The following is a 101,695-nucleotide window of genomic DNA, read 5'->3' on the forward strand; positions in this document are numbered from 1 at the left end:
TTGTTTTTTTTTTAACTTTTTTTGTTCAGCCTTTCAGAGGGTTTTCAGAATGCTTCAGCCAAAATTTACTTTATGCTTATAAAAAAAATGAGTGTAGTAGCTTTTCTAGGCCTAATGCTACCAGGGGATTGGATTCAATTTAGAAGTACATACCAATCGAGATCAGCAAAAAATGTTGCTTTTAATTTCGCAAAAATGACGAAAATGCGCAAAGGCGAAAGTTAATCCAATTAAAGTACCACTCCCTAAAATCTGATAAATAATCGATCACGAATCGATAGTTGATCGATCAACTATCTGATGATGATTAATCAATTAATGATTAATCAATTTTTGATCGATATGTAATCGATCAAAAGCTGTGGTCGATAGCCGATCGATTTTTAATCGATACTTAATTTAATCGAAGTATAATCGATCTATAATAGAACTTTTTTCAAAGAGGACGTCCTGTTGAATAATTATGTAGTCCAGCCATAAAAACAATGATAGAGCCATGCATATAATTACTGTATCATGCATATTGTAATAATTATGCATGGTTTTATCATTGTTTTTCTGCTGGACTACATAATTATTCAACAGGGTGGCCTCTTTGAAAAAAGATCTATCGATAAACAATCGATGACAAAATTGATCGATAAATAATCGAGCTTTGAAAAAATCTTGAGTATCGATTACCTATCGATTCTATCAGTTAATCGATATCTAATCCATCTATTACTTATCGATTATTTATCGATTACTCAAGATTATCGATTGTATCGATAACTAGGCCTGGTATATCCAGACGATCTCAATCGAACGGAATCGACGATCGAACCAGTCGAACCAAATCGAACGCAATCGACCGATTGAAATTCGATTGTCGAACGCAATTGAATATCAATCAAACGTCAAAATTCTGGGTAATATTCGATTGGTTTGATTGTTGTTCGACTGGTTCGATCGTCGATTCCGTTCGATTGAGATCGTCTGGCTTTATTGTTGCAGCTTCCCAACATCTAAGCTCTCAAACATCACAAGCCGAATGAAATTACTTTCGATTTCCCGTAGAAATTATGCGATGAACAACCAGGGGGTCAATGAATCAACGATCGAACGCAATAGAACGCAATCGAACATCAATCAAACGCAATCGAATATCAATCGAATCTGAAAATTGCGGTTATATTCGATATGGACACGATCAATAATATGAGAGCAATTTTGGCCTACTTGTGGACATTGATACCATGTGTTAAACTTTTATCAATTATTTGAACATAGTGAATATTGACAAATATCAGTGGATATGTTATCTTCAAAAATTGATAAATCTTTAACACTGTTGAGATCCTGTGTCACAATGATCAAATCAAGACAACTTATTAACACCTAAAGTGATGACAAAAAAATGATAAAAAATTAACAAGGTCTATTTTTTGGAAATGATAAAAAATAGTCTAAAACTTTAATTTGACCTTGAAATTGAAAATCCTTTGGACAGACCAAAAATATGATAATTTTTTATCAAACTTGACAGGTTTCAGTCTCAAAAACAATGAAATGATAATTTTTTAACAGATTGAAGTTCAAAACTTAGTAATTTTTATCATAAATTTGTTGGAAACTGCCAAAATTTGGGTCGTTTATTTTTAACTCTTTGTTTTGATACATATCTCTTTAAACTATACGCAGAACTACAATTTCGAATAACTTGAACAAAAATAGATAAAAACTTAACCAAAACTGTACTTGTAAATATTACACTAATTAAGTTTAAGTAGTGTGTTTAAATATTATCAAAATTGACATAAATGGTTAAAAAATGACCAATTGTTTGCATATTAACAAAATCTTGAGTATCAATGGAGCGAAATCAGAAAAAGATAGAATTCAAATGATAAAATGTTAACAGACAATAGAAGAGAAGATAATATTTAACAATATACTTTCTGTTATTATAGTTTTATTAGTCTTTGCCACTTAAGGATACTTAATTAAGACTTTCAAAATGCTCAAGAAGCTGTTCTACAACCTAATTAAAAACACCCTAGAATAAATCAAACACCAATATTAACAAAAATACTGATAAAATATTAACAAAATACTAAACAGAACTAACGTGAAACACTATAACAGCGTTTTCTCCAAATATAGAGTACTTACAAATTACAAATTTTCATATTCTATTATCCTGAAACGTTGCATTCGCATATATCTTATAAAATACATTTCTGCAATTTAGTTTCACTAATTTAAAGTTTTGGAACCCTGATTTGAAACCTAAAAATTGCCCCACATTGACTTAAAACTTGATATCTTATATTTTTTCCTTGCTAAGATTAAGTTCAATTTTTGCCAAAATTGTTAAAAATTTATCATTTTTGTGTCCAAAATGCATGCAACAATCGTTATTTCTATCTGATAAATTCACTTTCTCATGAAATTGTCTTAAATCTAATTTACTAGGTTCCAACAGCAGCAAACCATTTTCGTAATTTCCTGAGTGTACCAGTGTTACAAATTTATCAATATTTTGTTAACGCTCTGATAAATTTTGTAAATATTTAATATATGGCTAAATTAAACATAGCAATAAATTATTTTTCATTTTGGGGGATTTCAGACTTTTTAGACTTTCATTGAATTGATAAAATGTTAACAATGTTAATTTTTTATCATATCTTTGTCAAAAATGAAGTTTTTAATTTTTTGAAAAAAAATATTTAAAGAATGTATTAATATCTAACTTCTGTTAAATTTTCGACCCATGACAATTAAAATTCAGAAACATTATTAACAAAACAAATTTTTGGACAATTTTATGATGTCCACAATGGTGTCTCATATCATTGATCGTGTCCACATACGCAATCGATTTTCAATCGGTCGATTGCGTTCGATTTGGTTCGACTGGTTCGATCGTCGATTCCGTTCGATTGAGATCGTCTGGGTATATAGAATCAATAAAAAAATGAAGAAAAAAAACTTACAATAGCAACACTGTGTGGAGTGGGACCTGTAAACTCACGATATCTTGAAACAGACTTCATCATCTTGATAAAATAACAATTGAAGTAAAACTTAAACTACTTTTTAACCTTCTCAAAGTCAAACAATTTAAAAACAAAAAAACTGTGTTGTCACAACTGCTCACATTTTTGCTCTTTGATCAGATTTGTTGTTGTTATTTTGGGCTACCATTTTGAACGCAAAACGGCCGTCTGTGTTTTTCTTCAGAAGAATGTAAATAAACTTTTTCTAGTTGTTGCTATGTTAAAATCTCTCTGAAAAGCCCTTTTTTTCCAAATTTTTACCTTTAAAACCTTTTTATATGCAAATAATTTTGGTTCAATTTACTAAAATTTGTTTTATGTAATTTTAAAACCTTTAAAAAAAAATAATTTCAAGTCTGTAAATTAAAGTAAGAAGCCTGTACTCGGCCATAGCCGTGTCCCACGTTCCAGGCTGTACGATAAAGCGCGCGCGTTGCTTTTTGGGATTTTCCTGGGCAAAATGTGTGAACAGAGAGTTTGTTTGGTCAGTTTGATGTGGTCGTCTGGCAGTCTGGCTTTTATCTAACTTTGTACTGGTAGAATTTCATACCTAGTTTGTTATAGAATTATTTGATATCAATCGTACAAGGGGTTGCACATGGAGAACGAGTCTGTTTGTTTTAAAAAGGTGAAAGGGCAGCTATCAAGATTACTCAAGATTAGGCCGTTCGTAAAAAATTGTTTGGTTCCCGTCACCCGACCGACCGTGATTTCTACTGAAAAATTAGAGTCGGAGAGTCGGAAACCATTTTTCCTGACAGCTGAAACTCCACCATCACCCTCCATGTTTTCTTTTTTGAGAGGAAGAGCAAACGCTAATCTCGCCCAAAAAAACAATTCGAAACCCGTTAATTCTGTTTTTTCCCGATTTTCAAGTCCGATTTTTCATTGCGGACCCAAACCAGCAGAGCTTTTGTAAAGTGAAAAAGAGGCTTAGAGGCGTAGTAACTAAAAGGTGAAACGTCAGAGAAACGGGTGGAAACGGGTGGAAACGATACAGAAACGGGTGGAAACGAAATGGAAACGGGTGGAAACGATACGGAAACGGGTGGAAACGATACGGAAACGGGTGGAAACGATACGGAAACGGATGGAAACGATACGGAAACGGGTGGAAACGATACGGAAACGGGTGGAAACGATACGGAAACGGGTGGAAACGACACGGAAACGGGTGGAAACGACACGGAAATTTATGTAACGCTAGCCCAGCATTAAGATACATCTCCGTCTATCACAGGCTCCGCATAACCATAAGAGTATACGGATATAGGTAATCTATGAAAAAGTCGTTGCAGTGCAAATCTTTCGCAAATTTAAAAACCCACTTTCCCGTGGAAATAATTGATGTTTTTTGTTTTTTTTGGGACCCTTGGGGCATAAGCTACCCGTTGACCACAAAAATTCCAAAATTCTTGAATTGACCGTTGACAACATTAGAACGGGACCCAATGACGTCACAAGTTTGGGAATAACTTCAAAATGCGATATCTCGAGTTTGAAAAAGAGTTGGGAGGTCGTTGACCCCTCATTGGATCGAGAATTTTAATGGAAAATAAGTTAGGAGGGGTAAGAGTGGGTATATAGAGACCTTCGAAATTAAATATATTCAAATTGAGGCATCTTAGGTCCGATGACGTCATCAAAAACTGAAAAATACAATATCTGGAGTTTGAGAAGGATTTCAGTACAGTCAAGTATCAATATTTGAGGTATTACGAAAATCGCTACTTTTTGCCGTAATCGCTTTCGTTTTTAACATAAGGTCTTAGCAACGGGTACCCCGGGCATAGTTACGGGGCATTGAGAAAAAATCCTGACATAGAATTTCAAAAAGATTCACGCTATCATATTCTACATTACAAAATACACCTGTTCTATGTTGGGTTTTTTTCTCGGTGTTTTGTAGGCTTAATTATCGTCTTGCAAAGTAAATAAAACCCCCTGGAAATCTTTAGGTTTTGATAAGCAAAATACTTACATACTATTGTTTACTTTTCAGGTATTCATCCAATCAGAATTCACGCTCAGAAACTTTCAACCAATCAAAATTCAACCGTGACGCGGGAAATGATCCAATCAGAATCCTGAAGCTAAAGACTTACAGCCAATCAGAATTTGTTAGCGAGCAGTATTCATCCAATTGGAATCGCGTAACACGAAAGCGAAAGTGAAAGTAAAGGCGGAAATATATTCTTTTTTCGACGTGATTTGCATATATTAGAACAGAAAGAAACGCCAATTTGTCAAAGATTTGTTTAAAACCACCTTATTTTTTGTTGAGTATCGCCTAAATTTATCGAAAAAATACGCATTTCAACATTAATTTTAAAATCTCTTTTATTGTTAAGTATCCCCGGGGCTCAACGCCGAAAGGAAAATAAGCGGGCGGAACCGCCCTCGTAGTTTAATACCGGGATTGAAAAAACCTGGAGAAAACCTTTTCCGTACATATAATGTAGCTAAGGAATTTTAAAACACGGCATTTAAAGTGAAACAAGATGGCGGAGAAGTAGTGATTGGAGGTTTTTGTAATTAGACAGCATGACAAAGGTTTGTTATATTTTAGCATAACAAAGACAAACTCAGGAGGTAAGGTAAATTGCGTTTTGACTGCTTTTAACTGTTTTTCTAATAAAGAATATCTTCAAACTTGACTTCACTGGATTTAAGCAATGGTTGACCCCTCATTGGATCGGAAATCATCATGAGCATATATTTGGTCAATGAAGAAATAGTTACAGTAGAGTGAAAAGTTTATTACACATTCGATGACATCATTTAGAGCCCAAATGACGTAACAGAACATAAAATTTGTCTTATCTTTAGTTTTAAACCATTTTAAGTGGTAATTTTTCGTTCTTTGGGATTAATTCAGTCTATAGTTTCCCCTTTATTATCAAAAGGGCTTATGATGCGTTCAGCTTATCTACTCCTCGGCGAGTTTATGAAAAATTTCTCTCACAATTGAAGATTTATTATTTACTAAGCTTTTATTTACTATTTATTTACTATTTCTGATGAAGAAGTCCCATTATATCTCTTATTCCATTTGAAGCATAAAAAGATATTTACGATATGATATGTACTCCCGTGGTTGATGAAAACTTATTCGAATTTCCCTTAAAAATAAAGTTTGAGAGCATCAACAATACCATTTTTATCATCCTAAGGGCTTTGCTAAACCGGCGTTTGCGACGACGGGAACCGACTAATGATACAACAGAAGCTTTGTTCACTGTTGGTCGTTTACCCGTTTCCAATCGTTTCTCCCCGTTTCCATGTCGTTTCCACCAGTTTCCCTGTCGTTTCTCCCCGTTTCCAGGGCGATTCCCCCCGTTTCCATATCGTTTCCACCCGTTTCTCTGACGTTTCACGTTTTAGTTATTACGGCTTAGAGGGCGATCAAACGTTTGTTTACCACCCTTTACTAAGGACAATTCCGCCTTCTTGGACTGTTTCGTTCAAACAGAAAATATTTTTCGCCCGCCAGACCGACCGACCGACCGACTTGTTGATGGTTGGAATGACGGGAACCAAGGGATTTTTTACGAACGGCCTTACGGGAATTGGAGTGCGGGTCGATTTTACTTTCGTTTTCAGTGGTTTAATTTTCAAATTTAAGCCAACATCTTTGCAACGGGGTGCTTTTGCCAAACACAGAATGCTATCAAAAGTTAGAAGCTAAAAACCCACTTTCCCTAACCTTACGCAGGCAAAAAAGCGTGTAAAAAGCGTTTGTTTATGTTTGTTTATCTCCCAAACAATTTTACACACAACAGTGGAGCGGGCATTTTCCCGGGCCATTTCTTAGAAGTTTGAATTACCAATTATTAATTAAATTATTAATTTAAAACCAATAAAAAATAAAACTTTTCTATGAATCACTTTTTTGCACCAATGCAATTCTTCAAATGAAAATATTTAAGCGGCATTCAAAGTCGCCACGCGCAACGGGAATAGACCGTTACTTTCAAAACATACCTACCCACCTCCTTAACGGTCTTCATCAATCGTAAAAGGGGTTACGCACAGAGAACGAGTCTCGTGTTCGCAAAGCGAAAGGGATTCTATAGAGCCCACTAGTTATGTAAGAAGATGTGGAGGCTATCAATCCGCTGCTCAAAAGAATATCGTACTTTTTTTCCGAAAATCCCAAACAAGGCGAGCCTTTTTATTAGGCCAATCAGTGTAACGTAAATCTATTTACAGAAAGTTAAAGAAAGCAAAAATTCCCGAGTTAAAAAAGGAAAAATAACTCGGATAGTTAAAGGAAGCACAATTTTCCGAGTTAGAAAATAAAAAATAATTCGAAAGCTAAAGGAAGCAAAAATTCACGAGTTACAAAATGAAAAATAACTCGGAAAGTTAAAGGAAGCAAAATAAACCGAGTTATGAAATGTAAAATGACGTCACTTTATTCCAAAAATGTCGTCATCACTTGGGATAACTCAGTTTTTTTGTAACTCGGAAAAAATAACTCGGGAATTCTGGGTCTCTATAATTTCTAATGTTTTTGTTAGATTCGAACAAAAATATTCGACAAGTTCCTGCCGAAAATATGCACATCAAAATAAAGAAAAGATTTTTGGACCCAGAAGCTTCAAAATGTAGGAGCTTTTTCAGAGATGTGAAATTATTATACATTATACACAGAAAAAGAAGATGTATTGTATTTTTTCGATTGAGAAGAAATTCTTCATCGTTGCGTTTCTCTATCAGATTGATAACACTTTTCAATGTTTTTGTTTCGATGCATGGATGCGAGAAAATGCATACTGGTTTAAATAGCTATAAATGGTAACAACATTTTTGCAACAAAAACTACGGGGAACTTCTCGACTTTCGACTATCGTCAAGCTGTAAATGTGTCAAATTTTTCGAAATAAGAAGTGAAGTTGATTGTTGAAGAATTGATGCTGAAAAGTCAAAGACACAGTTTTGCGGAGGATTTGGAGAGACACGAGAGACCTTTTACAAAAATCCCTCGTTACCTGGTTTAATCAAAGACATTGAATTCCCCTTGTTTTGCTATGGAAAATATTCTTGACAAGTATTAAAGAATTTCAAGTTTTTATGCATAAGCATTGATAAAAAAAAACTTTTGGGTTTTCACGAACGAAATTGCCGAAAGCTGAATTTATTTGCTTTGGGTTGTGTCACGTGTGTGTCGAGTAGTTTTGTAATAATTTCTTTATACTTCAGATTTAATTTCACTGACTCTTTGGAAAGAATAGAATAAGAGCTCATCAAAAAATTGTTTTTTTTACGTTTTCCCATTATTTATTCCAAGAGTTCAGTTCTTTTCGGCTGTTTTGTTTTGATTTTCTCACACCACTTACCCAAAATGTTAGCCGATTTTTATTAAATAAAGTCGTCCTAAATCCTCATAACACCCCTCTCTCATTGCGTTCTTGATAAATTTTCCAATCCAAAGAGGAGTTAGTCATTTCCAAACTCCTTTCCAATCTCGAGTTATCGCACTTTTTTGTTTTGATGACGTCATCAGCTGAATGAAAATGGCTAAAAATTCAGCCAAATTTAAAAGTCCTACTCAAGCCTTATAAATCCTCCCATCTTATTCCACACAAAATTCTCGATCTAATGAGGGGTCAACGACCTCTCAACTCTTCTTCAAACTCGAGATATCGCATTTTGAAGTTTTTCCCAAACCCGTGACGTCATTGGGTCCCTTTACCCCTAATGTTATCAACGGTCAATTCGCGAATTTTGGAATTTTTGCGGTCAACAGTTACCTTGTGCCCCAAGGGTCCCCAAGGGTCCCAAAAAACCAAAAAACATCAATTTTTTCCAAGGGAAAGTGGGTTTTTAAATTTGCGAAAGATTGACACTGCAACGACTTCTTCTTAAAAAACGCTAATTTTCACGAAATTTTCAACGTTGAAACATTCCAGAGACTAAACATGGTGGAATAGCGGCTAGACGAAAAAAATTGTGAAAAAAAACAACTAAATTTCATTTTTTGGGCCCGCATATTATTGTAAATTTTGTAAATTTGCTTACGCGCATGCGTTTGCCAAAAGAGTCGCACTTCGCTCCCTTACGCTCGCTCCGTGCGTAATGATTTGACCAAAATTTACCGAAGCTTTCATTCTCGCTAAAATGAAAACAAACGGCCCGCTACAAAGGTCGCCATTTTCAGAGGTTTACAACGACCGAATTCCATCACAATTTTTAAACGGCCTTTGTTTTTAAAACTCCCAAGGAAAGAATGTTATACTCTGAAACTACCCCTTAATTTGTTCAGGGAAAGGATTTTGGATAGCGTGCTAAAGGAATAAGCGAAGTGAGCGCTACGATAAGCGGTCTTTGATTTTTTCCTTGGAATTTTTAGTGGAATTTCATTTCGGTCATCAATGCCACAGCTAACTCTCAACATTCCGATATAGCTACCCACTAACGGTCTTTTCCCGTTACGCGTTGCGACTTTGAATATGGACGTCGCCCCTAAGATTTCAAGTTCTTCTTTTATTCAATGATTTTTTACGGAACTTTGTTGACGATCTATGATCTTGTGAATCACCAGTTTGCAGAGTTTGACACGTTTGCTCAAGATCTCAAGTGCAAAACTCAGAAAAAGTCGAGTGCAGGTGCAAAATTTGAGGTTTTTAGGTGCAAGTTCAGATGGTTTTTTAACCTCAAGTGCAGAGTTCAGCTATTTTTTCCTCAAGTGCAGCTAACTTTAGCTATTTTTTTGCCTTTTTGTGCGGACCAAAATTTATCAGGTGCATTCTTCAAGTGCGGAACTTGGTATTTTCGAAATTCCCCTCGAGGGCAGCCTTACCATACTCTGCAAACTGGGTGAATCATAGATAGCAAATGATGTGATTGACACTCGGTAACTTTGATCGCGTACCTACGCTTGAAAAAAGTCTCAAGTGTCTAGAGAAAAACAACACATAACAAAAAAAATGGCATCAAGACAGATCAAGATGCGAGCAGCGTGTGTGTGACTAAATTGTTAAAATTACTTCTTCAGATTATTTACTTTTAAAATGCTTTAGAAATACATTTGGTTGTGATTATGGGATGGTAGGTAAAAGTTTGATGTTTTATTGATAAACTTGGTTAAAGTATCGAAAACAAATTTGTTTTCAAAGTGATTTAAGGGGAAATGAAAATACAGGCCAGGTATCAACAATCCCATGTTTTGACCAATCATCCAAAGTTAGAGCCGTTGATGGTAACTCTCGCATCAAATTCCCACCTTCTTTAGAGAATTGAAGATGAGAAATAGTCTACACCTTAGGATAACAGATCCAAGCAAATAAAAAGGTTTTATGAAGTGTGAGATTTTACAGCTGCTTGTCTTGCAAGGCACTGAGAGGCCACGGTTGCCAAAACGAAGAGCTGTCTAAAATATAACAATCTCATTGGTGGAAATTATAAACAGTCTGTGAAGGAGCCAGCGCAAAGTAATCAGTAGAAGAGACCACTTTCCTTTTTGTCGCAGATTTCAATATAGCGCTATATTATTTACTTGACTCACAAGCAAAACAATGCACAGCGAAACTTCTAATGCTAATGGGATTCATGAAGAAATAAACCAGCGCTTGGTTTTTAATGAAGTTAAGGCCAAAAAAAAAAGTATTTTTGTTTCCCGAAATGCGGGTGACGAAAAAAAATCTCACCCGGGCAGCCGGAAAATATTTTTTTTTTTCAATTTTCCTAGATAAACTCTAATTGACGTGTACGAAAAAATAATCCAGGTTCAATGTCTCTTTACTTGAAAAAACGAAATTTTAAGAAGAAGCTGTACTCTAAGGTAATTCTATTCACAACAACATAAAACAGGAAAGTAGAAAACATTTGTGACAGAAGATTTTCTTTTTCAAAACACAAGTGACATACGTAAATCTTTGAATACAATCGTTAAATGGATCGTAAAATCATAAAATGGAAAATAAACTCTTTATAAATCTTTGAATACAATCGTTAAATGGATCGTAAAATCGTAAAATGGAAAATAAACTCTTTATGTATCTTTTTTATTGCGACGAGCTCGCTGTTTGCGGCCGGGTGAGATATATTTTTTTCCAAAAAAAAGTTCACCCGGCCGATTTCCGGAAACAAGACTACTTTTTTTTTTGGCCTAAAGTTATCATTTTTATAAACTATGAGAAATTACATAAATTTTAAGCCATAGATGAAAAAATTTTAACCGAACCAACCTTGAAAACTAATTTGAAGAACAACTTCCCAAGAAAAAGATCCACTGGGGAGAAGAAACCCACTTAGAGCCGCGCACTGCCGGATAGGCTATTTCCCAAAAAGGCGTCAAAAAGCCATTAGTGCCAAAATTATTGCATTTCAATATAAACATTGCATAGGAACAAGTTATGTGTACGTAAAGTTAAAGGGATTCTATAGATGCCCCAAAGCAGGCAGTTACGTGTTAGGCATTGAAGGTTGAGCTACTTTAACAGGATACTCAAGTGCGAATTTGCTTGTCTGTAAAATTTATCAAATTTTGCAAATTTTGCAATTTTCATACTGTAACATTGTGTAATACTGACATGCCTTGTCCAATTCCGTCATAGCAACTATCTAGTCTTTAAAATGTTCGTAAATAGAACCTTAAACTAATGGGTAGTTAGAGTGATTTTTAACAGCTTATTTAGAAGGTTTTATAACTACTTTGCAGACTAGATAATTGCTATGCCAGAATTAGACAAGGTATGTCGACATTATATAAAGCTACAGTAAGTAATCGATTCAGTCTGCAATTTATCTGGCTTTCAAGAAATTTATTTGCTGCATTTGGAGGTTAAGTGGGACCCATTACTCTGCTAAAGAAAATTCATTGGATTCGTTGAAACATCAAAATTACAGACCAGACAAAAAATATTTAATGTCCTCTAAAAGCCACTGTGATTGGCTGATTGGCGTAGAAAAAAGTGAATTTTTTTGAGGAAGGAGGCGGGGAAGAAAAAACAGGCGAAAGGAAAGGATTGAATTTTATATTTCTTGTGAATTTTTTTATAGGTCATTCATAGGACAGGGTTGTATCTAAACTAGAAGGACTAGATATCAGATTTAGAACAACAAAACAAGGTGAATTTTCGATACACAATATATATAACTTGTTGTTGCTCAAACATAAAAATCCAGAAAAAAATGATTCCAAAGCCATCTGAAATCCTTTTTTTCTACATCCTGAAGAAGGAAAAGAAAAAATATAAATAAATCTAATATAAATCAAGGTTTTTGTCATTATTCACTAGAAACAAATAAGATACTTTCAGCGAGACAGGGATCGTTAGCATAAGTACCCATCTTTTACTTTAGACCATAGCATAGCATTCCATTCTACTTTCTGCAAGGACAGGGATATTAATGAATCCTTTGTAATAATAAAACTTTGGTTTATTGCAGTTGAGCTCCAGCATACATTTCAAATTCAAACACATGAAGAAAGTGAAGAAGAAGTGAGCTTCAAAAAGTGCAAAAAGTAGGCAAAATAGCTGTTTTTGGCTGAAAAACACCTTTTTTAAGGGTCAATATCTTGAGTTAGGTAGAGAAATCAGCTATACTCGCAATATATCTCCAATCTTAATTTTTTGAGAGCTTTCCAAAAATATACAACAGGTCTCTCTTTTCTCAAGCAAAAATTTTCATTAAATTTTGAGCCTATGATTTTTACCGCAGACCGTCATGTTTGTCCAAAAAAACACACCAAAGTGTCCGAAAAATTGGCAACCATGTTATTTTGATTACCCTACCCTTTAGCTATCCAAAAATGTATAACAAGTGCTTTGACTAAAAAAGTCGCACAACCTCAAAAAATTTCCCCCTACTATTATGTTATCTGACCCAAAATGCCCAAAATCTTTAGCAAATTTTTGCTTAAAGTCATGCTGAAGTCTCATAACCCCTTTCAGCCTCTTTCATTGTTTTCTCAATAAATTTCCTGATCCAAAGAGGGGTCAATTCAGCTCCAAACTTCTTTCCAATCTGAAGATTTTTTCTGTTACGATGGCATCATTAACTGAAAATGCCTTCAGAGCTTTAGCGTGTCGGATGAAAGTTTCACCATCTGGGTGCCAGATAAGATCCAATGAGGAGTCAACAACCTCTCAACTTCTCTTCAAACTCAAGATATCACATTTTGAAGTTTTCCCCAAACCTGTGATGTCATTGGGTCTCTTTACCCCTAATAATGTCAACGGTCAGTCCGTGAATTTTGGATTTTTGTCGTCATCAGGTGTCTACTCTCGGGTACCTAATAGCCGTCCCCCCCCCGCTAATTAATTTTTCGAAAATTTTCCACCCAGGACATTCTTATTCCAACCCCCCCGCTTATTAATTTTTGGAAAAATGTTTTTGAAAGTTCCCTTTTTTGTCTTAATTCTGCTGTATTAGCCTCCTTTTCAAACATTTTCCACCCAGGACATTTTTATTCCAACCCCCCCGCTTATTAAATTTTGAGATTTTTTCCAACCCCCCTGCTTATTCCAACCCCCCCGGCTATTAGGTACCCGAGAGTAATGCTCAAAGGGTCTAATGCTAATTTTCACGAAATTTTTTAAGTTAAAACATTCCAAAGACTAGAAAAATTGTGATCATATTTTCTTTCTGGTTTACAGAAGCGCTACGCTCTTTTTGCCATGACGCTCGACATTCGTTTTTCTCTAACATTAAAGTTTGAAAAAAATATTGCATTTTTATTTTTTCATCCTCCAGTCCAAAAAGTTATCTTCAAGGTCTGTAAACCAAGAAAGAAAAAGTACTTGCCTTAAACCAATAAAAAGATTTGAATATAGAATTCACCAAAAGCAGGAAAATGCAACGACTACTTTTATTAAAAACATCCATTATTCCCAATGGGGATGATCAAGTTTTCATTATTAATAAACTAAATGTATTACCTAAAGTAAAGAGATGTCTCTAAGGTGGTCACTTTTTACTTCACTCAATCTAATATTTACAACTTTAGTGAGAATTACATAAATTATAAATATTACAATTTTTGAAAATAGTATTGCTCCACCAAGAAAATGGTTGAAAATGATGGCCTGTCAAGTGCCATTTTAATCACCCCAAAACGAAAGAATTATTTTTTCCGTATATCTTTTAAAGATCTACACTTAAAACATGGACCCCTTTACAAAAATATTAGAATCTATTCCATTCACCCTCACAAACAAATTAATGTCTCCTATTCTTTGTTGGAAGATCATGGAAATTTAAACTAAACTTTGAGTTTGTAGAGAACAAGCTTCTTCGAATCTTGCGTAATTTAGAATGGGAGGTCTGTTTATTTGAGAGTAAAGAGTGCATGTTTTTAAATATTGATTCAGTGTTGTACTTGAGTTTCACCTTCTAAATTCTCTTTACATTCAGGATAAAAAACTAGAGAAAAATATCCAAAAGTGACAAAGAGTCTATTATTCTTTCAGTTTCAGTACAAAATTTTGCCTTCTTCTCTTGTGCACACATAAATATTATTTGATTCGCGACTCTAGCCTCACCATAAAAAATGAAAATAGCAATAGAAGGATGTGCGCATGGTGAACTAAACAAGATCTATGAAAGCATACAATACATTCAAGGAAGAGAGAAAATAAAGATAGATTTATTGATATGTTGTGGAGACTTTCAATCAGTCCGGAATAAAGATGACATGCTTAGCATGGCCGTCCCTCCCAAATATCGTGAAATGAAAGATTTTCCTGATTATTATAGTGGTAAGCGTAAAGCTCCTATTTTGACATTGTTTATTGGTGGAAATCATGAAGCTGCTAATTATTTGTATGAGCTACCTTATGGAGGCTGGGTTGCAGAAAATATTTATTATCTTGGGTATGCTGGTGTTATCAATTTTGCTGGTTTGCGTATTGGAGGGTTGACTGGTATATTCAAGTTTCATGATTACGGGAAATCTCATTATGAAAAACCACCTTTTGATGAGCAATCAAAACGGTCATTTTATCACGTTCGTAGTTGTGATGTTTCAAAGTTGAAACTATTATCTGGTACATCGTTTGATATATTTTTGAGTCATGATTGGCCAAAAAATATCTATAATTTTGGTAACAAGAATCAGTTGATGCGCTTTAAACCCTTCTTACGTGAAGAAATTGAAAGTGGTACTTTGGGTAGCAATGCAGCAGAAGATTTGCTACACTCTTTGAAACCAAAATACTGGTTCAGTGCTCACATGCATGCCAAATTCTCAGCAATAGTACCTCATAAAGATGGTACCTCTACCAAATTTTTAGCTCTCGATAAATGTTTACCAAATCGAAATTTCTTGCAAATTCTTGATCTTCCAGAGGCGACAGAGGATCTCACATTTAAACATGATCCGTACTGGCTATGTATTTTGAAGAATACACAACAGAGCTTTTTCAAGCGCTCATTTTGTTCTTCTTTGCCAGATGAAATGAAACCAACAGAATTTGATGTTCAGAAATTCTTAGAGCAGGAGCCAGATCTCTCTCTGTATCCTTTTGTTCAATCACCGCCTGGATCAAATCCGCAAACAGAAGAATTTTGTGAACGTTTTCGAATCCCAAATCCATGTCAATTCACACCAAAATCTCAAGCCTCGTCATCAACTATTGCTCCAACGCGTAAGCTCAATATTCCAAAACCAAAATTGAATCTACTGAAACCAATGAAAGATGATTTCGAGGATATTCAGCAACCAAAAGAAAACAAAAGTGTCACATCAAGACAATCTGATGATGATTTTGATGACCTTATTAACCCAAACAACATTTCTTCAAACCCAGATGAAATTGATTTATCTGAAAAGGAATCAGACAGTAGCAGTGATTCTGGTAGTGACTCTGAATCCTCAAAGATCTCCAAAGCTGAATTGACCAACAAAAACTTATCATCCCTCCCATCCTTCATTGAAACACCTGTGAAGCAAACAGCTGAGAAGCGATCATCATCAGATTCTGCTGGAGATTCAAGCTTTACCGATTCTTCTGTTTCAGATACCACCAGTATTAAGAAACCGAAACTTATAAGAAGAAATCAAAACTTATATACACCATCAAAGGATGAATAAGATAAACGTTTAGTAATTGCTGAATTACTGGTCTATTCAAATATTGTACTCTATAGGTCCCAGAAAACTTCCCCTCGAATTTCTTTTAATATTTCTAATATTACCACAGAAATTCTTTTTATAGTTGTATTTTTATTAAATTTTTCTGCTTCTAATTATTTGTTTTAACTCGAACACTTTTGTGTTCGTTACGTGTTTTCGATTTAACTTTTAAATTTTAACTTGTATTTAGAGCTTTTTATATTCATACGTAAATTTTCAAATATTTATAAAAAGAGGACTTCCTTAAAATTTGCTTTCCTTTATAGTAACCATTCCTCAGAGCCTGTGCTATCGCAATTTCAGGAAATATTGGTCATTTGAAATGTTTAGAGGCTTTTTAAGATAAGATATAAAGCAAGCAAAGAGTACCTGGTAAAAAACTGGTATTGCAGCAGATTGCAGGTGAAATTTTAAGGGCAAAGAATAAGTGCAAAATTGACCATTTAAAAAAAAAAGAAAGAAAATGATTGATGCCATCATATGGGTCATAAATTCCTGTGTAATTAATGTCTTAGTTAAAAACATGCTTTCGATACTAACTTGCGGGAACATATCTTGGCGAATTTGGCTAGTTTTTTTTGTATTTTACTAAAATAGCCCCTAAGATTCATCGAAATTGCTTAAAATAAGGCAAAATAAGACAGATTTAGCCTGTATTTTGCCAAAATTAAAAAGTTTGAACATTCGCCAAAATAAGCTCTTGCCCTTAATGCATATTTTGAATCCCCCACATACATTCTTTATTAACCCCAGTCTTCTTTTTCTGTTTCAGTAAATAAAAGGTGAATAAAAGTGAAAATGAAAATGAAAATGAAAATGAATCAAATACAATATGGAGCTTTCATCATGAAGAGTTGTGCATCGATGCAAATTTTCCTAAGCTCAGTGGTGTTTGCTTACGGAGGGTTGCTTTTCCTCTTGACAATTCCTCAAGAAAATGATTTATGGTAAGTAGAAAATGATTCAAAAATCAACGATTTTGTACAGATGAGATTGAGTTTTTATAAGATACTTTAATAATTTGGTCATTTTAAGTAATAAAAATGACGCGTTCGTTAAAAGTGACAAAATCTGTCTTATTACTGGTAAAACGACCAACCAAATCACAAAAGAACTTGTAAAAACTCCATCTCGTCCCATTTTCCAATTATAAAAAAGATCCTTGTGGTTTTCATCAGCAAGACCATCTTTTTTCCCCTATCCCAGATTACCCAGTGAGAATTTTTAGCCTGTGGTGCAGTGTGGTTATAAAACGAAGTAGATATTTGGAAATTTGAATGCAAATATTTTTTTGCTAACAAAATTCGGTCATTTTATTAAAAATTATTAACTACACGAGGTAACGTGGTGACATAAAAAAAGAATGAATTGATTTTTATCATACACGTTTTGAGGTATATGTAAAAAACATAAAGATTTCGAGGCTGGCCAAAGTTAATAATGACATTGTAAATATACACGGAGAGCTGCTGTGAGCCCGTTGTGATTTCTTATGATTTCTAGTGAAAATACACCAAATATTCTTAAAAATATTTAAAAACGTTTATTCAAAAATAGGTATACGATGTACAGGTTTACACTTTATCTTATGCAAGGTTGAATATTGTATCATTTTATTTTTTAGATGGGACAAAATGGCTGGAGATTCATTCATTATCTTTGAAAACTGCTGATATAAGGTTGTTACTGGTGTCATTATACTCTTTATTATGCAAAATTCACTTCGGACGAATATTCAAATTCGATCATCACTTTGCACAGGATATACTTTAGCTCTAGTTTAGACAGCCCACCTTTTGCCCTGCCTATTCTAATTGTGAACTAAAGTGGGCATAAAGTGGGCTGTCTAAAGGCTGGTCTCCATTTGCGCGCGCTGCGATCGCACCTTTTGGCTTCAATCCTTTTTGCTTGGAAAAACGATTACGTCATGAAAATGTAGCGCGCGCTCGAAAGAAAAGTTGAACACATTTCAACTTTTTTCACCCGTTACGTCTGATCGCGCCAATGGAGTTGTTTCATTTTTCTTTTGACCAATAGCGTGGAAGCTTTGCTCGAGAAATTGCGATCGAAGCGCGCGCAAATGGAAACCGGCCTTAAAGTCAATACATTGTCCTCTTTTGACGTCAATGCAATGACTTCTTTCAATCTTTTCCAAGCGAAGATTTTTGCTGCCAACTTTGCCTATTAGAATAGGCAGGGCAGAAAGTCGGCCGTCTAAACTAGAGCTTACGAAAGGTTCGACGGCTGGTAGACAGGACCCTATTAAAATTAGCAAAACAATTTCTGTTGTTGACATTACAAAATGTATTTTTTAGTAATATCTGAGAAATATGAAAGCAGTACTTTCAAAAGTCACTAATAAATATTCCCATCGGGACATGTTTAATTTCAAATGATATTAGGTCTCCTTAGAAACAGTATTAATGAAATTGCCAACTTTTAATTATAATAATAACGCATCAAACGACTTTATAGTCATTATGAAAATCAATTTACTGCCAATTTAATCACCTTTCTTAATCAATATTGTATGCGTTTCTCTTGTTTTCATTTTAGTTGTGAAAGCAGTTGGAAAACGTGGTGACCACATTTCCATTTGTTGTTGATAATGATATAACGTTGTGAAGATTTCTTTCTTGACTTCAACGATACTAATAAGTAAGTAAATAGCACTTTTTTGAGGAATTTAATGGCCTTAAATTTGCAGGATCTGAAATTAAGACGAATTTTTCTGCTTTTTCAAGGAAACAGCGGCTGATTTTAATTAAGGGGCTTTTTATTAACACGAAATTTTTCAATTCGTGTTAGTAAAATGACTAGTAATATTCGTGTAATAAGGTATTTAGAACACATTTGATTTTCAGATCATTTGGAATATTGGAAATTTATCTTGAGTTTTCATTTATCTTTACAAAACACCAATCGAAGAACCAAAGATTCTTTTGATAAGAAATAAAGACTAAAGCTTATAGTAAAAAAATCGAACCGTTAAAAAAAGATTTTAAATTGTCAACAAAGAAAACAGTTACAATTTCAAGTTGAAAAAAGACACAGAACCACGTTTAAAAAACTTTATACAATTGTAGAATAAACCATGCATGACTATTTTAATTCGTTTGGAATTCTTTTGAGAACATAACTTCAGCTCATGCTAAGCTTTCCTGGATATTAATCAAAAGATTTAAACGATTAATTCGGATAGATTTGTCTAATACTGACTGACTTAAATACACTCTCTCTCTCACACACTGATTGAGCAATTCTCTATGGTTGATAAATTGATCAACATTTTGATTTTGATTTCAAATCATGACACCATTTTTCTTACATGGTTGTTTAAGTTGTTCTACGTTTTGTTTGGGTGTTTGAGGCGCTAATTCTTAGGATTCTCTGAACGAATCTGTAGTTCACTGCGTAAGAGACCTCACTTTAATAAGTTCCTTGCTTTAATCTATACTCACCCGTGATTTTCCAGTGTAAATTGGTTTTCGTGATACGTTGACGAAATTATTTGATTATAATGTCTGAGGTAGACTATCAATATGTTAACCACAGCATTTGTATTGAAGTATACTGGCTTTTTAACGCCTGGATCAACATTGTGATGGAACGTTCTAGATAAAGAGTATATTGTCAATAGAAAAATTGTTGCTAGCTTTTAAGGACTGTTTTCAATGCTCTGTTAGTATGTGATTGTGCGATGATAAATTGTCACAATCAGAAGCGCTGGTCTTGGTAGTATGTGATTGTGAGATAATAAATTGTCACAATCAATCTTTGCATTTATTCGACTTTCTCACCATAACTGTGAATGGCATAAGGTTTCTCTATTCATAGGTATGGTCTTCAAAATTACCCTCCATGGATGTCAACTAACAGATCAGTTATGTAAAAATCTTTTCATTGCCGCTTAGACCATTTCACAGCAACTGTGTATATGCCATGAGTGAAAGGCATGTCTGTGATTGCTGGTTTCCTTGCGCTCTATCATTGATTCGGCTAACTATGATCATGAGCATGGGTAATTCTGATGATTTTCTCATAGTCCCATCATAGTCATAGCAACTTTGAATGGTTTGAGCAAAACGCCTGTGGCTGCTAATTTTTCTCTATACATAGTCCTCAAAGTACGAAGAGTAATCAAGGACATTTTATACTTAATAAGGGATATCAAGTAACTGACCCGTCACGAGTGAAGGTTTTTTCTCATGGTTCCCTGCTCAAGTTTCCCTCAAAAATGTTTTTCTTTGATGTCATCTAACGACCAGAGCCAATGTAGATGAGTTTTTCTCATGTTTTACTAATATCAAGTTTTTGTTTACATCTATAGCAAACCTAATTCATTAGCAACAAGTGTTTAATTAGCTAAGGACCAGGAAATTAGATTGATGTAATCATTATAAACGACTTCTTCTCTGTTCAGTTGAAGTTGCTGTGTATAGTTGAATTAATTTGTTGCTAGGAGTTTCTTAAAAACTTATTTATTTGTTTTTCTTTGATAAAGAAGCATGTACAATGAATTGCAGAGTTTATTCTCAGTTTTTAAAAGAAAGCCACTTAATAAGACTTGTCTTGATCTGACTTATTTGATATGCGTTCTTTGGGAGAAAATTCTTACTTAAAATCGTCCATTTTTTTACACGTATTTGTGATAAAGATGTCACTTTAGCAACGTATTTCTTTTTATATGTTTATTAAAAATAATGCAATGACGTTACAGTGATTTGAATTTATTTATTATCTCTGGTCGGTTATGTAATGAAGTAATTTGTTGTGATTATGTCTGGGTCAGCAGTGCTGTCAACAGTCTTTCGATTGTGGCTTATTTCTGGTCTGTTGTTCTTTTTTGCTATTTGGTTTTCGGCGTTAATTGGTTACGCGTTTTTAATAAGAACGTGAGCATTATTGTGCGACTTTTTAAGAAATTGGGTGTATCAGAGTCCTCGAAGTCTTAGAATCTCCTTAAAATTTCCATATTTTGTCCAAGCCTGTTGTATATTCCCACTCCTTTCCCTGGATTTCTTCACTTACCCTTGACCCGTCTCTTTAGGTGCTGAGTATCATATCAAGCAGAGTCATCAATTACCATTTTGGGAATCTTTGGTATGACCCGGCTGGGGATCGAACCCATAACCTTGCGCACCGTAGCTAGATGCTCTACCTTTATGGGTTTATGCTACGGCCGTACCATATTTGAGTGAATAATTTTTCTGCAGCCAAAGTTAGTTTGAGATTGAATACAGTGTATACTGAAAATCATTTATACAGTTTAGATATAATACTACAGAATATTTGATAGGTAGAAATTTGAAAACCTCAAGCTTCTTTCTCTTTTTTTACAGCTTTTACAACGTTAGACCTTTTTTTTCAGGAAATGGTACACGTTAGAAATGTCAGAGATTCTATTTGAAATAGGTTTCTCTACCGAACCTCTTTTGAAAGCATAATTCATCGTGGGCAGGCTACTGGGCATTAATCTTATTGCAAACATCAAACTAAAAATCACAGAAAGACGGAAACTATTTCAACTCATGACTTGCATGATTTTTTATAAGAACATCCACAATGTTTGAAGCCTTCAGATGTTCTTACATAAGTTTTAAACCTAAATCTAAATTGTTCTTAACATGTTCTTTTTTTCATCGTTTTTTTTTTCATCGTTTTGTGAGCATTTTTGTCCATTTTCCTAAGAAATCGAGTGTTTTACTGTCTACAAAGTCTTAAAATGTTCTGAACTTGTTCTTAATATTTTGGAGATGGAAGCCTTATGCTTTTATATAGTTTGTTCTTATAAAAATATGTGTATTATTAATGTTGCAAAAATGTTGCATTATTAGAGAAAAACGTCATTAACTTATTTTATTGTTTTTTTCCGCCAATTAAAGTAAACATTATGATTTTTTCTGCTGTAAAAAATGACCCATCTCTTATCGTTTATTAAATGGCTTCTCTGTGTGTTGTTACAGTTGATATTTTGTGTGAGAAAATATTCCTTGTTTATGATGGTCACTTCTTTGAGGTGTGTAATGAAGTGATCATCAAAATATTTCTGTCAAAATTCTGTTAGAGAAAAGAATTTGTATTTATTGGTGGACTGAAGTATTTACTATGGTTTTGGTTCTATCTTTTTGGAAAATCATAATTTCAAAGTCACATAAAAGCTTACAGCTTGTGAGTTAGACAATGATCCAGGTACAATTTTCATACAAAAGACCCAAAACATAAAAATTTTCGTTGAACTTTTTTAGGGGAATTCTCATAGCTTATGCGCCGCGGGCGTAAATTGTTGCTCTGAACAATCTCGAATAGAGGCATTGGAATGTCAAAGTTAGCGAGAATTAGATCACAAAAAGTCTGGTTTTCTAGTTTAGTATAGGCTATACGAATTTTTGAATCTGTGTAAAGGTGTGATATGGTTCTTACTGGTTATATTCTTTTAGTAGTTTGCAGTTGTTCACATGCTTGTCACGCAGCTTGTGAGATAAAAGAATGTGTTAATATAGTTTATAAAATCTTGAAGAGGGTTTGAAAAAGCTGGCAAAGCTGGTAGTTGCTTACTGAAAAGTTGGAAGCGGTTATAATGCAAAAAAATATGGGGAAAGTCAAAGGAACAAGTAATACCGATACATTACTTTGGTAGTGCTTGGATATTAAATCATGAAATATGCCCCATAACAAAATTATTGATGAATAATGAATTCCAAATAAAGATTGACTTCTAGAATCTGTTATCTTCTAAGATATCAAGGAGTGTAACAGAGTGCAAAAAACTGTGCTGTAAACAATCTGTTTTATGAGAATGTCAGACAATATCGTGACAAAGGGAGTGTTAGAAAATTTTCAACAGTTATTTTTATCTCTCTTATCACTGCACTAGATCAGTTATCTTCTATCATTCAGACTTGAATAAAACACTTTTCAGATAATACATATTTACCAATTTCTGAAACTTTGAAATAACTTTACTTCTTTTCTATATTACAGAAAACGAATAAAACACATAATTGTCAAGATGACTTCAGACGACCTGCAACAAAAGCTTCTCCAGTACATCAACGAGGCGCGTTCAAAACCTGCACTCATGGCCGCCAAATTCAGTTTACTCTCAGAAATCGACCCAACTCTTTATAAGAAACTATTCAAATATGCGTCCGGATTATTAGACGTTTTGTCCGAAATTGACAATCCTGGTATTCAATTTTCGGACATTTACACTATATTGTCAAGTCCGCATAATGATGTACAATCAACCGTCAAGTTATCGTTATACATGTATAAATTACGGACCGGAACCATAACAGATTCGGAATTAGAGGACCAGCTTGCAAACACGTTTAACGAGAACAGTGTCAAGGAACTTGTCTGTAAAGGAATCGCTTCTTTGTATTGTGAACATTACGGAAATGCATTCGCTTACCTGTCAGATGCTTGCGAACAAGATGTGCACGCCGCGCGGTCAATCTTGTCCGCTTTTACTGTACCGTTTTTGAACTCTGTTCGTAGTGACTTGGTAGATGCGCGTGAAAAACATTTGATTCCTTGTTCGTGTGGGACCGGAGTACAAAATCACGGTTTCAGAGTCGGGCTAGTGCACGCCGTGAAGACAGCAGCAAGCTGTGAGAATTTAGCAGAGACATCTTTTATTTCAAACCTCGTCAATAATAACTCGACGAAAACAAACCAACCGAAACTGTCTTTCCAATTATGCCGTTTGCACCGGTTAATATCGGAATTCGATGACGTCATTCGTTTGTTACAAAATTCGAATTTTGACCGTACACCCATATTGAGGATGTATCTGAATGCTGGTCGAAGTAATTTCGCGGACATGTTTTTGACGTTAAATGAACGTTTGATTGATCAGAAAGGTTTGAATAATTTCCATTCTGGTTCTAATGGTAATGAACAGATTGTTATGGACACGAGTATCAGTGTTTGAAAAAAACGTTAAGATTCGCTTTTGTTAATAATGACTTTTACGCGGAGAATATAAACTTTTTGAATAAAGGGAAAGTCCCTGTCAACCTCGCTCCCTGAGTATTATAAGATTTCTGATGCTTATCGGTTAAGGTGGACTACTCAAAACAATACGTCAATAAAAAATCTGACGGTTTTTCCCAGAGAGGGAACTCGCGCATAGGATGCACATGGAGGAGATAAGGTCTAGGGGTACTTGATTTGGTTCTCTTTTTCTGTCTACGCAGAAACTGTTGATGAATTTTCGAAACATTTTTTTATTTCAGAAAATCATGTTTTGTTTATGATTATATTTTTCATCTTTTGAGGTAGGGCCATCAGCAGCTTCTCGTTACACCCGGTAATCTTTTGATGTATAATTAATAAGGATATAATATTGCAAATAGTATTTTTAAATATATTTTCTTGAAAAATGAAATCCGACCAAAATAAACGTGAATGAACAATGTACATATTCTTTATTACTGCCATATCCGGTTAAATAAAAGTTTAGGTTTTCCGTATTCCCAATTTCACGCGAGGCAAGTATTAATTATTCTCAATAGTAGGAATTAGAAAAAGAATTCTGATTTCAGTCGAAATTTTAGGTTTGCCTTAATTAAAATTCGCGTTAAAACAAGTTTCATAGTTAGGTTTAGGGGCATCATAGTAAATTGGATAGGCTCCTTACATTGTTGTGTTTGATGTCACATTTTTTTTAGCAATGAAACAATTTACTAGCAGAATAGGTATTTTACCCGCGTTACGAGGTTACGAGTATTGATCCAAAGTTTGAAATGACGCTTAGGTTAGAGGGGCTGAATTTCGAAAATGTTACATTCCATTTTTTTGACATTTTTATGACCCTTTTGAGAGACTATTTTTCCAAATTTTATCAAGGCAAATTTTCAAACTTTATTAATAATCCAAATTACTACGAGAATTTATGACCCTTTGAGGTAGTCGATATCTCAGGTAAGTTATGGCATGTCTCAAAAACCTGAAAATTACCATAATTTTTGAAGGCCATTAGCCGGCAGAAAATGAGGAAACCAATGATTTGCTACGAGAGGTACCATGATGAAGTTGCGCTGTAGAGGTGTTACCTAATTGTTTACGCCCTTATTTTCGCAAAAAACCGCAAAAACTAAAAAATGCTGACGTCAGCAAAACTTGTTTTTTAAATAACTCCAGTTTGGCTAAAGATAGAAGCATGAAATTTGGACTGAAGCTGCGTATCATCAAAAGGATCATTTTGCAAAAAATATTTTTTGAAATTTTGCTGACATCAGCACTTTATTGCAAAATTTCGTATTTTTTTGATTTCTGCTGACGAAAGCAAAATTTTGAAAGTTTTTTTTTGCAAAATGATCCTTTTAATGATATTCAACCAACGATGTAAAAATAATAGATAACCAACTACCTCTAGAAGGCACTTCTCCCAAGAGAACAACCATTGTTTTCCTATTGAAATGAGCACTCTATTAAAAAGCTCTGTGTGCAGTGCGTGTTATGCTTTTAGCTAGATTTTGACACACTTTTAGACATCCATTGAATTGATAGAAAATTTGAATTGTTATTTACTGCAAATTTTGGAATTTTTTTCAAAAGATAAAGGTACCAATCTTTAGACAAATTGACTACGGATCGGCCTGATACCACTTAATCTTCATCTGGATAAATAAACGCTCGTAAAATGCTGTTATCTGAAAAATATATGTGTGATTTGAAATGCGATATCTCACGTATGAAAAGTGCATGAAGGTTGCATGATACAAAATAAACAGATGAATGTTTATAGAACAATAATATCTAATTAAAAAATTCCTTCTGTGACGCTGCCTATAGGAAAATACACTTTTTCTAACCCAAATTTTGGAAAAATATACATCACGTGATCGATTCTGTCCAATAGAAGGTTGCAAATGAAGCAAGTTTTTATTTAATTGCACTTTTTACGATGCAAAATGTCATTAATATTTTTACAACCGTAACACGGATGTTTTTTGAGAATCAAGGCAAGTTGGTTATCTATTATTTTTACATCGTTGATTCAACGTTGGTCCAAATTTCATGTTTCTACCGTTAGCCAAACGCCAAACTGGAGATATTAAAAAAACAAGTTTTGCTGACGTCAGCACTTTTTGGTTTTTGCGTTTTTTTGCAAAAATAAGGGCGTAAACAATTAGGTAACACCCCTACAGCGAAACTTCATCATGGTACCCTTCGTAGCAAATCATTGGTTTCCCCATTTTCTGCCGGCTAATGGCCTTCAAAAATTATGGTAATTTTCAGGTTTTTGAGACATGCCATAACTTACCCGAGTATTTAGAGCTTCAGATTCTTTTGGGTTTTGAGCCTAAAAATTTTCTTAATATGTTCTTGTCTTTTCGCCATTATGGGAGTATTTTGTTTATTTTCTTGGGTGTTTTATAGGGTCCGCGAAGGCCTAAAATGTTCTTGACTTGTTCTTAATTTTTCGGCCATTTTTCGAAGCCTTATGTTATATAGTTTGTTCTTATAAAAAACGCGTATTGTAATTTTCCCGTGGGGCGGGACTTGAGACAATTGATTGTGAGCGCTTGGCGGTGATCTTTTTCTCCCGCGTCTTATCTTCTACGTATTACTGCTGCTATTACTACTAGTACTTTCCTGCGAATTATGAATGAGATAAAGTTGGTAAAAAAGTAATCTTTTTCGATTCCGAGCATTTCATTTTATAATAGTCTTCAAGTTTCAACTATTCTTTCTGTAGAGAGTAGAAACCGCTCTCGGATCATCCTCTAGCGAGTTTCTGTTGCTGTGCAGTGCAAAAAGTTATTTACATCGTTGTCGAGGAGCAGCGTGCGCGCGCAATCTGGAATCCAAGATGGCGACAATGAACAAATCGAAAAATCACCTTCGTGCAAAATCAGGTAAAAAAACACTCTATTTTTGCTCTTTTTCTTAGGTATATTCGGATTAATTTAGTCATTAAGAAGGTTCTATATATAAAAAGGATGAAATTTCTGCAAGGCTCTTTAATATTTAGGGGATACCAAAATTTACAGTTTAGTGAAACAGTTTGGCTTTTTTGGTTTTGAACATTTCCAGAGGGTGTCAATCGAACGAATCGAACGCCGAATCAATCGAACGCAATTGAACGCAATCGAATAATTGCAATTCGATTGTCGAACGCAATCGAATTGCAATCGAATATTACCCAGAATTTACTGTTTGATTGCTTCGATTACGTTCGATTGTATTCGATTACGTTCGATTGATTCAATTGTGTATTAGATTTTATTCGCTTTGGTATGGTACTTAAGCACTCGGCCGCGCACGCTAAAAAGCTCTAACAGAGTGATCCAATTTGATTTAATCGCAATCAAACTCATCGAACATAATCGTAATCGAACATTAATCCAATGTAATTGACAATCAATCGAACCAATCGAACATAGTCAACTATCAATCGAACATTACTCGAACGCAACCAAACACAATCGAATATTACCCAGGAATCGGCCGTTCGATTAAGATTCGATTACGTTCGACAATCGAATCGCAATTATTCGATCGCGTTCGATTACGTTCGATTGGTTCGATTGCGATTTTTGTTCGAAGTTGTTCGATTGACACCGCCTGGACATTTAAAAAAGGTACCGTGAGATCGGGTAACTTGCATCAGTGGAGGCGAACATGTATAGCCCTCAAGTGAAAGACCTGGCTGGTCATTAAAATACAAAGTTAAATTAAAACAAAAATGGTAGAGTAGAGCTGCGAGCGGAGCTGCGTAGTTGTATTTTAATGACCAGACAGGTCATTCATTTGAGGGCTATGTATGTTTGCCTCCACTGATGCAAGTTACCAGATCTCACGGTATGCAACCTTAATGTTTCGCCATTTTGGCCTGAACATGACTTGAAAATGTTCAGGTATTTTCGGGCCGTACCGTAGTTTGTGCAATATACTGTGAAGTTGGGTAACTTGCTTCTGTGGAGGGAAACTTGCATAGCCATCAAATGACTGTGTGACCAATCAAACATAGCAGAAAACTTCAAAACAAATGAACTACGCAGCTTCGCTCGCAGTTCTACTCTACCATAGACCTTTTTTCAAAGAGGACGTCCTGTTGAATAATTATGTAGTCCAGCTATAAAAACAATGATAGAGCCATACTGTATCATGCATATTGTAATAATTATGCATGGTTTTATCATTGTTTTTCTGCTGGACTACATAATTATTCAATAAGGTGGCCTCTTTGAAAAAAGGTCTATTTTTGTTTTGATTTTTGTATTTTAATGACCAGCCAGGTCATTCATTTGAGGGCTATGCATGTTAGACTCCACTGATGCAAGTTACCCACTCTCACGGTAGGAGTCTTAACGCGGCCATCGAAAAATTGTTCTCTTCGCGTTGCAACAGGTGTTAAAAATGCGGTTAGTGTAAAACGCAGGTCACAGGTCACGGGTCACAGATCACAGGTCAGTGTTGACAGGTCAATACTTCAAGTACTGTAAAACACAAAGAAAATGTTTGAAAAACAGCTGTTAGTGTCAAAAATATAATTCCAAAGGTATTTTATTGATCTAGAACTATTTTAAAGCCAAAAATCTATCCACATGCTTTCCACGTGCTTTCACGTTTTATGCCGTGTATAACAAGGATCTGTAATACTTGTATTATATATTACACCTATATCACACATGTAATAAAAATATCTTTTCAATGTTATATGCATGTTACGTATGTTATACCTTAAGGGAAGAAATTTTCTCGCGAGAAGAAATTTTTGCGGAAGAAATTTTCGCAGAATTTAATTTCGCAAATTTGGGCGTAATTCGTGAAATTAAATTCCGCGAAACACACCAAAATTGTTAAATCGCGAAATTAAATTCCGCGAAATTCGATTTTTTTTCTTCTTCTTTTATTTTGTTGTTTTTGACCAGGTATTACCAAAAAAGATGGACACAATTGATTTTTAAGCATTATAACGTGTATTTTTTATCAAATATAAACAAATATAAACAACTCCGTGATGCTTAAAAGTTAATCTAAGTTGATTAATTCTTCTCAATCGCGAAATTAAATTCCGTGAAACTTTCAAAATCGGCTCATTCGCGAAATTAAATTCTGCGAAATTTGCCATTTTGAAACTCTTATATTCGCGAAATTAAATTCCGCGAAAATTTCTTCTCGCAAAAATTTCTTCCCTTAAGGTATACAAAGAATACTTATTAAAAAACATTGATCTTCCCTTTGGCTTTAAACGGCCCCAGGAAAATAGCTATACAGGAAAATAGCTATCTCACAATCACTATGTCATATCTCATTTTATCTCATGCATCACCTTGGGTATGATAACAAGAACTGATGAAAATAGCATCAATGGGATTATATTTTATAAATGTTTCAATATTTTTATCCCCTGCTTTGTATTTTTGATTAAATGACGTCACTATTTTCATATCTCTAAAACAGCTCTGTTGGAGTATTTATTGTTTTCAAAACCTGTCAATATATATCCACTTGCAGCGTCAGCATCCTAATTATGCATGAAAAATATTTTGATGTTAATTGGTGGACAAAACCTCATACTTTGAGATAACGCCATTATTTACATAATTTAAGTGTCATTTTTGTCAATATTTGGGGTTGATGATTTGTCGTTTAAGTCTTCTAAATAACATATTTTGATATTATATTTCCATTACATATAATATTTTCAGGAACTTATGTTATGAGTGCGTTACAGTTTTTCGGTCTGTAATTTGTATGACCTGTGACCCGTGACCTGTGACCTGTGTTTTACACTAACCGGTTAAAAATGCATGCAGGTGAACGGGCGGTCAGAAAAATTCTCAGGTTTTTTTAAATCGCTTCTGTAAGTCGGGGGCAGGTGGTGATACGAACAGAATAATTTTCTGATGGCTGCTAGAGCAATCAAGAAAAAAGCTATACGTCACAAGAACAATTTGCTTTTTCCGGATTTTTTCCTGCATCTCCGCACCAGAAAAACAGGGAAAAATATGATGCGGGCGGGTGACGCAAATAGAACAGTTTTTCGATGGCCGCATAATCCCATCAACAACAATATTTCACAAAAATCAAAAGAACAAGTGTACCATCAACTGCTCTAGCTTGGGACTATCCAACAAAACATGGGACAGCAATTCGGCCACCATTTCACCAAACTTCCAAAGCCATTTGATTTGAGTTAATGAACGGCATATTAAAAAATACACGATTTCTCTTTCGCACCAAGTAGGCTTTTAAATCGAAATATGAAAAAAATCCGTAGTGGAACACACGCGAATGTCTGGAACAAAGAAGACCGTATAAGTGGCAAAACGATGGAGCGTTTGACGTCACTCACGCGGCAAGTTACACACTCCTTATTTGTTAATCCCATTGATTCTCCAATCGGCGTCTGGTCATTTTGAATGAAAACAAAAAAGTTAAAAAGGGTGCTATGACAGAAAACATGATTGATAAACTTGGTGGAGTCATCAAAACAAATTTGTTGTCAAAGAGATTTAACAGTAAGTGAAAGTACAGGCCAGATATCCAACAGTCCCATGTTTAGTTAGAGCAGTTGGCGGGAGATGTCTCCCCTAACATAAATTATTTTGATTCCTCTATATCTTCACCAAAAATCTTGTTATTGTTTTTAAAATGCTATGGACTCGTAAATCCAATATATTTGATCAGAAAAGTACAAAGCTGGATTCTGGGTCAAATTTTGATGAAAGTCTGCACAAACTTCGTTTGCAACATTAATCAGAATTTGTAATGGCAGAGGTTGATGATGAAATTCTAGCAGCACCAAATTGGCTTCCTATTTCTGCAAAAAAATAGGGTTGTGAACCAAGCTATTTTTTATCAATGGCGTTAGTGCTCCCAACCTTCTTGAAATATTACTTTCTCTAAAATAAGGTGTTAAAAAGGAATAGACTTTTTGTAGGAGACCATATCATGTTGAGTAACTCCAGTATCCCAACAATAGGGTTCCTGTCACCAAATTGACTGGAAGCCATACAAAACATGATCTCCTAATTTATAGGCTCATGAATGGTTTATGTTATAATTCTTCTGTGGTTACTAGGTTTATGGAAAAACTTGCATAAGTGATAACTTTTGCTGTCAGCCTGTGATTCTTTTTTGTCATCATTAGTGTATCATTTTATGCTTAGTTAATAAATCTTGACTGGTTTTGTATTTATAAGCCTAGTTTGGAATGTAATAAAACTTCTCATCATCAATTCATTGAACTGATCTAAAATTTTGAAAGTTGATGGATGAAAGACATAGAAGTTTTAAAGATGCTTCTATTGAGATTTTACCCATCGCTTGATTTTTCCAGAATTTATCTACGATATGCACAAGCTCAAGGTCAATCAGACGTTGTAAAAATTTTTAGGGATGCATAAGGAAACTGCTGGATTTGGATTCAAATTAACATTGTGTTTATAAGGTTTTGTTTTGAAGGAGGTTTAAGAAGCTCTATCGCTAGATCCCGATCAACAGTTTAATACTACCCAAGGTTTATTTAAGCATTTAAATTGTCGTGTATAAAGCCGAAAGTTACAACTCCCGTAACCAGGTGTAATTCAAGACTCAAGTAAGTTTAAGATTATGCATGTAACATAAGTTGCTTTCGAAAACTAGAATTATGTGGTTAATTCACTTTTAGAAACAAGATTTTCAAGAGGAAGTAAAATGTGTCATAATGCATCACTATCTGAGAGAGCTCATTATACCATTATGTTGATTAACAAAAATATAACAACAATAGATTATTGACGAAGCTCATTTATTTAGAAAAACAAACAAATCAAAAGATTTTAAATATGTTGAGGATCTGAATGTAATTTGTTAATTTTTTATTTTATAACTTGTTTCGTGACCCTTTCTTTAGAAAAAGTGATTAAAAATTGAAACTTTTTATCTGATTTATTCATGAAGCCATCTTTTGATATTTTTTGTACTCTATTATCTCTTGCTCATAAAAATTTAAGATTTTATGTTGGAAAATATTCATTCAAAAATATATCAGATTGTCAGGATAGTTTTAGTGCATAGTAAAGTTTTTCATCTAATGATTTCCTGTTTTATGAGAATGATAATTGCTTCAAAAAGCATTATTTGGAACGTACAGTATTAAAGATTGATAATTGTTTTTTGCAAGGAAGTCCTTTATAGTTCCTGATTTAAACTTTTATTAAAGTGTCTTGGATAGAAATCCTTTTTTTGATGAAGAATTGTTTTGGAATTTGCAAAAAGATAAATGACTTCTTTTTCATTTGAGTTGGATTTATGATTTCTAAACTTGATATTAAAGGAGCAAATAAAACATTTGTTACTGGAGTAATTATTTTTGTCAATAAAAATAATGAACAAAAAGAGAGCGAAAAAGGTCCATTTTCACTCACCACGATTTGAAGGTTACCAAAATTTGGGCACCTTAGAACAGGGTAAATTTTTGCTAATTAGGCAATATATAATATAATAAGCCTTAACTCGTGAACGAGCATAAATTAGTAATAATACATGATTATGGGTTTAAATAAATCTTAAAAATAGATCTGTATATCTTTTTCTTCTGTCTTTCTCCTTTTGGTGTCGTTCCAATCTCAAAGCATTTAAACTTTCACAAACAGCTTGAATCTTTGACCGCCATAATGGGCGATCCATTGCAATAACAGTCCAATCGAGTAAATTGATTTTCTTAGGCAAATAGTGCCCGTTTTAATATTATATTATGATGCTGTTGTTTAGAGTTTTTCTTTTTTTTTGAGCAATTCCAAATATACACCTGTTTTTAAACCTAAAAGCTAAGAGATGATTTGATGATCATGTTAATAGTAGGGTCGAGTGGCGTCAAATATTACATCTTTGATGGCCTAAATCTTTAACCTGCACATTCTTTTCATAGTCCTGAGTGAAGCATCTAAATTTTTTTGTCTACATAACTATTTTCAAGTTTTCAAGTCGAGATATGACAATTTGAAATCTCTGAAAGTGGGTTCTTACAATGTTCTTACGTCAAAATTCCATTGTTTTCTTGAAAAAAGTAAAAATATTGACTTTCAGCTATTTATCATGCTTAAAACATGCCTCTTCTTGATAAAGTCGACTCCCTCCTTCTTTCCCTGGTAAAGGGCTTGGAAATTTCCCAATTGAACGGGATTGATATTTTAACTAGCTTTTACTCAAGATAATTAGATAATTCTGCAATTTGAGGGGTTTGTAAAAGGTTGGATGGATAAAACCTCTTCAACTATGCTACTATTTTTTCTTCCTTTGTTTCGAGTGTAAAGCTCCTACAGGCCTAAATCATGGTGCTCTCTATTGTGTATGTTACTAAATAGGTTGGTTTTACCTTTACCTTGGTTTTCATTTCAGCATCATCCATACCGAGCAATAGTCTACCTCACTTGAGTCGAAGTGCAAGGTCACAGAAATCAAATAAAGCTTCACTGTCGGTCAGTGGAAGGAACATGTTGTCAGCAAGTAAAAGGTATCACTTTATTTATGATTTTTACTGCTGCATTATAAGTTTGGATTGGTGGGATATTTTTGAGTAGCCGCTGTTCGAATTGAGAGACGGCGACAAATTGAAGAAAAGTCGGGAGTTCTAATCTTTGTAGGAAATAATTCATTTTGTTATGTTGATCATCGACTTTCTACAGTTTTTTGTCGAAAATAACGAAAAAATTTGACCGTTTCAAGTAGAGTCATGAGAGACTAGACTAATAGTAATAATCTTTTCCGTCGCATGATAACATGATAACAATAATTCTCCTTCCCATTGTTTTTGGTATAGCTGACTTCAATAAGATCGAAAAAGGTGTGCCTAGCAGTAAATCCCAGATACAATTCTAGTCACATTTTAAGCATTTATAAGTTAGAATTTTCTGTTCTAGTATTGACGTCTCAACCGTTGAAAATGAATACATTCGAAACCTTCAACAACAAGTTTATTTCTTGGAGTTAGAATGTGACTATTTACGCGGACAAGCCAACAAAGTGCAGGAAATACCCAATGATATCACCTTAGAAGCTGGCAAACTCGTCAAACGACTAAAGGTATATTACTTAGGGGATAAGTATGTTATAGTTGTGAGACTATGTAGATGATTTTTACTCTTGATATTCTTTTTATTTTCAATATACTTTTTTATAAAAACACGAAGCTGAAAATAAAGTAAAGTAAAGAAACTAAGCGTATAAAGAACATCGTAAGAACACTTTTAAGCGACCGTAGTGCAGTGCTATAGCACATCCGACTACGGTGCGAAAGGTTGTGGGTTCAACCCAATGAAGTAGAAGCCGAAGGCTAGAAGTCAATCTCTTTGGTAGGATTTGAAGCCAACAAATCCTACCAAAGTTGCGCGGCCTTGAGCGGTTCGCCTGGTTTTTACACAAATGACAGACTGAAACTAAAATTTACCGCTAAATTTCAAAAAAAATATCAATCGTAAACAAAGGAATTTCTAGATTCAATCTGTCGTCAAAAATACGGCGCATTTTTTAAGGCTTCACTTTTTCTTGCCTGAGAAAGGTCAGAGATTGAACTCTAGCCCTTCGGGCTTTAAACTCAATGGTTCAACCTCTAGATGGGTCATACAAAAGATTCCCAAAATGGTGCCTCTCTGCTTGATGAAGAGCGAAGAGAAGGATCAAGGGTAAGTGAAGCAATCCAGGGAGAAAAAAGTGGCGCCCTACCCTACCTTCGGGTAGATAGCTGTCGCCTCCGACTGCGCTCGCAGACTTACTTACGTAAGAACATCTAAGCCTGAAAATTTCAAAAAGATAAGAACAGCCAAGCCTGAGCCAAAATTTACCGGTTCTTATAAAAAAAAGCGTGTACTTTTTAAACTTTCTTCTTACTTTCATTCAGATAGCACAAAAAGAAATTCGGGATCGCGATTCAGAGATTCTAAAGCGTGACGACAATATCAATTTACTGCAACATGAATGCGAAAATCTTACATCCAAGATATCGATACTTGAAGGTAACCTTCCTTTGTTTTAACAATGTCCCTCATTTTGACTTTCAAATGGAATGTGGATGGGACACCACAAACTCATTGACAGAATTTACTCTCAAGTGCCTAATAGTTCCCCTGCCGCTTTTTAATTCTTGACACCCTCTCTCATTATTCCGACCACCCTGTTTATGTTTAGGCAACTGAGGGTATAAAAAATGTAGCTTTCGGGTTCAAAAATTTGTGCCGGTTTTACCAAGGAGAATGTAATAAATTGTAAAATAGTTCTTGGTGCTGAATTGAAGAGAAGTGAGAAGTGTTCTTTAGATAGCTTACAAATGAAAGCTTTCTAGCTGATTTCAACACGGTTGCATTTGCCTGCTGAAAACTTTATCTTATTTGAGTTTTCTAAAGTAGATTTTTCTTTACCATAACATTTAAGAGGGATTTCGATAGCCTAGGCTGCTCTCTTGTGATGGGGGGAAAGTAGGGAGGCAAGTATAACTGATTGATATCAGATTTCTTCACTTAGAGTGACCAGAGATGGAAAAGTTCACCCTTCCCATGTAGTCAAGATGTCAAGATTAGACCTAGGCTAACTTAGCATGTTTTATTTTATTACAGATTCATTCGCAGCAGAGAAGAAAGAACTTATTAACGAAGTCGTCTCGCTAAAGAAAGAACTCGAACGTAAAGAGCTCGATCAAGCTCGTAAAATCAATGAAAACGAAAAAATCAAACTTGACTACGATACTACGATCGTAGACTTGAAAGAATCGACAAGCAAGATCAACGTCACATTAGCACAAGTAAGTCTTACATGAATTTTTTATACTAGACTTCGAATCAGTGTTTTCAGTACGAGTTGTACTTTCTGTAGAAGTTTTTTTTGCTATAAGAACAAATTATGTAAGTAAGGTTTTGCTGTCAAAAAATAAGAACATTTCAAGACCATTTTAAAACTATAGAACGATTCATTTTCTTGAGAAGTTGTTGCAAGGAACTAAAAATAGAAACTTCTTAGAAAGAACATCCGTCATCTCTTGCTCATCACCAGGAAACTTGAGGATGGAAGTAAGGTCTAGTTGAAATATATAATTTAGTAAAAATCTTTAAATTTAACCACCCAGCCATTAGAATGATTTGAAGCGCTTATCAAATAAAAGTTAAACCACGATTTAACCTTTGTTAAATCCAAAGACACAGTAAAATGGGTTTCGGATTTATTATGTGACCGAAAAAGAGGCTCAAAAAGGTTCAGATTCTGTACTTATTTTTAATCGTTCATCTCCTTATTTTCTGATAGCTTCACGAGAAAACAGACGAATATAACAAACTTCGCGTTCTATACGAAGAACAGCGCGCCGAATGCTTAAAAATACAGACTGAGTACCAAGAGCTCGAAGAACGATTCTTCAATTCCAAGGCTAAATCAATGGAAGATGTTGGACGCAGTCTAAAGGTAAGATTTTGTTTTTTTCGTGATGGAATATTATGGGAGTGTGAATCTTCGGTAGAAATGATTTTAAGTTGAAACTTTACTCAAGCAAAAAACAAATAAAGCGCTAGATATATTCATAGAATTATATTTCACAGGTCTATCGACCTCTACGAAATAATTTTAGATTTATGAAATATTGTCTAATTCTTCATCTGTCGTCCAGTCGTCAGAAGATATTGACAGAGAAGACGTTGTTTTGGTCTTTGTCCTAGATTTTATTCATTTGATGCCGCTAAAATCTTTTGGAAAAGTTAGAGAGTCCTCTTTAGCCAATCATTCTGTTCTTCTACATAAATTTAGTATATTACCTCCTCATTAACCTCTTTGTTCTTTATACACAGGAAGAAATGAAGACATTGCGTTTTGATCTTCGTGAAAAAGAAATCAAAGTGGAACAAGAAAGGACACTAAGACTAAAGGTAACTCAAGTCTTGGAGAGTGTTATGATATCATTTATACAAGTTCTCCCAAAAGGTGAATGGCTCCTACTCCTTACTACGAAGTAGATATTCCACCTTCATTCAAATAGGAACGCGGCACACAGTTACCATGCTGCATTGTGATGAAACTTGAACAACGCGGGAAAGAAGAGCTCGTTGTGAGTGTAGAAGGGTATAAGTATTATCAACCATAATCAATCAACCATTTCAGTTATGATGACTGGCATATCACCCACACTCTTGTATTAGAGTTACGGTACCCATCTCCCCATTTACCAAGTGAACCGTAGTATCACACTGGGAATCGAACCTCCTAACACAATTACCACTATACCACAACAAGACTGTAATTTCTAAGTTCTTTTTGAAAATAAGCAGTGGTAGAATTTGTGACAAACGATTGTAATTACCCTTCACTCTTCATTGCTGCTTTAAAATCTGCCCGAACATTTCCACCCTTGGCGGCATTAGCTCCCAAATTTACACTCTTTTCAGGGCCTTAGTCTAGACAATAGGATCGTTTAAATTTGATTAGGAAATTCACAAAATCCCATAAAACCAACTTAGAGGTATAGATGGAGAATCTCTTGAAAGGACACTTTTTGATATTGGAACTCTTCCATTTCAGATGTCGGATGATTGTGCCGCTTTGGTGAAAGAAAATGCCACTCTGGCTTCACAATGCAGTGAGCTACAAAAACATCTCGACATTGTAAGTTTGCTTCGACAAATTTGGTGATAGGAAAAGATAGATATGTCTCTATGCTCAAGGTTAGTGCAATATTCTTCAACCAAAAGATCTTGGTTTCGTTTACAAGGGAGGACTTAAAGAAGAAAATTTACCAAAAAGACATTTTTCCAGCTACCCTCTATCCTCAAGTAACTTCAATGTTCTTCAAACCAAAATGTCTTGATTTTCTGGAAAAAGTGTCCCAATTAACTACTCGACAATTTAAAGGTCATTCATTCATTAATCGCCATAGGAACGAGATTACAAACATGACAAATCATTACGTAATCAAACAAATATTCAAGAACTCGTCACGTTGAAAGAAGAACGAAAACATTTGGAAAGGGATCTGGACCGAGCCAATCAGCTGTTAGAAATCGAAAAGAATAAATATACAAGACTCCTTGATCGAGTAAGTTAACTGACCGTCATATTAGCACCCTGTTATAAGAATAATTTGTGATGGTGACATTATAGTGACCAAAAAAAGCCTGTTGTGAAGAACATTAAGAAAAATAAAAATAATGTCCAAAAGGCTGGAATCGTTTATAATCCATGTAATACATGTTATATGATAGTACGATAGTAGTAACGGGATAATATCAGTTTGTACAGCAATTTGTCCCTTCAAATTTTTTTCACATATTTTCCGCTTTTTCTGAATTAGCCGTTTATCCATGCTAGACTAAATGCTCAGGCAAAGCACATTTTTGTTAAGTTTTCATCTTTCAGGAGGGTATTTTATTTTCGAATATCGTCGTTGAATACTTAAGTTATGTTTTACTACACGATCAGTAGAAATCAGTTTAGTCAAAATTTTCTTGTGGGGTTTATTTAAAAAGGTCACTTCCTCTTTTACACAACGGAAGTTGAAGGAAGAATTATACTTAAAAGTTTTCATCTCCCATAGTTCACGAATGAAGAAGAAAGACATACCAGAGGTTAGTTGGGATATTCATTCATTCACCGCGTGTCCGAAAAAGGGATAGTTTTCCTTTTCTCCCAACTTCTTTCATTTTCTTAAAGGTTTTAGTCAAAATTCGGATGTGGAATTTTTCGCGGGAACGGGTAGACCTCGTGAAAATTGTGAAAATTAATCCACCTAAGGAAGTTCTATTGTTTTTCCGTAATAAAAAATTCCAATCGCATTTTGCAAATAATGAAATAGGGAGGGTGACACTCAACTGCATGTGCTTGGTTCAAAAGTAGATAGGAGAGGGGGCCCGCGGATTAGGCTTGGCAAAAGTTTTTATGGTCGAAAAACTGATGTTTTAGGCAAAATTCCTAACACCCAAAATAGACGAATATTTGACAAATTTTCAAAAATGAATTAAAAGAAAATTATCATTACCAACGAATAGAGCATCAAATTTTGAGCAAAAAAGTATACTACAACATCTACGGGACCTTGAAAACCTTGAAATTGGACTAAGCAACCTTGAAAACCTTGAAAGTGAATGTAATGGGAAAGAATTCCTTGAAAACCTTAAAAATGCATGATTGTGGCAGTATAGTTGTCTTGTTTTGGCTTGGGTCCTTACTGAAGTTTTGGTCTACGCTAAAGTTCCAAAAAATTTCTTGCTCGCTTTCCTCGCAATCATTGTTTCTGGACCAAATAATGGTAGTAACCTCCATGCACCTTGTCAACACAGTCATATCCTACTACTATTTTAAGTCAATTTTAGTTCTGAAAACCTTGAAAATACCCAATAAATGGTCCAAAAAAACTTGAAAAACACTAAAATTTTGCCAAAAAAACCTTGAAAATGGGGAAAAAAATTCCGTAGACACCTTGCAAGTCTTATACTCAAAAATGTAAAGAAATACATGCTTTCAAAGCTCAAAATTCTGTCAGATGGAGTACGATTGACGTCAAATTTTGTCTAAAACGTAACAGATTCCACAGGATTTTAAACTTTAAAATTGTCATATCTCTTAGTGTGTTGAGTAGAAGACTTGTTGTAGTATACTTTTTTGCTCAGAATTTCATCCTTCATCCGATGATAATCATTTGTGTTGTTCGACAAAAAATTGTCAATTTTTTACTCATTTTGGGGGTTAGGAGTTTTTCCTACAACGTTAATTTTTTTGGCCATGGCCTAATTCGTGGGCCCCCTCTCAAAGTTTCAAAATCCTATCTACTTTCGAACCACGAAAGAAGTTATGGAACCTAAGGATTGCCCCCCCCCCTACTATCATACCTTTCATTTTGTTATTTCAGCCAAACTACACAGTTCGAAGCTGAAAGCAGAGCTTGAAGAATTAGAAGGCTTGGAAACAGTTGGTACAAAAGAAAATATCGCCTTACGACGTGATAAAGTTTTAATGAGTGATGAAATCGCCTCACTGCAATCAAAGGTATGGATTAAGTTTGACGTTCTTCTTCTAAAGTTCGTGCTATGAGGGGGCAGTAGATACTACACCTCGACATATCGCTTTCTACCATAAACAATTCTTGGTTCAGGGGAAACCAACCGGGTCAACTATTTTCTTTTTCTTCAAGTTATACCCAGAAACAAAATTTTTATCCTAGCCTAAACTTTCCGAATAGGTCGACAATTACCTAAAAATCAACCATAAGTTTCCTAGCTTGATGAGTGTTCCGGAAAAATCACTTCTCGATTAGATTCAAGGGAAATATTCTCACAAAGTTCGCGCTAAAGTTAGACTAGAAAACCACCTCGTTGTATTTCGCTGCAGCTTACGCTTGCAATGGGCTCACTACGTACGCTGAATAAACCACTTTACCACGGCAATTTCTATATTTTATAAGAACTCGTTATAAGCACTATTCCCGCGTTCCTGTGTCCAAGGAAAGACAAACGCTTGCTAGTCTACTCTCGGGTACCTAATAGCCGTCCCCCCCCGCTTATTAATTTTTGGAAAAATGTTTTTAAAAGTTCCCTCTTTTGTCCTAATTCAGCTGTATTAGCCTCCTTTTCAAAAATTTTCCACCCGGGACATTTTTATTCGACCCCCCCCCCCGCTTATTAAGTTTTGAAATTTTTTTTCCAACCCCCCCCCCCCCCTGCTTATTAAACCCCGGTAACCCGAGAGTAAGCAAAAGTTGGTTCTGCGGATAAAAAAAGTTTCCGCGAAAGTTAGTTTTCTTACGGTATTCATTGACCATTCGCTTTGTCTCAACAGTTGGAGGATAAGAACGATCACGTGAGAACCTTACAAAACAAATTATCCAATTTAAACGTCGCATATGATGAACTAGATCATAAACACAAAACAGAATTCAATCTCAATTCAATCCGTTGGGATGAGTTTGAAAAAATGGCGGACCAGATGAAATCGTTCACTCGGTCCATGTCTCCTATTCGACAAAGTCTTTCCAATACTTCTCTGGGAAGAAGAATTCAGGAACTCGATCTAGATCAAGACACCTAACCTGCTGGACACTGGACTGAAGATTTGTTAGGATTGTCGGATATGACCTATATCATCTCAACACTTCTTTGGTTGCTAGTTGGAGCATTATATCAAGAAACTTAGCTTAGCCTGGATACTAGTTGAAGGCTTGTCTGTAAGCCTGTTGACCTTTATATCCTTCAATAATTGTTCATTTAAATCTCTTCAACTTTTTTCATATTTATATTATTTTATGAAAAACTCAGGAACTGAAGCTGAATAAAGAAAGCTAGCTTAGACTCATTAGACTAGTTTAATAGTCTTATGTGTGGTAATATGAAATTATGTCAGACGTATGCGTGATAAATTAGGGAAAGATTTTAGGTTCCATAGTTCATCGGGAAATCTTTAATGTTTCGGAGATAAAAACTTCAAATTAAGACTTAGCCATAGCTTTCATAACTGCCACCCGGCTAGTACAAAGCTTGTCAAAAAAAAACTAATTAATTGCTAATTACGGCTTTTTAATGCGTTATAAATTATAGGAAAGTTGGAATATGATTTTTGGATTAGTTAGAATGCTTCTCCTCACCAGCATTTTCTTCTGAGAATATCACTGAACAAGTAACATCAATGAAAACATATTTTATTTCTAAAAAAGTGAATTACTTGTTACAAATGAATAAAATTCCGATTTCTTAAACATCATCAGGGAAAAGGTGGTACCGGTAGCTATCCAATCCAGATACTCAACCCGTCAAAAGACATGCAAACTCTATTATTTAACCAATGGAAAATAAATAAACAATTAGTAGAACCAAAAATCATAAAGAACTGCTATGAAGCCATGAAACATACCGAGCAGGAAAACCAAAAATTGACAGTGTAACAATCGTACTTAGGAGTTTTTCCAACAGTTTACCCACAGGATATCGGATCCAAATATTGTTACATTTTAACATGGATTTAACCGTAATCTTAGAAGCTGCTAACAGCGGTCGTGTAACGGATGGAAAGATGATAGGTACGCAGTGGTTAATAGTATTCAGTAACGAGGCAATATTGAGAAGCAGGAATGCAAGTGTGGTATTAAACAGGAAAATCTAGCGTACATCATGACTTTTTTCCAAACGGCCTGATATAAGGATCTCCATGGACCAAACATGGTTTACATTAAAAAAATATTGCCAGTTATCTTGCAGTTTTTGTAACAGCCAATCCTGTAGACTCGGGGGAAGGATGGAAAATCATGAGGAACGTGGGAAGGGTGGGAATACTGTGTGGGGAGAAACGAAAGTCCTCCATTCATCAAAAAGCGTAAAGGGAAACGAAGAAACAGGAAATTAGAGGTAGCTGGGTGAGGGACGATGAAATGTCCCTGCAAAGACAGAGGCTACAAAGTTTCGTGCAAGCCGTGGATAATAAGGCCCAAATTAGTGCCTGGTAAGTATCACAAGTATACACAGGGTTTAAAACATAAAAGATAAACAACCAAGATCTTATAAAAGTACACAAAAGAAAAAAAAAAATCTTTACGTATCTTACTGTCGAAGTTATTACCATAACAACAGGATTTTAAGCATTCTTGTTGGGAGTACGAGTATTTTTGAATGGACGATTGTCAAATAAATTTCGTTACAGTGGAATTTCGTTGCAATCAACCACCAAAAATAATCTGCATAAATCACTTTTGTCCATATTCAATCATTGTTGTCTACTATTATCATTTAACATTGTTTTCACTTTATTTTTATTTATTTATTTATTTGTTCTTTTATTTAAACGTTGGTAATAAAACACGTTTACAAGTACTAATTACCTCCCAAACATGAATCGAATATTCCTCTTATAGTAATAATATTTAGAATTTAAAAATTACTTAGGAATCGATATAGAACAGAGTTTTGCTTTATGAAACAATCGATTTTGGCCTTGATTAATTTTTTCTTTTAAATTCAGGCAAAAGATTTCAATAGTTTTGAATTCTAACGGTAGTCATTCCAAGCTTGGCCAGCTCGGAAAAATTTAAAGGAATTCAAACAAACTGTGTTCTGGGGAAGTGGGAAGTCTAACTTTGAGCGCCTTTCGAAGGACGAGGGACGTTCGTTGGGGGTTGGAAGTAGTCCCCGTTTTCAATTTACATTCTTCATCGTATCTAAATGACTTTGGATTTTAATTCAAATTTGGTCCCAGGCCTAACAAATTTTTATTTGCCGATTCTTATTGACGCGCCTTTATAAACTTCACAAGCATAAAACTGGCGATTTTTAGTATGGGATTGACTCACATTTAGTCTCTTTCTTCAAACCGTTCATCATAGTTAAGATTATAGATAGAATTTTGCTTAGGCCTTGAGGGGGCCCACAATGAGGTGCGTGAAGAAGGTTTGTGGCCAATTTGTACTAAAAAATCCAGACATGACGAGACCAATATCTAAAAGCAGAGAAATAAAACTATTAAAATAATTAAATCTGCTTGATCTTGGTTTAAATATGCCTAATTCTAAAAATCGTTTTGTTTCTTCTGTGTGCCGCTTTTTTGCAGATGTCCCCCTGTACGTGATGTCTAAACAAGTGAGGCCACTGTCGATTAGGTACTCCAAAGCAGTTTCACGCTCTCGGAAGACTCTTAATGTAATATTCCCAAACATTGAAAACTATTATTTGCATTCTTTGTGCCTGGAAAATTAATTGATATTGGGACAAACTTGTTTGGATCGAAAAATTGAATTCATATCTTGAATGTAGTAAGGGGGGAAAGGAGAAGATTTTATTTGACGTCAAGCCAAATTCCACTGATTTGGTCTATTTTATATATCTTGTTTAATCCATTCCCAAAGGTCAAAGTCAAAATCGCGTATACGTATTTTTGACTGCAGGAAAGAGAGCTTGATTTAAAAAAACTTCCAGAAAAACTTCTCCATTCCATTTCCTGCATGTTGACCAATCGGGAAAAAATTTTCCAAGCGGAATAGAATTCTACTGTCGAAAGAGTAAAATGCCCGCGGCGCCTTGCTCTTAAAAGACAAAGTTTTTTAGCTAGCAAACTGCCGTACCGGAAAAAAATACCGAAACATTTACGGAAGAGGACTAACTCGTGTAGCTTGCGCGACAAAAACAAACAAACCAAAGTTTGCCAAACAAAAAATTTCGAAAGCCCGCCAATATCTAAGCGTGAATGAAGCTATGAGTGCCTCCTCACTCGCTGCGCCGTTTCTGGGGGCAAAAAGTTTTTGATTTGTATCCCCCTGTGCACTGACCCACTGGGATTCCAGGCCCACTGGAAAATTTTGGCGAAAATTTCTCCCCCGTTGGGAAAATTACCCCTTGGAATTTTCCCCACCTGGGGAATAATTGACTTTGATTTCATCCCCATTTGAAATTCCCTGCTCAAAAAATTGCACTACAAACAATCCCCACGGGTTTGTTATTTTTCAACCTTGGAAAATAGAGTTTTTTATACTCATTGGAATTTCAATAGGAATTTTATCCTTACTGAGGAAAAGTTCCACCGGCCTGTTGGGGACCCGGGTAGATTGTTAGTTATTTGAATTATTAACGACGAAAAATCAATCATTCTGATTATTATTGTATTCAATTTTAAGTAGTGCGTACTAAATGTGAATATTATAGAAGATATTTTTTACCTTTAAAAAATATTTGTTTGCACATAGGAGTCGTTAGGACGTGATTTCAAGAATCTTTTATTGCTGGCTTTATTAAGTTCATATGGCTAAGCCAGCGGCTCAATTTGGGTCAGTCAGGAACCGAAGGATTAAAACTTGATTAAATTGATTCAAAAACAAAATTAAAAAACATCTCACTACAGATTTTGCACAATTTTACAAGGGTTTTTTATAGGACTATGTATTCAGTGGTTCTTTTCTAACTTGTGATTTGCTCAGTACGGCTTCACCCCGATCCCTGGATGATTGCCATGGATACTTGTTATCCACTTTTTTTTTTTTTTGCGTGCGTGTGAATGGAGATCGGGATTGTCTCCCCAGCATGATATGTAATACTGTGATCCTCACGGGAGAAAAACAACCGAAGTAAAGAAACGGGGCGTTTGCCACCCGGTCTTTGCTTTCACGCATAACAAACTAATTGACAAAACACCGTTGTTTTCGGGTGTTCCCAGTATTAAAGTGATTATGTCAAGATTTTAATATTTTCCGTCTGAATTCCATTGTTTTAACAATCATTGTTTGTTTATTTTACAGGTTGTGATAAAAAATATACGAATAAAAAAAAAGCATTGACATGCCATCGTCAGCTAATCCGAGCTGCTTGTTGAAGCCTTCTTATCCATTGGTTATTTGGATGTGTGTGTGAGACGTGAGATGAACCTTCCTATGGCATCCTTCCCTGGTTGAAATTTTATATTTGGGGGTGGAAATTAATCGGTACCCATCCCGTGATGAAGGTAAGTTGACTATGATCTTGTTATAACTTATGTCTTCATTTTCAAAACTTACCTAAGCGCTATATTTTATTGCTCCGGCCTAGGAGCCTTAAATCTCTCTGTCCGGTCAAGAATTTTTTGTTTTTATCTAATCCGATGATCTATTCCGATTTAATAAAAAGGATTATCCAATACTATGGATTTTCTTCGCCGAAAGTATTTGAAAAATGGCTGCCGAAAGTGGACTAGCTATGTGTGCAAATACTGCAAATCTCAGTGAAAATTGACCATTTTCATCTTATCATGATGTTTTGGACTGATTTATGAGACGTTTGATGCACACTGGCTCTCTAACAAGTGGAAGACTTTGGAGAATTTTTGGCATAATCGTAGCTAGCGAGTGCTTAAATATTGCATTGGCTAACAACCATAAAACTCTGTAGGAACTTACAATGAGACTTTCAAACACACACATTGGAATTTAAAAGAGAATTAAACTAAACATACCGTGAAATTAAAAACGACTGCTAGTTTTTGTGGTGTTATGGCGAAATGATCCTGTTTGTATTTCATCATTGGTTGTATTGCACACTCCTTTGATTCTTAAACCCGGGCAGATTTTTTACAACATATCACTAGAGATTCAGTAAGAGTCTAAAACACATTCTGATGAAAATTTGAACAATTGGAGAATTTTTCACAGTATTTTGGAAAAATGATATTTTTGGACTGTCGTAATTTTCATCGCGGCTGGCGACCGTTCCTTTGATTTTTCAAACCGACACATATTTTAGCACATCACTAGAGAATTCATAAAGGATACTAAAAACAATTCCTGTGAAATTTGAACAAGATTGGAGAAATTTCAGTGTTGGCTGAAAATGATCGTTTTTGGACTTTGTCGTAATTTCATCGCGCTGGCCGCGTTCCTTTGATTTTCAAACCCGACACAGCTTTTTTACAACATATCACTAGGAGAATTCAGTAAGGATACTAAAACACATTCCTGGTAAATTGAACAAATAGGAGAAATTTCCAGTGTTATAACGAAAATTATTTTTTGGACGTTGTCCGTAATTCATGCTGGGGCGACCGTTCCTTTGAGATTTTCAAACCGAAACAGGTTTTTTCCAAATATACCACTATTATTCATACACTATATTGTACCATTTTTTTTGTTTTATCCTACTCTCTCCAAGTATTATCCCACAGAAAAAAATAATGGTGCTAATAAAAGCTGTGGCTTAATTTGGCTATTTTTCTCCCCACTTGCCAATATTTTATTCCGGACAATCAAATCAAATGCTAGATAACGGCGTTTTATATCGGTGCTTTCGCTCCGCATTGGCGTGATTCGATAATATGCGAGTTGCGAGTTGGTCCCTGCGAGTTGGCGGAGTTGCTATCGAATATGGCGTGGCGAGTTGCAAGTAGTTTGGCGAGTTATCGGGTTACGGTTGCTATTTTTTTAAGTAATAAAAAAGGCGAGTTGCCGAGTTGAAAGATATGCGCCACGTTACGACATCAAAACTTCGCGAGTGCAATTAAAATGTCGAGTGCAGATTAAAAATCGCGAGTTTGAAAAACCAAAAGTGCGAGTTGCAAAATAATTAATTCGCTAGTGCAAATTAAAAATCGCGAGTTGAAAAATCAAACGTTGCGAGTTGCAAATAAAATCCGAGTTTGAAAACATCAAAAGTGCGAGTTGCAAAGTTAAAATCGCTAGTTGAAAAACTCAAAAGTGGAGTTTGCACATAATTAATTCGCGATTGTTGAACAAATCAAACGTGCGAGAGTGGCAAAATTAAAATCGCCGAGTTGGAAAAATCAAAAGTGGCGTTTGCACGTCTTTGTTCAACCGTGTGTGTTTAGGTTTCCAAATTGGAGAAAAAGTTTTGTATCGGAAAGATTAAAAGCTGATATATAAAAACAGTATTTATACTGTGAAACTCTTGTTAATTTCGAATCTTAAAATTTCCTTATTATGGTGGTATAAATAAATATTTACGATAGAATGCTTTTTTTCGCTCGGAAAAAAAACAAGAAAATCCTAGATTGGAAATACATAAAATTTGTACTAGCTTTCTTTTGTGAGCATTGCTTGATAGCTTAGTTATGTAATGTCCTTCGCCTACTTTGAGAATCCCCGACACTTTTTCTAATCGCAAACTTTAAATTTTTGAGTTATTGTCATTCCTGTAGATTATCGAGTTATTTGCGTTCCTTTCAATTTTCGAGTGTATTCGTGTTTTAATCGATTTTTTTCCTTCTTTAACATTCTCGAGGTATTTTTGCTTGATTCGTTATTCGAAACTCAAAAAAATCAATAGAAATAAAGATCACAAATCAATGCATGAATACATGTTAGGTATTTATTAAAGCTATTTTAATATCTATAACCGTCACTTTTTCCACTTTATTAAATATAATCTTGCTGTTGTGAAACATTGACGGTTACGCACAAAAAACCTTCAGAGAATTTGATAGTGTCCAGGGAAGAAAGAAATTCGAAAAAAGAAATCCATTTTTTACGAACCACGCCGACGGGGTATCGGGGATAGGTGGTTCGACCAGGTGCTTTCGGGCATGTTTTCATCTCAAATGTAAACAAACACTTACTAGTTATCCTTGGGAGGTTTTGCTGTCGAAAACAAATTGGAATCTTCTCACAATTGATTGAAAATAAAGTTTTATAAATTAAAGGGCTCCTTTCGAAGGCAGGAAAAAGCTTATGTGTGTGAAAAACTGAAGAAACAAAGCATTTCATTCCCCCCTGAACTTCTTTTCGAAATGACAAAAATAAAACACCCAGGCAGACGCTGGATGAGGAGTTCTAAACAAAACAGTGCGTACTATCAAAATATACCGTTTATATTCTGCAAAATAAAGAACAATTAATCAAAAACTGCAAAAAATGCGAATTCATGTAACTAAAGAAGCTTACGAAAACAAATATTTTCATTTCAACTCCGATTTGAATTTTCAAAACTCGCACTTTTGTTTTTTTCAAAACTCGCGATTTTAATTTGCCAAATCTCGCCGATTTTTTTAATTGCAACTCCGCATTTTTAATTTTTCAACTCGCGATTTTAATCTTGCAATCTCAATTTTGGGATTTTAAACTTCGCAATTTAATTTGCAACTCCTCAATTTTGATTTTTCAACTCGCGATTTTTAATTAGCAACTTCGTCACTTTTGATTTTTCAAACTCGTGAATTTAAATTTTGCAAAACTCGCGATTTAATCTGCAACTCGTGATTTTGATGTCTTAACGTGAAGTTTTCAACTCGCAACTCGCACTTTTATTTGTTTACAATAGCAATCGTAACTCGCAACCGCATATTTGATAGCACCTCGCAACTCGTTAGACCACTCGCAACTCGTATTAAAAATCACCTATTGGCAAGTTTAGAAAGAAAAAAATTTTAAGAACTCGGAAACTATTCCTTCAAATGTTATCTCCTTTGGCTCCCTTTTTGAAACTTTTTAGTCGGGAGACTGGAGTGGGCGGGGGGTGGGTTGGTTTTTAGGGATCGACAGTGCATGTGTAATCACTTAGAAGACTAAAACTTCAGGTGGTTTATTTATTTGTTAAGATTATTTAACATTATTCTCACCACTCGCTCCTGCAATGAATTTTCTTACTTTGCTTTCTGACTGTTCTGATTAGTAGTTTTGTGGGCAACGTTCTTAAAAACAAAACTACTCAACAAGGTCTTCATCTTTACATCTTTTAATCTCTTAAGCCGGAGTTCCAACCAGCTTTTATTTCTTCCGTGATTTACTAGTTAGATAACTAGGAATTCCAATATCTTGTGACATTGATTGCGGTTGCGTTTGTGACGTCAGCGACTGTTTACTATCGGATAAAAACAAAAACACTTTGATTAAAAATTAATATTTCTTTCTTAATTCGATAATTTTTCTGACGCGCGCGAAACACTTCTTTGTAAAAAATAATGTTCTTTTCGTGCCATTTTTACACCCTCTGAGTGTTGAGAAGAGGATTATTTTCTTACCCTGAAATTGAAGCGAAACAAATATTATTATATTTATAGTTCTCCCGACATATAAAAAATGATTTATTTATTATTATTTTTATGGTATACTAAATAAAGATATAGCCTTTTCTTTCCCCAATTTTTGATTCAGAAAAGGTGCTATCAATAATTTTCACACCTTCGAAAATGGCTTTAACGCTTCGCAAAAAAAATAATGGCGGGAATAGGGAAAATTTCTTTCTCGGATTTATTTTCATCTTGTGATTGTTATTTCAAAAATTCAATTTGAAAAAAACAAATACGTAAGAGGCTACATTATTTTTTTATAAGAACCAGTAAATTTTTTATACTGATCGACTGTCCTTATCTTTTTTGGTAGCCTCAAATTGATCTTATATTGCTCTCATTTTTAGGGCAAAACTGAGGTAATTAAGGTTTGATATCCTATTTTGACCTTTTATTTGCTTAAAATTTAGCAATTTATTCTGTTCTTATGTTTCGGTATTTTTTAGTCTCATTATTCTTATAAAGTTATGCTTATATTTGTTAAAAAGTTGGGTATTAGGATCTGAAATTCTTTGGAGCAAAACTGAAAATGGCTGCAAGGTGCTGAAAAAAAACACAAAAATGTTGCATTATTATTTTAGAGTTTGTATTTAAATGTAAAGAGATTAATTCACATGTGCTGATAAACTTTCTTTTCTATTTCTATGCCACTGAGGAGCCACAGAACTCATTTTTCTTTTTTTTCTTTTTTTTTTATGATAACAATTTTGTAAGAATAGCGAGGCTTAAAATGTCAAAAAATAACAACACAAGAACAAAATCAGAAAAAGTTTTTCCCTAGAAAAATAAGAACAATATAAGAACAGTCAGAGATCAAAGTCTAAAAAAATAAGTACTACGAAACTCAACAAAAAATTTACTGGTTCTTATGAAAGAAGAGTGTACCACTCACGTTCTTACGGTGGCTGATTAGTGCTATTTTAAAACTACTTATACTTAGAGGTTCTAAGTCGACTTGGTAGTGCTAAGTCAACTTGGTAGTGCTAAGTCAACTTGGTAGTGCTAAGTCAACTTGGCAGTGCTAAGTCAACTTGGTAGTGCTAAGTCAACTTGGCAGTGCTAAGTCAACTTGGTAGTGCTAAGTCAACTTGGTAGTGCTAAGTCAACTTGGTAGTGCTAAGTCAACTTGGTAGTGCTAAGTCAACTTGTAGTGCTAAGTCAACTTGGTATGCTAGTGTAGTGCTAAACTTGCTAGTGCTAAGTCGACTTGGTAGTGCTAAGTCGACTTGGTAGTGCTAAGTCGACTTGGTAGTGCTAAGTCGACTTGGCAGTGCTCACTTGGACTTGGCACTCCTAAGTTGAAACGTTGACTTGGCACTCCTAAGTTGGACTTGGCACTTCTAAGTTGACTTGGCATTCTAAGTAGTCGACTTAGTAGTTCTAAGTTGACTTACAACTTAGAACTACTAAGTTGACTTAGAAGTACTAAGTCGACTTAGAACCCGTAAGTATAAGTAGTTTATACATGGCACTAACAAGCCACGGTACGTTCTTCACGCAGAAAAAAAATTGAAAAGATTTGTCCACCCCCACCCCCTGTATGGTTTTTAATGGAACAGCCCTGGGACTAATTTGATCAAATTTCGATATTTTAGAGGGAATTTTTTTTTTCGACTCTTACTGGGACTGAGATTTAATTTTCTGATTTTTTAAACCCTTACTGGGACTGCCAGGCTCCATAAAGGCACCCTTAAGGGCGGCACATACCCGTACCCTTCACTTGCCTAAGAATACCCTCCCGGACTTATTGGTTGCCAAATTCTTTAAAAATATTTGGCGAACTTGATATTTCGGACCATAGCAAATACTTTTTATTTTCATATTTTCAAATTGGAAGATAGAAACCTGCAAGGAATTTTCAAAGATTTTTCAAATAAAGCTGGAAAACAATGGAATTTTGTTTGAACTTAAATTTCCACGTGTTTGCGGTATCAAAAAAACTAACCCGATTAAAGAAGATTTAGCGGGGGCTATATCATTTTATGCAAGCTCCAAGTCAAAATAGAGGTCTTTATATAGGAACACACTATATAAGAACATAAGGCTTCAATGGCCAAAATATTAAGAACAAGTTAAGAACGTTTTAAGGCTTTGGGGGTACTCTAAAACACCCGATTTCTTAGGAAAATGGACAAAAATGCTCAAAAAATTAGAAAAATAAGCACATGTTAAGAACATTTTTAGGCTTAAAACTCATAAGGCTAATAGGAACATCCCAAGGCCTCAAAAATTTTGGATGCTCTTATTAAATAAAAAACGTGTAGGGAAAATAAAAAGTTTTCCGACCTAAAAACGTAAAAAAATAATCTGATAGTATAGGTGTGACAATAAAACTAAAACGTAACATCAAAAATCAGATAAATTAAAAACACCTTGTATCATAAATTAAAAATCTTAGTTTGGAAAGTTTACAATAAAAATGTAACCTTATCTCTAAGATGAAAAAGTTCGTCCGTTTTTTTTGTTCCATAAAGGGGAGAAAATGACTGCCTTTTGGTCTATGATAGCTTATCAGAGACAAATATTGAAAAATCAAATTTTAAAGATTGAAATTCCATGATAACTTACATAAGTCTTTTTTATAAGAATATAAATTTTACCTCAGCCTTTGCCACTCTTTTTCAATATGATTCCATGTTATGTGAGTGTTTTTTTGAAGGGATCGGGATTTTTGTAGCGACCGCAGTGCAGTGGTAGAGCATTCGGCTACGGTGCGAAAGGTTGTGGGTTCAACCCCTAGCCGGGTCATACCAAAGATTTCCAAAATGGTACTTGATGCCTCTCTGGTACTAGATGGTACTAGATAGCTATCGAAAGAGGAGCCTTCGGGTCGCCTCCGACTGTGGTCGCAGACTTATTTTTGAAGGTCTAAAAGGGGACTTGTACTGCAAGTTTCTTAAGTCTGGTGTTGCTTTAAGTTTGACTCAAATTTCAAGCTTTTTTTCTCAATAATTGTTCTTATTATATGAAAAGGCTTCAAATTAAATATATATAAAATATACATAAGGTCTACTCGTATCAAATGTTATCTATCAGGGTCAAATTTTTGGTAACAATTTTTATCTGTCAGGGTTCTTATTCGAACTTTAAAGTTACGTCCCTGGCTGCCAGGGCTGAAGTATTTCAATTGGATGAAATTCCACGGGGATATAATCTACCGGAGAGGAGGAGTGCTTACCTTGTCGGCAGCTAGGGACGTACCTTTGAAGTTCGAATAAGAATCCTGGCAGATATCCGATTTTGGCAATAAAATGAGAACCCAATAGGCGAAATTTGGACCCTGTCGAATCAGATATTTTTTACAAAACCCAAAATACTGCAAAATAATGAAAGTGCCAAAAGCCTAGCTTTTTAGATATACCTTTCAAAACTTTATGAATTTTCAACCCTGTCAGATATCTTTAGATTCTGTATAGTGAACCTCGCCAGCGGTACGTCGCCGTTTCCATTGTTGGGAGTATCCCTGGTACACACGTAAAATGTAACACTGTCGTCCAACAAAGTGACAGGGACAGGCTAGAGTGCCCCCCCCTTCTGATAATTTACCGGAGTTGAATTCCCGAATTCCGTCTGCTAAGAGAAACAAGAAAAACGTTCGAACGAAATTCGACAATTTATCAAATGGAAAATGTTTAATGGTGATATGATGCCACAGCTTTCCAAGAAATTCGATTCTTTTCTACTTAAATTTTCATCTTCATTTTTCGATCTTTTTCGATTTTTTCACTTGATAATGTTCCACACCAATATTTTGGGGCAGACTTTAATATTTATCCACTTATGAATATAAAAAAACTATCGCCAAAGTGATTGGGTCTCTGTTTTTTCAAAGTAAAATTTCTTTCATATCTCCGGGTTATTACCATTGCTCTTTGCCGGGCAATCCGGCTGAAAACAACTAATGAAATAGACTAAAGGTATAAAAAATGCCTAATGTCTGAGTGAGAAAGTGGCTGGTAACTTTCTAAAATTGCCTTGTCAGAAAGACAGAGTCTTTTTTTGTTGGAGGTTACCATTAGGATTTTTCTTTCAGAAGTCGTCATCGAGCCACTAGGTTCAAACCAAGCTGGCACATAATTTTTGAAGTATTTGTTGAACATTTTTTAGGAGCGGACAGCTTCGTTCATTTGGTAATTTGTATTTTCAGCGGAAATTTATTAATTTAGCCAGAATGTTTAGCCAATTTTTGGATAGTTGGCTGTAAGTACGGTACTTTTTCAGTAAACCCAAAGGGATAGATGTCTGACAATGTTATTTGGAAAGTTAAGTCAAATCTTACTAGGACTTCAACATAATGGATACACCAATAAGCAAATGATACGAGACATAATGACAAATAATAATCTTTCCCTCTGCTACAATTAAAGTCATAATATTTGAAAAAAAAAAGGAAATTCCCACGAAATCTTACCACCACAAACGATTTGGAAGCGCTCTAAATTAGGTTGGAAGGGTAGAGTTTTAACGCTTGACTTAAAACTTAAGACCTTAGCATCTGAGGATCCAAAAGTCCAAGAATGGTCAAATAGGGCTCAGAATATAACCTGGAATGGAAGTTTATAAACCCCTCCCGAATTGAAATATTCGAATAAATTTATCAATTAGCCCAAAAGCGACTTTCTCGCCCGAACTTTAAATTGCTAACAACTAGGAATTAACCAAAATTCTCTATATTTTTTTTGACCGAGATTGAAGGTACTAAGTGATATTGCCAAGGCTTTTTTTAAATGCATGAACTTTCGCGAGTTTTTAATACCCGAAACTTTGATAACAAGTTTCTCTGGTCATTTCTTATAATCTTCCCAACAAATATAGATGCAAATAGCATTTAACATAGGTATGCTCTTCTTTCTTTCCCAAATGGATTATCTCTGTATTGCTATCCCCACAAATCCCTCGAAATTTCATTTTAAAGTATGGTGGGTTTACATACAGGCCTCACAAGCGAAAATGGATCAAAAATCTTTTGAAAAACGTATTTGTATTCAACTGCGTGCTGCTCATTATAGTTCGGTAAAGTTAGACTTTTACCTTGAAAAAAATAAATATGTGGCTGAAATTTGGTGCGTAGGTTCCTTATGGATCCAAGAACCACAAAAAAAAACCGCTATATTTCGGACTCTTTTTTGGCATTTTATGATGACGTCAATTTCCAGTACAAACCCCTGCAAACGAGATTTTCTTAAATTTTTCAAAAATTAATTTCAACTGTCAACAAAAATCATTGATCCTGAAACCCAAATATCTGGTGATTTAACCATGAAACCCTATAAACCATACTAATGCCTATCAATCGAGCTTAGAAAATGTAAATATTATTGAGCAGCGTCATACGCAGGAAACAAGGCAGATTTTTTACATTTTTGGTTATTGGAACATTAACTAGACAAAATTTCAGAAACTCAGGCAAGTTAAGGCCTGTGCAAAAAATTCGATAAATCGTGACGGCCGTGACGGCCAGTTGTTCCACCCCTTTTTATGGGAAAATTTTTCATTATTTTAACTCTTCATATTAATACCTTTCCAAAAAGTCCCGGGACAAAAATTCTGTTTCAGCCATTTTGGGAAATTAAAGGCAAAACACTTTTTGCTGACGTCAGCAAAGATTTGAAAGACTAATATCTCCTGGAATATTTATTGAAATGAGCCCAAATTTTGTACGAAGGTAGAGTGGATAAATGTCTTTCATTTCCAAAAAAAATTCCAAAAAATTGATGACGTCAGCAAAAATCAGCAATTTTCGTTTTTCCTAAAAAAATGCTGACGTCATCAATTTTTCGGGAAATTTTTTTTTGGAAATAAAAGATATCTATTCAGGTTCGATTGATTTTTAGCGCTTTATCTAGAAACAAATAGTGAACTAAGGTGAAAAATACAAGCGAAAAGAGATCAAAAATTGTTATAATTTCTGACGTCAGAAATAAAAAATGAGAGAAATGATGTCAACGCATTGTTCATTTTCCTTTGAAAAAGTGACGTCACAATGAATTTTCCTAACGACGGGCAACTCTGGACAGTGTAGGCCCGTCGTCATGCGAAATGAACCAATTGCATTGCGCAAAAAGCCGTGCAGCCCGCTTTGAAAAAGTAACTGGTTAACAACATTTAAAGTTATACCTCGTTGTAAAAATAATATTAAGCGGATCACTTCAGATAATCAAATTTTTTAATTTACTTTTTTGAATCATTTTTCCTCCAATCACTTGCAAGACTCGCTGATTTTCGATTTTCGGTTTAGACATTTCCGTAACTTTGCATTTCCTAGTAACTCTCTGCTTCTATTGTATTTTTTTGCGTGTGTAGGTAGGTATAAAAGATGAGTAATGAAATTTACAAAATCAAGTTTGGTTGTTTTCTCACGGTTTTTTATATCCTGACATGGTCAAATAATCGATACTTCAGCCCACCGTAGGTAATCCCAAATTTACCGAAAACTCGAAAAATCGGATTACATTTTTCTAGAAATGGAGTGGGAGCTGAAATAGCGACTCAAATTTAACTCCAAAGCTTCATGAAATTTTGATAACATAAAAAGAGAGAGAACAATAGGATGTAGAGAAAATTTTCCAAAGCTCTGGTCAAAAATAATACATACTTTCCCTTAAATTAGTAATTGTTCTTTTTCTTTTTATTGTTTTTCATGATTTTGCATAAAGGAAACAAAAAGGGGGCATTTTAGGGGGTTCTTTTTTATGGAAGGAATAAGTGAAAACGGGACGACACTATCAAATTAAATTACACTTTCGCATGCCTGCTTACTTAATCAACCTCTCACTTTTGATACGGTTAGTGCGTTGGCTCTGATCCTTTTAAAATAAGTAGTTATTTTGGAGATCAATTGGTTTTTCTTTCGATTACCTGAGAGCATGAGTTTATCTCGCTTTGCAAACGATGCGGACTTACGACGGGCGGAGAGTATAGACGGTAAGAAAATCATGATTTTTTTTGCGGTTATTTTATTGGTGGCGTAATGATTTTATTTCATAATGAAAATTGAAAAAATAATCATCAGAAATATTTTTTTTGAAAGCTTTGTATTCCGTTAATTGCTAATTACCTACCCCCATCTCTAAACAAGAGCAAACAAAAATCTTCCCCCTATTAATGCCTAAAAGCTAATTAGAGAAAAGTAAATAGATCTTCACTTTTTGGGCGAGAGGTTGAAGTTTTTTTTTAAAGATAATAAAAATGTCGTGGGAGAACAGAAACTGCGAATGGATTCACTTTTCAAGGTTAGGATTATTGAACTTGAAGCCTAAAGAAGAGAAACTTAAAAAAAGGATCAATTTGTTTGGTAGCACATATTTTATGATGGATAAATGAGCCGTGCATTTCTCAGAATCTGCTAGTGAAGTTAAATTTCAATCCGTACTTGCGTCAAAACGACGTGAGCCGTACGGGTTGTTGTAGGGTCCCGATATTTTCATTTCTTTACACGGAACTTTGAGCTTAGTATTCTTTGCCTGAAAGACAAAAACCGGAACCGAACGAAACCAAAAAACTTTGATGTTGATGTGTACAGGGTAAAATTTTCTGAAATATGAGATGGTGTCAGCACTGACCGTAGTTTATTGGGTCAGGTGTGTTTTTAAGCGTGACACTTAGTTGCAGGGCGGAAACGCCACTCACCGCATGATTCTCTGTGAGATTGTATCGGCTGAAGAGCTCCCCAACATCTTCCCTAATTTCCCAACTTGGCTTGCTTGGTTGACCCGGGCCAGAATTTGTGGGGGAGAGCAGATTCTTATGAGACGGTAATTATCTTTTTGTATTATGAATAGATAATTACTGTGTCATAAAAGTCTGCTCTCTAACATTTTGCGCCCCTCCTGTCTACGCTACTGCGGAAATAGATTTTCAGACATATCTGCCATTCTGTTGAACAGTAGTGTTTGATTAACCAGTGAATTCGAAAAAAGTAAAAAAGTTAAAAAAAAATCCAAAGAATCTTTTATTTATGGACACCTTCCCGCTCCAAACCACCTTTTCTCATCAGGGAACTGTCTACGCTAGCTTTTTCGTCGGCCCACAAAACTCAAGCCAAATCTCATATCCCTTTATAGAGAATGAAATTTCAGACTCAAAACTCAAATGAATCTTATTTCTTTGTTACAGAGAAGACAATCAATCGTTTAGAACTATGTAAGATCCACACTTGCCAGCGCTGCGGGAAATCCATTACAGACGAATTCATCTTACGTTTATCTACATCATCAGAATGGCATACTCAATGTCTTAATTGCGAAAATTGCGGAGATAATCTAAGTTTTTTGGATTCATGTTATGTAAGAAATGGACGACCCTATTGTAAACAAGATTACCAGAGGTTTGTGTGTGTTTATTTCCCTCTCTACTTCGATCGTCAACCAAATCTCGTGTATTTTATTCGAATTGAAAAGGAATTTTGATAGTGCGCCATACCCCTGTGTCACATACCCACTGGGACCCCAGCCCACTGGAAAATTTAGCAAAAATTTCGTCCCCGGTGGGAAAATACCCTGGAATTCTAGCCCCAAAGGGAAATTGACTTTGATTTCATCCCCACTATTGCACTCCAAAATCATCCCACTGGGTTTTTTAACATTAGAACAATAGAATTTTTATCCCCATTGAAGAAAAAAGTTCGGCCGGGGCTGTGAGACAGGGGTGTTACGCCGGGGATTTTTCCCTCTTCAAACATTAATAGGCTCTTTCATTCAAACTGGATTTGAGTGACTCGAAATCTCGAATTATTTTTGGTGTAAAAGGGATCAAAATTTTGGAACTTTGAAATTTTTGACCGATTTTACTCAGCTTAAAAGCATTTATACATTATAAAATGTGCATTTGAAAATGAGATATTTATTTTGTAAAGGAACAATCAAAAGATTTTTCAAAAACGTTAAAATAATGTACTCTTTTGACATGGTAATGCCCGAACATGCCCGAACATTTTCCGGTCATATTTAGCTAAAATAGCAAAATCTTTTCATCAATGTTCGGGTCAAGTTCAAAATCCTGGCCCGAACATGCGCGGGTTAGTTCGGATCATGTTCGGGACTTTTTTTCAGTTCACAACAAGTGACCCGAAAAAGTTTGGGCCATACAGTTAACTTTCCATAATGAGAGAGAGAGAGTATGTTAAGAGAGTTTACGAAGATTCGAAAAACAGAAGGACGAATAAGCGAGAGTCCATTGTAGCTCCGAGTTGTGAGTCAGGCACATAAGTCAAAACGACTTGATTTTTAGGGCTCTTAATACCTTAGTGTGGGCCGGCTGAGATATTACAGTTTTAGATTTCAAATTATTACAATTACTATTTGTAATCGCACGATGGGTTATTTTTTCTTATTTGGCACGTCCTCAGAGAGAGCAATTAATCGTTAATTGCATCCTGTAGAGAGCAATTAATCGTTAATCACACTCTCCAATGCGGCGCCAATGTTTACAAAATTGATTTTAATGTTTTTTCTTACATTTTTTTTTGCATCGAAAGTTTTAATTGCATTCGAAATTTATTTTGTGAGAAAGAAAATCAATAAACAACAATAAAAAAAAGACATAAAGAGAAGAGAAAAATATAAAACTCTCAGTGTAATTTCTGTAATTTACTTTCTTAACTGGGAAAAAGTCCCGGGGGGGTACTAGGTTTGCGAGGTGACGGGTATGTCCGAGCCGAAAATCGAAAATCGACCCTTTGAGAGACAAAATTTTGGTGATTTTGGGACCCTTTGAGAGACTTTTTCCTAAATTTTGGTCCATTTTTTCCAAATTTTGGTTTGATTTTCACCAAATTTTGGTCAAAATTCTTGGAAATCGTGACCCTTTGAGAGAGAAATTTTTGATTTTTGTGATTTTAGGACCCTTTCAGAGACTAACTTTTGAATTTGTACCCCTTTGAGAGACTTTTGAGGAATGAGAAAAGGTACCCTTATGGCTCGCACATACCCGGCACCCATTTTGCCTAAGTACCCCCCCCCCCCCGGGGAAAAAGTAGTGAAAGCCATTGTGCGATTAGCTCGTAATCACATAATAACTCGTACAATTCGAAAATTGCACTCGTGATTTTTTTGTTTCGAATTTTCCTCGTCCTTTCGGACTCGGAAAATTAATAACAAAAAAATCACTCGTGCAATTATATTCGAATTGCACTCGTTATCATGTGATTACATATACTAATGGTCCTTTAATTATGGCTTTCTTTAATTATGAGAAAAGATTAGAGAAAAGATATTATACGCGAAAGGAAAGCGTTAGTTCGGAGGATTTAATCCTTGCAATAACACTTTTTCTCAGTATGTTTTAAAGGTTTTCTTTTTACATAAGTGTTTCCGTTTCATATCAGACACATATTTCATATCAGGGCAGTGTCTGTCTATTGTTATATTATGCTGATATAAGCCAAAAGGTTTTTCTTTTCCACATTCGTGTCAATTCAATATCAAAAAGATGGAAAATCAAAATTGATGAGTAAGCAAATTTTAATTCAATGTGAAAAAGCTCGTGAATTAAAATTGATGTAAGCAAACGATATCATTCTTATTTAAAAACAAAACCTTTAACTAGTAAGGAAATATAAGAGACCTAAATATCATTGGGATGGAAATTCAAGTTCTATTTAAAGGTTGGCACCCGTTGAAAAGAGTTCTTTTAAGTTTGGCTGAAGAACATGATTTCCATGGAAACTGAAACATTCGATTAGCATATGTATAATCGTTTTTTGTATAAGCCAATTCATGGTTAAAATGAATTATAGGCACCATAACCACCGCGCTCTGATAACCACTTTATTGCTGTTGTTTGAACATATTCTGTTGCATTTATCTACTCTAAGGTCCCGAATAAACTTCCCCTACCAGCTAATAATTTTCGAAAATTTTTCTGAAAACCCACCCACCCCGTTCTTATTAGGACCCGTAGGAATTTTGTTGTTTTCTGATTTTGAGTCGGAGTATGAATCAGGCTTAATTTCTTTGGAGCGTTCGAAATTTGCCATTTCAATTCCATTTTATTATTTTGTTTTAGCACTTGAAAGCTCATAACATTTTCGGATTATTCATCACTCATAAATCATTTCGACCGTTAAACAGCAAATTTCCCGCCAAATTATAAAACCTTACATAATTTTTATGATTTAGGATGTTTGGTAAAACATGTTCTGGGTGCAACGTCAAGCTGAACGAAAATGACTTTGTGATGAAAATCAAATCTCACGTCTTTCATCCGGAATGTTTCCGTTGTATTATTTGTAATGTTATCTTGACTTCTGGTGATTCTTTCCGGTTTAATCTCAACGGAATCGTTTGCAAACAACATTTTGATGCTTTCCAAGGAAAACTAAATGAAGGTGAGCCCTTTTTGAAGAGATCCGTTACTTGTTCTGGTACTTCCACTTTTTATACTTTTTAAACATACTCAGATATATGTTTAATATGATGCTTGTCTAGACGCTAGACGGTAACAGACGAACGATAACCGGATGCTTCAGAAGGAGACCCGGAATTCCCGAGTTATTTTTTCCGAGTTACGGAAAAAACCGAGTTATCCCGAGTGATGACGTCATTTTTGTTATTTAGGGACATCATTTTTACATATCATAACTCGGTTTATTTTCTATAAGGAGCATGAATCCGTAAGCAAGCAACCTAGGGATAACTCGGTTTTTTCGTAACTCGTTTTTTTAACTCGGAAAAAATAACTCGGGAATTCCGATTCTCCTTCAGAGGGGTATCCGGAGGAAAAAATTATCTTGAACCACGTTTCCCAAAGAGGGGAGAAAGAACATTTTACTGATACTCATAATTCCCAGAATAATTCTATAATATATACAGTTGACGCTCTCTAATTCGATCTTCAAGGGAAATTGGATTTTCATCGAATAAGGGAGCGTCGTTTCTTGTTGACGGTGGCTCTCAATATTATCGAATAAGTGAGCCTATCGAATAGTAGAACGTCGAATTAGAGAGCGTCAACTGTATTGGGAATAATAAAATTTACTTGAGCAAAACATGAGAAAAGTTAAAGAACATCCAAAAGTTTCAGAAATTTTGGATGTTCTTATAAAAAACGTGTAATGGAGAGATCAAGACATGCACAATGAATAACACCCCCTTCTCACAGACCTGCCAAAGACCCGGTAGGATTCTTTCAGCCAGTTGGGGTAAAAACGGGACTGAAACACAGTAAACAGTCCGTCCTCGCAGATTCAATTTCAGAGAACGTTAAACTGTATTAATTCACGGTATTAATCGTTGTAAATTCAAACTGTAATTTTAGATATGAAAGACCCAAGTATTTTTGATGACGACAGCAATAATTTCGATCACCAGCAGCAACCGATTAAAAATGGCGCAGATAAAATGAAACATGAGAATGGCGTTAGAAAGGAGAATGTGGGCGAACACAATGGGAAGTCTACTGTTGACGCATGCGCAAATGAAACATACAAGCCGACAAGAATTCGGACAGTGTTAACGGACAAGCAGGTTTGAATGTTATTTTTTAAGGAATACTTTCTTCTATAGATGGATAGAGTCGATATTTTACGTGAATAGCCCAGTAATCTAGGACTTTTAGACAGTCTTTCGATTGTTTTCATGGGGTCCACGGCCAGCCGGCTCGGCTATTTATGAACTGAACGTTGGAAGGAGCGGGGATTCGAACCACGAATCCCTGGTTTGAGACGCTGACGCCTTTGACCACTTGGCCATCGCTCCTTGTAATATAAACAAACCTACATGTCTTTTTTTATTAGCAAGTGTCTACCCCTATATAAGATCAGGCTCGCATTATGTTTAGCATTCTATTGTTCTCAAACAATAGAGCCATTGATCATTCAAGTCAGTAAAGAATTAGACACGAAAGTTTTTTATTTAAAAATTTAGCATAAGCTTTTCGACATAGTCATCTTCAGTGCAAATGATTTAAATAAAACGTTAAAAATGCTGTACAGTTTATACAAGAAATGTTTTTGAGAAATCACTGCTAATTCCCATGGGCTATAGTAGATATAGATATCTACGATAGTTAGAGAATTAACAATGATTTCTCAAGGGTAATAAAAACATAAAATATTAAAATGTTTTGCTATTAAAATCAAGTTATGCCATTCCGAAAAAGTAGTAAAGTTTTTGTTTCGGTTTGATTGTTCAATGAAGGGGCATTCAAGGCAATTAAAAACGCTTCCAGGCTCTTTCTTTCTTTTTTGTTGATTGGAGCAGGCGATAGGATTTTCCACGTGAAAGCATGATCAGGGTTATTAAGGAGGTGTTTTGAAGGTTCAGATGTCCCACTTGATGACGTATGTTCAATAGAGCCATTGTTTAGGTACAAAAAATTGAGCTAGCACATGCTTATAAACGTTATGCTTATAAAAGAAAAAACATGTTTATCATTTCCGGATATGGGGAAGGCCGAATCGGGTACTGGGTATCAGCGAGTAGCAATTGAACCTTTACACCCCTATATTTTAAAAGTTCTTGAAAAAATCCCAAAAGGGTTATGTATATAAACTATAGTCTATTCAGCTACCACCGGGGCAATGACTTTTATCAACTCGTTATTTTCGATAACCTGGGTATCCAAACTCAAAATTTTAGAAAAAAAAACTCTTACCTCAACATTTACAAAGTTTTTAAAATTTTAGAGTCTGGTGTAACTAAAAATGTCTGGTACAGTTTGTTTGATACTGTCTGTGAGTAAACCCTTGTTGAAAGGGTTTCAAAACTTTGGGAACCCAGGCAGATACACTTAATTAACTTATCATAAAATCTCTTTTACAAACTCAGAAAACTTTAAAACTTACTTTAAACTACATCAAAACATCATCCACATATATAAAGGCTCCTTTCCAGCGGCCATTTTGTTTAGAAATGAACCTGTGTTTTCATTTTCATTTGTTTATATTATTTTGCAATGTTAGCTTGTTTCCATAAATTATGCACGCGCATAGAAAAATATCGAAAAGCCCGCGAAAATTCTGCTCAGTGACTCGGAGCGAATCGACCAATCAGATCAAATATCCCTACAGTTGGACCAGACCGTAAACCAGAGACAAGATTATAAAAAAACAGACGGTTGAATAGTTTACGGTCTGGATATCCTGGCTATATTTTCGACAGTGGAAAGAAAAAGTTAAATTAAAAAGGACGAGATGGAGTTTTTACAAGCTCTTACTTGATTTGGTTGGTCGTTAACTAGTAATAAAACAATTTTGTTATTTTTTCTAAAGAACGCGTCATTTTTATTACTTCAAATGACCAATTATTATAAAAGATTTCATCTCATCTGAGGATTGTGGATGGACTACCCGGGGACTACAATCATGGACAAAACATTTGAGAGAAATGGGAGTTCCTGGTGAAATTTTAAACACCACAAATGATTTTAAGCGCCTTAAACTACAGTTGGAAAGTAGATTTTTAACTCTGAGTTTTAACATGAGACTTAAGACTTACGACCTTAGGATCTGAGGATTTAAAAGCTCAAATTTGCTCGAATAAGACTTGAAATATAGCCTAGAAGCCACCAAACCCCTCTAAAATCAAAATATTCAATGAAAGAAAGTGGAAGTGCTAAAATAGTAATTCTCGCCCGAACTTTAAATTCTGAAAAACATTAAAATACACTAAAATCTCAATATATTTCGACCATGATTGTACCCATATAATCCAACAAGACGGTACTAATACTTTTCCAGGTCGCCATCTTGAAGACATGTTACACAGCCAATCCACGGCCAGACGCTTTGATGAAGGAACAGTTGGTGGAAATGACTGGATTGTCTTTGAGGGTGATCAGAGTTTGGTTTCAAAACAAACGATGCAAAGATAAAAAGAAATCCGTCACTATAACGGCTAAACGAAAATTCGTCAATTCGGTATAATGGGTTTCATATTATAAGTTTTGGTTTTAAACTGATGTCAATGATTTTTCAAGCCATTTTTTTATTTTTAACTTGAAAAAGACAAATAAAACCGAGTTGACTTTTGACAATTGACTCGAATTAGAGAGAGATCCAAATTACAGGGAGTCTAGTATACCATTTTTCAGCATTAAGAGTCAAAGTCTTAATTCGAAGTTTTTGAATCAGCCTCTTTTTCACCTAATTTTTTTCATCAAAATTGAAAATTAATCCACGTCAAATTTAATCCGCTTAAGGTTTTACTTTCAGGATTCCAATGGAAAGTCAAAATGTAACCAAAAATCTTTTTGAATTTACAGTACGACACAGTCACTCTCTCAACTGCTGCTGCAGCAAACTCATCCCCATACCTCCCGAAAAGGACTGAGAACCAAATTCTAAACAACCAATGGGCTTCAGTTGCTAATCAAACATACAGTCGTCATGGAACAATTCAAAATGGTAGTTATCAAAGTTACCTCATCAATAATGGTGGATTGGACAATGGGTGGTATGAAAAAGAATCTGGTCTGCAAAATATGCAACATCAAACTCCAAGTCCTTCATATTCGACACATGAGGAATTGGATCTAGCAACGAAAACGTCATCATCACTCAAACCGTCCGAGTTTTTCCAACTCATAAATTTGCCAAATAGCTCAGCAGGTAAATAACTTTAGCTTACCATTAGGTTTTAAAACCCATCAGGGTCCTGCGAATTCTTTGGATAAAGAAATGAGGTTTTCTAGAAAAAAATTATCGAATAATATTCTAACTTAATCAATTTAAAAAGTACACTTAATATATAAAATAAGTCCACTTTAACCTAGAAATTGATGATTGTTATGTGATATTTCTCAATATCTTGGCTATCAAAGCCATATCTTCTCCTGTCTGTTCTTATAAAAACTACTGTTAATGTAAGTTTTTTTATAAGAACAATTAGGATCGAAAACTCCAAAAACCAGACCCCATTACTCGAACTTTCCGAACCACTTTTTTACTCGAACTTACTCGAACAAGTAAAGAAATCAAGATCATAAGTTAGACTATGTTCGAGTAATTAGCCGAACTTACTCGAACTTTGGATTCTAAGGTATGTTAAGTTCGAGTAAACATTTCTTCAATCGGACTTCTCGAACTAATCGAACTTCTCCAACTAATCGAACTTCTTCAACTAATCGAACTTCTCCAACTAATCGAACTTCTACAACTAATCGAACTTCTACAACTAATCGAACTTCTCGAACTTCTCACAAATTTTTGAAAATTTCCAGAAGCTCGAGTAAAGGAATTACTCGAACTTTACTTGTTTGAGTAAGTTCGAGTAGCTCGATTCTCGAATTGTTCGAGTCTGGCATAAAATTTACAATTTAAATACTTGAAAGGCATGATCACCCAAAACACCTCAATTTTGCCATAAAAAAGGATAAAAACTACTTGAAGCTCATAAGATTATACAATGTTTTTTCTTCACACAAGCTACTTTATTTTTCAGAGATCAGTAAGAAACATTCGCCCACTTTCAACGCCAACACGCCCGGAGATACATCTTTATACAAGAGCAAACAATCCGCCCATTCTCACATCAGCGAACTAGGGTGGTCTGAAAGCGAAGATGATCACACCACCCACAGCCGCCCTACTGCAACGAGTGGATCTGGTTTCTACACACCTTTCCAAACAGTAAGACGTTTTGTATTTTTTTCAAATCCTTAATTTTCAGCTTCAGTTAAGTAAGAATCTGAGCACAAGACTTTGTTAGATTTTTCATTTCTCTTTTAGATCTTAGGCTATAAACTCGTACACATTTTATATAAGCAACCGTGTTGCTAAGGGTCCAGCCCTGAGAAATGGCCAAAAGATTAAGCAACTTCGAAAATGAGCATTTCCCTGGAAAGCAACTGAAAAGAACACCCCCTTCTCACAGATCCGCCACAGACCCACCTGGTAGGGACTGAAACACATAAATAGTCCGTCCTCACAGGGTAACATTCAGAGAACGTTAAACTGTGATACTCGCGGTATTACTTCTCATAAATTTAAACTATATTTATATATACCTGGAAAGCAACTAAAAATACCTAAGAAATAGGCTTTTTCGACATAAGTTGGCATTGAAATGCGTACTTTCGCGGGGATTATATTTCACGGTTGGGCTTATCCGCGAAATTCAAAAATTTCGCGGGGACTTAATTTCGCGGGTGGCAATATTTACACCATCGACTTTTACTGTCAAATCATGCCATATTGGTTGTTGAAATACACATTATTAGCGCTTCTTTGATGCCAGTAAACATTCAAATAGTATTTAATTGACATATTTTGAGTTTTGTTTAGAAATATTTCGCGGATGAGGCCCTTCCAAAGTTTATCCCATTAAATACCAAAATTGAGGTATTTTGGACATAAAATGAGATAAAAAGCCAAATTTTTTGAAGTTGTTTGGCATTTTTGGCTCAAAATTCATTAGCATTTTTTGACTGAAATCCGGAGAATCCTTAGCAACTGCAGCCCTGAGCCGAAAATTGAGGTTCATTATAAAAAAAATGTGTAAATTAGGTCCATGTCACCCATTTTTTTTTAGTGATTGTTCGACACTTTCTGAAAAACTGTAACTTTTGATCTACTGATTTTAAAAATATTTGGAATTAGAAATTAGACTTAAAATTTAACCAAAAAATTTGCGAGGTTGTAACAAAATCTTCGAATTATCCGGGCCACCGTAACATGGATTTTCTCTTTCTATCCTTAGATTGCGTAATCAGAAGGAAGTATTGCGTAATCAGAAGGAAGTATTGCGTAATGATTGCGATTGAGAGAGGAAAACGATGCCAGCTTTCACAACAGAGATGGGTACGACAAGATAGTATCAATCGAATAATGAAGGAACCAGCTGGAAGGCTGTTCGATTGTCCAAATGACTCCAAATATAATAAAACGTACTCGCGACTTAAAGCTCGAAAGCTACACTTCAAAGTTTTGGTACACCAGTTGGTACATCAATTAATGAACACTTTCTTTAAATGAAACTTATTTACGCGGGAACGAATCATTTTAACGCTTCCATTTTGGTAACGTGAAAATTAGTTCCCGCAAAACATAATTTTTGCAAATATTATCAGCATTTTCGAGACGAAAACCCTACAAAGATGAAAGAAATTTGTCAAAAAAGAGCAAAACGGCGAAAATTATTACAGTTTGGACAATTGTGTTAATTTGTTATGAATTTTATGACATTTTGTATTAACGTGTATTTATCAATAATTCTAAACTTAAGAAGTTTTTCATGACAATTTTGGAAAATTCAAGGTAAAGTATGTTTTTTGACAATTTACAGTTTTTTTCCCATTAATTCGGTTATTGGTGTTTACCATGAATTATTAAAAATTTCGAACTTTTCAAAGTGTTTTCAGTGAAAAAAGTTTTTTTCAGTTTTACATGTGTAACTTGTTGAAAAATGAAAAATGAAAGAAAAATTTGAACTTAAATGTACACCATTGTTGTTGGCTAATATTTTTGACATATACCAATAAAGGATTTGCTAATCTTCAAACATATCCTTACTACCCAGCGTACAGCATTTATTCACTCAAGGCCGTGGCTTGGTAAGAAGTTCTGACCAGTTTTGCGTACTATCCATCCAGACCTGATAGACAGATACTTTTAAAACTTTTCGGATAAAATTTAGTATACTTAGAACATCAGGCTTGAAATAAAAGACCTGAAAAAGGTCAAATTCTCAAGCAAGAAGTGAAAATTGCACCGCCGACCCTGCATACCTGTTACACCTCTTACAATTATGAAAAAAGAAATTGATTTAAGAAAATAATATATATTTTACATGCTTAATCAATAAGTTACACCAATCATAAAAATATACGTCAGTTATAATATTTTAAACAAATTTTTCAATATTTACAGGGTAAAACATAAAAAAATATTTGGTCTGATTTTCAAAGGGGTTTGTCTAGTTTGCTAATAATTTGACAAAAGATTTCATTCAAGGCGGGCGAATTTAAACGCTAACACAAACTACGTTAGAAGGTGTGGAGAAAAATTTTTTTGATTCGATCTGAAAATGCTTGTAATTGCGAATCAATTTGTTTGAAGTTGGGAAAAATTTCGAGTTAAAATTTTCAGTAAAATATTACGTTCAATTCATCACATATTTCGACTTCATCGCGAATCTAAAAATTGAATAGAAAATGAAAGATAGAAATGAAAGACTACATAAGAACGGGGGAATATTCAGATTTTGAAGGGAAATTTTTGTGATTTAATTCAAGCTAGATAATGATAGTTTTGAGCGGGTCAAACCGGCAACCGACCAACAGTAGTAATTCAGACATTGGCTAAAACCTAAAAATATAAACAACCCTGTCCATTAAACTGAGAAAGCAACCAGACTTTTCTAATGTGGTACCTTCCTTACCTAAAACAATCCAAAAGGTCCCTAAACAACGCTAAACAATTAAATGCGACAAGACGACAAAAATTCTGCTGCTACCGTACAGCAACTTTGAAAAAGACAAAACCAAGCTGGCGCTTTATCCAAGACAAAGACCTTGCAGAGTCTTGTTTAGCCGGCCAGCTTAGTTAGTCTCTCGAATTATTCGGAAATTTCAATTTTCACCTGAAATGTTTTCATTGGATTGTTTAGGTAACTTTTGGATTGTTCGAGGTAAATACGGTAGCCTTGGGAAATTTTTTTCAAAACCGCTCCTATATACCTGGTACAAGCTCATAATCCCTATAGTGTTCGCCTGCGCGCCCAATCGTTATGACCATTTAGCCAATTTTATTAATAGGTAGTTATAAGAAAGTGGCTCAGTGATAATTTTATTTCCTTTAATAGTTCCCTCTCAATAAGTAAACAGCTATAGACGTAGCATAAAAATGGATGCCCTCGTGGACCTTGGGTTACAAAATTACTATTCATATGATGTACCCCTAGGCGAGACCAATTTAAATTGTTGTTCTACGGACAGATCGTTAGAAAAATATGGGTCGGTCGGTCAGTAAAATAAAAATAAATTTTTCATTTATCAGGGTTAGGGAAGGTACTGAAAATATTTTCCAACAGAATATCTGGATCAAAAATTCACTTTTTTTATCTTCGATGGAGATCACAATAAAATTTTAGTTTATGGAATGCTTGATTTTTAAATTTTTCAATTTCTTGAAATAATTTTCAGTTTTATTCAAATTTAATTCTTAAAAATAACTTGTGTGTAAAATATATTGTAGTGGAAATTCAATATTATTATTTTTTTGATTTTAGCAAAAATAAGGTCGGTCGGGCCCGTAGAACAACAAATTAAATTGGTCTCGCCCTAGTACAAAAGTAGAAACAACTTATGACTACTTGAAACAGTCTGAGTAAAAACTTTGAAACCTTATAACTCAATGACAATATCAGACAGTAAACAGTGACCTTTTTGTTATCTTTCCCAACCTTGTAAACAACAAACAATGCATAGCCTCTTAGAAATATGATACATGTCGTAAAAACAAAGATACACTACTCAAAATATAAAAGGAGAAATCTAGACTTCGTGTGTATGTCATCATTTCACACACTCACTACACTGTTCTTAAAAAACGTGGATAATTTTGCTCAACGAAAATAAAAACATGAATTCAGCACCACACAGAATGGAAGGTCGGGAAATTTCAACAAAAGATTTCCAACGTGAGAACGAAAAACTAAAAGCGGAAAACGCAAAAATGAAGGATGATTATGAAAAGCTGTTACAAGCATTAAAGTTCGAAAATTTGTCCTTGAGACATGAAAATGAGATTTTACGTCTCAAAGCACAACATAGTGGTGAATCTAACAAATCTGTGTTCGATTTGGAGAAAGAAAATCTTTCTCTTAAACATGAGATTGAAATGCTGAAAACGAAATGCGGTTCTGTGAGCATCCAGCCTGGTAAATCTGATGATGACGTCATTTCAAAAATAGATCTTCAGGTTCAAGCGTTGACCAAAAAAGTTGGTGAAGTGGATAAAATGAATGAGAAAATCGGATCATTGGAATCAAAGATAAAAGACCTAGAAGGTTCAAACAAGAAAAAAACAATGACAATGAAAAGTAATACCGCAGGACACAACAACGCCCAAATAGAGATGAATCGAGATCGAACTAAGATCACGGACGAAGGAAATTCAACTAAACTGGATGAAATATCAAACCAAATGGCAAAGTTGATTGATGAAATAAAAACTACGAATATCGAGCAGAAACAAATACCAGAACCTCCGAACATGGAAATCAAAAACGTCAATTTGCTTTGGTTTGCACAATCCTTTTTTATAGGAAAGGCTCAGCAAAATATCCATAGTAATGCTTCGTACGAGAAATGGTATGAAAATTTTTTTTCCACGTTACAGATTAATGAACCTGAATCTGTTTGGAACCAGACAACAAAATTTTTGTTCGTTAAACAGGCTATATACGTCGAACACTGCAATCAAATTAATGTGCAAATTTCTAGAGAAGTCAGTCAGTATGATAATTCTACATTCAAGATAGGTGGCGTCGAACAGAAAGATTGGGAGAGTGGTACGTTCATGCTTTTACACCCATTCTGCAACGAGCTTTCCCGGAAAATTGAAATCAAAACAAAAAATGATCGTGGAGAAGGAACGATTTGCACATTTTGCACAAATCACCGCTTTTATAAAAGAGCTGATTCCTATAGTACGTATAAGGAGGTTGTAATAGTTGGCATCTTTGAAAGGAGACACAAAATTAATTGAATAAACATTAAAGAATTGATGAAGAAACTATTATTTTTAAGTAATCAAATAATAAGATCATTTTTTAAAGAAGGCATCATTCAATTACAAAGTATATCGCTCAAATTCTAAATTTTAGAAACTACAAACTTTGGCATTATCAATTTTTACTCACCGAGGCTAGAAATCATTTTTTTAATTCTCTCCAACATTTCCCGATTGCGGCGTATTATTCCGAACGGATAAAACAAGTTCTCTTTGATAGGGGTCCAAAGTTGGGTAGGAGTTTTGATCTAGTTCTGAGTTGACTTGCAACGATGTAAGAATGGACCTCAAATCATCGATTGCACCCTAAAATGTGAAAAATGAAAATTGTTTATTTTGGCACGGCATATGAATGATACAGAGCACCGTGGCAATGTCAATGTAACTAAAAGGTTCGAGATAAGTCGAGATAAATCTGTAAGAAAAATCCTCTTTTGAAAAATCACAATGTTCTCAGATAGATAGATCCCGAAAACTTAATTTTTGTTTCCATGCAAATTTTGGCAAATTTTGATTACAAAATCAGCTTTAACTAATATTAATAAAATCGATCTGCACAGGCATTAAAAGTCTTCATTTTAATAAAAGTCGTTTCTAAGTAGTGCCAGTCAGCGGTTTCTTCATTACTGTATTAGAGAAAAACATTATCGTTTTCGGAAAAGAGCCAATCAGAAAAATCCTAGGGAAGAATTTTCATTAACTACCTGAAAGTTATGTTTCCCAATCATGCCCGGTGACGAAATATCGTTATGTATAATTTGCAGATTGCTTGCAAAAGTTCGTATCGTGTCTTCCAGCGTTTCTCCAAGTGTTCTGTAAAATAGACATTTTACACAACTTTTTTTCACATCAAAGAAAAAGAAAAAATTTTTTCGTGAACTGGCTCGCCGATAAAGAATTTCGAAAAGTACTTTTTTCATCAAAGATCATTGAGCCAATACATTTTAAAACTTTCTTGATTTTATATCCATACAAGGGGGGGGGGTGGACGAACATTTCCAAGGGGTAATCTGAGAAGAATTTCCAGGGGGGTCTGAAAGAGTGTTTTTTCATTTTTCCAATGGATAAAAAGTTATTCAAAAATGTTCATCCAGGTAGTAAAAGACTGATTTTAGTTCGTCCACCGTCAACTACACCGGTAATGATTTGCCATTTTCCAGAGGGCATCCACACATTTCCAAGAATCTTTTTTTTGACTTGAAAAGGTTCGCCCACCCCCCTGTATGGATTTTTGCAGTAACTCATGAAAGTTCCAATGATCGCAGAATCGCACATACACATTTCTTTTAAAGCAACCAGGCTGCTAAGGCTCGAATTTTTTTCACTATCTCGTAAAGTAAAAGCTTTTTAGATAACCATATAACCATGGCAAACGATATTTCTTGACCCAATGAGTACAAATATGGTATAAAATCAGGGGTGGTCAAAGCAAGTTTTTCTGAAAATGAGCTAAAATGCTGAGCAACCCCAGGGCTGACCCAAAAATTGGAGTTGCTTATGAAAAATTGAAGATTTTATGAATGATGAAATCTTTATTAAACTGAACATATCAACCTCCTATCAAAAGCCACTTGTACCGCTTTCTGCTTTACTGATGGACGTAATACAATCCTTTCGTGCGCACTATCAGAATCATAAAACGGGACTGGGTTCGAGTTTCGGAACATACAGTAAACACTTACAACATTCCGACGGATTCTTTGCGGATTTTGTCCAACAATGTGAACGTTGTTCCAAGACGTGTCTAAAATATATGAAAAGATGAGATTTGAGGGGGTCTATCTAACAAATCCTGCATTACTAAAAATAGACAAAAAGAGCGACAAATTTCATAAAGAACGACAAAATTCAGTATTACTTCTTATAAAACAGTTTGAGGGGATAGAAAGAGATTTTCAGCGGGGTCATCTCTAAGCGTAAATCAAGATGGCACCAAAATACTCGAAATCCAGAATCCCCCAAAGTGACGCTAAATAATGCACAAAGGAGAATCAAAAAAAGCAATAGGGAGAATTTACTTTTTCATCATAACCGATACCACGTGCTTTACACATCTGAAAGAAGACGCCATAATGGACATTATTCAAATTGCTGTGAAACATTTTCCCACTGAAAACACAATGGCGCGCCAAATTCTCCACAATCTAAACGAAATAGAGATAGTCACTTTGAGAGACATTTAAGTTTTGGATATTTAAGTTTGAGACAGTGAACAAAGGGCGTATCCGAATAAAATGAAATTTAGCCGGTCCCGAATGAAAAAAATCTATAAAAGCCACTGGAGTTGAAAACAGGACAACACAAGCTTATAATACAGTCGAGTCTCCATAATTTAAAAACGCACGCGAGGAACACAAATTTGTTCGAGTTAAGGAGATTTCGTATCATAGTTTATACCTTAGCGGCCAAAACTTAGTCGGCCTTAATTTTAGCCGGCCTTAATTATTAGTCGGCCCTAATTTTAGTCACCTCGTCAAAATTTAGTCAATAAGGGCAGACTAATAATTAAGACCGACTAAAAATTTGAGCCATTTCTAAATTTACAAGCAGATGGAAAATAGGAGAAAGCTTAAAATACTGGAAAACAAGGAAAGCTTAATTATAAACTTTTAATTTGGCCCACATTTTTAGTCGGCCTTAATTTTAGTCGGCCCAAATTTTTAGTCGGCCCTAATTTTAGTCACCAAGCTAAAATTTAGTCACTTAGGGCCGACTAAGTTTTGGCTGATAAGGTATGGCATTGTTAACTGAAGGGGGAGGGACAAGAAAACTTGCTCGAGTTATAGAGGTTCCAGTTATGGAGGTTCGAGTTAAAGAGACTCTACTGTAAAATTCTGACTGGGCTTGAAGAGTTCCAACCAACTTTGATCGAATTCACTGATTTCATTATAGGACTCGAAATTCAGCCAGTTTAAGCAATTTTTCTTAGTCATCATGCTAGGAACATGAAAGTTTGCGAAGAAAAATAGAAAAACAAATCTTTTGATTCAAAAATTTATTATGCCGTTTCAAAATCAGGCACGATAAACGAAGGAGGTGCTAAAACGATGATTGGAAACAAAAATGCTATTTCTCCTTCCCGAACTGTTGGTGTTCTCATTCTCTTGAGTGGACAACTTGCAAATTGATTTTATCAGCAAATCTTATCACTTTTTTCATTAAGAACGCGTTCAAAATTTTCAAAGATTTCAAGTGTTTTTAACTTTTTGATTTTAAAAAGGCTTTTATTTTAAGCATTTTGTGAGTGTGTATTTTATACCTACGAAATAATATTTTTATATATAGTTTGTTATCCTGTTTGTAATCTTAATGTAATGAGTGGGACACACCTTTATATTATATCAAAAAGTGATAAGTGATCTAAATCTACCGACGTAGCTTGCACTTTCAATTTGAACACTTTCAACTGAAAATGTGGGAATCTTTGAACCCTCCTTTGAAAGAAAAGTTGCGAATTAAATTGATTATATCTCTTTTAGCGCCCCATACCTTTTCATCAGTTAAATCAAAACAAAATGGTTTGTTTTAGCGAAATCTGGAGTATTACGTGCTTTACTAAGTTTCATTGCTTCAAGGTAAAATACTCAATATTTAAAAGTCGAGCAAATAGGAGGGGGATCCCGCTACAAAGCCCAAATATAGGGTTTGTATTTTTTAATCATAAACAAGAAGCATTTCTTTTAAAGGCAACTTAGTGTGCCTTATCGGTCCTTTTTACACCAATCCTAAATTAACACAGGCTCCTTTTTTAGTAGTGCTCAAGTTTAAGCAATTTCTTAAATCACTAACCCTTTTTGTGAAAAGAAAGTGTAAATCCTAGCTGGCCCCAAACTCCAAACATCATACATCTAACGTCTTAAGATACACATTATAAACGGGCGTTGAAACACTGTCAAGTATTACCAAAAGAACCATGCGAAACTTTTCACAATTGTTGACACTTTTTTAAAAAGCTTCCCACTAAAGTTTTAGCCTTGTTTTGAGAAACAATCGGATGGAAGGTCAAAAAAAAAAAAAAAAATCGAATAATATATCCACCAAGTTCCACTTCTAATTAGCATAATATATGGAGAAAGGTTTAGACAAGATGGATCGGAGACGTATTGTGTAAGTTTTGGCCTCAAATATTGGCTAGCCCCTTATAAGTATAAGTTCTGGGGTAAAATTGTTCCCACCAATACAATCATATTCTTTATTTATAAGGACTGCCTGCAACTATAACTGTAGGGCGGGAGGGTGGTAAAAAGATTCTCATTCAGCTTCAGCTTCAAATCTCTCGCCGACGGATCGAAGGAGCCCATCTTTCGGTTCACTTCTACCATTATGAATATAATATAGACCCAAAGCAATGACATTTAGGCAAAAAGGGAGGAAGGCGGCCGCCCATTCGCCAGGCCTTGGCGCTGAGTTGGTGATTAGCTAAATATTGATTTGTTGGTGATTAACTAAAACAATTTAACGGGTTAAATAGACAGTAAATTTTCAGGTGAAACCGACCATTTGTATATAAACACGATAAGACAAACCTCCTTAGGCAGCGTTTCTTTGTTCTTTCTCTTAGAACGATATGACATTTTAGGGTGGATGGTTCGTTGTATGCGGGCGGTGAGGGTGTTCTTTGTGACGTCATAATCACAATCAGACATAAATTGCATCATTTGAATCATGCTGTTCGATGTGGAGTAAATTATCTTCAAATCCACTGCCCATAATACTTGCGAATTCTATAAACATGAAAGGGGAAATCTTTGTTGAGAGTTTGTTTAGAATCTTATGAAATAGGTATGTAATGTATTTTATTTCAAATATTCGAACATAACAATGAAATTAATTGTAGCGTTCGATTATAAATTCAATTAATCGATTCTATCGAATACTAATCGAGCATAATCGCACCAACATTAATCGATACGATCGAAACTTCTTATCTTCTTCAAATCCCAATTCGTTCAAAGTTCAAGGTACTTTTTTATTCAAATGATTTTATTCCATTAATCATTTGATTTGAATGTGGACATAACTAGAATTCGAAATAAGGCTCAGTTGCAACTCGTTTGTTCTCGTTTCAAACGCTGGTTATGAAAAATTATCGAAATCAAGTTTACCCTATCCCTATCCAACCACGCGATTTTTTTCATCACTATATTGGTATGTAACGTTGGAGTGATATCAGTTCCTTTAAACAGCACTGTGACGTCAACTTTCCCCAAGGACTTTAATCGTGAGTTTATGTATTTGCGCTTTTGAGGACGGTAAAGTGACTGAAGCGATTTGGAACAACCCGCAAAATCGAGGACGGTAAAAGTGCTGATTTACCGTCGTCCTCGGTTGGTCAGGATCTAGAAAAATTAGAACCTTACCGTCTCCATCGCAAAAAACACACACATAAACTCGGTAATAAAAAGTTACAGACGGAAAAGTGTCGAAGAAAAAGCCGTGACCACTAAAGTTTCTACACTTACAGTATCGGGATCTAAGAAGGTGACAAAATCGATAGTGACGTAACCAATGATTTCTCTGTTCATGCAAGCTTGACAGATTGTCCATATGGCTTCTTTGATGATTTCTGGTTGGATGGAAGACTGGGGCAGAGTGAATCCCCAACAACGATATTGGGAATTCGAATGAACCTAGAAAGAAAATAAGAATAATTTTTTTTAGTTTTTTTTTCAATACAGTTTACAGCTGTCCTACCCAAAGATGAGCTGAAAATATAGTGCTTTCTTCTCTGAGCTACCTATTACTCAAATGTTCGAAAAATTTTAATTTCGGTAAAACCAGGGGAGTTCGAACCCTCAACTAACCTCAAACATCGTAAACAAATGATTCATCTATAAACTGGGGTAGCATTGGCCTGAAGTGCGTAAGTTGCAAATAAAACAAACAATGTTGAACAACATATGTGTACCGTGATTTAATAGACTTTGTACCTGATCGGCGATAGAGATGATCTTTAATTGGCCATCAGGTTCAATCAAAACATTTGCTGTGATTCCAGTCACGCTATCCGTTGGTGGACACGCTTGTAATATCCCACCTTGAAAAATAAGATGCACTTTTAAAAAAAAATGTCAGTCACTTATCTCCTCTAGTCTTAACAATAAAAAAATTTGGAACGGATGGGGTGACAACATTATCTTCTGATTTGGGCGGCAGAGGTCTTTGTAAAAGTGGTCTTTTTGTAATTTTCCAGCACCAGCAACAACCATTCAAACCCGAGTGGCGCGTGTATACGTTTAATTAAGCCAATAACGAGTGCCAGACTATAAGGCTATAGCTCCTGACCATGTTATCTAAAATGACATAATCCAATACTTTTTAAAAGAATATAAAAATACTCTTCCAATGTTACGAAAACCATTATATCTTCCTCTCAAGCTACAAGTTTTTCTAACAGATTGATGTTTTGAATTTCAAAAGAAAAAGTGTCTTTCGCGCTGGAATGGTTAAATACACACACCCATTACTTACCATTTCGGCAAAATATTTTCAGGAAATTTGAAGATTTTGGGAAAAGAAATTCATCAATAATGACCAATTCCTTTTCTAAAATATGCGGTAATTCAATTAAGATGGCGTTGTACGTAGATTCGTAACACCACGGTTGCGACCATTTTTCGCCGTATTTCTCCCGCTCACGTAACGCCATCCCGTAGCAATTCAAATGTTCGGCGATGTCAATGTAAGCTGAAATTATATGTGAGAAAGTTATTCGTTTTAATTGAAGGTTCAAAGTTAATAAGAAAGTTTCAAAAAAAATTCTTTAAAGTGTAGTCCATTCGTTTTGAGTACACTTTTCGTAGAAACCATGTCAGCGTACACCTTATTGGTATTATACTTCGCGTGTTACAAAATTTAGCGATTCGTGAAATTTTTTCGAGGAAACGTTTTGCGCGTGTACTAAATTTCACGATTGCCAGTTTCTGGAAATTTTCGCGTGTATTAGATTTCGCGATTCACTAACTTGGGCATTTTCAAAAAGTGGGAATAAAGAAAAAAACGACTGATTTCGCATTGAAACACAACGTATTGGGTGTAAACATACCAAAAATAGTAACAAAACTACTGGCAAAAATAGTAACTAAGTGTAACAAAGAAGTATTTTCGATTTTCGACCTATTTTGAAAATTTTTCGCGTGTATTTAATTTCGCGACTTTGGATTTTTGAAAAATTTAAACGGTATTGAATTTCGCGATATTTGGCCTAAAAAATCGCGAGATTAAGTACCCGCGAAATTTTGTAACACGCGAAATATAATACCAATAAGGTATAGATTAATTCTCCTTAGAGTGGTTTCCACATGGTAGCTAAAAAGAGTCCAAAGATGGTGAATGGATTTTAGTAAAGACACCACTCACTCACACCACTGTCTTTCCAACGATCAATAATTTGTTAATAAACCATGAGCTGATACTGAGAGATTGTTGAAAAAGTAACGTTATCATTTCCATAGGTCACACAAGTCTGAATGAATCACAAATTTTCTTTCGTTACTTCAGGACAAAATTGGACAAAATTTACCTACCTGTTCCTCTGCCGTCAATTTCATTGTCTATTTTCAACAACCATCTTTTGATGGACAAATTCTCTGCTATCAACCGTGCCAATGATTGGTAAAGCTGTGCGAAAGAGAAAAAGTATACTGTAGATAAAGAATCAAAGAATCAGAAAAGATTTCCTCAGTCAGTCAGGATGTAAAGAAATCAGAACCTAACCGCCTCCGTCGCTGAAAAACACAGACATAAAAAACTTGCTAAAGAATCAAAAAGGGTTTAACCTAAATCAACCATGGATAGAGGTGGCTTCGCAAGTTCATTGCTCTGCCTGATACTCAGTAATTAAAAACACTGATCAAGGGTGAGTGGAGTAAAACAGGGAGAAAGACTACCTTCGGGTAGATAGCTATTGAAAGAGTAGCCTTTGGATCGTTCCCGTCTATGGCATATGACTTACTTACTCAGGGAGTTAAAAGTACTCACTTGCTGTAGACTGTAAATATCGTGTTCCTCTGGTGGTCTTGAAACTCCAGCAGCTTCGAAAACACGACAAACGCCAGATTTCATGGAGTACAATTTTGCAATATCTGGTTCTGTGCCAAGGATAGGTATGTCTATGAAGAAAATTGTCTATAATTATTTTTGCTTTTCCCGGACTTACGGATCTGTTTTGCCGACTTCCCTCAACTGCATTGTTCTATGGGTCAGAGACCGTTCACCTAAGAAAGAAGTCTCTTTTACAATTATTACAATGGACTCTCTCTACTTCGAACTTCTATAGTTCGAATCTTTCTAACTAACTCTCAGTTCGACTGTCAAGGGACACTCTCATAAAAATACCCCCTATAATTCGAACAAACTTTTCATTCGAATTAGTGAACGTTAAATTGTATAATGTTAGTAGGACCATAACTAAGGGCAATCCAACTGGTACATGTAAAACCCACAACATCTAAACAACGTTACAGAAACGTTATAAAAACGTTGTTTACCAAATGGAAGGGATCAATTTATAAAGACTTCGTCTGTAGGTAGAAATTCTTCAACAGAGAGAGCATTTGAAACCATTTTTATCATCAAATGCAAAGCCCCAGGCGGTCGTGATGGATAAAATCGATCATCGATTTAAATCGATAACTAATCGATAACTAATCGGTCAAAAAATTGTGAATATCGATTGGCTAACGATTATAGATTTTAATCGATAACTGATCGATCGATTAGTTATCAATTATCTATCGATTTAAATCGATGATCGATTTTATTGATTACAGCCGTCTGGAAAGCCCAAAAGGGGCTTAAAACTCTTGGATAGAAAATTAAGTCACTTATTACCCATCCAATGCGTGACCCGCGTGGTTTTCATACAAACGTCAGATTGAAAGTAAAATCCATCGGCAAAATGTAAAAAAATATTACGCATGAAAACAAAGAAAACGCTGGATTCAATCGGTCATTCTAAAAGCGGAAAAAATCTTAAGGTTTCACTCTTCTTGCTTGAGAGAGGTTGAAGATTCCTCTCTAGCCCTTCGAACTCTAAACTGAATGGTTTTTACCCCAGATCAAAGAAAAGCTATTTTACCGAACTGTTCTGCAAGGTAATAATCATCATCGTGTGTCATTCCTGGAACAATATAAGCTTCTTTTCCTTTGATTAACTTCTTGATTCTAAGTGTAAAAGAGAGAGAGAGAGAGAGAGAAATTTGATTAAAAAACAAAGTAAGCATATGCAGAAAAAATGGAAAATCAGGGCTATGAACAGTCTTTAAACCCTTTCCGTACTAGCGTCGGATATATACGACATTTGTAATTCCACTCTATTTGCCAGTGTTGGATATATCCGACACGTGTATTTTATCTATTCTATATTTGCCATTGTCGGATATATCCGATATGCATTAAATCTCTAAGCGTTAAAATTGAATTTTTTTTCATAAATGAAAAACAAGGGCCTTATCTATTAACCCAAGGAACTATGCCAAATGCCAGCCTAAGCCGACCACCTTTGACGTCTCAAAGATAAAGCACCATTTTGACGCTAAATGCTGGTCCCATGGCCAGTAGTGCCAATATTTTCTCATTTCAAAAACTGTCGGTTATACATTGGCAAAACAGGAAACCCGTAAACATTTTTTTTGATAATAAATTTTCTTGGCAATAAAATTTACATATTTTTTAAAGCTGCAGCAAATAAATCGAGGTGCTAAAATAGGGTATTGGCACGGAAAGGGTTAAAATACAGAAGAAATACGTAATAAATCAAAATATGGAAGGAATAAGAAAAGGAATACACCTATTGCAATCCTAGCGCTAGGGAATTGGGTACCGGTTAATATCAGGGTCGTATTACACCAGAATGTCTTGATGTGATCAAGTATAAAAATAAAGCTTCAGACATCCACGCTTTTGACCCGGGTAAAACCAATCGTCTTCCAAGCACTGACTTTCACATATCTTGGATACAATTTCTCGATCAAATTAGGTGAAAACATTTTCAGCGGAAAATAATAAAATCTCCCATCAAAGAGGGCTGGGGGATAAAGCTTAGCCCAGGGTTTATAAAGGCCATTGCTTCCATGCTACATGATATTATTGAGTGCTTGTTTGAGGGAAAATTGCGTAAAAATTACTGGAGAACTGTTCCCAGCTGGCACACAACGTTGTTTTAACGTTCATCTAACGTTATATGGACGTTGTGAACGTTAGATGAACGTTGAAACAACGTTGTGTGTCAGCTGGGTTGTTACCTTTCAATTGTACGTGTGCTGTACTTGAGGATCGACGCTAAACATAAATTGTGTGCCTGAAAATGAAAACATAAGTGAACAAGACGACTTAAAGTCGAAAATTTCGCCTAGAATTTAAACTACATAGGAAAAACAAGAAGTAGAGATTGAAGCCAATTTGAAATCTACTTTACATCGAGCCTTGATGAAACAATTTTACAAGAACAACGAGGCTTAAAATCGCTAAAAAAAGAGACCAATTTAAGAACAATTGTTGTTTAATTTTTAAGAACTAATAAACAAAGGTAATATCACCGTCTATCAAAAGTTATTTATTTGATTCTTATAAAGCAAATGCTTATATAAGAAAAATGAATATGCTCATATTGTGCGCCATCTCTTGTTTATTTTGTAAGAGCTAATTACCGAAAGGTATATTACCGTCTATCAAGAGTTATTGATTTGATTCTTATAAAGTAAATGCTTATAAGAATAATAAATATGCTCATAATGAATGTGCGCCGTCCCTTGATTACTTTGTATTTGTAAAAAAACTAATTACCGTATTTGAGGTTATATCTACCCGTAAGAACTATTACCGAGGTATATACCGTCTATCGAGAGTTATTGATTTGATTCTTATAAAGTAAATGCTTATAAGAAAAATAAGTAAGCTCATATTGTGCGCCATCCCTTGTTTACTTTGTAAGAACTAATTACCGAAAGGTATATTACCGTCTATAAAGAGTTATTGATTTGATTCTTATAAAGTATATGCTTATAAGAAAAATAAGTAAGCTCATATTGTGCGCCATCCCTTGTTTACTTTGTAAGAACTAATTACCGAAAGGTATATTACCGTCTATCAAGAGTTATTGATTTGATTCTTATAAAGTATATGCTTATAAGAAAATAAGTAAGCTCATATTGTCCGCCATCCCTTTTTTACTTTGTAAGAACTAATTACCGAAAGGTGTATTACCGTCTATCAAGAGTTATTGATTTGATTCTTATAAAGTATATGCTTATAAGAAAAATAAATATGCTCATATTGTGCGCCATCCCTTGTTTACTTTGTAAGAACTAATTACCGAAAGGTATATCACCGTCTATCAAGAGTTATTGATTTGATTCTTATAAAGTATATGCTTGTAAGAAAAATAAATATGCTCATATTGTGCGCCATCCCTTGTTTACTTTGCAAGAACTAATTACCGAAAGGTATATCACCGTCTATCAAGAGTTATTGATTTGATTCTTATAAAGTATATGCTTGTAAGAAAAATAAATATGCATATTGTGCGCCATACTTTTTACTTTACTTTGTAAGAACTAATTACCGAAAGGTATATCACCGTCTATCAAGAGTTATTGATTTGATTCTTATAAAGTATATGCTTGTAAGAAAAATAAATATGCTCATATTGTGCGCCATACTTTGTTTACTTTGTAAGAACTAATTACCGAAAGGTATATCACCGTCTATCAAGAGTTATTGATTTGATTCTTATAAAGTATATGCTTATAAGAAAAATAAATATGCTCATATTGTGCGCCATACTTTGTTTACTTTATAAGAACTAATTACAGAAAGGTATATCGCCGTCTATCAAGAGTTATTGATTTGATTCTTATAAAGTATATGCTTATAAGAAAAATAAATATGCTCATATTGTGCGCCATACTTTGTTTACTTTGTAAGAACTAATTACCGAAAGGTATATCACCGTCTATCAAGAGTTATTGATTTGATTCTTATAAAGTAAATGCTTATAAGAAAAATAAATAAGGTCATATTGTGCGCCATCCCTTGTTTACTTTGTAAGAACTAATTACCGAAAGGTATATCACCTTCTATCAAGAGTTATTGATTTGATTCTTATAAAGTATATGCTTGTAAGAAAAATAAATATGCTCATATTGTGCGCCATACTTTGTTTACTTTGTAAGAACTAATTACCGAAAGGTATATCACCGTCTATCAAGAGTTATTGATTTGATTCTTATAAAGTATATGCTTATAAGAAAAATAAATATGCTCATATTGTGCGCCATACTTTGTTTACTTTGTAATAACTAATTACAGAAAGGTATATCACCGTCTATCAAGAGTTATTGATTTGATTCTTATAAAGTATATGCTTATAAGAAAAATAAATATTCTCATATTGTGCGCCATACTTTGTTTACTTTGTAAGAACTAATTACCGAAAGGTATATTATCGTCTATAAAGAGTTATTGATTTGATTCTTATAAAGTAAATGCTTATAAGAAAAATAAATAAGGTCATATTGTGTGCCATCCCTTGTTTACTTTGTAAGAACTAATTACCGAAAGGTATATCACCGTCTATCAAGAGTTATTGATTTGATTCTTATAAAGTATATGCTTATAAGAAAAATAAATATGCTCATATTGTGCGCCATACTTTGTTTACTTTGTAAGAACTAATTACCGAAAGGTATATTACCGTCTATCAAGAGTTATTGATTTGATTCTTATAAAGTATATGCTTATAAGAAAATAAAGAAAAAATCAAAACTGTGGAGCTAAAGACACAAAGATATATGACGTAATCCAAAGAAAACCCGCGAAAATCGTCCGTGGTTATACGAGCGTGTAATTTGTAAATTAAATTTAGTGAGTTCGTCCACCGTATCAAGCACTTTCGTTTTCTAATTTTTTTTCCGATGACACCGCCGCCGCCGCCGCCGCCGCAGAAAGGCTATCGTAATACTTTCGCTAAGCGAAATTAATAAAGAATGAACATGGAGCATATAGGAATATATAAGTGGCGAGCGAGGAATAATGATATATCAACACACTGTTTCTTAAGAAGGGCCGGGGTTTAATCATTATTATGCTACACAACAAAGTTTATTGCTGGTTGACTCTAAAAAGTAGTAAAAAACGACAAAAAACAGATTTGTCGATCAACCAATAACAATAACTTTGTTTTGTCTCCGCTGCAAATTATTTTGAGACAGACTTTAGCACTGAGTATGTATTATCCTTTAACGTATTGTACCTTCAAATAACTGGGGTGGTCGGTTCAGAACTTAAGTGAAAAAAGTTCACACCGTTGAGTCGTTGGTACTTTAGAATAATTTATTTAGAGCCCAGAAATAGTCTTTGTGTAAGATATTTGTTAATGAAAACACTAGCTGTCATAGGATAAATTGTAATTTCAATCCAGCGTTTTGAAGCAAAACTGCGTAAAGGACAAGAAACCTTGGTAGGGTAAATAATAGAACATGTTAACAACATTTTTAGGCCCAAATCTCAAAGAGTTAAGAACTTCCGAAGGCTTCAAAAATTATGGATGTTCTTATAAAGAAAAACGTGTAGTTCAGTTGAGTCTCTTTAACTCGAACCTCTACAATAGGTTTCTTGGTATAACTCGCATGTTTCCTTAACTAGAAAAGGTTTTATGGTCCCATCAGTTGACAATGCCTTATGGATCAGTTTCCATAACTCGATATTTTAATAGCTGGAACAAATTTGCGTTACCATGCATGTTCGAGTTACGGGGACTTAAATCCATATTTTCATTTTCTGTTTGCAAGAGTTTCTAGTCTAAGGCATTACTGGCGGTTTGATGGCTTTGAGTTTGATTCCCCTTCCTATGAAATAATACATTAACCAGATGAGAAAATACATAGGAAGAAACCAAAATTGTGTACACTGTAACACTAAATTATTTGCTAAATGAGTTACTTTCCGTTTTAATTGAAACTATTTGTTTATGTAATAAACAATTAAATGTTCATTAGAAATCAAAATGCAAAAGAAATTGATGAAGCTAATTAAACTTACACTCTGTTTCCTCTTAATTACTCTGTTAATGGAACTTTTTTTCTGTCAGTAAAACCGTCATTTTGCACAAGATTCAAATTTTTATTTTTCCCGAGATAACTAGCATGAGATTGGAAAGGGTTTCTTCTAAAGGTCAGAAGCAGCCACCGACGAAAAATTCGTGAATACCTGTTCTTATTTGCCAGCTGGAAGGATTTTTCGATTTTTAGAACAGATCCCCCAATTTCCAGGGTACCAATTTTCTACTCAGAACAGATCAAATTATTATTATTCGTTACTAGAACAGATCGTGTTTATCCAGCCAAGCAAAGCTAAAGCCAATAGAACAGATCCTATTTTCTGAAGAAAAAAATAGAACAGATTTCCTGTGAAATATCTGTTCTTATTTGCCAGCTGGATTTATTTTAATCCTAGAACAGATCATAAAAATTAGTTTTCTTGAAAATATCTGTTCTTACTTGCCAGCTGGAAAAATTTTTAATGTTAGAACAGATCCCTAATTTCCAGCTGGAAACCTTTAGAATAGATCAGAAAGGAGCGAGTGTTTACGATGCAGAACTTATTAGAACAGCTAACGAATTTCCAGCTGGAAAACTTATAGAACAGATCAAATCGATGACCAAGATCAGCCATAATTTTTGCTTAGAACTGATCGAAAATTTCCAGGTTGCAGATTTTTATGTAAGAACAGATCAATAATTTCCAGGTCGACAACTTTCCCGTTTTTCTTAGAACAGATCGCTATTTTCAGCTGGAACATGCCTTTAGAACAGATATTTTGAAGAAACCCCTCGGTGGCTGCTTTCGGAAGGTACGGAAAATCTTGTGTTTTGTTACAAAACTCCCTAACTTTCGGAGCTCGTTTTTCAACTTCCCGAAGTCCTGGTCTTTTTCCGATAGAAAAGTGACATTGGCAGCACGACGACGGTAGCACATTCTCATGCGGTACATGCACCTTTAACTGCACAGGACATTGATGAGCTGGCAGATATTACTAATGGAAATTGTATTGTTAACTTGTATTCCAATTAGTCGAAGTCCCTTATGTAAAGTTTGAAGCTACTTAATTCCTACAAAAGTTGCGCGACCCGCGTGATTTTCATACAAACGCTGGCTTGAAAGTAACATTTATCACCAGAATTCGAAAAACGTAAAACAGTAAAACAAAGAAAATGTTTGATTTAATACGTCAAGCGAAAAGTCGTGAAATATTTAAGGCAAAACTTTCATGGTGGGTTCTATCTTAAACTTTCTTGGAGTTTTTAACAATTCTTTAACTTGATAATCCAGACATTCAAATCGATCAAAAAACCTTTAAACGCTCGCGCTCGGAACGGTGATGTTAGTCACATGACTATGGTAGGAAAACCGAATCTGCTTCACTTCTTACCAAGGTCGGGTATCTAGCTTTCCAGGTTAGACTCCATGATATAAACATTATCTGCAGGATACCATGTTCGATTTTCACAACACAGTTTTACGGAAAAAAAATGACAGGTGGAAGAAATGACTCATGAGAACCATTTCTACCCCGAGATTCTCGAGTTGAGATATGACGCCTAAAAGTATCTTTACTTACAAATATTTCACGGAAAAATTGAATGTGTCACAAAAAAGGGTCAATTTTGAGCTAAAAATCTACCTTAATAATAGGAAACTTGATAATATAGGGTTAAGGCGTAAGGAGTTATATGTATAGCTAAGAAAGTTCTGAGCCTGAAAATCACAAAAGAAAGAAGAGAATAACCTAAACTCAACAAAAATTAGCCCCCTTTTAAATTTTAATACTACTACATAGTACAGAAAACGACAGTCAAATTTGAGTATGTAGGAAAAGGGAAAGACCTTACATAAGAACCAATTAATTGTGATTTCCTAAAAAATTATTTTCAGGGACAGTTTGTATAATTTCTTTCCGATCAATCTGTCTGTCTCTTCCAACCCAAACTCAAAAAGGAATTTAAAGGCCAGCCAATCGAATGAAAGATGGTTTAAAAAAACAGCCAATAAGGTTGCACTTTGTAAAAACTTCAAACAAACTGGTGGAAAATAAGACGAAAAGTTATATAATTTCTCATTCATTAAAACATACAACAACATCATTGTTTCCATAATATTTAATTATACCCGGAATCATAACTGACAAACATACCAATTTTATAACATCCTTTTAATGATAAAAACGCGAAAAAAACCCTGTGGTGGAGCTTAATATTCTGTCGTTAATAGCCCACACGACTCCAGAAAACGCTTCATTGCAGAGACTCGGAAAATCAAAATAGGAAAAACTATTGTCAAGGTTTGTTTGTTGGTTGATACACGTAACTGGAAATGAAAAATCAAAATACATTTTATTATTGTTTTGAACAGGAAATTATGAAATCGTTTAAAGATAATTTAAATGATCCAGTAAAACAAAAGAATTATTGTACTTGAATGGGGTAAGGGCTGACGAATCTAATTTTGGAGAACAGTATAAAAGGGGTAGGAATTGGATTTGAAAAGCATCTCAAGATTCAATCATCTCAGAGCATCAAAAAAAATCTACAAAATGAAGGCTATCATCTTTGTCACTCTCTTAGCTGGTAAGTTTACTCTATCTCTCTCTCTTCTCTCTATTGATTTTGTGCAGTAACTAAGCTATTTTGAAATACACGCCTTTTTCTTGGTTAACTCCCATCATTTCACGGTTTTTATTGAATTTTTCGTGCAGTAATTAAGCTATGAAGCTTCAAGATTCGGTCCTTATTTTATCCAAATTTTCTCTTTTAGTTTTAAAAATATATTTTGCATGCTTTTTGCCCATCAAATTTTTAAAAGACAAGCTTCTTTAAAAAAAGAAGTCAAAACCTATATATCAGTTTAAACATTCGATGTTTTTCTTTTAGCTGCTTACGCCCTCGAGGTTGGAACCCAAACCGGTACCACACCACCAGCTGTCCCATGCCCAGACTCTCTCTGCAAGGGAAAATCTGATGGAAACTTCGAATACGTCTACTATGGCCGATACAGAGCCAACTACTTCCTCCAATGCTCAAACGGATTAGCTTCATGCCAACCATGCTTCCCATTGTCCTTGGAATTCAGCGAACCATGCAACCAATGTTTGTACAACCGAAAAGACGAATGTGTCACCACACAACCATGGGAACCAGCAACCACCTTCGCTTGCCCAGACAAATGCCCAGCCCGTGGACCACACTTCAGTGGAAACATCAAAGACGACCATGAACCACGACAATACGTCGCTTGCTTCCACGGACAAACTGTCGGTTGTATCGCTTGCCCATCAGGACTTTTGTTCAACGAAGAATGGAACGCCTGCTTGTACCAAGGAAAATACAAGACCGAGCCAGAATCTCCACCAAAACACTAAGAAGCTCTCATTCAATGATTCCTTCGCAAAACAAAACCGAAAAACAATCAATTTTTTTTAACCATTTTGTTTTTTAAAAAGACAAAATTTCCATTCACAATTTTTCACATACAAATAACTTTTGTATTTTTTAACTTTTTAAACTTTTTGTAACAATCAAGTAATTTATTCACACTCAGAATAAAAACGCAATCCACATACACTAAAAATACATGTCTATTGTACTAAAACCTTTCTCCTAACAACATCTCCAGCCCAGTAGAATCACATATTAAAAGTTAGTTTACTTAAAACCTTATCACAAGAATCAATATATTCAAATCGGCTTTTTTTTTCTTGATTTTCAGGCTTAAATGTTTTCGTTTAATTTGAATTAATAGATATACCATATATTCCTGAAATACTCCAAATTCTAATAATAAAACAGGGTAGTGTAACTGACCTCTATATGACCTGGACCAAGTTTCTCAATCCCAGCTAAGAAAAATCTTTGATCGGAGTTTTTTGAAAAGTGGTACCCTAATGGCGGCACTACTCAACAGCGGTGTAAATGCATCGAGAGCGCTAGATCTACTTTCCCTTGCAAACTTTTGACGATTGACATTGCAATGGCTTTTTTACGGGTACCAATTCAATTTTTGGCGAGTTTCTTTAGCGAGTTTCTTTGACGTTTCGAATTTTGACGTTCACATTTGTTTCGAAATCGTTTCGGAACGGAAATGTAACGTCTGAACATGGTCTAGCCACACTAGCCAAACTAGCCACCTCCGTCGCAGAAAACAGACACATAAACTCGTTTTTAAACAAAGAAAAGTATGGCAATAAGAAGACCAGAAAAACAAGATTCTCAAAACTTACTGGGAAGCCTTCATATTGAAGAGGAGTTATAATCTTCAGTCTACTCTTCATCTCATCTGTATCTTGTCCTGTAACTTCTGCTGCAATGTCAATCAGCCTGTGATAGTAGTCTTTTAATTCGCTTTTCATTGGAACCGGGCTAATATAAATCACTTCAACGTTAGGATCTGGTGGAAGAAAAAGAAAAAAAACCAGCTTTTGAAGGTTTACTAAATACAATAGGGAGATTATGTAATTGCACTTTTAGGACGAGAAAGTGACTGAATCGATTTGGAATAACCCGCACTTCTGACCCGCAAAATCGAGGACGGGAAAATTGCTGATTTACCGTCGTCTTCAGTTGGTCAGGATCTAGTCAAATTAGAACCTTACTGTCTCCGTCGCTGAAAAACACACATACATAAACTCGGTAATTCCAATCGGACTGAGGCTAAAGGATGGATAATATGAACTTACCTTTTATATCAAAGATTCGTCCAATTTGGTTATTTTGTAAGGTGGCAATATTCAGTATAGTTTGACGAACGCTGGGAGAATAACCTACAAGGATAGAAAATATACTCATGGTAGCTTATTTCTATTACCTGTCAACCAGTAGCGTTGTTGGGTCAACCAAAATTAGGGTAAACTGGGGAGAAAAGTTTTTTCCGTCTAATATTTTGTAGAGACTTTTTAGTATTTTTTCTCTTATTGGCTGAAAACTGCTACCTTAAGGGAACTCATTTTGGCGGGAACTTATTTTGGCGAATGGCGAAATTTTTAAATTTTTATGGGAATTAATTTTGGCGAATGACAGCGTAAATTTGTTCTATTTTGCCTTATTTTGAGCAACTTTGATGAATTTCAGGGTTCATTTAGGCAAAAAAACAAAACAATTAATTTTGGCGAGAACTTATTTTGGCGAGTGAGCAAAATATTTAATTTTGGCGGGAACTAATTTTGGCGAATTTCGTCTAAATTCGCCAAATCCGTCAAAATTAGTTCCCGCCAAAATTAGTTCCCTTAAGGTAACTCTAAGGTGTGAAAAAGCAAAGACACGCCGTATAATCAATAATCAGAGGCAGCCCCTCGTCTTTCAGTGCTGGTAAAGATCGGCCGCTGGGGAACAGTCCCCCTGCCCTCTGCCACCACAGTAACGCTGTCAACATAATTTTGCCTTCCGATCGAATCTAGCAGTCAAGGCTTGAGACCAATTTAACCAACCATGATAGAGAGAGACCAATTTCACAAAGTCATATCATAAGATGAAATTTTTAAGAAGGAATACCTGCGTGCCATACTCCTAACCTTTCAAAATGATCAAAAAGATTAAAATGGTCAAACTATCTACAATTTAAAAATCCACATATATTCATCTACAGTTGAAGCTCTCTAATTCGACATTCTACTATTCGACACTCTCCCTCATTCGACCATTTTGAAAGTAACCATCAACAAGAAACTCTCAAAAACGAAGGCTCTACTATTCGATCCCTTTTCGATAGAAATCCAATAACCCTTGAAAATTGAATTAGAGAGCGTAAACTGTATTTTACATAACTGAACAATATACGACATCATCAAGGAGATATGGGACTCACCCAAGGATGGGATATGAATAATAAGACGTTTCGAGGTCTTCAATCGCTGCCAATCGGCTTCAAGTTTCTAAATGATGTAGAAAATATCGCGTATACTAATACACATTTTCGACTATAGCCGCCAATTGCCGCGGGACATTTTTTGTCCGTTTTACCACCCTAAAACCGTCCCAGTCTTTTTTCGCACCTATAGACAATAGGAAAAGGTGTAAAAAATGGATCGGATCGAGTTTAGGGGGTAATTAAATAATAAAGTGGCACGCGCCTGACCGCGCGACTACGGTCGAAAAGGTGTATTACTTGAATCTCGTAGTTTGTAAGTTTAAAAGTTCGGTCCAATGATGCAAGGAGTAGGTCAGTAACTTAGCTCTGGTTTCAACGGCCCACTTTTTGACATGCCTTTTCTAAATATGAATTGGTTGTCTTGTGGTTGTGCTTAAGTACAAAAGTCAAGCCAATTTTTAGACGTCGTAGTCATTCTTTCTCCAGAATGAATATGGCGGATCTCATAACATAAATTATTTTATTGTACCATACCTTAGCTCGGACACGTGCATTTTGTAGATATTGAACATGATTGGTTCTCAACTCTTTACGAATCATGGACATTTTACAATGCATGATCCAATTCAATGCGATCATTCCTAATGAAGAGAAAGAATAAGGTGTGAAGAGGCTTTTCATTCCTAAGGATGAGATGGGGAGAGGTGTGAAGGTTATAACAATCATAGTTGCCAGGGATTTTTCTAAGCATTTTTTTATGTCCGTATACCAGCCAAAATACTTAATCCAAGATTGAGTTTTAAAAACTCAATCCAAATATTTTCTAGTAAAACTTAACTTTTTTTAATGTTTACAAGCAAAAATAACTAATTTATATACCGATTCAGCATTTTTCGGGAGCTTTGATCTCTGAATTCCTCAGACCCCCAGCTTAATGGATGCATAGCTTCTCTGTTAGAAACTCAATCTAAATCTAAACGGCCCCATAAGCACTTAGAAAAATCCCTGTTGGCAACTTTTCCTTTTCAGACGGAGTCAAAAACTACAGGGCGTCGTCGGGGCGTCGTCGGGGCGTCGTCGGAAAGCCTGTCTAAGCTAAGGAGACATTCGAGCTATATTCGAGGTTCGAGTTTTAATTTTGGCTTTTGATGAAATACTATTTAGCAAACCATAAACGCCATTCTATTACTAGAAAATGACAATATTGGACAACATAAAAAATTCATTTAAAATAAGATCTATAAAAAAAAACAAAAACTGGTTACGCCATTTAGTGTTTCTCTATGAGGCTGTCAAATAAAGAGATTTTGATAAGTTAAATTCCCGAGATAGCTTGGTTACCTGCTCCCCATTTTCGTCTCCTATACTCAAGATATGTTGAATGTTTTACATGACATCTCCAAGTCGACTAAAAAAGGAAAAAGTTGTTGATGAACGAAGTAGTCTAAGGAGCGATGGCCAAGTGGTCTAGGGCGTCAGCGTCTCAAACAAGGGGTTTGCGGTTCGAATCCCCGCTCCTTCCAATGTTCTGTTCAGTTAATAGATAGCCTGGCTGTGAACCCCGTGAAAGCAATCGAAAGACTTCTAAAAGTCCTAGATTACTGAGCTATCCACGTAAAATATCGACTCTCACATCTATCTAAGGTGTCAGTGCCGCAAACTAAAGGGGTTACCGCTTCGAGCTTCTACTTGCATCTATGTTCCGCTTTGTTATTTATGGACAGCGGAACCGGATGGCCGTGGACGCATTCGCGAGATTGTATTCTTCAATGTTCCGTTAAAATAAGTTTAAAAGTTTTTCGCGACCACGTGAAACCAATTGAATTACTTCCGAAAAGGTCTTGATTAATAATATCCGTGCAACAGCCCAAAAAAGTACGGTGATATGGATATGATATAATTCTACTATCCTTTTCTTTGTAAAATACAATGATACCTGAATTTTTATAGCTGCTCGCTCTTGCCCATCAGGAGCCATGTAGCGTCTACCCTGTAAAGACATATGAGAAAATTAAATGAAAAGTTATCCAGAATTTGAAAACTTCATAAGCCAGTGACTGCACGGTTTTAGATAAGATCGAACCCCTCCTTTGTTGATTAACGATTTTGTCATGGTTTCCAACGCCCTCGAATTTAAGGGCGGTTTTGGATTTTGATGAATCACAAGCAAGTTTATTATTTAACGAAAAATCATATGACATCACGTCATATGTCGATTAATCTTAAAATTGATGCTTAATATACACATATTATTCATTAAGGCCGGTCTCCGCTTGCGCGCGCTGCGATTGGACCTTTTGGGTTTAATATTTTTTGCTTGGAAAAAAGATTACGTCATAAAAATATAGCGCGCTCGAAAAAAAAGTTTAAGACATTTAAACTGTTTTCAACCGTTACGTCAGATCGCGCCAATGGAGTTAATTTTTCTTTTGAACAATAGCGTGGAAGCTTTGCTCGGAAAAGTGCGATCGAAGCGCGCAAGTGAGGACTGTAATGAATTTACAGTTCCTTAATATAAAAAGATTTCGTGCATGCGCATTGAGAGATTTGGCTTACTGGAATCATGATCAGTTTTTCGACATCTTCCGTGTTCAATATGCATAGTAGAAGATCCTATGGAGGGAAACGAGTGAGTTATAAAAACCTTTAAAAATATACCTAAATACATTTATTTGACATCTCTGATTCGACTTTAAAGGTTTTGTTTTTTAATAAGAGTGATATCGTTTGCTTACTCATCAATTGTAATTTACAAACTTTTTCACATTGAATTGATACGGATGTGGAGCAAGATTGGTCAGAAAGAGGAAAAGAAAAACATTTTTTGCTCATATTAGCATAATGTAACAATAGGTAGACACTGTCCTGATATGAAATATGTGTCTGATATGAAACGGAACACTTATGTAAAAACAAAACCTTTGAAGGGCATTTTGGGTTTTCATTCAAATAAGGGAGCGTAATTAATAGTAGAGCATCATATGACTCCTTAGCCTGAAAGAGTTTTATAGCCCCTTGAGGTATATAACAAACCCTTATTATCAAGTTTGTCTGTAACTCGAGTCTTCCGTAACTCGAACAAATTTTACTTCCCTAAGCGTGTTTGAGTTCTTACTGTATTACATAAGATTTATGAATGAGTAATCTAGCTTAGACTAGAGCAAGGGAAACGGGTATTTTTGTTCGAAAGATATTCCAAACTGATAAAAATGTACAAAGAAACCCCTTTAAATTTATAATACGTAATTCTTATTATATAGTAGAGGGCGTAATGATTCCATATTTTGAATGTCTCCTTAACCCGAATTAGCTTTCTCATCCCAGACATTTATAGACAAGTCTCTCCATAAATCGAATTTTCCATGACTCGAATTTTCCATAATTTAGCCAAATTTAGCCTAAATCAGTTAAAAAGTGGAACAATCATCTTTGTTCGAGAGATATTCGAGGCTGATCATATTTTACAAAGAAGCCCCTTTAAATTTATAATACGCAATTCCTATCTTACCCTAATAGTTGGTTTGGGGCCACATTCAAAGTATAATGCCATATCAGCCAATCTAAAAATTGATACCATAAAAACATCTTGTAAAATCCAAAAACATTCATAAGAGAAAGACTCGATCGAGCCCGGTAGATTCAAATATAGCCTAGCACGTTCGCCGACAAAATTTTAGAAGACGAATGTTATAAGGAGACATGTGTTAATATGACCCATAAGAACTATCGTATCATCATATAATACATTTATCACTCTTTAGTACGTATTTTAAACGCCTCGAAAAACAGCGTCTGAAACATTTTGAAAAACTTTGTGAAAACCAGTATGGAAAATCTCATTATTCTTTGCCGATGAAATATAATTGATAATACGAGCCCTACTGAGGTAGAAGTTCCAGTTTTTTCGGGTAGGAATTCAAAAGCATTTTCCAGAAACTGCCAGTTTTGTGCACACGAGACAACACTTGACACAGATACCAAGATGAAGAGATCACACCTCATGCAGAACAGCATAGTGCTCATCGCAGCGTAGAACGTCTAGGTGTAGTTGTTTGAAAGATTACAAGCATAATCTAAAAAAAGACTTACTTGTCTCCATCGACAACAGCAATAGGTACTGAAAAGTCGATCAGCATTTTTTCCAAACGATGAATAAGGGATAAGATACTGCCCCACGATAAACAATAATATTGTTTGAAAATTATGAAATCTTGTTTTGAAGTGTCCGTTTGTCCTTGTTGGATGATGAAACGGTGGATCGGCCTGCTTTTTGGGTCGGAAAGAATGGCCGGTAGCGGGGCGCCAGCATTGGGCTAAAGAAGCAGTTTTTAATAAGTACTTTAAATGACTTATTGCTTTTTTAATGACGTCCCATATTTTGAGATGGTCTAAATAACCAACTGATAGGTTTAATCTAGCTTGGGAAGACACGGAACAATTATGTGGGAATTTGGTCCTATAGAAAACCGATTGCACTGTCTGGGAATAGAAAACTTTGGGAATAAAATAACAAATGACACAGGGAAAATAGCAAATAGCCAAATATCGATGAAAATGTCTGATGTTTGCGAGCGCAAATCTTATTAGCTATTTCAATCAAACTTTTTCTATTTTGACGGTATATACAAGATTTACATTGTGATTGACTTTTGGAGCAAGATTCAAATGAAATAAAGTCACTCTCGTGTTGTCTTCTGAACAGTCACCAGAACCGTTGGAAAGGGAAAACCAACGGATCCAGCGATACTCAAACTCACAACCATGCTATTCCCCGGTATTTGCTCTACCATTGAGCTACGGGTCCATGTGGAACTCGAGGACTCAATTGCCAATCGGTAGAGATGGTAGTGAATTCTTGTCTACTGACTGGACATCTCCGCATCTCCTACAGTAGGATTTTTGCTAATAGATGGTGAGATTTTGGTTAAAGAGTCATAAACTTACCCTTCCATCAACAGTGGAAACATTATGTTCCAGTAAGTTGATATTGTTGTGAGTTTCTACAGACTCTGCTCTTGAAGTCAGTTCAGTTTTTGAAGGATCTGGAGTTCTTGAGCTTGCAAAACTTCGACCTGTTTGTTGAACGGGAGAAAGAAGATTTTTAATGAGGAAATTTTGCATGCAAATCAAATGGAATCAAGCAGTTTCGCAAATCCTATTAAAGGTTTTGTTTTTAAATGATATCATTTGATATCATTCATCAATTTTAATTCACAAGCTTTTTTGCATTGGATTGGCACGGATGTGGAGCAAGATTGGCCAGAAGGAGGAAAAGAAAAACATTTTTTTGCTTATATCAACATGATATAACAATAGGCAGACATTGTCCTGATATGAAATATGTGTCTATGAAACGGGAACACTTATGTAAAAATAAAACCTTTAACCCTGTGAAACTACCTTAGGTTTAACAATAGAAATGGAGGAATAGAAAATATAATATTTTTGAGATTGGTGCATTTAAAAAAGATCAAATAATCTTCTCTTGTCTTCACTTGGTCAACATTACACAAAAAAATTAAATTCAAAAAATTTCCTGTCTTTAAATCCATAATAACTTTGTCCCTTTACACCTTTTCGACCGTAGTCGCGCGGTCAGGTGCGTGCTACTTAATTATTTAATCATCCCCTTAAACTCGATCCAATCCTTTTTGACACCTTTTTCTATTGTCTATAGGTGCAAAAAAAGGACTGGGACGGTTTTAGTGGGATAAAGCTGACAAAAAAATGCGCACGCGGCAATTGGCGGCTACGGTAGAAAAGGTGTATAGTTTTCATGAGATTTGAAAGAGTTTCATTACCTGAAGTAATCATGCTTCGTTTCTTTCTTATTTCCATGGCCGCGCGGCTTAACACACCAGGATCAAAGCGTACTAGAGCCATATTGTAGGTAAGTTTGCTTGAAGCTTGATCTTGTTTGTATTTTTTGAAATCAAGCGGTGAATGAAGGACAGCCTGTTTTTGATTGATCGGTGGTGGCATAATGGATAGTCGAGATGCAACCTTATAAAAGGCAAAATAGTTTAAGATTATGAAGGTTTGATCTTCAAAGTCAGTAAAAAAAAACGACACAAAGTTTTTAGTTAAAAAGCAAGCATAAGCTTTTCGATGGTTATCATCTTCAGTGCAAATGATGAACATTTTAAAGTAAAAAATTTGGTGTATTTATCCATTCAAAATTCTACTTTAAACCTAAGGAAAAATAACTTCTTTCTTTACTAGTACGGATAAATTGAGGTTGAGATGGATAATTTCTAAGGAAAATTTAAAACGACTAAAAATTTCACAATGAGGTTATTTAGGTTACTATGGGGAATATTTCGACAATAGCAAATTCGATATATCTCAGAAAAGGGAACCCTGTCTCTCTCTCTCAAACCACATATTTTATTCGAGGAAAATAAAGATAGAATCATTACAAGAAGAATATAGACGTAATGCGAATAAGTGACCAGCTAGTAGAAAAAGAGCTAACGTTTCTTTTACATCTAAAATGAGGAAGGAGTATACAAACAGTTGACGCTCTCTAATTCAATTTTTCAAGGAAAATTCAAGGAAAATTTTATTTTTATCGAATTAGGGAGCGTATCGAATGGTATAACGTCGTGTATGAGAGTTTCTTGCTGACGGTGACTTTCAATTTCAGAGAAAAATTGAGCGTATTGAATAATGGAGCATATCGAGTAGAATATCGAATTAGAGAGTGTCAGCTGTATTTTCATTACTTACTGGAATGATTTTGCGTTCGATCAAATGGACAACGCCTTTCCTTTTATCGTCTGCTGTTGCTGGTGGTGGAGTCAGCTATGAAATAAGATTCTTGGTTTTTTATGCTCATTCATTGAAGAAGAAAGGGTTGATTATAAGTTTCTGGGAGGAAGGTCTCCACAGAGGTTCAGAAGGTGCTCAGAGAGTGTTTTCTTTCTTATTCATCCATTTATGGGAACCAACTTTATGTAACCATCATTGGAATTAAATGTGGATTTTAATAAAACTGTATAATTATTAGATACTACCACGTATATGTTTCACAAGGGCGACGAAAATAATGAAAGGTTCAGAAAAAGTGTTTCAGACAAAGTGTTTTTGTTTTTAGGGTTTCCGGGACTTTTTTGACATGAAATTATACATAATGACACTTCCAGGGGAATGCAAAGGTTGGCAGTGTTAACTTTCTCATACCCTTCCATTGAGTTGATTTTCTTTGGGGACCATTGGTGTAGATACAATAGTTGTTCCAGTAACTGGTCGTGGTGGTGTCTTATCGACCTGTATGTTATTATAGAACACTTAGATACTCAAAAGTCTAATTAGGTCTACGATACCGAAATGTATTAACAGGTTCGATATAAAAGTCTTTGTAAAAACAAATTTTATGAGAAAAATGGGGAAAAATGAGGCTAAAAAATTGCCAACAAAAGAACAATTTAAGAACAACGCTGAGCCTGAAATTACTCAACTTGAAACAATTTATGGTCAAAGCAATTGGGTGTAAAGCCTGAAATACCTCAATTTAACCCTAGGATAAGAAAAATTTGAGGCTAAAAGTGCCAAAAAAAATTAGAACAGCCGAGCCTCAGCAAAACTTTACTGGTTCTTATAAAAAAATGTGTAGGTGAAATTAAATAATTAGGTTTTTGGCCTCTTCTACCTACTCAATACGTATCCAACCCTTTAAGCATGAAGAGACTGGGTTCCACTTGTTTAAAAGGAAAGATTGACATCAAAACTCTTTGTCTATGAAAAAATCAATGCATTTCGACATTTCAACACTTTTTGACGTTATTCTTTCCTGGTATGGTAAACTCAAGCACAGTCTCCTCAAGCTTTAAGGGATTGATAGGTGTTTTATGAGGTCTCACGAACTTTTACAACGGCTGTTAAAAATTCATAAAATTTTGGTTTAGGCTAGTTTATGGCCACCGGGAAAGAATAATATTCAAATTTAAATTAGGCTGGGATCTGCATTCTTTACATGTTTATCTTTGGTTTCCACTGGCAACGGTACATTGTAATGTTTGTTCAATAATGCTCTAGCATCACTTCGCGCTGGATTGATGATCCCTTTCAATTTGTGGATTGCTGAAAACTATTGAAAGAAAATATGATACAAAAAGCATTTTTACTATTTTCCATAATACACATTCTGAACAATTTTACGAAAGTTTTTTTTACCTAACATGTCATTTTCAATCAATCAGCTAATTGTAAAAGTGACATAATAGCAAAAGACATCGCAGTGCATATTCTGAAAAATTATCTTCTTTTTTTCATTTTTCAGGTGAACCAAAAAGACAACCCATAATGAAGTAAGCCCTTAAAGACTTGTGTTAAAGTAAATCAAAACATCTTCAAAAAAAGTCAGAATTTTCAGACTTACTTTTTGACCAGGGGATGGTTTTGTTTGATTAAATATCTGTTTACTTTTTGGCTTTTCATCATCTTCTGATGACCTGTTCATGGAAAAAAAAATTTGTCAAAAACAACCTCAACACATCTGCTGCCAACTACAAGTATAATCGCAGTAGGGGTCAAAACATTGGTAGTACTTCAAAGGTTATAACTTTTGATACAGAAACTTTTGCTTGCTTTTTCATTTTATTTCTTTTCATTCTGTGTCAAATGATGTACAATTTATAGACCATTGGAGCCTCTGAAAGTCAAACTTGGAATTCAAACAAAGATATCAAATTTTCGATTTCTAAAAAGAGCTCGGCAGTGAACGTGTTAACAGGTACTTCAAGGTACTCTCGAACCTAGTCTAACATTATGATGATGATTGTATTTCAAAAAGTAAACACTTTTAAAATACACAGTAAATTTGATAAATATGAAAAATTTCTATTACATTTAGTAATTACTCCTACCTAAATTTTCAAGGTAACTAAACTTTTGCTGTGTAAAGAAAAAATCAAAAAACGAATTTCGTGAAGAATTAGAATTAGTTTATCCTTTTATTAGTAGAATTTCATGATCAGGGAATTCTTATCTTTATAATAGCTCAACATACCGGTTTTGAGGAGAAGCTTTTACCAGATTTAACTTTGATTGGCTGAGTGCTTTATCATTGAATTGATTGATCACATCTTGCTTCCGTACCTTTGAAGAGAAATCCATTTAAGTCAATATTCAATTTTTAGACAGGGAACTCTAAAATAAAGACACATCTTTAGCAATTTATATTAACAGGTGAGGAGACCAGACAGAGCTTCAAAACGTAAGACATATTTTGAATATAAAAAAAACCCTAAATTTATCAGAAGAAGATCTGTACTTATCTGTATCTCTGCCTGTACTTTTCACAATCCAAATTTTTCTGTGATTAATTTCATTACAATGTATTCTGTACCTCGATATCTTTCTCAGCTTTTTCGAATAATAATTTGATTCTTTCAGGGTCAATTGATTCTCCATCAGATAGATTGGCCAAAACATTACTCTTGATGAGTTGAATGTCGTTTTGAACCTGTAGTAAAATAGAATTTAAAGAATTTTCTTTACCTATTAAATTAAATCAATAATTTCAACAGCAAACTTTTATTGGAGACTTGAACCCCAAAATTTAAATTTGATGGTGCGTAGTAGGACATTGATTATTACAGCTCACTTTTTTCTCAAAAATTTACATCCTTGAAGATTAGTTTTGAGCTGAACAATATAATAGTATTACCAGCCAATCGAATGAAAGATTAATCAAAATCCCGTAATAACGGAACTAGTTTACCAAATTTGGTGTCTTATACATATGAATCCATGTGAAAATTCGAAGTTCCTTCTGAAGCTTGGGTCTAAACGACATAGGAAGGCTTAAAACATACAAAAAATTAGTCAGTTGTACACTGTGTTCCTGAAGGGGAGAACGTTGTGTTGATTTGCCGTTTAAGTAAACCTAACACACTATTGAATTACCAAGAATATTAAAATTCATAAAAAATTACTTTCGATAAAATGTCATTCAAGTCTTTTTCAACGGGCGTCTTCTTTGGTGGTGTCAGCGGAGGTAAAGGAAGTTTTTGTAATTCTGTTGATGTAGCACTTTCATTTTTATTAAATAGAGCTGATTTGACAGCAAGTATGCTTATATCATCCATGACGCATTGTTAAAATATTTCTTTATTTATATTCTTTATTTCTTTAAAAGTTATTTTATTCCTGGAAATGAAATGAAGTTATTTGAATGAAATAAATTAAAGGATGATTTATTACCATCACTATTAGCTAAATTGGCTAGGAGTTTAGAAGAACCCTCGAACACGCACGGATTTCTCCAGGCACATCCTGGCAGATAAAATGAATAGCCGCCAGGGCCAGTCTGGGAGCCGCGGCCTCCAGGCGCCTATAATAAAACTACATTTTACATTTTAGGTATAATTCTACAAGATTTAGACCAATTACCTCTCGAGGTGAAGGGCCAGGGAATTACTAGTTATTATATCTGGGAGGCATTTTACGAAAACTTTATTTTCGACCTCTCGATCATCCTCTAATTCACTTAAAAGGTATAACAAATGGAACAAGCAATATATTAGTAAAAGTAAATTTGTTGAAACAAAATAATTTGGGTGGCAATATATTGTGTGCCTCTTTCCAGTTGTATATTTTTGTAAACGC

The 101,695-nt window shown here is 34.9% G+C and overlaps 6 protein-coding genes across 8 annotated transcripts in view; 4 read left to right on the plus strand and 2 right to left on the minus strand.

Annotated features, from left to right (window-relative positions):
• Nucleotides 1–3,199, minus strand: part of LOC136808945 (cilia- and flagella-associated protein 53-like) — a 15,208-nt gene extending 12,009 nt beyond the window's left edge. The window contains exon 1 of the mRNA XM_067065508.1: nucleotides 2,979–3,199. Coding sequence (XP_066921609.1) covers nucleotides 2,979–3,041 — 63 coding nt within the window. The 5' untranslated portion in view covers nucleotides 3,042–3,199. The remainder of the gene's footprint in view (nucleotides 1–2,978) is intronic.
• A 10,974-nt stretch (nucleotides 3,200–14,173) lies between these two features.
• Nucleotides 14,174–16,364, plus strand: LOC136808955 (uncharacterized). Its single transcript, XM_067065522.1, has one exon. The coding sequence runs from the start codon at nucleotides 14,542–14,544 to the stop codon at nucleotides 16,081–16,083; it is 1,542 nt and encodes a 513-aa protein (XP_066921623.1). The 5' UTR covers nucleotides 14,174–14,541; the 3' UTR covers nucleotides 16,084–16,364.
• Nucleotides 16,365–26,897: 10,533 nt separating this feature from the next.
• LOC136808946 (protein hook homolog) lies at nucleotides 26,898–41,381 on the plus strand. 3 transcript variants are annotated; one of them, XM_067065512.1, is made up of 12 exons: nucleotides 26,898–26,996; nucleotides 33,472–33,586; nucleotides 33,993–34,155; nucleotides 34,970–35,084; nucleotides 35,682–35,866; nucleotides 36,364–36,519; nucleotides 36,900–36,977; nucleotides 37,627–37,710; nucleotides 37,982–38,140; nucleotides 38,639–38,669; nucleotides 39,950–40,086; nucleotides 40,876–41,204. In XM_067065512.1, exons 1-12 carry the CDS (start codon nucleotides 26,951–26,953, stop codon nucleotides 41,122–41,124), a joined length of 1,518 nt encoding a protein of 505 aa, XP_066921613.1. In that variant the 5' UTR covers nucleotides 26,898–26,950; the 3' UTR covers nucleotides 41,125–41,204. The 3 variants fall into 3 exon arrangements, with proteins under 3 accessions (XP_066921613.1, XP_066921612.1, XP_066921611.1); XM_067065511.1 differs by lacking the exon at nucleotides 26,898–26,996 and adding an exon at nucleotides 32,402–32,510 and having other exon boundaries at nucleotides 40,876–41,381; XM_067065510.1 differs by lacking the exon at nucleotides 26,898–26,996 and adding an exon at nucleotides 32,402–32,540.
• Nucleotides 41,382–56,307: 14,926 nt separating this feature from the next.
• Nucleotides 56,308–67,224, plus strand: LOC136808947 (insulin gene enhancer protein ISL-2B-like). The gene is made up of 8 exons (XM_067065513.1): nucleotides 56,308–56,481; nucleotides 57,673–57,883; nucleotides 60,675–60,883; nucleotides 61,813–62,021; nucleotides 64,235–64,414; nucleotides 64,759–65,104; nucleotides 65,937–66,124; nucleotides 67,194–67,224. The coding sequence occupies exons 1-8, from the start codon at nucleotides 56,424–56,426 to the stop codon at nucleotides 67,200–67,202; spliced, it is 1,410 nt and encodes a 469-aa protein (XP_066921614.1). The 5' UTR covers nucleotides 56,308–56,423; the 3' UTR covers nucleotides 67,203–67,224.
• Nucleotides 67,225–68,260: 1,036 nt separating this feature from the next.
• LOC136808948 (IQ domain-containing protein H-like) lies at nucleotides 68,261–101,238 on the minus strand. The gene is made up of 31 exons (XM_067065514.1): nucleotides 101,023–101,238; nucleotides 100,434–100,550; nucleotides 100,095–100,183; nucleotides 99,465–99,537; nucleotides 99,060–99,173; nucleotides 98,267–98,353; nucleotides 97,814–97,888; nucleotides 96,886–97,087; nucleotides 96,029–96,156; nucleotides 95,174–95,397; nucleotides 94,593–94,644; nucleotides 93,641–93,697; nucleotides 93,021–93,074; nucleotides 92,426–92,492; nucleotides 91,619–91,725; nucleotides 91,082–91,148; nucleotides 89,958–90,041; nucleotides 89,502–89,668; nucleotides 81,472–81,527; nucleotides 80,307–80,392; nucleotides 79,208–79,338; nucleotides 78,754–78,847; nucleotides 77,699–77,914; nucleotides 77,158–77,264; nucleotides 76,690–76,857; nucleotides 75,754–75,951; nucleotides 73,246–73,371; nucleotides 72,910–72,971; nucleotides 71,932–72,040; nucleotides 71,358–71,533; nucleotides 68,261–68,628 (listed from the first exon to the last, which is right to left on the minus strand). Exons 1-30 carry the CDS (start codon nucleotides 101,173–101,175, stop codon nucleotides 71,378–71,380), a joined length of 3,426 nt encoding a protein of 1,141 aa, XP_066921615.1. The 5' UTR covers nucleotides 101,176–101,238; the 3' UTR covers nucleotides 68,261–68,628; nucleotides 71,358–71,377.
• On the plus strand, nucleotides 87,765–88,852 carry LOC136808949 (uncharacterized). The gene is made up of 2 exons (XM_067065515.1): nucleotides 87,765–87,852; nucleotides 88,156–88,852. Exons 1-2 carry the CDS (start codon nucleotides 87,819–87,821, stop codon nucleotides 88,641–88,643), a joined length of 522 nt encoding a protein of 173 aa, XP_066921616.1. The 5' UTR covers nucleotides 87,765–87,818; the 3' UTR covers nucleotides 88,644–88,852.
• Nucleotides 101,239–101,695: the final 457 nt, after the last annotated feature.

Source organism: Clytia hemisphaerica, unplaced genomic scaffold (genome assembly GCF_902728285.1).
Source record: "Clytia hemisphaerica strain Z4C2 unplaced genomic scaffold, Clytia hemisphaerica genome assembly, whole genome shotgun sequence".
Taxonomy (NCBI): Eukaryota; Metazoa; Cnidaria; class Hydrozoa; order Leptothecata; family Clytiidae; genus Clytia; species Clytia hemisphaerica.

Excerpts from the sequence above, each read along its gene's own strand:
- LOC136808947 (XM_067065513.1), top strand. The coding sequence starts at position 56,424 with ATGAGTTTATCTCGCTTTGCAAACGATGCGGACTTACGACGGGCGGAG. Across the intron at positions 57,884-60,674 it reads TGTAAACAAGATTACCAGAG|GATGTTTGGTAAAACATGTT; the intron begins GTTTGTGTGTGT and ends TTTATGATTTAG. Across the intron at positions 65,105-65,936 it reads TTTGCCAAATAGCTCAGCAG|AGATCAGTAAGAAACATTCG; the intron begins GTAAATAACTTT and ends TTTATTTTTCAG.
- LOC136808955 (XM_067065522.1), top strand. The coding sequence starts at position 14,542 with ATGAAAATAGCAATAGAAGGATGTGCGCATGGTGAACTAAACAAGATC.
- LOC136808949 (XM_067065515.1), top strand. The coding sequence starts at position 87,819 with ATGAAGGCTATCATCTTTGTCACTCTCTTAGCTG. Across the intron at positions 87,853-88,155 it reads CTTTGTCACTCTCTTAGCTG|CTGCTTACGCCCTCGAGGTT; the intron begins GTAAGTTTACTC and ends TTTTTCTTTTAG.
- LOC136808946 (XM_067065510.1), top strand. The coding sequence starts at position 32,459 with ATGAACAAAAAGAGAGCGAAAAAGGTCCATTTTCACTCACCACGATTT. Across the intron at positions 36,520-36,899 it reads ATGTTGGACGCAGTCTAAAG|GAAGAAATGAAGACATTGCG; the intron begins GTAAGATTTTGT and ends CTTTATACACAG. Across the intron at positions 36,978-37,626 it reads AAAGGACACTAAGACTAAAG|ATGTCGGATGATTGTGCCGC; the intron begins GTAACTCAAGTC and ends CTTCCATTTCAG.
- LOC136808948 (XM_067065514.1), bottom strand. The coding sequence starts at position 101,175 with ATGGATGATATAAGCATACTTGCTGTCAAATCAGCTCTATTTAATAAA. Across the intron at positions 98,354-99,059 it reads TGGAAACCAAAGATAAACAT|GTCGATAAGACACCACCACG; the intron begins GTAAAGAATGCA and ends AATAACATACAG. Across the intron at positions 78,848-79,207 it reads ATATTTACAGTCTACAGCAA|CTTTACCAATCATTGGCACG; the intron begins GTGAGTACTTTT and ends TCTTTCGCACAG.